General features: G+C 33.5%; 8 protein-coding genes, 1 long non-coding RNA gene and 1 pseudogene across 10 annotated transcripts; 3 read left to right on the top strand and 7 right to left on the bottom strand.

The window, feature by feature from the left end:
• Nucleotides 1-799: 799 nt before the first annotated feature.
• On the bottom strand, nucleotides 800-2,731 carry LOC132749962 (nuclear receptor subfamily 1 group D member 2-like). Its single transcript, XM_060739909.1, has 3 exons — nucleotides 2,465-2,731; nucleotides 1,522-1,749; nucleotides 800-1,075 (listed from the first exon to the last, which is right to left on the bottom strand). Exons 1-3 carry the CDS (start codon nucleotides 2,586-2,588, stop codon nucleotides 819-821), a joined length of 609 nt encoding a protein of 202 aa, XP_060595892.1. The 5' UTR covers nucleotides 2,589-2,731; the 3' UTR covers nucleotides 800-818.
• Nucleotides 2,732-2,799: 68 nt separating this feature from the next.
• LOC132749967 (nuclear receptor ROR-beta-like) lies at nucleotides 2,800-7,632 on the bottom strand. The gene is made up of 5 exons (XM_060739916.1): nucleotides 7,261-7,632; nucleotides 6,643-6,784; nucleotides 5,753-5,944; nucleotides 4,377-4,561; nucleotides 2,800-2,880 (listed from the first exon to the last, which is right to left on the bottom strand). The coding sequence occupies exons 1-5, from the start codon at nucleotides 7,462-7,464 to the stop codon at nucleotides 2,800-2,802; spliced, it is 804 nt and encodes a 267-aa protein (XP_060595899.1). The 5' UTR covers nucleotides 7,465-7,632.
• A 1,307-nt stretch (nucleotides 7,633-8,939) lies between these two features.
• LOC132749968 (uncharacterized) lies at nucleotides 8,940-10,014 on the top strand (annotated as a pseudogene).
• Nucleotides 10,015-12,118: 2,104 nt separating this feature from the next.
• LOC132749960 (nuclear receptor subfamily 1 group D member 2-like) lies at nucleotides 12,119-16,681 on the bottom strand. The gene is made up of 4 exons (XM_060739908.1): nucleotides 16,637-16,681; nucleotides 15,940-16,180; nucleotides 13,116-13,343; nucleotides 12,119-12,476 (listed from the first exon to the last, which is right to left on the bottom strand). Exons 2-4 carry the CDS (start codon nucleotides 16,142-16,144, stop codon nucleotides 12,220-12,222), a joined length of 690 nt encoding a protein of 229 aa, XP_060595891.1. The 5' UTR covers nucleotides 16,145-16,180; nucleotides 16,637-16,681; the 3' UTR covers nucleotides 12,119-12,219.
• A 656-nt stretch (nucleotides 16,682-17,337) lies between these two features.
• On the bottom strand, nucleotides 17,338-18,941 carry LOC132749964 (estrogen receptor-like). Its single transcript, XM_060739911.1, has 3 exons — nucleotides 18,716-18,941; nucleotides 18,354-18,495; nucleotides 17,338-17,597 (listed from the first exon to the last, which is right to left on the bottom strand). The coding sequence occupies exons 1-3, from the start codon at nucleotides 18,917-18,919 to the stop codon at nucleotides 17,353-17,355; spliced, it is 591 nt and encodes a 196-aa protein (XP_060595894.1). The 5' UTR covers nucleotides 18,920-18,941; the 3' UTR covers nucleotides 17,338-17,352.
• A 2,153-nt stretch (nucleotides 18,942-21,094) lies between these two features.
• LOC132749963 (vitamin D3 receptor B-like) lies at nucleotides 21,095-29,812 on the bottom strand. The gene is made up of 7 exons (XM_060739910.1): nucleotides 29,420-29,812; nucleotides 26,653-26,794; nucleotides 25,055-25,240; nucleotides 24,435-24,625; nucleotides 23,207-23,447; nucleotides 22,453-22,680; nucleotides 21,095-21,779 (listed from the first exon to the last, which is right to left on the bottom strand). The coding sequence occupies exons 1-7, from the start codon at nucleotides 29,621-29,623 to the stop codon at nucleotides 21,523-21,525; spliced, it is 1,449 nt and encodes a 482-aa protein (XP_060595893.1). The 5' UTR covers nucleotides 29,624-29,812; the 3' UTR covers nucleotides 21,095-21,522.
• Nucleotides 29,813-41,933: 12,121 nt separating this feature from the next.
• On the top strand, nucleotides 41,934-54,032 carry LOC132749965 (uncharacterized). 2 transcript variants are annotated; one of them, XM_060739912.1, is made up of 12 exons: nucleotides 41,935-42,983; nucleotides 43,349-43,376; nucleotides 43,853-44,422; nucleotides 44,736-44,807; nucleotides 45,086-45,469; nucleotides 45,641-45,850; nucleotides 47,817-47,992; nucleotides 50,009-50,078; nucleotides 50,504-50,589; nucleotides 51,256-51,609; nucleotides 52,197-52,272; nucleotides 52,815-54,032. In XM_060739912.1, exons 1-12 carry the CDS (start codon nucleotides 42,354-42,356, stop codon nucleotides 53,408-53,410), a joined length of 3,252 nt encoding a protein of 1,083 aa, XP_060595895.1. In that variant the 5' UTR covers nucleotides 41,935-42,353; the 3' UTR covers nucleotides 53,411-54,032. The 2 variants fall into 2 exon arrangements, with proteins under 2 accessions (XP_060595896.1, XP_060595895.1); XM_060739913.1 differs by lacking the exon at nucleotides 51,256-51,609 and having other exon boundaries at nucleotides 41,934-42,983.
• Nucleotides 54,033-68,858: 14,826 nt separating this feature from the next.
• On the bottom strand, nucleotides 68,859-71,814 carry LOC132749966 (uncharacterized). The gene is made up of 3 exons (XM_060739914.1): nucleotides 71,181-71,814; nucleotides 70,033-70,271; nucleotides 68,859-69,002 (listed from the first exon to the last, which is right to left on the bottom strand). The coding sequence occupies exons 2-3, from the start codon at nucleotides 70,252-70,254 to the stop codon at nucleotides 68,862-68,864; spliced, it is 363 nt and encodes a 120-aa protein (XP_060595897.1). The 5' UTR covers nucleotides 70,255-70,271; nucleotides 71,181-71,814; the 3' UTR covers nucleotides 68,859-68,861.
• A 1,273-nt stretch (nucleotides 71,815-73,087) lies between these two features.
• Nucleotides 73,088-89,900, top strand: LOC132749969 (uncharacterized). Its single transcript, XM_060739917.1, has 11 exons — nucleotides 73,088-73,766; nucleotides 74,115-74,142; nucleotides 77,304-77,875; nucleotides 78,223-78,294; nucleotides 78,529-78,912; nucleotides 79,131-79,346; nucleotides 79,792-79,910; nucleotides 86,640-86,730; nucleotides 87,147-87,236; nucleotides 89,118-89,209; nucleotides 89,559-89,900. The coding sequence occupies exons 4-11, from the start codon at nucleotides 78,228-78,230 to the stop codon at nucleotides 89,898-89,900; spliced, it is 1,401 nt and encodes a 466-aa protein (XP_060595900.1). The 5' UTR covers nucleotides 73,088-73,766; nucleotides 74,115-74,142; nucleotides 77,304-77,875; nucleotides 78,223-78,227.
• Nucleotides 89,901-98,762: 8,862 nt separating this feature from the next.
• LOC132749961 (uncharacterized) lies at nucleotides 98,763-103,620 on the bottom strand. Its single transcript, XR_009628483.1, has 3 exons — nucleotides 101,658-103,620; nucleotides 100,718-100,901; nucleotides 98,763-98,924 (listed from the first exon to the last, which is right to left on the bottom strand). It is a non-coding gene; the product is annotated as an uncharacterized LOC132749961 (long non-coding RNA).
• Nucleotides 103,621-104,331: the final 711 nt, after the last annotated feature.

Consider the following 104,331-nt stretch of genomic DNA (forward strand, 5'->3'; position numbering starts at 1 on the left):
AAACCTCGATATTCAGGTTCATAAAAGAAAACAATTAAAACAAAGATACTTTTTGTATGACAATTACAGTAAAAATAACAAGAGAGCGTTTTAAATTAAAATACTACTACTTTTATTCATGATTTCAACATGAATTTATATCTTGCGACATTTAACGGTAGTGTTGCGACATTTAACTGTAGCAGAAATTCGTGCGACATTTAACGTTAACATTGCGACATTTAAGGGCAAATGATTTTGCGACATTTAGCGGCAGTTGCGACATTTAGCGGTATTGGTGCGACATTTAGCGGTAAGTGCGACATTTAGCGGCGTTGCGACATATAACGGCGCCACACACATTTCTTTTGAAAAATAAAAGCATTTTTGGAGAAAAATGGGCCTTTAAATAAAGTTGGTAGCATGGAGAACGTCCCATTACCGCTACCAACTTTTAAAGATTAGTATTACATGTGTATTGAAACAGGTAAATATGGAAACATTGAAAGAAACGATAACAAATGTCAACTATGTCAGTGTAACGATATTGAAGATGAATTACATTTTGTAATGTTTTGTTCACCTTATGTAATATTACGACTACGATAAATTCCAAGGCATCGTTATACACGTCTAAGCATATCAAAATTTACTTCGAGGCATTAAAAAAAATCCGATAATATCATACTTAGCAACATTCTGAAAAATAAATGACAAAAGCAGTTTGAATGTTACAAGTATAATAGGATCTCTTACATGTCGGTAACTTAAAAGTAATGTAAGGAACACATTTTTTCTTAAACAAAAACTTTAAAAATCATCTCTTTAATACATGTATTCTAAACATCATTTTCGTAAGACAACATTTCCTTCCACAAAGGAAACTCGTGAATAGCAAATCCCCATTCCTGTAAAAACTTTTGATTAACTTTAAAATTTAGCTCAGTTAAATCTCGAATTCTTAGTAAAATGTCAAATATCTTATAAAGATAGCGATTGTAGTCTTTGTGAGATTTCATCAACTGAAAATTAAGACAATCCAGAAATTTCTCTTGTAATATTTGAATCTTTTCTCTGTCTTTTAACTTGCAACGATCTGAAAATAAAGAAAAAAATCCTGTAGCAGGAGCGTATGTACAAAATGTAATTAGGGATGAAACTTCTATTCTATTCTATTATATTCTATCCTATTTTATCCTAGCCATATTTTTAATCATGCCTCGTTTAAAAATATATGTATATAATTAAGCTGTACATGTATTATAATAAGGCTTAAAGGCACAGTATGCCCCAGAAACAAATGCATGTTTACTTCTTTAGAAAGGGTAAAACAATTTTATAATGTTTAACTAATGCATTAAGAGTAAGAAGATTAAAAAAAAATAATGGGGAAAATGAGGTTAATTTGGACTAGGAATGAAGCTTTATTTGCTGGTGATAGATTGAAATACCCTGGCTAGGGTTGGGGTTTAACATGATGGATAATGTTGTCCTATCTCTTCTTTATATTGTAGAAATCACAAATTATAAATACAACAATACCTGTATATGTAAGAAGGATAACTCTGACTAACACAATCTCCTCTAAGGATAACTCTAACTTCTGTATCATGTCCGCTAACTTGAAAACCATTTGTACCCATTCAGGCGACCAAAACTTTTCTATCATTTTTATCGTTGAGCCAAATGATCCGTTCCAGCCTAAAGATGTGCCTAGATCTTTGTTGATAAGCATGTAGTTACCAAGCAACCAGAACTCACAATGAGACGCTGAAAAATACACGTGTTCCCGGTTAATGGCTTTTGCCCTACTTTGAAACATCATCGGAACCCACGGTACACAATCCGTATATACTATACGGTAAATAGCCTGGGTTACCGAGGATGACTTGAAATTGGGACGGTCTATTCAAAATTCAGGGCTTTTAACATCAAAATACAAAATTGAAGTACAAACAATATGAAGTCTGGCCAGGCTGCACGTGTCTACAGGCTAGCCTGGATGTATGCTAGTGGTAAAAGTTGTCACATTCGGTTCCTTTCTGCAGGTAAAGGGTTAAACGATTCACAGATATTTTCAGTAAGGGCCGGACATGATTAAATCACACAGCTTTGAATCAATTTTAGTTTTAACTGCTGTCTATATGTGTCTAAAATTGTTAGATCAGCCAAGATCAATTAATACATGTTAAGATACCGTTTTGGAAATAAGTTAAACGTGTAAGGCAAAAAAAACACCGTAAAAGACGAAAATTTGTTCCTTTTATTGTAGAGGGAAAATCCCGTAATACAGGATGAAATTGTTACTAAAAAGAAATGTGACGTGTGCAGTCAAGAACAACTATAAATTTGTAAATTCTAGGTCTGGAGATATTACATTCCCCATGCTCAGGTTTGTATATGCTTACTGCATATATTTATTTCGTACAATTTGAAACAAAAACATTGTTTTAACTAACTAAAATTACATGAAAAAAGGTTGTACCTTTTAACAAATTTGACACATCTTTCGGATGCAAGTTTTTAAATCCAGGAATGATTTTAGTAAAGTTGACATATTTTGCTATTTCTTCTTCCATTGATTTGCCTTTAGCATTAAAATGGGCCATCCTGTCATCCAAATCTATTCCAGTTTCGGCAAATATTTGTTTGTAATCTTCCGTTGTGACGTCATTAGCGATCCCGAACAGTTTGCCAAAAACTTCTTCTTTATCTTTATTGGCTTCCTATGGAGCAAATAGACGAAAAATAAAGAAACAAATTAGATCATTTTACGTAGAGTTAATATCAAACCAATTGCTTTGTTTAAATAGACTTGTTTTATTGCAATTCTATATCACACAAGCGTGAAATAGTTTCGGGAAAGTAGCAGGAGGACATTGCAACAACGAAATGGTGGATCTATAAAAAATCAAAAAGATTGTTTGATTATGATGCTACATTTTATAAACAACACATTCTTTGACTAAAAGATGCCAGCGTGCTTTGCATGGCTTATGCAATATCTACTGAAGTCTCCTCTTCAATCTACGTTGTTACTGCAAGTGCAAGCCAGTGCAAGTCATACATGTCCCAGTTCTGGAAGAAACCGGTTCTTTCGGTGTGTAGGGTGTTAAACACCATCATAAAAACATCTAAGATTGTAGGTCGTTTAGTTGGTCTTTTAGTCGGCGATTATTCAACGCCTGTATTTCAAGTCAGGTAGTCATACCAGTTAGACACCGATAACCACTATTATATAAATATATGTATGGGTTCAAAGAGCGTATTGATACTCTCAAGTTTGAAATAAAAGAGGTCGTATCTGTCAGTTATAAAATAACAATTTAAGCGTGTGTACACGTTTGACTGACTGTTGTAAATTAATAGCTATTTATTTAAGAGGTAAGTATTAGAAAAAGCACCGAAACACGAGGCTATCTGGTTTGTACGAGGGGGCGTAGCCCCCGAGTATAAATCAGATTGCCGAGTGTTTTGGTGTTCTTTCTCTTTTGTATCATAGTCAAACATAAAAACACGTTCCCTGTTGTCACAATTTTAAACCCCGGGAAAAAGTGACCAATGAACGAGCATCTGAATATGATATTTCTGCCGCTTTCCCTTTCTCTGCCGTCACAATAAGTAAACCCCAGCAAAAATGAGCCAATCAACGGGCATGATCTGGAATGCGGGTAACTGATACCTGCACTCCAGTTACCGCACTGTGCATGTATATGTATACGATTTAACTCTGACACTTTTTCAACAGAAAGGTCCCCAAACTATGATACAAATAATGTATGACGGTGCATTTTTTACTGACTGTAGTTTACCTAAAGTCATTCGGATCATATTGATAACTGTTTGAGGTAAAGAAAACAAAACTAATTGAAAATAAAAGTTGTGACGTTCGAATAATAACTATTAAATCAAGAGGGTATTTTGTAAGCAGAAACCATGGAAGTCACAAAAATGATACATTTCACACATTCAAATATAAATATTAGTTATAGAAGTTATGAAAGGGCCGAAATGTTGCGAAATATGAAACTCTCGCAGAGGTTACTTCCCCTGATCAGAACAAGCGTGAGAAAATATTTCAAAACGAAAAGGGTATCAGGTCGAATCTATGTTTTTATTGCTATTGTTTTTTAAACATTTTCATATCACCAGATGCTAACAGTTATCCGGACCGACTGTGTACCCTGTCAGGGGCAAGTCGTTGTTTCCTTGAGCAAGAAACTTTACATTCATTGCTTAGTACTGGTTGGTTCCAGGAACGGATTCGAGAGTGTTTCAATAAGCTTATAGCTTCCAACACAATCGAACTAAAATAAATTTGTATAAACCAAATATGGACACAATAACAACAATGCCATGTCAATATATCCAGATATTACAAATATACAGATACTTACAAATATCTGACGCTGTGCTAACAAGATTTTACTTTTCTCAAACTGCTGTGCAAGGTGGGGGTAGACAGCGTCCTGACATCCCACGAGGGCGTCAATCAACAGTTCGAGCTCTACGTTGCTTTTGAAATCTAGATCAGGTGATGGGGAAGATGTAAAATTGGTAGATGTTTCGGAGGTGACGTTGTCTGAAATGAAATGACAGTATACGTGATGAGACAAAATATGAAGACAAGTTTAAAGAAATCTAGGCCAAGACGTGAGCAAACTTTTAAATTATGTCAGTTTGTATTAGTATGTCTGTGTTCAAAAAAACAAGACGGCCATAATGAGACTTCATCTCTCAACATTATTTTTTCTGTAAAATTCTGATCGAGAAGCTTGTTGATGATCCATTCGTTGGCTCAGAAAAAAAGAGTTATAAAGATGGTGCCTACAAGTAGATGTAGAGGTGCATTTAAAGTTGTTTTTTTTTGTTGTTGTTTTTTTTTTGTTTGTTGTTTTTGTTTTTTGTTCTGGTGCTCTCTTTTGTGAAACATTATTCATTAGACAGTTTTTAACTTTCTAGTATGCTACCTAGATCTAACCAGCACAGGTTGCAAATGAGGAAACATGATACTGACTCCAGCATAGCTCGATTAAGTGTCCGACTCAGCAACCGCTCCCTCAATGACTCCGATCAATTTTTTAGTGCAAAACTTAACAAATACCATTACTCAAAATAACTCAACAAAGGAATGTACACCAAACATGATTCAATTAAAATAATGATGTCACACAGCAAATTCTAAGTAAACTTGACTTTTAGAAAAGACCGCCGTTGGCGCCCGCCGACAGACATCGTTACCAATACTTGAGGTGCGCTATAATAACAAAGTATATAACGTCAAATCGTTAATAAATCTCACTTTGTTCTGATGTTACAAAGGCAAGACTTAATGTATGATAAATACATTATTCTAACACGACCCGCATTTTTCCCTAATGAACATAGAAGAACTGAAAGTGTGTATTATTATGCAATAGAGTCACTGTTTGACGTTCTATATTTAGACGTGTGACGTAATCATTGTACATGTGACGTAACCGCTATGAAATCCGACGCGCTGACAATAAGTACGGAAACAAATCAGGCGCAATTTTGCTTAATAGCAGGTACGGCACCATTTATTTGTTTATGTCGTGTTAGAATCGAAATAATATATCCAAATCGGTGATTTTATCGCTGGATAACATCACTGTTTGTCGTTCGGATGCGCAACATTATATCACTCGGGCTACGCCCTCGTGATATAATTCCTCGCATCCGAACTCCAAACAGTGATGTTATTGAGCTATAAAATCACAGTTTGGGATATATTATTTCTTAATTAACATACCTTTGTTCTTTAGAAGATTCGTTTTTGACGGTGATGACACATATCCTAATGATGACGTAGACGAATTTCCTTTAGACATTTCACGTACATCTTGATTAGTTGTTGTCACTGCTGGACTTTTTCCCTCCGAGGCTTTAGCCTCAACAATTGCCCTCGTTCTTATTGCTATAGAATACCTGCCTTTGCGCACACCTGATTAATAAAAACGTTGTTTATTTGGTAAGTACCTAAATGTAATATGGATAGGTCTATGCCACCAATGAATTGTGGTTTATACATAGAAACAGTTCTTATTTGCAAGCTGAACAAGTTCATTACAAACAGTTGGGTGGAGATGGTCTTCTACATCATTTAAATTAAATAACTTTCAAATTTGACAGATTTTTCAAAAGCATTGATCGATTTGACAATGGCATATCGATAACTTCATTCAAGCTTATTTATATGTCTCTTCGAGTAATTATTGTAAAATTAATGTGAATACCATTATCTTCCTCAAAATGAGTTTCTTTTCAAATTTGTCGTGGTATTCAAATATTTAAAGATTTTGTGATGAGCCGTTTGTAAATCTTTATGTTTAATGAAAAATATAATGCTTAATTTGACTTTATGTTTAACAGTTTTTTTGGAGGGCTAACTAGTTTCTCTTATTGTATAATAAAACTTATTTCGTGATAAACGTTTTTTATTAACCCCACTTAGCATCTGTGTTGGCAAACCTATTTTTTTAGCTATATTACTATCTAACGGTGACAAAAATGCATTAACCATGTGTGATAGCATCTGATATACCATGTTTAATACTCATACTCAGTAAAAAAAACTGACGTCATGACCTATGGAACAACATAAAATATATGGAACGCCACTGACGCCATATCTGCACTTACCTCCTTTCGACATTCCGAGATCGTAACATTTCTTGAGTCTGCAAGCTGAACAGTTTCCCGCTCTTTTCAATATAATTTCACAGTTGTCATTTTTACTGCACTTATACTCCTGTTTGTGTATCAATGCCCTTCGAAAGAATGCCTACAACAATGTAAGTGCATGCGTACTTGCAGTCAATGGGAGATAAACTGAACTTTTAAACCGGTAGTAAAATTGAGTTAAATTTGATCTCAATAATCAGATTTTATATTACACGATTCATAATGTACATGAAAAGAAAAACAACAACAACAACAAATTATAGTATGCATAGAGATTGGAATTTAAATATGCTTTGAGATAAAACTTTGAAGAAATAAACCAAAGTTAAGTAACTGTTTTAATTGCTACCAAACTTTACACATACATATGGATCAAAGTCAAGGTTCATTTCCTATAAAACAGGTTTCGTTTGCCGACGTGAGGAAGAGCATGGAGTTTGAAAAAGTCATAATTTAGAATTCTAACGCACTAGTATATATATACTAAAAATTCACGCCTGAATAACAAAAAAAAACTAGTTTTCATAGTCATATCTCGTTTGAAAAAGTTACTTTAGATAAAGTATAACAATATACCTTGCAAGCTTCGCACGTGATCGCTCCGAAATGATATCCGGTCGAGTTTCCTCCGCATATCTTGCAAGGCGGAAGTGGAACGGTGGCGTACGGTGCTGAACCTGTCCTTGGTGCTTTTTTCTTCTGTACCTTCCGGGTCTTAGACATGTCAACGTCTTTGTTTTCCTTGGTATAATCCTTGGTTAAATCCAAAGCTTCTGTCATTTTGATAAAGTTTAAATTGATCCTACCCGTTTAAAATATGGCACGTACGGTGAATGATTTCTAACGTTATAAATAACCCACATATAAGGTTATTCATGCATCACATGAAATCGCAGCTAGTCAATATTTATATTCTATACATACATTAAATTTAAACGCATACATTGAATTTAAACGCATACAATGTTCTAAATGCTAGCCTTTATGACTCGCGAGTTTCAATTTAGGTCACGGTAACGATTTTATTACACACTTTACAAATGAGCCGCGTCACGACAAAGCTAACATAATGGGTTTGCGACCAGTATGGATCCAGACCAGCCTGCGCATCTGCGCAGTCTGATCAGGATCCATGCTGTTCGCTGTCAGTTTCTCTACTTGTTATAGAGTTTGTAAGCGAACAGCATGGATCCTGATCAGACTGCGCGGATGCGCAGGCTGGTCTGGATCCATGCTGGTCGCAAGCCCATTATGTTGGTTTTGTCGTGACACGGCTCAAATGTACGTATATTGATAAACCTCTCTGTGTTAAAAGTGCGGTGTTTAATATATGCGTGGATCGGTGACTACCTGGTCGATGTATTTTCTTTACTTAAAATGGACTGCTTGCTATAATTGTTTTAATGGCACGTTTGCGTTTATCAATATCAGGCTTTAAGTATTCTATATTCCCAGCAATTATATTTTGCACACAACAGTTGTGCGCATGTTGTGCATTATTTGAAAAAAAAAAAAAAACAGACAAAACCCCCCCAAAAAACGTGAGCATTCAACAACATAGATGACCGGTACAATTGTTGGGACACAATCGCAACTTTTCGGCCCTTTCCGTCAGTCTTCGAATACACAGAACGGATGCGGTATTTCGGTCTAACCTACGGCTTGGAGTTGTTGACAAGTTAATTTCCAATATATGTGTTAAAAGTCTACCTAAAATAAGTGAATTCATAGATACAAAAGCAAACAATACTTTATTTCTATATTTATTATTATGGTTGTAGAAACCGAAAGTTAAAAAAAAAAACTAACGTGTTGTCATTTAGTCGGATATGTTTAAAATTGTACATCAGTGGGCATATTTAATTTAAAAATTGTTTTCAGACATATTTGCAATCATAAGTGTACCGAAACAGACATTACTTTACTTTTGGATGTCAAATATATACATTCGTTTTACATTATCTCTGTTTCTGTTTACGTCTGAAACCACGTGGTAGAACTACTTTCAATGAGGTTATTATAGACAATAGCCGAGGACGTTCCGATTGGTTGGGATATTATAATAGTTACGAATATTAGTGTGTTATCCGAACGTGTTTACAGACTTTTTTTCTTAATCTCGGAGCGTTTATGATAGACAAGTGAAAAACTAAGCTTGTTAGTCTTCGAGTATGTTCATATTTTTTCCTATAAATTGTATGAGTAACTTCTTAAGCTCCAGTCACACTACACCACATAGCGTTAACGGACGCCAAACGCAAAGAAAAATGCGGCTGAAAGTTATCCGGTGATGAAAAGCATTTCCCGCTGCTGCTCGGTGCTCTCATGATCGCTGTACAGGGCGCATAAAACGTACAAAACGCACAATGACCGAACGATCAACGCACATATACCGGATGAACGACGTACAGTTAACGGCCTTCGCCGTTCTCGTAACGGATTTGTACCACACAAAACGTACACGCAGCGCATGAAGAACTGACAAAACGTTCTTTGAACGTTCGACGAGCGTATTTCTACGGGTCACGTGACGGACAAAACTGGTATAAATAGTCCGATATTTTGTTTCATTCGTCATAATAGTTTCCACGCTCACAAAGATCACACGCGTGCTCGAAAATGCCAAAAGCCAAGGCTACCAATGCTGGGAAGGGTAAGGCCAGGGGACAGAGGAATACTCTCAGGTCACCCTCTCCTCCCCCTGATAATGATGCTGTTCAGGAACAAGAAACCATTGAAGTTACTGAGGAAGAAACTCCGTCTGTAAAAAATCCAAAAGACTCAGATCTATCAAGTGATTCATCTATGCCGTCTACTCAGAAGTTAAATCGGTCAAAGAAACCAAAGAAATCTTGCCGCCTCCGTGATGAGCAGGAGGAAGGTCAAGTCCTGGAATGGATTGCGTAACATGCCTGTCTATGGAATTTAAAAAAAAACAAGGACTACAAAAACAAGACTTTGAAAGACCACCTCTGGGAGGAAAAAGCTGAAGAGCTCCAATATGACGGTAAATTCAAATACATTAATCTGAATTTATAATTTTCATTATCATTGTAACGTTTTAGTGTCTTATATTTCTGTAGTAATTTGGCATAAATTACATCATATATTTATTCCAATGTTTCTGTTTTACAGCTGGAAGCTTGAAGACCTGGTTTACTGATCTTAAGGGACTGGAACACCAGGCTCCATGCTCAACGATCTGGGGACGGGCAGAGGGAATTGACAGACCGAGAACGATGGGTGATGGACCGGTTCATATTTCTTCGGACTCGTTCCACAACTGAGCATCAGATGCAGCACCGCGGCCTCCGATGTCGGCCCAAATGAACTTGTAGCCGTAGTCAACGAGGGTCAGCTGTGGAGTAGTACTTCTTATAGTTGAAATATGTGGACCCGGAACTAGGTGGACACTTACAGGCAATATGCTTGACATCCTACGCACCCAAAGTGTGAGGAAAGTTCCATTTTTCCAAAAAGCCATCTGAAATGCGTTTCCAGTCAGCAGCTGTTGTTGGCAAAGGCATGATCTCGTCCACATACTCGTCTATAATTGCTCTGCACACCTGAAAATGCAAATAAAAGTGCGATTTTAAAAGTAGAAATAATCATGTAAGCAAATTATTGATATTTTAAAAGACCAGAAATTATATACATGTAATTGTTCGAGTTATCATTAAGAGTCATGGGAAAATAAAAATATTTACTTCTCGCACGATGACAGAGATGGTGTTGTGTTGTGAGGTATCCTCCAGGCAAACCGCATGTTGGAATACTTTGACCCTGACGCAAGATGTCTGAGTAAAACGATAACTTCATTCCAGGGTCAAGAGGGGTTCTGTATGTGGTATATTGTTTTGTTATTCTGGGACCCACTCGTTCCAGAATCTCATCAAACATCTCAGGAGGCATCCTCATGAAGTTCGTAAATGACCGCTGGTCTTCTTTCCGCAGCTTCATCATGAGTTGATCGTAGAGACAAAACATTCGACGTCTCTCAGGACCCAGCCAAGCCTTTGACCACCACCTCCGCAGTCGCCTCCTTCTTCTCATATTTTCATAAGCGACAATATCTACATTCGCATCCAACAGGTCAATACGTGCCTGGATCAAGGCCGCTTGATACTGCAGGCGGGCTCTAACGCGACACTCCATGATATGTGGATCATTTACTCAAACTATCAAAGTTTTAGAAGGTCTTTACACTTGAAATGCAAGAAAATTTATGACAGTTATAACCAGGGAAACCTCGTTTTATTCATCATCAGTTTTGTGCGACAGACCATCGATTCATGTCTGCTTTTTATCAGTTCTTATACGTCCCTTGTTCGTTATCGTCCGTTTAACATATGTTACATCCGCTGCATGTCCGTAGTAGTCCGGCTGTGAATCAGGTCCACCGGACAAGAACGGACTCGAACCGAACAAGTACAGAATCAGGAACGTACGAGTAACGAACAAAACGCATACCAGCGCATGGTTACCGTACATCTGACGGACAACTTTATCCGGTGGTGTACGTTCCAAATTTTGAACATGTTCAAAACTTTCCACCGAACGGAACGAACACCGCTGGACAAGAAGCGCAAACGCCGCATGATAAACGGAAAAGAAACGCATGCGAACGGACATGGACGGATTTAAAATTTTGTTATGCGTTGGACGTCCGTTAACGCTATACGGTGTAGTGTGACTGAAGCATTACGCTGATAATTCTCTTTTGTATATATTTTGATGTTTTTTGTTTTTGTTTGAAATTTTTTGTAATGCTTATGCCTCTATAAAGTCTTTTTGAGTTTTTCACTGAACTGTATGTAGTTGCCTCCCCATTTATTCTGACCGTAGTAATCGTACATGTCTCAAAAGAAAATAATATGGTGATATCATTTAAGTTCGTTTTCTTATCAGGATTAAAATCAACCAAAGAAGTGAATATGAAACGAAAATGAAACTTTTGGGTCAATTTTTGAATAATGAACAACACTTTTTAAAATTTTTATTCAAAAAGATGTTATCTATTTCACGCTGAAATACTTATATATCTTCACAAATGGACGTAATAAATATATCATAAATATAACAATAACTCAATAAACATATGATTAAAAGGACCAGCACCACTTTACTGGTGGAAGAAGAGCTCAGATCCCTCACCGTGCATTATTTTTAACACTAAAGGGAACCTGAGAAGAACCACCGATATTTCGTAAGATATATGTCGGGATTCGGGCAAGTGGTTTGAAGTCAACGACCTTAACCACTCTGCCACAGACGCCCCTTTCTATGTATTAATAAAACACGGACTTTTTTCTACTAAAAAAAAAGTTCAACCCCGTTTGACAAAATTTTTTCTTTAAAAATTTCATTATCCCGTAATGCAATTTTTTTTAAAAAACTATTTTCCTTTTGGGAATATACATTGAAAATTTTTATTTAAAAACCCATCATTTCAATATGTCATTTCAAAGGTATAATAGTTTTTAATAGTTTACAACTTAAATTTCTCAGGCAAAGCATTAAGAAAAACAAACACGTCTAAACATCATTTTCATAAGACACAATTTCTTTCCACAAAGGAAACTCGTGTATAGCAAATCCCCATTCCTGTAAAAACTTTTGATTAACTTTAAAATTAAGCTCAGTTAAATCTCGAAGTCTTAGTAAAATGTCAAATATTTTATAAACATAGCGGTTATAGTCTTTGTGAGATTTCATCAACTGATAATTTAGACAATCCAGAAATGTCTCTTGTAATATTTGAATCTTTTCTCTGTCTTTTAATTTGCAACGATCTGAAAATGAAAAATAAACTTCTATAGCATTAGCATATAAATTTGGAAACAAAACTTGATATTATTATGACATTTTCTTTTATTTCTGTCGTACATAATGTTATTATATTAGTTTAATATTACTCTGCTGAAATCGAAGTTTATTAGCCTTTGTCACCAGTATAGAGCCTTGCCAGCTAGCCGGCTGACCAGTGGTGACAGAATAAATTTGACTTTTTTGTCTTGTTATCACTAAAAATTTAATAGACAGTTCCAAGCATTTAACGTGAGCAAGTCAATCAGAGAAATTCAACAGGTGAGATGTGGTATTGGTCATTTTTATGATGTTAGCCTTAACCATATAGGGACAAAGCTCGAGTCCGCATCATTGAACTGCCAGTATATAAACGAGCGAAAAAAACATTTGAAAACTACGGTTATTTTCAGTTGAATGTATTCGAACTCCACAAGCTCAAAAGTCCAGCTTGTCTACATGGAGACTGCCGGAAGAATTAGCACTTAAAGAGTGCGTTAGGCTTTTCTTGTTACCGGTGCTTTCAGTGTTTTGATTTTTTTTCCAATGTTATAGAAAGCGGTAAAAGAGATATATTAAGAGTGGAAACGACCGCACTTCTATCTTATATGCTCGTATAATAATACCTGTATATGTAAGAATGATAACTCTGATTAACACAATCTCCTCTAAAGATAACTCTAACTTCTGTATCATGTCCGCTAACTTGAAAACTAATTTCACCCATTCAGGAGACCAAAACTTTTCTATCGTTTTCATCGTTGTGTTAAATGTCCCGTTCCAACTTATTGCTGTTCCCAGTTCGTTGTTAAATAGCATGTAGTTACCAAGCAACCAGAACTCGCAATGAGACGCTGAAAAGAGACGGTGTCTAAAATATGAAAATTGGAAAAAACTACACGCGTCTGTCTTTACAATAATTTATTCACTCAAATGTGTGGTGGATGAAAAGGCATGGCAACTATTGTTTTATACAAGAGGGCCAAGATGGCCCTAAATCGCTCACCTGACCCAACGAACTCATCCGAACAATTACCTAGACAAGTATTCTGACCAAGTTTCATGACAGGTGTGTCAAAAATGTGACCACAAGAGTGTTAACAAGGATTTTCCATATTTGAGAAGTGTGACCTAGTTTTTGACCCCAGTTGACCCATTTTCAAACTTGACCTAGAAATCATCAAAGCAAACTTTCAGACTAATTAACAGGATGCTTTGATCAAAACAGTAGCCACTAGAGTGTTAACAAGATTTTTCTATTTTTTAGCTCCTGTGACCCTAGTTTTTCATCCGAGACAACCCATGTTCGAACTCAAACCGAGCAATTACCTAGACAAGCATCCTGACCAAAGTTTTGATGATACATTGAGTCAAAAATTGACCACAAGAGTGTTAACAAGGTTTTTCCATATTGGGCGGTGTGACCTTTGTTTCATCCAAGATGACCCATGTTCGAAAAATTTGACCTAGAAATCATCAAAACAAACCTTCAGACCAATTTACAGGATAATTTGGATCAAAACATAGCCCACTAGAGTGTTAAAAGATTTTTCTAATTTTAGCTCCTGTGACCTAATTTTCATCCGAGATGACCAATGTTCAACTCACCGAGCAATTACCTAGACAAGCATCCTGACCAAGTTTGATGATAATTGAGCCAAAAATGTGACCACTAGAGTGTTAATAAGGTTTTTTTCCATATTTGGGCGGTGTGACCTAGTTTTGACCCAGGTGACCCGTATTTAAAACATGACCTAGAAATCATCAAAAAACTTTTTCCAGATCCAATTTCCAGGATAGTTTGGATCACAAAAGTAGCCACAAGAGTGTTTACAAGATTTTTCTATTTTTTAGCTCCGGTGACCTAGTTTTCATCCCGAGATGATCCAATGTTTCACAAAATTTCATCTGAAGCAATTACCTAGACAAGCATCCTGAACCAAGTTTTGATGATAATTGAACAAAAAATGTTGACCGCTAGAGTGTTAACAAGGTTTTTCTATTTTTAGCGCTTTCTGTGACCTAGTTTCTCATTCCCAGATGACCCATTGGTTCAAACTACCAATCACAGCAATTTTACCTAGACAAGCATTCCTGACTAGTTTGAATGATAACTGAGTAAAAAAAAATGTGACCACAAGAAGTAGTTAACAAGGTTTTTATTTTTTTTAGCTCCTGTGACCTCTAGTTTTTCTCATTCGGATAAATCCAATGTTACAAAACTGCAATTCCGAGCAATCACCTAGACAAGCATCCTGACAAAGTTTAACGATTGAAGTAAAAAATGGTGACACCACTAGGAGTGCTAACAAGGATTCTTCTATTTTTAGATCCTGTGAAACCTAGTTTTTCATCCAAGATGACCCAATGTTCGGAACTCATCCGGAGAATTACCTAGACAAGCATCCTGACAATCTTATGAATAATTGAGTCAAAAATGTGACCACCTAGAGTGTTAACGAACAAGTGTGGGGAACGGAAGAAGAGACGACGGACGACAAGACGACGGACAGATTCAACGATCTCTAAAAGCTCACCCCTGTGTAGCTTCAGGTGAGCTAAAAAGCATATGTGAACATGTAAACTGAAAATGTGAAATGTGTGAATTTGTCACAACATGCTATTCCAAATTCAAAACCAAAATTTTACTGTCCTGAAGTATTAAACAGGGTTTCCTTGTTACCAGGTGCTTTCAGTGCTTTGAATTTTGTAGCTCCAATATAATAGAGAGCGGTAACAGGGACTGATATATTATAACTGGAACTGTAAATTTACAGAATGGCTTGATACTTGTGAACGATTGAACGGTTCAATGGAATGATAAAAAGTGTCAGAATGTGAGAGTTTCCTTGAAATAATGTACAAATGCTTTCAGATTCTATTACTGATATTTTTCCATATAGAAATTATTATAAGGAATAAAATCAAACCAAACCAAATCAAATCAAACCAGAAATACACGTGCATGAAGTTAACAAAAGAATAAGTGCTGTAAACCAGGATGTCGTTTTTATCAACGGTGTCGTAGCTAACGACCAACTTTGTTGATAAAATTGCACCCAGATTGTTACTGAAAATGTGTGCCACCATGTCCTAGCAAAAGAATTTAAAGTTCGTAGATATTACATTTGCTATATACAAAATAAACTGTGCAAGTCAACAGCAGGGCGAAGGATATAAATGTACATGTATTGGAAAAAAAATCTGGAAACAAAGTGATCCCTCCTTGGTCTAGCATTAATCACAACAAAATTACAAGAGAATTGCAGACTCCGTTTGATTGAGTCTGTACATGAGGGATAATAAATACGTGCAACATCCCTCACGCCCCCTAGCACCGGCTTGAGCAGTACTCAATTCTCAACACTTAATAGTGTCGGCATCAATGATCCTGAAGGACCAGAAAAATGTAACAAGATTAGAAATAAAACAATATTAAAGAGATGATACCTTTTAACAAGTTGGACACATCTTTTGGATTCAGACTTTTAAATCCAGGAATAATTTTAGTAAAGTTGACATATTGAGCTATTTCCTCTTCCATTGATTTGCCTTTAGCATTAAAATGGGCCATCCTATCATCTAAATCTATTCCAGTCTCGGCAAATATTTGTTGATAATCTTTCGTTGTGACGTCTTTAGCGGTCCCGAACATTTTACCAAAGAATTCTTCTTTATCTTTACTGTCTTCCTACGAAGTAAAGATCAAGAGTCAGTAATGTGATTAACTCCTTTAAAAATGCATTAACTCATTTGCAATAACTTATAATTAATACAAACCTTTGCGCCTAAAAATTTACCCCCCCCCCATTTCTTCCATCCCCAACCCCATTCCCCCGACCAAATAAAAAAGGGTTGCCGCAAAATAATACTGTTTTATAAAGCTAGTGTAGCCTTATGTTAAGGTAATTTGTACTTTGTAATCGTACTTAATTTCATAATTGGTACCAGTCCCATTTTCCAGTGGTCAAAAGGGTATAACATCATTCATTGTTTTTTTCCTCATTAAAATGTTGTAACAGCTAGTATATACGGCTTCATATTTTAGATTGTGATCACCCTGTTATCTTCTATACTCATTTTGATACATGCATGTAGAAAGATAATAATATAGTATCATCTTACAGGTCAATAAACATCCACTTACAAATATCTGACGCTGTGCTTGCAATATTTTACTTTTCTCAAATTGCCGTGCCCAAAATTTGGGTAGAAGCGTCCCGGCATCCGAAGAGGGGGTCAAAACAATAATTCGAGCCCCTAATTAGGTACGAATTTTTAATCAGGAGAAAATTTGGGGGATAAATGTTTGTTGGGGTTGGGTTTTAAATGGGGTTTTTTGTCTGAAAAGAAAACATAGAAAAAACAAAAAGGGGAAAGCAAGAAAAAAGTAAAGAAAAACGTTAGAAATTAAAAAAGTGAAAGTTTTTTTTAAATTAATTTTGACTGATCAGCCAGGAACAAGTGGGTCAGGGGGGGTCCCAAACCCCTATAAAAAAGTACAAAAGATTACATGCCCTTTGAACCCCAAAGATCCCAAATACCCTGCCAAGGATATTAAAAACAAGTGTGTTGCATTTTTCATGAAAAAAAGAAACAGGTACTGAAGAGGACTATGTATAGATATTTTTAGTTTGGATGACCTTGGAAATAGAATAACGCTGATCAAATTGACTATCGCAAAATTGCTTGAGAAACATAAAAATACAACAGAAGATGTTTTGTGGGGCACCTGTTGTCTTCCCCCGCCAGTAAAGCTGGAAAGTCGACACATGGCCTTTACAGTGATGGTGCGATGTACATGTAAATCCCCCAATCAAAAATTTTTGGTTCTTTGTGTTAAGAAAAAATATTCGTTTTAGATTATAAAAGGAGTTTCAAGTTATCAGCATGCTTTACAATATGATGTAAACCTGTGTTCCGTAGAAGACTTTCTGTTGACGATGATAAGGCTGATTCTATTGACGACTTAGACGAATTACCTACGGCGGACATCTCACATGCTTCTTTACTTGGTGTTATTGCTGGTGGATTTTTTCCCTCCAAAGCTTTAGCTTCGACAATTGCTCTCGTTCTTATTGCTATGGAATATCTTCCTTTACGTACACCTGATAAATAAAAAGAAGTATTTGATCACTCTAAATGTGATATTCTAAATCAAATACAATCTGGCAGAGCTTTCTTTAACAAAGTTGATGTAGTTTCCAAACTTTCATGAACAAAAGCTGAGTTAGGTATACACCGTTGGTAAAAAAAATAAGGAAGTTTAACTTTCTTCTAGTTTGTGTCCAAATAATTGACATTTATTTTGATTGTGTATATGTTAATGTAAATTACAGTTGACTAAATGACATATTCTTTTTAACTAGATTGGCTGAAAATTCATTGACAGAGAAATAACACAAATGCCTACGTAAAGAATAGTGTGTTTTGTTGTTCCTTTTCTTTGGTTTCAAGACATATGGCATCGATATTGATCCGATAGCTTCCAGATTCTCTTGTGTAAACATATCTAATGTGCTCTTCGGAACGGGAGCTTCCATTTACTAAGTAGAACCACAGATGTTCCAATAAATATCTAAATAACACTAGTGACAATTCAGCTTTTCTGCCATTAACGTCCAAAAGACATTGTTAGATTTTGAACCAAATGTTTCGAGACTCAAATTGCCATACAAGACAATATGAAAAACATGATTGAACAGAACCAAGTCACAATCACCTGAAAGGCACTCTTCTTGGCCCGGGGCAAATGTTACTGAGTAAATGCTTAACAATGTTAAAATAACTAACGCAATAAACCGCAAACTTTACAGACAAAAATATTAATTATGGAACACCATAAGCGTAATTTCCATACCAACCTCCTTTAGACATTCCGATATCGTAACATTTCTTGAGTCTGCAAGCTGAACAGTTACCCAGTCTCTTCATTACAATTTTACAGTCGTCATTCTTCATGCACTTATATTCATGTTTGTGTATTAATACCCGTCGGAAAAATGCCTGAAATTAATACATATGTCAATTCAATTAATCAATCAATCAATCAATCAATCAAGCAATCAATCAATCAATCAATGTTCATTTCCTATAGCATAAACTTACACTTGTGGATGAAGTATGCCTAATAGTGCCCAATAGTTAAGGCTTTGAAAATCGAATTAATGTTATGACATAAAGAGCTAAAGATTCAGATTTGCAATAATCAAGGAAAAGCAGATACCTTACAAGCTTCGCAAGTGATCGCCCCGAAATGATATCCGGTCGAGTTTCCACCGCATACCTTGCAAGGCGGAAGTGGGACGGTGGCGTACGGTGTTGAATCTGTCTTTGGTCCTGTCTTTCTCCGCCGCTTCCGGGTTTTAGATTTGTCAACGTTTTGGTTCTCCTTGGTATAATCCTTGGTTAAATCCAAAACTTCAGTCATTTTCACCCTTTTTATAAATGAGTTTAAAATTTAAACTTTTTTCGTTTGAAAAAGCCCGGTAAAAATTTTCTACAGTAAAACCGGGGCTTTAAAAGATTATTTTTGCATTTCAAATTTGTTTTTTTATTCATTATTCAATATTTCAGTTTTTTTTATTGGGGAAGAGATAAGAGCGTTCAAAAGTTTCCCCCTTTTTTTAAAACTATGTTTAGTGTTTCGTATATACATGCAAAAGTCACGGTAAAATTGAAAGTAATTTTCTATGTAAAATGTAAAATATTTTTTCATCGTTTTATATCAGTGACTGCTGTGTCGGTATTTTGGTTATATTTATTCATCAGGGCCTAAAATGTTTACGTGTCTATCGATTATTCCTTGCCATCGAAATAAATAGACAAAGTTTAAATGCGTCGTCAAGAGTTATACGGTGGGTACATGTGCAGAGAGGCTTGTCACATCACGATTTTAACATCTTCCTTTTATTGTATGATGACATCAAGTTCACACACGTTCAAAGTATAAATCTCCCCCCCCCCTTTTTTTTTTTGGGGGGGGGGGGTGGGGGAGGGGTGTTAACGTCGCACCAACACCAACACTGACGACTTTCAAGGAAGACCTCGGGTGTCTCTCCGTAATATATCCATTAAGGCAAAAACGGGCACCTGAGTTGAACAACCAATGTTCCGCAAGGGAGCTGGATAGCTCTTCACGTGAAAAAACAAAAGTCCCTGTAAGGATTTCCATGAGTCCACTACGTTTGTGAAAAGTTATTTAAAGTTAATTACTCGGCCATTGACGCCCCAAAAGTATATTTCTTAAGGATTAAGCAAACAAGCTGCCGGGCCTGTTGAAGCTATACTTCATAATATAATCCGTGTCTGCAATTTTCATATAGTTTTATTTGTTGCTTCATAGAGATCTCCCCTCTTACAGATTTACATTCTTCTCAATAGCAGGTGTCCAACAGCAAAATGTTGCCCTGTACACCACTTCAGTTGTGTTTAATTGTTTGGTCCTTTAATCAACGATTCAGGTACATTTAGTGCTGAAAATTGAATAACTGTGCTGATTGGCGTGAGAGATGTTGCTATCCCCTTTTACAGATTTTTTGATTTAATCGATTGTTTGTTTGTTTATTAATTTGGTTCTACGGCACACCAACACAGTTTTTGGGAAAAAAGGAAGGATATTTTTGCTAAACTTTTGTTTTTACAAAATTTTAAAAACAACACAAGAAAAACCCCCTTTCCGCCGGGGGCCAAGAAAATGCATAGACTCCAAATAATTCGACTACAATTTCCAACTCAACCCTTAAAAGGCAAAACCCCTTGCCCAAGAGGCGATTAAAACTATCACAAGGGGAATCCCTGAAAAGAACATTTGGCGAAATAAGTCAAAACAAGTATTTGTTTTCCCAGTCCTTTCTAGAAAAATTAATTTTTTAAAATTTTCTTTATTAAATTTTTATTTTGTCTGTTATTAGTCCATAACATGGCTTCTCACATTTTATTGTCGTAGAGATATTTTATAGTTATGTCATAGGCGGCATGTCTTTGAAATTTTAGAAACGCTATCAACAGTTCGCTCCAATTTATAATAATGACGACAACATACTGAAAGCAAGACTGAATGTAGTCCGGTTCCCTACAACGTAGTATAAGGGGAAGGAACTCCAGACTAGACTAAATAACACTTTTAACAGTCTAACGGTCGGAACAAATAGTGCCAATCATCTAGTAAAAGTAACAGTATCTTTTGCAGCGGAAAGATCTGACGAAAATTAACCATTGCATTTGAAGAACAGTGCGGAATAACCAGAGCGTTAGCACTGAACCCAAAGAGTGCCACAGGGGTTTCGGACTGGGTTATATCCTATTCTTGGAGATCCCCCTCCCCCGAGTCAAATACATGTGCAATATCAAGATACTTCTATAATAACTGTATAATAGTTAAGAGAACAATTAAATGGAAGATATCGGGGATTTGTTTTTGTTTTCTTTTTGGGTGAAATTACGTAGTAAAATTGTTACTTTATTAAGCAAAATATCTTATTTATCTATTAGAGGTAAAGCGTCAATTCTCGTCGTGGTTAAAAGAAATGGCGGCATTTCAAATCATATTGTTGGAGTAAGACCGTTTTCTTTTCAAGCTTCCTACAATGTATCTTAACAAATATCAGAGATTTCCATTTTATTTGACATTAAAACATAATATACTTTTACATATTCTTATGCGTTAAACAAGTACCACTTGAGCATGAACTTTAATTATGCGTAGTAAAATGTACATGTAAAAATAAAAGATAAATTTTAAACAAGATACACAAGCTTGTGTATTTGATTTTTTTCAGTATTGCAAAAAAAGCTGACAAGTTACTTCAGGAACCATTTTATAAATATTTAATATAATAATATATATCATAATATAGAAAAATATTTCAATATGATTTCCAATAATATCACTCTTAACAACATTTGGCAAAAATAAATGGCAAAAGCAGTTTATTTATTACATCTCTAAAAGTCGGTAACTTCAAAGTAACTGTAAGCAACAATTTTTTTCTTAAACAAAACTTTAAAAATCATCTCTTTAATACATGTGTTCTAAACATCATTTTCGTAAGACAGCATTTCTTTCCACAAAGGAAACTCGTGTATAGCAAATCCCCATTCCTGTAAAAACTTTTGATTAACTTTAAAATTTAGCTCAGTTAAATCTCGAAGTCTTAGTAAAATGTCAAATATTTTATAAACATAGCGATTGTAGTCTTTGTGAGATTTCATCAACTGATAATTTAAACAATCCAGAAATTTCTCTTGTAATATTTGAATCTTTTCTCTGTCTTTTAATTTGCAACGATCTGAAAATAAAGAAAAATACAGAAATAAAATGCGTCAAAAACAATAATTCTTCGGTGCCCAAAATAGGAACTATAATGAGTGAAAAATAACATTACATTTTGACCAATTTAATCGATACGGGCCATTTCGGGCCAATTATCGCATTTCAAAATGAACTTACAAAGAAGAATACAGCCGAAATTGCTGGGCTATTACCACCCGCGCTTAATTAAATGAGGTAGTCTTTCGAGGTTATTTGTGAACATATATGAAGCAAATCTTTATTTTATAACAAAATGTTTTAAATTTGGAAAATATCACTCACGAAAAATGTAAAGATATGTCATTCCTCTTAATTCATACCGATCAAACCAAAATTAACTTTATGCAAGAAGTGTGAAATACAATACTGATAAAGATAATGAATGAATGAATGAATGAATGAATGAATGAATGAATGAACGATCGAACGGACGAACGAATGCATGAATGAATGAATTAATACTCTCTAACAACAATAATTATAACAATATTTGTGTATGTAAGAAAGGTAACTCTGATGAACACATTCCCCCTTTCCATATTTCTTTTTCCAGAACTTTCAGTGCTTTGATAAATGTAACTTCAATTTTATAGAAAACTGGTATATTAAGAGTGGAACAGTAATTGGCAGTGTGTATAACATTACGGTACCTGTATATGTAAGAAGGATAACTCTGATTAACACGATCTCCTCTAAGGATAACTCTAACTGCTGTATCATGTCAGCTATTTTGAATACCGATTGAACCCATTCTGGCGACAAAAACTTTTCCATTACTTTCCTCGTTGATTTATATGTCCCCTGCATACTTATGGCCGTTCCTAGATCTTTATTGAACAGTGAATAGTTGCCAAACAACCAGAACTCGCAGTGACATGCTAGAAGAAATATTAAAATATTCAGTGATAAAGCTATGTTTACTAAACTTTGATTTTTGATAAAGTAAACATGATGGAGGAAGGATTAAAAAAAATACTAGTGAGAGCTGATCTTTCACACCGTTACCATACTCTGGACGTTGTAAATTCCATATATGTATTACTTCGTATTGACACATCTACGGCCAAAATTGCATCATTTATTTTAAATGTTGAAAACAGTTTTCTGCTTTAACCGGAGCTAGTGGGCATATATGGTAGCTTAAATAACCACTACCATCATGAACAGGCTCAATCAAACCGAGCCTGTAACATTACCAATTTTGAAGTTTTGGGCGTTCTTTATGGATTCTGTTATTCTCTATTTTATTGCCACATCAGCGTTGTTTATGCCGTGTGGAGGCCACACAAGTCACCCCTTATTGAAATGACAAAAATATTTCGGGTGACTTTATTTAACCAATATACAAGAAAATGAGTCGAAGAACAGTAGTGCCAAAATGTTCTTAAACTGACTGAAGTATACCTTTTAATAAGTTGGACACATCTTTTGGATGCAAGCTTTTAAATCCAGGTATTATTTTTGTAAAGTTGACATATTGCGATATCTCGTCTTCCATTGATTTGCCTTTAGCATTAAAATGGGACAGTCTGTCGTCTAAATCTATACCAGTCTCGGCAAATATTTGCTGATATTCCTCCCTCGTGACGTCATTAGCGATCCCGAACAGCTTGCCGAACACTTCCTCTTTACTTTTATTGGCTTCCTATTAAAGACAGGACAGTTAATAGATTAATAAGTCTCTGTTAGTATTATTTAAATTATACTGTGTACAATACACCGATATTTAACAATTACATTTTCCTCAAAATCTTCTAAGCACTCTTTTAGAGTAAATTTTATATCATTAATGTACAGTGGAAGTGTTTTATATTGTCTACATCAGATGTCTAAATTAATTAACAAAGTAAGCGTACGGATCCCGAATTGCTAGTTATTATATGACTTGTTCAACTGGACAGTCTTAAAGTTCAAATAGACTCCCAGAAATGTTTTTAGGTTTTTTTTCTCAAAAGCTTTTTATTCCTAGTGTCCTGTTTATAGTTTCAAAAAGTATTTATTGGCCCATTTACCTTAACCATCTGATGCTTTTGTTGCATTTTGGCAATTATTACAGTGATTTAGTAATTTGTATGGAAGTTAAAATACTACTTTGTTAACTTATTCTGCTGTTCTGACAATTTTTTTCACATTCGGTGCAAGTAGCATGTAACATGCTCAAAACCATTTGTTAAACAATAATTAAACCCCTGTTTGCCCTTTCTAAGGAAGATAATATGCCTTTAACTCGGGCGGGTTAGCGGCTTCCATAATAAGAGTTACTTAATTTGGCTATTATATATATATACATGTATATCAATCTTGAAACAATTGTTCTGGCTTTTTTTACAATACTTCATATAGTAGATCTATAGCTATATTATATCATGCCAAGGACCTCTAGACAATCAAGGGTGTTATACTTTCTCATTACCATTTAACCATTAAGTTAATGAATTTCTTCAAATTGATTCAACAACGTCCCATTTTACATGAATCGTAAACATTCATACATTTCTTAAATTCTTAATATATCTTTCCAAAGTTTGTCAATTTTTCATTTTGTTACCACATCTAGTGGTGTGAAGCTTTAAGACCAAGTTTTGAAAGAAAATATTGAAATTTGATTTTTTAGGATTGTTAAATCACTTACAAATATCTGGCGCTGTGCTTGCAAGATGTTACCTCTCTCAAATTGTTGTGCAAGGTTGGGGTAGACAGCATCCTGGCATCCCACAAGGGCGTCAATCAAGAGCTCGAGTTCAATGTTACGTCTAAAATCTAGGTCAGGTGAGCCGGCAGGCGATTGGTTGTTAGACGCTTGAGACCTGAGGTTGTCTGAAGCTGAAATAAAAGGATTTAAGTCAATACAGGACTGGAGCAGACCATAGAGCCGCTTGCAGAAATCATGATCAATTAATATACAAATATCAATGTTTTCGCCGATTCTTAAATTTTTCATTCATTATCATATATAAATCGGTGTGAAAAGATGAATTAGATCTTTTAAAGTTCAACACGTTGGATTTTAGCATTTGATCATTCAAGCGCCTTGTCCGGTATATACAGAAATACGGTGTTTAGTGTGGTGCTCCAATCCTTTGTTTAGTCTCACTCGAAATCAAACAATACGAGTAAGAAGTAAAAAAATAAAAAAAAGAGAATATTGCAATATGTAAAGACATAATTCGAGATTAAATTGAAACTGTATTGTTGCGTTTGTGCTTTTTTAGAAAGCAAAATAGGCTAAATGTAGTGAATACGGTGTGCTACCTTCTCTTCTTAGAAGACTAATCGTTGAAGGTGGTGATGACACAGATGACGATGGCGAACTAGTGTCAGACCTCTCATGTGTTTCATCACTTGACGCTATGGCTACTGGACTTTTTCCCTCCGAGGCTTTAGCCTCAACGATTGCCCTCGTTCTTATTGCTATAGAATACCTGCCTTTGCGTACACCTTAAAAGTAAAACAATTGTTTAAGTCAAAGCAAGTCTCTGATGAAAATGACACCAACCGCTTTTCTGTCACTATGGAACTAACATCAACACTTTCTGACAAAAGAAAAAAAGACCTGTATTTTTTAAGTGTTTAGTACTTTTGACAAGTTTTTGTCGCTCTCATACAATTAACTTTCCAGCTTTCGTTCAGAGAAGAGTATTCAAGAGTATGGAACCACCTTCCTCCCGTACGCTAGCTGGATATATTCCACAAATGAGAATGCAAAGCCCATAGCAGGATTTCCACTCATAGCATTGTGGAACATGTTATTTTAACAATTTGTCCACAGAAGCCCTCATGCACTTACTTGTTCATTGATGAATACTTATCTACAGCACCGATAGGTTGTATCACCCTCAATGATATATATATATGAGAAAAAAAAATCAAACGTGGGGGATCACTATGCGCAATTTTGTAATTTAAGGCCCAGAATAAAATAGTGTTTGTTTCCCTTCCCGCTACATACCTACAAAATCACAGATACCAAAACTAAAAAAAAATTCAAACAAAAGAAAATTTTATTTAAAAAAGACGAGTGACAGTCTATCAATGAATATCAAATGTTTATGTCTGTCTCATATTTTAAATGTAATAATACAAAATGGGATATATGTGAACTGAAACTTTCAAACTTTGATTCTAACTTTATACAGATGCTTAACATTCACAAGTTGTTTTAAAATCCCTGTAATTTTAGATAGAAAAAGAATTTTAGAAAGTATTTTGGATTTTTTTATATCTACCTATATACCCTTCCAAATTAATATTGTCATTTGTTCCGGGAGGGGAAACAAAGATAATTTTATGGCTGGCTAATGAGATATAGTATGGTTTACTTTTAAAACCGAATTGCTAAATAGTATAAATCGTTTCTTAATGTTTTGAAAAAAGATAGTAAACGGTCCTCTTCTACATTATGTTCTAATATTTGACATTTCGTATTTAAAGTTTAGTATATCTATATTATAAGATATAAGACGCTCCAATGATTTTTTTAACCACTCGTATTCAGAAGGTTAGTTGACAAAACAACTATTTACCCTATAAAAAACATTTAAACTAAGATGAATAACGAAAACGGATTCTTAAAATCTTGCATTTCAAACCGACATATTATAAGGCAAAAGATATTCTTTTGTGCAAATTCCTTGAATGAGCTTATTTTACATGAAATTTATATAAACATACAAAAAAGGCAAATTGTTATTACATAAGATATCTTGCCTAAGTGATATCACGTGGGACATGTATAATAATTGGACACCAGATTAGCGCTACCATAAATGACATTAACTAAACTATGGAACGCCAACATTAACGAAAACACAATATTATTGAAAGTCAACAACGATATTGTCTAAGCATACCTCCTTCCGACATTCCAATATCGTAGCATTTCTTCAGCCGGCAAGCTGAACAGTTTCCTGTCCTCTTTACTACTATTTCACAGTCGCTATTTTTTGTGCATTTATACTCTTGCTTATGTATCAATGCTCGCCGAAAAAATGCCTAAAATAAACATTTAAAATGCATAAAATGAATGCTAAAAATGCCTAAATTGTCTATTTAATAGGATAAACGCGTACAGCCCACTCATTTAAGAGAGAAACCCGTACAAAGATTGAATCCTTGAACAATATTTTTATTTCGTAAAATGACACATAGTTCAAACACGCGTGGTTTCACCTTCCATAATAAGATAGTGTCCCCCTCTTAAACATTCAATGACGTGTAACTCACTGGAATGAGTTCTAACAATTATAACAAGAAAAATATTACATACATTCGTATGTAATATAGGTACGATTGCATACTATTTTTTGTGAAGACTTTATGTTTGCTGAATTAAAGGTGTAATGTAAAATGAACAAACATGTCATGAGATATTTTATATCTTTAAACATTTTCATGGAATGTAATTAATGTATCACCATATTAAAGTTGCATGCCTTCAGATGAGAAAAATGATTTCAAGGAAATCAAAATATGAAAAGAAAATTCACGGTCAATTGACTGCTTTGAAGCATAATCACAAAATAAAATTACAGGAAATTAAAAACCTTTTTAATACACTAAAGGTAGAATTTCATTGTAAATTATAGTCAAAGATTTGAGATATGATTATTTATTCATAACATCATTATTGGTTATATATTGATAAAAAAACCCCGAAAGACACAGTTTGTAAATATTTATTACAATAAAATATGAAAAATGTAAACGCGCCGAGGTTAGCTATAATTAAAATTCCCGCGCTAAGTCGCGGTGGTGCTTGGGATAATCACTTGATACTGTAAATGGCAGCCATTTTACGATACGAATCCTCGGACAGTTTATCCTGCCGAAAAGATATGAAAAAATACTTGCAATTCAAAATTTGCTGGCTACATAAAGATTATCGATTTACTCTTTGCACACTTTTTCTCTGCCTGAGTATAATAATATTGACGTGTTTTCATTGGCTTAAACCATCACGTTACCAATACGCATGTAGGTGTGAACTAATTTCGTGTTCATTAAAATTATTCCGTTAACAGACATATAACAATCTTATTTACAAATGAATTGATAAAACAACAATCCCAGAAGCATTTAAGATAATAACAATCATTGGAAAAAAATAAATGCATATAAATTGTAAATTTGTGTATGACAACTCAACCCCCTAAACAAAACATAATAGACTTAACCAAAACAAGCGCCTGCTTCTTCACCTAACTATGTAGTTGCATGACCATGATAAGCAATTTAGCAAACCAAATCTAAGAGATAAACCTATTGTAACAATAATACTATGACCACAGCAGATTTCGTACAGAAAATGAAATATTTAAAAAAAAAAAGAATGGAAGACAAGAACCGGTTGAACCGGGTGATGCTCCTCGAATAGGTTTTGGACACAGAACAGAATACCTCTTGTAGTTTCAGAGTTATGTCCCGGACAATATTCAAAGTGCCCCGGACAATATTCAAAGTGCAATCATTAATATCTTAGGCAAAACAGAGTTACTGTTCTTTGCACTGCTCATCTTCCCAATGATATCTATCTACGTACAAATTTTCTTTTTCACATCTCTTATATGTCAGAGTTATGTCCCGGACAAAGTATACAAATGAACAAAGGGCAATAGCTCTAAAATTAGGCAAGGAAGAGTTACATTTTTTGTTCACTGCACATCTACCCAATGAGAAATGAGATCTATCTATCTACAAAGTTTCATGTTGATATCTCTTATGTCGTCATAACTATGTACTGGACAATGTTCTAGTAAGTGTGCAGATGGACGAAGGGCAATAACTCCAAAATTAGGCAAGACAGGGTGTTATTGTTCTTTTACACTGCCCTTCTATCAAATACTATCTATCTACCTACACAGTTTCATGCTGATATCTCTTATAGTTCTAGAGTTGTGTCCCGGGCAAAGTTCAAAGTATAAAAAAATTGAACAAAGGGCTTTAACTTTAAAATAAGGCAAGGCAGATTTACGGTTTTTTGATCACTGCACATCTACTCAATGATGTCTATCTACCTACAGAAAGTTTCATGTTGATATCTCTTATAGTGTCAAAGTAATGTCCCGGACAAAGTTCAAAGTGTAAAATGAACAAAGGGCAAGTACTCCAAAATTAGCCAAGGCAGAGTTACGTTTCTTGTGCATTGCACATCAACCCAACCTAAAAAGTTTCATGTTGATACATCTAGTTGTTACAGAGTTATGTCCCGGACAAGAAAAGCGGACGGACGGACGGACAAAGCGGCGACTATATACTCACCCTTCGGGAAACATAAAAATAAAATATGCAATATGCCTATTTTAATCTACGGGGATCATAATTAAACAAATAGTCCCGTGATAATGGGCGTTTTGTTAGATAAACACGAGAATTTCGTGCTCTGGACATAATTTAAATCAAGAGGCTCTCGAAAATTATTTTTATCTAATTGGTCAAATTTTTACAATTATACATAGTAGCATAACAAATAAGTTTATATTTAAACAGTAAGATATTGAATTCCCATCGGCGCTTCATTTCTATTTATACTTTCTATATCATATAACTCTTAAAACAAACAAAATGTAAAATGGTTTAATAATACATGTAGATATGTAGTATCAAAGTGTCACATTATACCTTACAAGCTTCGCACGTGATCGCCCCGAAATGATATCCGGTCGAGTTTCCTCCGCATATCTTACAAGGCGGAAGTGGTACGGTGGCGTATGGTGCTGAACCGGTCCTTGGTGCTTTCTTTCTCTGCTGCTTCCGGGTTGTAGATTTGTCACTATCCTGGTCTTCTTTAGTATAATCCTTGGTTAAATCCAAAGCTTCTGTCATTCTAAGTTTAAAGTTGATCTTCCTGAATAATTATTAAAACGGCACTTGCAATGTGCTTAGTTTATAACTCGTGTGCATGTACATTTATATAATATATTTAAATGTGTCAATTCATGTTATTCGGTCTTCGTGTTAAGTTAAGATAAGAGCGTTTACTGTACCAGATTTTTACCTCGATGACATGGAGTTTATATGTTTAGGTCACGGCGACGATTCGATACACACGATAAACGTGTTTACAAATTGTTATAACTCTATAAATGTATATATATATTTCTTCGATTATACGGGTGGGTGAAATTTATTTTATTCATTTATATTAGTATAATACGTTCCAGCGTTCATTTGATTCAACTGTTTAAACGATTTACATTTTATTGTAATAACTTAAAGATGATATTACATAATGTATATGTCATTATAAGACATAAATATTGGTAGAATTTATGTCTGATAGTGATATTTTAAATATATTTTAGTATGGATTCTGTGTGCAAAGCGTTATATATTTATTACAAGAATCTTCAAATTGAAACAAATATAAGATGTATCACTGCCCTCATTTATTTCAGTTCGCACATTAATTAAAGGGACATTACTGAGATTTTCTACTTCGTGGGACTGGTATTTGTTTAGTTTTGTTTTCAATTTTTGTAGAGTTCGATGAAGGTTTGTAACAATAACTTTTGTTCAAAACTTCAGACCATTTTAATTGTTCAAAATGACCCAAAAATATAAAAACATTTAAACGCTTTAAAATAAAGTCACACAAAACATCGATTTTCAGTTTAATTTTAAGCATATTTCTGTATTATCTTTTTTGATATATTTCAGTTTTATATTTATTTTGAATGTCCTTTTTGTTCTGATGTTTTAATTGATGATATACACTTTTGTGAATACCATTTCCACTTACACATGTTATGTATATGCTTTACACTGTCTTGTCATGTATCATGTATCTATTTATCTTCATGGACCATTTGGTGCAATGGAATATTGAAATAAACTTAAACTTTAAAAAAAAGTATAAGTTGTTTAAATTAAAAAAAAAACTTCAATAAAATTGTTTGTTTTTTGTATAAAGTCATTAGCATATATTGGGGTGGGATGGGGAGGAATACTTCATAATTCATATGCACATTTGTACATTATTCCCGGCGCGAGCAGGCCTCTGAGAAGAAACATCCAACTTCTTGTAGCTTTGGACAGCTTCCTCACTCGAAGAAATCCTAAGTGCCTATCGAGTTTGGACTCAAAACGGTATGGGGCGATAAGTTGAAGCTGAACTTGCGGAGTTGGGCGACACAACCAATAAAGTGGTTTATAAAAGCGCTAGAAATATATTGCCCTTCACCGCTTCCAGAAGCATGATATGTATTTTGAGGGACTTTCTTTCCCTTATCAAAGCTTCAGGCCAATGAAGGTGTTATAGTATTGCAATCGGACAAAAAAGTAAATCTTTGGCACTCCCAGATTGTCCCCTTCCCCTTCAGTTACGGGGAGGGGGGTATTAATACATCAAGCTTCCAGACGTTCCGATGGAACAGAAGAAAAGTAAAGTAAATCAGTGTTTCCAGAGGTAACTAGAGCTATCTCTTAACTTTTTAAAAACAATATAGTGTAAAAAAAAGAACAAAAAGTACAATTTATTTTCTGTCTCTCAGAAACAATTTTTTCTGCTTTTCTTTTCATTACAATTGCTCATGCTCATTCCTAAGTGGTTATCGTCCAGAAACCATTTTTCTATTTTTTAGAAACAGTGACATTGACCTTGACCTAAGGAGGTCCAAAAGCAATCCCAAGCAAGGTCTCCACATAAGCTTGTTATATACCAAATTTGATTACAATATCACATTCTTAACTCTTTTTATTGTCCCAAAACCATGTTCTTATTTTAAGTAACAGTGACGTTGGCCCCAGAAGGTCAAAAACAATACCAACCGGGGTCTTCAAGTAAGCTTGCTGATTACCAAGTTTGAGTACAATATCTCATTCCTAACTCTAGCTCGAAAACTTTTTTCCCTTCTTAGTAACGGTGATGTTGACCTTCACCCCGGGAGTTCAAAAGCAATACATAGCAGTGGTATTCAAATAAGCTTGCTATATACCAAGTTAAATTACAATATCTTATTCCTTAATCCAATTATTGTCCGGAAACCATTATTTTTATTTTTAGTAATGGTGACCTTGTCCTTGACCCCAGGGGGTCCGACTGCTTATACCAACCGGGGTTTCCACATAAGATTGCTATTTACAAAAGCTCACTCCAAACTCTAGTTATCGTCTGGAAACCATTAAGTTGACAGACCGACCGGCCGACCGATACCCCCCCCCCTCCTAAACTTCGTTTCTATGTATAGATCATAAATGCGATATAATGTATATTAAAGAAATAACACTGGGCGATATTGGACAGTCAACAAAACGGAAAAGGAGTTATCTGGTATCACATTTTGAACACAACTATTAAACATCTTTTTGTGACTAATTGAGGAAATTAAGTGCTGAGAAATCGATTAAAAATAATCATGACTAAGCGACCTACTTAAGTCATATTTTCCATGCATAATAGATTTTTCCTTTAAATTTAAGAGCGAAAAAACGTGACGTGTTTAAGCATTTAAAAGTGTTTCCTTAATTTGAGGATGGTAACAAATGTTGTTCCCCTAAGTATATGAACGTTGAAAGACATTGTTTCATTGCCTAAGGATACTCCCACTTTTAACCGCAATATAAGTTCCGCGTATTTATAAATGAAATTTTTTTTGTTAATTATTGTCCTTATTTCTGCTTTCTATTTATCATTTTAAAAAAAGTTTTTACGTCTTGTTGATTTTTGTGGGCCATTACCCCAATATAAACGTGGGTTTTAGTCCAACTTGCCCATCCGTGCAGTCTGACCAGTTTTTAGCGTTTTATGAGTGTTTTAATTTGCTATGGACATCTCTTAAAATTGACAAAAAGAATCTAAGACTTACTCTTCATTATCATGATCTTTAAGGTACCATTACTTGGATGAAATCAAAATTAAATAAAATGTTATTTTCAAAAAAAAAATTGATTTACATGTTATTTACTTTGTAACCTAATTGTGTCGCAATACCTGCTTCGTCCTGTCCCCGTTTTTTTGTCCGTCCGACCGTTTATTTCCTGTTCATTCGTACGATCTTTTCTTTTTTCATTCATTCATTCATTCATTCATTCATTCATTTATTCATTCATTAATTCATTCATTCTGTCAGATTTTATTCGTGCAGTCAATAAGTCGATTTTTCGTTTAGAAGAAAGTACGTACATGTATTCCGATGCAGACAAAAATAGTTTGGATTTTATTTTGAAATATGTGTACAGTCATGTAGTATGAATTCATTTAAACAACTCACATTAACCACAAAGTTAAGTTTCACTATCGGCGCGCATATAAGGAAACAAGTTATTGTCAACTTTATCAATAAACTTGAAGTTTTTATGTAAGTTAGCAAACATATTTGGACTATGGCACTTTCTGTTCAAAAAGATCCTCCGCGAAATCTTTATAGGATTATACATGACTTGGATAAACTTGAAATTTCGGAAAGAAAAAGACACGAGTTGAAAGAATGTGCCAAGGCTGTTTTAGATATTAATGTGGACCAGGTTTCATCAAAACATGTCTCATCTGTTCATGGAAATTTCAATTGTGACGAGATTGTTGTAGTTTTGATAAAGTTTGCCGATATTACACTGAATGTCATTGACCTTTGTCAACTAGCGTCTTCATATCAGATGTGGCATCCATGGTCCTACAAATATTTTCTAGATCTAACGCGATAGAAGAAGATTTCAAGGCTCGGTGCCGAGCAACAAGCTCAAAGGTCTCTCAGTGCATAACCTACATGCAGGGTTTGCCAAAACCAGACGAGTTGGATGACAACACTAAGAAGCTTCATCTGCAATTGATGGCGAGCGATGTGCCCGTTCACACTGGGTTAGATGAACTTCTTACACTAGGAGTTAAAATCACGGACATGTTGAAGAACTCGGAGGGAAACAACTTCCACCTACTAATGGAGAAAGTACAACTTTACTGTTGCTTGGCAACTTTCCGGGAATTATTTCTTCTGTACCGGTTCGCCATCCAAAGTACATTTAAAGTAGACGCTCAAGCTGTGAAACATGTATGCGATTCTCAACGAAAACATGACGAAACAGTTTTAAAATTTCTTTACATGCCAACGGAATCAACAGGTATTTTCTTCTGTAAATATCGTGGTTCAGATTGGCCAGTCATCAGATCGTTCTTAGATAGGCGAGGGTTACATCCGGAGGTTCTTAGCGAACTAAGTGGAGCGTATGTTCAGATTAGGTCTATGTACTTCAATGACCGATGCCTATGTGTCCGCAAGTCGCATTTCGGCGGCAATGAGCGTCTTCGATGTGAAAACAACCCTGACGAGCAGGGCACATTGTTTCAATTACAAGGTGGGATGGATAACGTTTTTTCAATTTTGCCGTGTGAAGGCAACATACCTTGTCACATTTCAGACAAAGGTTTGAGTCTTGAAATTTCTACAGGGTCAAATTTGTCTAATGCCGGGCGTTGGTGTATTCAGAAAATACAATCGGACTCACCAAACGGTACACCATCTTACGTGATTAAACTTGCAGCAGACGATCGCCGATATATGTGTGTAAATCAGATGTGCGGGCAAGTTTCTGCTAAGCCCTTGTCGAACGTGGGACCAAGATTTTTATGGCAGTTGGTAAATGCTGAAGAAAAGTACTTTAGCAAATTGGATCATAAAACCAGTTATAAATTGAACATAAGGGATTTCTTAAATTAAAGGCTTATGGAATAATAATTCTTTTAAGAGAAAGCGATGAAACATGTTGCACAAAAAGATGCAAAGAAACTATTTGGTAAAGAAACATTCGGAATAACACAAATAATTTGGCCAAGTATATACACTGTTTCATTCAATGCCATGACTTAGGCTCCAGGATGATCAATAAATATGATGACTCAATAAACCGCCTCCGTGGTCGAGGGGTTAGAGTCGATGACTTTTAATCCAATTACCTCTCTGGTGAGGGTTCGATCCCCGGGAGATGCTTTGGTAGTTTAGCACGGAGGAAGGTAGTCTAGTACTGGTGTAACTCTCCAGGAACGATGGTTAGGAAACTACCCGCCTATATGACTGAAATACTGTTGGAAAAAGGCGTAAAATGAAACAAACAAACAAACAAATTCTTTACAAGTTCTGAGAATTGTGCCTTCAGATTTTATGATGTTTGTCACGAAAATTTTTTAATTGTTTTAAAAAAGTAAAGAAATTGTCTGGGGAACAAAGAAAGTAATTTACGCATTGCAAACGGCACTTTAAATCTATGAAAATAGGTCAGAAAATGCAAATGTAGACCTTACTAATGCAGTAGAAATATGGTGTTGTATTCTGAAAAATAAGACTAATATTACATGTAACTTATTTCTTGCATTTTTAATATCTTTACTTTTTTTGTTCACTATGTTGATTTTATAGTTTTCACTTTATTTATGTTACATTGATGGATTAGAAAGAAAAGAAAACAGATGATCATTGTTCATGATGTAATAAAAGAGCAAAAAAAGGGAATTTTAGATATGCACTGACTCAAGATAACTCCATAAAAGAGATACAAAATAAGGATTTAGGATTTCTTATTGATTTAAGAAAAACATGATAAACTGACGTCCGAGTATTTGTACATACAGGCAGTGTCGATTGAAAAAACATGTTTTTTAAAATTTTATTAATAGAGCAGCTAATCAAAGTTGCAACAATATTTCTATTACTAATCACATTTGCTTGAACTTTCACAATTCAGAAACCAAAGGCCACAAAAGTACCATCGCCTTCCAAAGAATCTAACGCAAATGATTACAAATGTACACAAGTATAGAACACGCTATCCCTAAAGAACGCTAAAATGGTAAAATTGATGCAAACTCGGTTTTATTGAGTCTGTTTATGGGAAGTAGTGGTAATTTGCAAGCTGTCATCAAAGGTTTGACCGAGAGAATGGTTAGACTGGATTTTTTTATTTGATTTGATTTTAATTTGACATTTATAAAGCTAATGTCTGTATGTTGTCCAGAATACCACATTGAAGATACTGTTTTAAGTGCATTATACTATTGTAAAAACATTTTTTACTTTTAGATAAATAGAATTATTATGAGGCATGTCGATGATAAATTGCGGTTGCATTATCATTGCTTTCGTCTCTTAGAAAAAAAGAGTGTTTTTTGGGGGGGATTCTGTTTTTCTTTATCGTATTGCTTTTGAGAATCTTTGCTTGATGTTTTGTTTCTCCAAATTAAAATTCAGAAAACTTTTGATTTTATTGAATTTGGCGCCAGTTGTAATACTTTTAAGATCACAAATCGGGTAAAAGAAGTGTTTCTATATTTTCTTGAGGTACTTAACAATTGATTTGCTATTTACAGCCATTTTGTGACCAATAAACATTCTAAATTTGGTTGGAAAACAATTGACATGAGGCACATCAAGTGTCGTCAACTGAAATGTCTACGTCAAGTCTGACATTTCAGTCCACCACATGTTGTCAGTACTCAAATGAAAGCAAGGTCTGTAAACTAAAACCGTCCTTGCTGAGCTCAATGTGTTGTCAATAAGAAACAGTTCGTTGATATAAACGCATACGTGAACATTCAACTGGCGAATAGGAATCGTCATCTGGTGTTGATAATTAGATGACTTGATTATTAGTTTGCCCAATTTTCACTTCACTATTGTTATACATTTTTCTTGTCCCTCGAGATCATTGATTCCAGCACATTAAGTGTTGAAGATGAAGATTAAATACCGCTCAAGCTGGTGTTAGGGGGCTGAGGGATGTTGCAATTTTCCATTATCCCTCATGAGTAGACTCAGTCAAACCAAGTCGCAATGTTCGTGTATTTTTGTTGTAATTAATGCTTCCGAGAGATAACCCTTTTTCTAGACTTTTTGTTTGGACAAATAATTCTTTAATTTTTCAATCTGAACAAAAATTGTAATAGAACGAGGACGCCTTTCAATGAAAATGCCTTATTTTTCCCCAATAACCGTGATTTTACTTTTTTTCACATTTTTTCAAAGAAGAGACATGCACTGTCTATTCTCTGCCAAAAAGTATAAATTCTAATATTACGCAATAGTCTTCTTTAGGTACGATTTGTGACTCTGAATTCACGACTTCGTTTCCAGCTGAAAGGTTCTTCCGTTTAAAATATAGCCAAAAGTCACCAACTGTGTACTCGATATGGTGAAGTTGAAATTTAATATTTTAAGTAATGAATTATGGTTCTGTTTTCTACAATTAAAACATAGTTGTTGTTATGAAATATGTTGATTGCATGACTGTTAAGTTTTTGTTGACTAAACCTCGTTCAGGATACGGATGAAGATAGCTTATATTGTATAAAAATTATCATTAAATTTGTTACGAACTTCTGATTAATATATCAAACTGCCTTGGCAGAAACTTAACTCCATCCTGACATATTTTCATTTACTAACCTATTTAGAAAACCATACAGCATGCAGGATAGCCAACACAACAACAGCGGAACTTCTTCTTTAGATTAATATGTGTTGATAAATACAAGAATGCACTTAGTTATTTCACCTGCAACAAGCTACTCACATCCTCCAAATCTTGATTTCATTAAGTTATGAGTGAGTTAAGTGTGAGGAATAAAAAATATTAGAGTGGAGAAAATAAGAATCCCTAAAGAAAGTCCAAAACATTCGCCCAGTACATTTAATAAGAGATGTTATATATAATTTCCGACCTTGTGAACTCGTTCAGCAATACATTATTGTAGTGCTTCAAGTGCTAGCGGTCGTGGACGGTTGCTTGCAACTTCTAAAACTGTCTCATTTAATGTGAGCTTGCAACATTTTTTATTTTGCAGTAGTGGGCATTCTTTAAAGATCTTCTAGGAAAGTTCAAAACGGCAAGTGTTGTAGGCTCGGTTTGATTGAACCTGTTCATGGACGGTACTGCCAAGTGCAAACTGCATTAAACCTCAGAAATGAATATTTTTTCTTCTGAAGAAAGGGCAAATATGTGCTTTGTGATGTTGTAATGAAAGGGTCCAAAACATGCAAGATTATAATCACCTGAAGAAAAAAAGCACTGAATGTGAAAGAAAATGCGATAAAGGTAGCAAAATGTTAACAAATCACTATAACTGTAATGATTTAAAAAAAACATAAAAAACATTAAAAAGCAAAGGATTGTTCAGCTATAAATTAGCTACATAATGGAAATTGAAACAGGACACCAATAATAAAAAGCTTATGAAAAAATGAAATATTAGCATTTCTAAGGTATAATTGGTCTTAAAAAATTTCATTTTTTATATTTTCTTGCATTGACATGTTCTCAAATCTCATATTCATGGCCCACTGTTTGACTAAATTTTCATTTTCATTCTTTTTCTACTTTTAAATAAAATAAGTAATATATTATTAAAACATGATTTTAAAAGCCTAGCATGGAAAGAAAACTTTTAAATAAAATAAATAATATATTATAAAAATATGATTTTCAAAGCCTATCATGGAAAGAAATTATCTTTAAATATGTTTTCTTGTGTTCAAATTCATAAATTGTGACGTATGATAATAATATATTTGTTATATTGCTGTTTTAAAATACGTTCACTATATCAATACTCAACAATATTTCCTAGAGATCCATAAATATTGTTTACCAGCGTTACGAGGGATGATCAAAAATTATCCGGACTTTGTAAATAATTTTTTAACTGATAAATAAATTTACATAAAAATACACGGACAATAAATCAGAATCTTTCCCCTATATGATACAGAAAAAACAACAAAAAATATTAATAAAGAAAAAAAGTTATGCTTTCATTGGCATGTACATGTAAAGCAATGCGGCGCACGGTATATCTGAAAAATTGACGTTTACGACGTCACAAGCGTATTGTCCTTAACGGAGCAGCTTTTTGCTCATACACAAAGTAGGGCAATATGTGGTACACATGTTATCCACTGCCTAATATATATATATCTCTGTACAAGTTGGTATAATGTTGTATTGTTATAAAACGGATGGTGATAAAGAGCTCCTGTAATTACGCAAACTCCCGTTCTTTCCTATTGTAACATGATTGCTGGAAAAATCGCACATGCAATAAACTATATTATGTATTAAAAATAATGTAGAAAAATGTTGCTGAATGATAATGTATCATACATACTAGAAAATAAAAGAATAATACAACTAAGAACAAAATTGTCATTATTTTAAAATAAATAAAACGCATAGCCGAATTTGAACCGTGACTGTTAAATTGTTGATACAATTTCTCCATAAGACCACTGCGTAAATTAATAAAATAATTTATACAATTGTAAACCAAGAATACAATATATGTAATTAATGCATTAACTTTTATCATTTTAAAATCCTTAGAGTTGACTGCACCGTCCCGTAGCTACTGTCGAACATCACCGACAATGTCCGCAGTCAAATCGATTGTCAATTTTCAACGTCTCGGCGATTGACGTCACCAACGTCCTTGAAAATTTAATTGTTCTGTTTCTCCCTTACTTGTTTTCTATTTGTCTATTACCCTTTCTTAATAATTTATGCTTATCAAAAACTATGCCGTGGCTTACTGGAACTTTTCTTTTGTTAGTCATAATCCTTTTCTACGTTTTAAACAGTTTCTCGCCTTACTTTTGACAAACAACTTTTCTTATTGATCGATTTCCGAGACGTTCCAACGACAGTTTTAACGCGAGTATTTTTTTTAACAAGTGACCTTTAAATTGTGATTGCAAATATAAATATGATTTAAATGAAGTCATTTTTTCTGACACGTCAAAGATATAGTTGATGACGTTTTGGCGTATTTTGAAATCCAATTTAGCCATATTGTAAAATATACGCAGCATTAAGCGCCGGATGACAACGCAAATTTACGCACTGCGCCGGGTGTGCGTTACCATGGTTTTTGAATTCGCTGTTACGGACAAACTATTTGCGTTATCAGATTAGATATAGCATCAGTTTACAGGTATTGTTTTACGATTAAGTGTGATATATAACAATAAGTGATAGGTTGAAAATTCTTCAATTGACAGTCACAGTCCTGTTTATTTTTGATCAGCCCTCGTACACAGCCTCTTGCATCACGGTGGAAAGAAAGTTTTGTTGTTGTTTTTTCCTTCAGATAATGATGGGTCAACGTGGAAAGTTGTTATATGCATTCCGGTCGAACTACATATCTTGAAAAGGAAGCATAAACTTTTTTTCTTTATTCAAGTTTATTTATATTTAAAAAAACAGCAAACAATTGTCATGCTCAACTACATGTATATCATACTAAATAAAGAAAATATGAATCAAGGTCAGAAAGCACTATATTTTAGTAAAGCATTTAGTAAAGCAAAATATGCTTCGTCAATGTTTACGAGATATTACATTTAGTGGTGTAAGACCTGACATAAGAATGCTTAATTCTTTAAAGTGATAATATTTCGATATTTGATTGAAAATTAAATCATGATACTATAGGATTAATGGAATTAATGATGAATATCATTTAACATGTATTGATTTTATACTTAATACATTGAAAACGTTCAAAACAAGCAAGAAAAAAGAAACAATAAATAAAATGGGAATCTTCGATTTCCGACTTAACAATAATAATGGCCGCTTAACGTAAGTAGATCTGTGAAGTTCACTCATTCATATCGCTAGCATTTTCATGTACAAAAATCTTCAGATTATCTCTTTATATTTAGATTTTCGTAACAGGATCTATATAAATTTCTCTTTAATAGAAAAGTTAGTTAAAATTGTATTACGTAAGTTGCATATCTCAATTTCTTCTTTTATGACTATTTTAAGAGCAGTTTAAATTTACATATTGTCTTGAGTTAAGAGTCGTGTATTATCTTTTTGTAATGTCAAGAGAAGAAGTTTACCTATAAGTTTTTCGTAGCTTCTGTTTTGTTTTACATTACATAAATTACTGAACTGGCTATCATAGAAAAGAAAACCAGGCTATAGAAACTCTAAGCTTCTTTTTATATATAACTGAAACGTCCATTCTTTATTTCGTTGGAATAAAATGTGCCATAATATTAATGACATTGTTTATTGTAATTAGCAATATCATTTCTAATGGTCGTGTAAATAACTCTACTTAAATTACTACTTTTACGTCATTCCTTTGTTAGCCGCGATAGTTGTCTAATTGTTTTAACACAATACCCTTGAATATTGTTATTTTCTTTTACTAAATTTTACAGTCTAAGGTATCAAACTGTCCGAATGGGAAAGAAGGAATTGTGTCAGGGGCAATCTGTTTACTCAGTACAGTAATGTAAATATTAAAGACGACTTTCACATGCTTGATTGTTACATTACAGAAAACAATCTCTTCTTTATCATGAGATATCTGTAAGGACAGATAATAGGAAAAGAGTCTGATTTCCGATAAAATACAGGTATTGAATTTTTGTTTTATACCTTAATGGTATAAACTGATCGATAGTTACCAATATGATTGAAATTAACACAATTTGATCGATAAAAAATTATACTTTAAAGGTTTTCAAGGCTTTATTAAAACATGTATATAATGTAATATTTAAAGGATTATAATACCTCAGAAAGGAATAAATATTTACTTCATTTGAAAGGACAAACATGAATTTTATAATTTTAGAGCATTTAAGATGCTTGTTAGAAAGAAGAGTTAATTGAAAAATAACTTGTCATAAATGGAGCAAAATGTAAACAAATGAGTTATACTTCCGTACAAAATTTATTTGTTGTTATAACTGTACTAATTGCCAACGAGCAACAGAAGAAGAAAAGATTGCTCGAGTAATTTGCCATGGAGAAACTTTTTTGGAAACTATAGAAGTGTTCCTAAAATAAAAATGCTTTCGAAAAATAAATGGAAAGGTATTTCTTGGGCGTACCTGATCTTGAATGAAACATCGAAACAATGTTTTTAGAGAGTGTACGAGTATTTTTAAGTCATTAAAAACTGATTTTGAATTTTTTACATATTACTAAATTCACCACTTTGATAACTGTTAAGGGTAATTATTGTTTTATAATTTAGATATCCATAATGATATTTTTTTCATATTTGAGATCGTTATGTGTCAGGGGCAGAGAGTTAGGATATTAATTTTGTTTTGTTGAACTATAGTTCATTGTCATTTGGGTTTAAACCTAAATATGTTGAAATTTCCTCTCTCACTAATTGTTTCTCTAATTTTGTCTACTTCCCCCTTATCCTCTACAAATTTCTCAACTGGATATCCTCTTTAGTCCATTATTCGTCCTTCTTTCTGCAATGGTCCCTTTTGTTGACCATTTGGGTGCCATTGGAATTGGATTTTGTTTTGGCTGCGTTTCTTGTTGGATGTACTTCTCCGTTAAGGAGCTTATTTTTATATATGTAAAGCATGAAACTTGTAGGAACTGATGAGATATGATCTCAAGGGAACTTTGGATTTAGCGGAAGGGGTAAACAATTCATAATTAGAATATTTTTGGAGAAAATTCAGTAGACTAACATTAAATAATACTATATAATATGTTGTACTTATTTCGCTTAACGATATTGTCATTGTCATTTAAGGTTGCATTATTCAAAGCATATTCGTATTTGACGATATTTAATGAAAACTGAAACATGTCAGACAATACGAGTAAAAACCTTGGAAGGACATACTTTCTTAGGACTACAAGCATGTATATGGACCTAACAAAAGACACTCTTCTTCAGTTGTTTCAACATTTGAACAATAATGAAAATATCATAACGTTCTTGACTACAAAAAATACAAAAGTGAAGCTTCAAGATTTGTTTCAGAATGGTGTCCTGAATAAAAATGAATACACTCTTGTAAGTTCCTGTTGGCCGAATCCTGAAAAATTTGATATCGCATTGTTGATTAGGCTAATCCTAGGATTATTCAGGGGTAGAATATCAGGACCACAACTAGGATGGTATACCAAACCACAACATCACGATGTATCTCTTGGGGCAGACCTGCTTCGTTTAAGAAATACTAAGAATGAATTAATTGGTCATCGCGAAAGTGAGAATCTCGATGAAGCTGAATACATTCACATTTTCAATAAAACGGAAGCAATATTAATAAGGATTCTTGCAGCTTTTGATCGAGAAGAGGCGGGAAATTTGAAGAAGAAATTAAACGAGTATAAAGACTTACATTTTGGATATGTGAATGGGAAAATAAGGAGATATCTAAGTGAGCTGGCAGAGGCAGACAACGAAACAAAGAGACTGCAAACTCAAGTAATTATCATTTCAATATTTTCTATTAAAATGAACATTGCTTAGCTGGCTGCCATATAATATTTTCACAGTTTTTTGTTTTTGTTTTTATATATATATAATATTAGCAATAATCTAAGTTGAGAGCAATCTTTTTTTTAATAAAAGTCAAACAAAAGTAAGTGATATATTGTTGAATTTTTAATACTGATAGTTTTGTTTTATTAAACCTTTGTGTTAGTATTTTTTAAATTTCTGTTTTAAGAATTAATTATTAACATTTCGTGTGCAGTTAAGATATTAAACATTAATTTGGAAAGTTTTAAGGGTTAGTTATAGGTGGTTTAATATTGACAATAATAAGTGTATTCTGATACATCTTAAAGGTTGAAGAATTAATGAAGAAATCAAAAGGTAAGAAGATTAAAATATAACTACGGCACAAATTATAAACATTTTGATTTCATTTCTATGTTATTAACATTAAAAAATAGACAAAATATAACCTTTCTTTTTTAAAACATGCTAAAAAGTCGTGTTTGCAATAAATGCGATTAGATTATTTATATGTACTTGAAAGTTGACACTGAATTCTGCTTAAGCCGGTATAAGTGGGTTTGGACGGTAATTTGCACTTTAAAGTACGTCCATGACCAGGCATAATCAAACTGAGTCTGCAACATTGTTAGTTTTGTCGTTTGGGCGTTCTTCAGGGATTCCATTTTTCTCTATTGCTTGTATCAAGAAATTTCAAAAACCTGTGTATCATATTAGAAAAGTTACTTTAAACTACTCATATACATAAATCTTAAGAAGTGTTGTTAAACCTTTTCAAAGACTATACAAGATATTTACAATTAAAATTGTAATGATGATTGTTTCTGTTAAAGAATTTCAGACGTTTTTTAAGACAACGCCGGAGCGATTTGTTCGATACGTCAAGCTGCTTTTTGATGGGGGTGGAACTGCTCTCCGTGGGATTCTAGAGAGAGAATTGAGAAAAGCAGACAAGAGTCTGGATTCTCTCCTTTCCGAAAACAAAGAGATGCTTTTACAAACAATGCAGGAAGAATATTATCAGTTCCTTTTCCCACAAGAATCAAGCCAAAAAGATCACAATTGCTGGGAGGTTGGCCTTCTTGCATCTGTCATTCTTCTGATATTTACAGATTTAAGCATGGATGAGATAAATAACATTGAAGAAATACAAACTGCCAGGCAAAACTATGCAATGCACGCTATTAGCTGTTTAGATGCTGACGAATTCCTTATCATTTGGACAGACTTGATTAGCAGCCTCAAATATCTTTCAATGGGAATTGAAGAAGAAAAGAAACATCACATTGAGAATCTTATTGACCGCTACAAGAAAAAGTGTAATGAAGGTGATGCAGATGATTATTTAGACCAACTCAGACAAACTGGAGCTCCAGTAAAGACATTGAAATGCATTTACGATGGTAATATCTTATATTTGGTATATTATAATATCAGATATCATATATATGAACAAAAGTTAACTTTGGTATTTTACTTTAGAAGAATGTTATAAGAAACGCTATGTAACAAAGTGTATAATCAAATTCATTTTGTGCTATTTATTCTAAAATGAAATAGATGTTCCATCTTTTAAACTATATTTTTAAAGCTTAATGAATGTACATGTACTTTTAAATTAGACTTTGCATAAATGTTTGGGTAAAATTTACTTTTTTCATCATTTGATTTCTGTGAATTTCTCCGTATGGTTTAAATGTAATATACCTTTTTCAGAATACATGTATCAACTGAAGCAGAGATTGAGACAACTGAAAGAAAGAGCGCTTCAATTCAAGTGTGATCATGGTCAGTTATCATCATAAGAAGTTTACAATATTATTATTGCGGAATTTTCGAAAAATAAAATACTGTTACTGTGATTTGCTGAGATTTGAAAGTAAAATTGCCTATATGTATGTTTATTATTAATCTATTTTTTCATCACATGAGAAATTGTAAAATTTGTTTTTTATAGCGTTTAGAAATTGTAAACTTGATTTCCGATTCAGTATGTAAGAACTGAAGAGTAAATTATGTTTTTCATTTGTTTACAAAACCTTTGCAGTTATTTTGTTTTTGTTCAGTTTTAGAGCTTAAGATAATGGTATCGTGTGAAGATGAAACGAAGAAAAGAAACGCAGAGGACGAACTTGATCAAAAATTAAGAGCCTCTCTTCTCGAATCACATCACGGTTATGATTTCTTGCAGATGGAAGCGGACCTTTTCATGTCAAGTATTACCTCTCATCCAAACATAAACCTTACTGGGGTCACCAGATGCTGCATCATGGTATCATTCACTTGTTCAACGCTTGATGGAGTAATGAATCTTCTGAACTACTCTAGCAGTCAGGACTTCCTGAAAAGGATTTGTTATATTTCAAACGAGTTAAGCTATTTATATGAAGATGCCTTTCTCGTGCAAGGATACATAACACTTGAAAGTTTATCTGAGATTGAGATTTCAGGTAGGCCTTGATGTATTTGCTTCATACATCGTACAATCACATTGCACTTTCCTAGAGGTTAGTTTAGATTTATACCAATTGTTCACTCTTTATAATTTGCTTAACAAGTCTTTCTAATTTCACATCATTTCAGAGCTCACATTTACTTAGAATATACTGTTTTATTTTAAGACTCTCAAAAGCATGTCTATGAAGAAGGAATTTCACTACCATTAAAATGCAGTTCTGCCGAGGGAATGGAGCATATTTTGGATACTTTGCAAAATGTGAAAACGGCCAATACACTGAACAGCATTGCTGATAAATTATCAGAACAGCTTGAAGAAACTGTATACATTCATGTTACCACTAATCTAATTGAGTTTAGAGGTGTCTTCACGGGTATTTAGCAATTTAATCCTAAATTTTCCTATATGTGTATCCTTGCAAATTTTTTTTTTATGAAAAGTTCAAAAACATAGTGCAAAACGTTCTACAGGATTTAGCACAGTCCTTTCGTCTTGTTTTGAATATTACTTCTAGAAATTGGCAAAGATTATACATGCAATAAATGTTTCATCATCTTCGTTTTGAATGTGTAAGTTGTTGTCTTAAGGGTTGATCTTTCAAACCATCTCATGCTTTTTTTAAAAAAAAACTGTGACGGTCGATAGGTCAAGATAGAATAAAACTTAATCTCATATTTATTTATGATTATCTATAAATAACTGCAAGAAGATTTTTATATACAAAGCATGTTTCTATGTAACATTATTTTTCTGTTTGTTATTATACCCCCGAAACGAAGTTTGGGGGTATATAGGAGTCACTCGGTGGTCGGTCGGTCGATTTGTCGGTCGGTCGGTCCAGCTGTCTGTTGCATTTTCCTTGTCCGGAGCATAACTTGAAGACTAATGATTGAAATTCAATATAACTTCATTCAATGCTCAAGCACATTGAGAGGAAGTGCAGTGCACAAGAACCATAACTCTATCTTGACTAATTACAGAGTTATTGCCCTTTGTTACTTTTCCTTGTCCGGAGCATAACTTGAAAACTACTGGTTGGAATTCAAAACAACTTCATACAATGGTCCAGCACAATAAGAGGAAGTGCATTGCACAAGATTACAGAGTTATTGCCCTTTGTTACTTTACCATTGCTTTTTTGTCCAGAGCATAACTTGATGACTAATGGTTGGAATTCAATACAACTTCATACAATAATCAAGCACATTGAGAGGAAGTGCAGCGCACAAAAACCATAACTCAATCTTGACTAATTACAGAGTTATTGCCCTTTGTTATTTTTCCTTGTCTGGAGCATAACTTGAAAACTACTAATTGGAATGCAATACAACTTCATACAACCATCAAGCACATAAAGCGGAAGTGCAGCGCACAAGAATCATAACTCTATCTTGACTAATTACAGAGTTATTGCCCTTAGATACTTTTCCTTGTCCGGAACATAACTTGGAAAGGACTTGTTGGAATTCAAAACAACTTCACACAATGGTCAAACACAATAAGAGGAAGTGCAGTGCACAAGAACCATAACTATGTCCAGGGTAATTATAGAGTTATTGACCTTTGTTATTCATTGCTTTTTTCTTGTCCAGAGCATACCTTGAAAACTACTGGTTGAAATTCAATACAATTTCATACAATGGTCAAGTATATTGAGAGGAAGCGCAGTGCACAGAAACCATAACTCTTTCCTGACTCATTTAAGAGTTTTTGCCCTTTGTTACTATTTATTGTCCAGTGCATAACTTGAAAATTAATGGTTGGAATTCAATGAAACTTCATACAATGGTCAAGGGCAGTGAGATGAAGTGCAGTGCACAAGAACCATAACTGTGTTTGGACAAATTACAGTTATTGCCCTTTGTTACTTTTTTTTGTCCAGTGCATAACTTGAAAACTAGTACTTGAAATTCAATACAATTTCATACAATGGTCAAGGGCAATGAGAGGAAGTGCAGTGTACAATAGCCATTACTCCATCTTCAGTATTTGTAGAGTTATTGCCCTTTGTTCCTTTTCCTTGTCCAGTGCATAACTTTAAAACTAATGTTTAAATTCAATGCAACTTCATACAATGGTCAAGCGCAATGAGAGGAAGTGCAATGGTCAAAAGACGTAACTATTTCTGGACTTATTACAGAGTAATTCAATAAAACTTCATCAATGGTCAACCAAATAAAAAGAACGACAACTATCTATAACTGCCTACAACCATATTTCTATTTCAATTCTTTTGCAATGTATTCTGTTACTAGTAACTTCCTCATTTCCGAAGCAGTCTTGCGGGGGTATTAATCATATTTAGTGATAGTTCTAGTTATAATTAATTACATTTAAAGGTGCACAAAATATGAAAAATAAGATAAAAAAGAAAGGGCTGAATTCATTGACAGCAACCCCCACACGACCCAACAACACTGGACCACCGGAAAGGAGCACAAATAGACACCAAACAAAAACAACAAAGGACACCAAAGACCAAGTTTTGAGATCAAAGAGCAGGAGTGTGATTCCGGTATTTTTTGTTGTTTTTTTTTTTTTGATAAAGCAACCAATTTAGTTGGGACCTTGAAAGTATGAAAATATATTTTCACATTTGTCATTTGCGCTGAACTTTCTTAAATTTCTTCATGCAACACATTATTCTGTGAAACACTCGCTTTAATTTTCGAGCTTAATGATTTACTATTTGACCAAGAATATCGGTATGTAAAAAAATGTAATACAACCGTTTGATAGATGATGCATTCATCTGTACCGTTTGCTATTCTGAATGAAAAGTAGCATAAACAAAAGTTTATCAAATATCCAAAAGTCGAATTCAATGTTTTATGTACAAGGAAATTTGGTCGGCTATCGTATTGCTCAGAGATACTTGATACTTTATATGCTATTGTACGTACTTTAATGTTTAAATATAGATTTTTGCAGATTAGTACTTTTATTATGTTTGTTCGTAGTCAATGTATGCTAAAAAACCCATTTGCCCTTTCAGCAATATCCAAAGGAACCGAACTTATTAATATAATTTGGGTAGAAATGTTCTACTCTTAAACTGTGAAAAAGTACCTTTATGCAAATAACGGCAGAAAAATGAATTCTAAACTCAAAATTTCATCACTGTAAAGTAGTCAAATGACTTGTTTTATATGCAACTATCTTTGGCCATATCGAAAGGTTTAGGGAAGCCTTTACTGACATAAATTAGCAAAGCATAAATTTCACAATCGCTTTCCTTATAGTCCGCACCAGCTTTTTCACCATATTCCATACCATAAGAAGAGCACTTACGAGGCGTGTTCAAAACTGAATGCAACTGGGTCAGTTTCAAGAGTGCTTTACACAAGTGCCAAAGGAATTATCTCAATCCTTCAAAATACTCACCACCATATAATACATTAAGGTTTAGTATTTTAATTCAATTTTAAATGCGTTTTCATAGATTTATTTTTCTCGTTTTATGTTTTCTTCTAGCAAGGTAATAGTATCATATACACAACCTAACATCACGGAGACCAGATGCTGGTCAACGGTTTTTGAAATATTTCTTTAATTTATCTTTGTAAAACTTTGCATTTAGAGATTTACCCTTTGGTACGGCAAGGACCTTGACTGGTAAAGAAAATTACATACATGACCTATTTGACGATCATGGTGCGTTTTGCTATGCAACGTCTTTGACTTCCTTTGGTTGCCCATATTTTGTTATGTATCTTTCGCTTGGGCTCATAAAAGTATTCCACGTCTCATCTCCAGTGATGATATTTGCGAAAGATCGAGTGTTGAATTTAGGGAACTGTTTCAATAATTGTTTGGAGATTCTTACCTGAGCACGTTTTGTTTGCTCTTTTGTAAGGAGAATGGGTATCCATCTTGCACTTCTCCTTTTTAAATCACGTCTGAAAATTGTTTGAGCGGCTCCTACAGAGATACCAACGCATTTACCTAATTGTTAATCTTGCATAAGTAGCAATCAAATTCCTTTACTTTTTTAACCATTTTTGGCGAAGTTGCAGTTTTCGGACGGCGTGCACGAGGTGTATCTTTTACTTTATCCACATCATATTTAATTTTTTTACACCACCATGTGACAGATGAAAAAGGAAAGTTCATTGTTCCCATAAACATGATATATTTCGGCAGATATGTCTTTCGCCAAAATACCAAGAATACAGCTGTTCTTGGTGTAGGACCGTATTTGGTCAGTAAAGGAAACCTTTCCCTAAACCAGCTTTGGAATACACGAGTAGATAGATAGCGTATAGTCGAAGCTAGACTGAACTGATTTACGCATATCAGTTGAGAGCTAACACAAACATCTATGCGATACATGACTGTACAAGTGAGATATTGGCCTAGTTGCATTTATATTTGAACAACCGTCCTATAAATATGTTTTTGCTACCGACGTGACAGCATTATTCTGCTTTCTTAAGTGACAGGCCGTGAGTGATAATAGATGATGACAATATTGCTTACTATTATATATCATTGGATATTATTACATAAAATTTCATTTTGTAATGAATAGGTATCTAAACAAGAAGAAGGAGACGTGATGGAAAATGTTACAGACAAACCTGTAAATGAAATAGAATCAGGTATTATTTGATAATCAATGTTTATATATCTTATACATGTTTTGAATTTTTTTAGCGTTCCTTTTACCATATTATTATCTGGACTCGGGAGAGCCTCCAGAATTACTTTAAGATTAAGTATTAAAATATTCTAGGAATAGAGACATCTCTTCAAAGCAATGGAAACAATAAAATAGGCGAAAAAACTTTGAAATTATTTGTACCCGTATTGGTGACTCCGAAAGACAGCAAAATAAAACAACGCTGGCAAATTTTAAAAATGCCTTTTAGCAATTTTAAAAGTTATTATTCATATTGTTACCACCTGTACTGATTATTCATATTGTTAACACCTGTACTGATTAACTATGATAAAACCCAGTAAGTGATGTTATATTAATCATTTATAATTGATATATATTCTCATAGTTGTTTTAATTCCTTAGATTGTAAAAAGAAATGTGGACGTCGTCAGAGGAAGAAAGGAAATCGATCAAACCAAAAAGATCCAAAGCTATTGTCACCTCTGCAGGTACTATTACCCTTGAAACTAATATCAATATCTGTATAGAAGATGCACAATACGAATATTCTTAAATGAAATACCGGTTATTTGTTTTAAATTTTCAAGATAATGTATTGTAAAGTGTAAACAAGCCTTTGATTTTTGTAAATAAAATAATTTACAGCTTTAGGGTGGACATTAAAAAAAGAATCATTCAGTGTATTTTACACACATATCTATCTAGCAGTTGTCCTGTGTTAATTTTTATCTGTAAAATTCAGTAAGAATGAAGTCATTTTAAGATACTTCAAACTCATCCAAAAATATGAAAAAAGTAATACTCTATTTAAATCCGTCAAATGGAAGATTAAATATTTCTTTATCCAACGTCCATGAACAATTTCAATATTAAGTATGCATTATGCTTATACCAAACGTGTCAGATGACTTGAATTCCTGTTTCATTATTTGTTTTGACGTTTGATGTAAAAGAAGCTGCGCATTTTATTCAACGCATTATCGGGCCTCTGAGCTCTAGATGTCTATTTGGTGAGAAACTCACTAGTCATGCTAAATAGATAATAAATCAATTGTTATATTGCTCTTGAATTAGTTACTTGCAGGAACAAAAAACAAATAATCTAATACAGATAAAGATTCACCTACTAAAGATACGTAAGAATCTTTTTTCAGCATTCACTAGGTGTAAGACCAATAAATTTAAATGCTGATGACACATATTCACTTGACAAGATGTTACGAGGATTATCTGATAGTGACTTGACGTTTGATCATGTACTGCAATTAGAAAGAGCGGAATCCACTTTACGAGTAATAGAAGCACCTGGCAGAAAAGTTACTTCTGAAGAGCTAAACGATTTACAAACTGATATTGAACGTCCGTTTTACTCGCTGCAAGTAGATAAGTCATCTTCGACAAGTGTGAAAAAGCAAATTTTGTCTCTGCCAAACAATCCTTTGAATCATCGTCCGCTTTCTGCTTCTGATAAACTCGGATTTAAAGAAAGACTCAAATGTTTTTACCAGGTAATTAAAATAAATTACTTAAATCTGACCATCTTCGATTCTTTGTTGCCATCACTGCTTTATGAACACATTTGAGGGATGCTTCCTAATGAAACGCTTATTTCATTTTTACGTGTTTTGTTATACTTATTTTAATGATACAGGGCGTAGACGGTAGTGAAAATTGAATAAGCCTTTCCACCAATAAACTAGCTTTGGCAAACTAAGCTAAAAGTAACAATTTTGTCGGGTTGCCCGACTTTCAGGATTTCCGTTTTGACCATCATTTATCCTCGGAATTCATTTAGTCATTTGTAATACGATAGTGGTAATAATAATGATCATAGTCACTGTTATCTTTAAGAAAACGATCTGTGCAGTTATGAAGCCTTTAAGAAAATGAAAATCATTTCACAGTTCAATTTGTACATAATTGTAGATTACCTGGCTGAAGAAACAGGATAGTTAACCTTTTTAACACTGAAGGGCAAACATAGTATGTCTAACACATAAATAACATTTCTTGTTAATGAAAAGTTTGAATAACACCATAATACGATACCATGTATCACGATATTTAATAATTTCGTTACTTTACTTTTCTTCAGGAATTCGTTACGTTCAAGCGTCACATTATGCCGAAACTTGTGTCGGAGGATGAGGATTATCAGAGAAAAAAACAAGGTATATTTTAAGAACTAACTGTTAAGCAGTTTAATTTATTATACAGTTAATTTGACATACACTTTCGTTCAAACAAGTACTTAACTTGTCGTATGCTCATTTCGAACTTTTCATTTCATTTCTTTGGAAAGTCAAAAGGGTTTAAACAAATGGTTTTCTTAACAAAATATTTACCTGCTGAAACCGAAAATGATTAACCCTTACCATCTACCAGATTAGTTTTCACATCTGTACAGTCTTACCAACCTTTATATTATTGGTAGATCGAGTATTATTTTTTATATTGAAATCTCATGTATTTTTAATGTTACTTTTTTTAATTAAAAGTAGGGAAAATCAAGGTATAATCTAAGGTGAATGAATAATTATCAAATTACACTATTGAGCAATTACACATGTAGCAATAGAAAAGTTCACACAAATTGCACGTGTTTGCTTTAATCATGAATGAACAACTTGACATATGTTTACTGCAATAAATTGTCTTGAAAGCTTAACGAATATATTCAATAACAAAAAGTATATTTTATGTACTTTTTCAGAACTGAAAGATTTTCTGATTACAACTCACAGGAAAACGTTAAAAGAGAAAGGGTTCAATAAAAGGATTTCGATGATCTTTGGACGTGGCCGTTTAATGTCGCCTAAAACAGGTATCGTTACTTCCTATAGAGGTATTTTCTACGACGACTACCAAAGAAAACAGCATAAATATATACATATCATTGGTGAAGAAGGCAGAGCCTCAACAGTTTGCTTGGAACTTGTCTCCGCTTGGTGTGACGCTCAAAGTGAGGGAAACGTGCACATTCTCAAGAATTTTGAATTCGTTTTCATGATATCCCTTTCGGATGTGGGCTCAGGCGATTCTATCAACGAAATGATAAGATTGCATCTTCAAAGTGAGGAGTACATTGGAACTTTAGATCAAGTACTACAACTCGAACCAGACAAATGCCTAATCATTCTCGATGGATTAGATAAGTGGAGACATAATACTTATAACAAGTATTCTGCATTGGAAATTCCAAAAGGAAATCTGTTTTCAGACTATGTGATTCTCGTTACAGCAAGTCGTCATTTGAAAAATCGCATTAAGAGGGAATTCGGTGATAAACAACTGCTGTACATATGTTAGTCTATTGACAGACGTGTATATATCGTTGGTGTTCTTGTTGCAGTTTAAAATTATCCACAAAATCTGAGAGACGTCTTCACTTTTACTTCGTCTCTCCAATCTCTTATTTTTTTCACCTTCTTCTTCAATCAGCATTCTCATTGTTATGTCATATATGCAAATTAATTCATGTTTAATCCTGTAACATAGACCATGACCCTTATTTGTTTATATTATGATTTCGGTCATGATACCAGCTTCACATATGCCCACAAAGACATATACATGTACATATATTTGAAAAGGCGTGTTACTCGTATTATGAATTTGGCAATCTGTTTTGAATATTGTTTAACAAATATAATATTCACATCTTTTCTATAAAAGTATGTCTTTGTTAACCTTTAAAATAATACTATCAGTTTAGTATTGATATTTCGCTTTGCTGTCACAATAGATGACCACATAGTGTGAGATAAGTTTATATTAATTTATGTAATATATTAGCTCAAATAGGCCTTATGTATTTTTGGTCAGAGTTCCGCACTAAAAGCTTTTTTGTGTAATATATATTCGTCGCCATTTTTTTGGGATCTGCTCAAATGTGAATCGAAAAGATAAGTAAAGTTTTATAAATATGTTGGTTGCAGTTTTTCTTTTGTTTTTGAACCCATATTTACTTACCCGAAATTAGGTTTATTCAAAACTCTGTACAATTTCATGAATAAAATCTTGTGCAGAATAACGAAGACGATAACATAAACAATACAGAAAAAAACGTACTTACTATGGATTTCAAATTAATATTACCCTAATGTATATTGTTTTTATGTAATGAATGTTATATTAAAGTAATTCCACAAAAGTTTCTTTTGACATGACGGGACTAGAAATATGTTTTCGAAATGTTGAATGTTCCATTTGAATTAGGTCTAGAACGAACATTTATAATTTGTGTGCAAAATTTCAATTCATTCTCTTACTCCTTTTTTCCAGAATAATTATTCTAAATGTGATAAAATGACCAAAAATTTGTAAAGCGTTGCAATGTTTTCACTTAAATCGAGCTTAGATCAGCATAAATGTACCACATTCAAATTATTCCTTAGTATATTCTGAACAATATTTCGTATATCTTTCTGTTCAAGTGCCTTAGTTGATATATGTTAGAAGTTTATATATATATTCATTAAGTTAATGTTTTGACTTTTGGACACAATTGGAGTTTCTTGAGTTTCTTCGAGTTTCAACAAAATAAATTAAGCAATAGTATATAAATAACGTTTGGTTATTACAAAATACCTAAAGAAACGTAACACTATTTACTGAGCGTACCAGAAATGCTTACTGAACAAAATCTACAGATTATGCCAGAAAGGTTCGGGGTAGTATCTTATTTCAGTATTTAGATGCACACAAGATTCCGAAATCGTGACCGTTATTCGTGATCTCGTGGCTGTAAAATGTCACATAAAACTCAATTAATTTTAATGAAGAATATGCTATAGACTAGAAAAATTTTAAGAAAATTTGTTATTATATAAGAAGAAAGCATGATTAACAGAACTCAATGTATTTGTCAAATACGTTTATAAAGAGTAAATTAAGATAATAATAATAATAATAATGATAATGACAATATAGTTACCGTTATAATTAAGATCTGTAGTCGAATCGGAAGACATGAGTTTTTATTTCTTTCGATAAGTACAAAAGTCAGCCATAGAACTGGTGTCAGCAGTTCGAAAGTCAGCCATAGAACAGTTGTCAGCCGTTCGAAAGTCAGCCATAGAACAGGTGTCAACCGTTCGAAAGTCAGCCATAGAACAGGTGTCAACCGTTCGAAAGTCAGCCATGGAACTGGTGTCAGCCGTTCGAAAGTCGGCCATAGAACAGGTGTCAACCGTTCGAAAGTTAGCCATAGAACAGGTGTCAACCGTTCGAAAGTCAGCCATAGAACAGTTGTCAGCCGTTCGAAAGTCAGCCATAGAACAGGTGTCAACCGTTCGAAAGTCAGCCATAGAACTGGTGTCAGCCGTTCGAAAGTCAGCCATAGAACTGGTGTCAGCCGTTCGAAAATAAGCCATAGAACAGGTGTCAGTCGTTCGAAAATAAGCCATAGAATTTATGTCAGCCGTTCGGAAATAAGCCATAGAACTTGTGTCAGCGTCTTATATCAGTACAGCAATAAAGATTGATAATCAATAATAACTTTTGGGGTTAAACCCTTAATCTGCTATATTTCTCATACGGACTTGTTCAGCTTTGAATGTGGAACATCCCAATCAAAGTTTAAGAAAATTCAATATCAAAATACAAAGAAAAGAACAGATACCAACAGCCAACGGATGTGCAGGTGAAATCCGACGGCAAGGGGTTAATGCTTGTTATGTTTGATTCCTACTAATTAAAGGGTTAAAGGTAAAGTGTCAGAAATGTTTTGAAAAAGTAGTGAAAAGTGCTAATAATTATTTAAGATTCATTGTGACAAAGATATGTTGTATACGATTATGTCACGGATTATCATCAAAGATAACAAGACAAAAAGTTGAAGCTATGATTTCAGATTTATCTTTACACTTAAACTTCTCTTGACAGAGAAGTTTATGATAGAGAAAATTACGCGTCAACTTTTGGTCGATATTAGACTTGTTATCTCAAATTGTGTAATTGATTACTGCCCAAACCCTTGCTAAAATATGATTTTATTGATTTCATCCAGATTCATTTATTGAAAGTGTTTAAGCACTGGTTCTAATATCTCATCATATTTCAAGTACCGCAAACAAGTGGTTATATATGTGTGAAAAAACGCACAAGTAGAAGACAGCAAAACTTTCTCTTGTATTTGTATGACAACTTTACTATTTCATTAAATGAAAATAAAGCAATGAGATTGCTTGATTCTCTTCAGATAACAGAAATAATCATTAATGTTACTACCATACATGCTTAGTAAAATTCGGTCCATACTGACACATATGTGAATTATAACTTACTCTTTTTCCACTTTCTCTCTTGTTTTATTTACCTCCAGCATGTATTTAAGGAAAACGGAAAAGAAAACATTTTTCTGTTCTCAATAAATTATGTTCACTGTAATTCATTGTAAATTTATCGATATTAGTGTCAGCTAGGTTTGAATTTACGTGATTAATATTCTGAAAGTACTTAATCGTTACGCAAATGTGGATAAAAATAATCAACGCTATCAGCAAGAAAGTTTACATGTTCCAAAATCTGTTTGTAACATATGCTGACATCTTGTTTGACATAAGAACTTTTCGTTTTAATTCTTTGTGAATCGGAATTATAGATGAATCCTTAATCGTCCCAGACAGTGTCTCGTTTGTATCCGGTTTCCAATTTTGTAAACGTGCTCCCCAGTAGTGATTCATTCTAGCTATATCTCCATTAATGTCAATAGATTGTCCCATTCCTTCTATGTGGTTATGGTGTATTCCAACTTCACTGATATTTCTGGCTCGATAGAGAGGTTTATCTAGCTCGTTGGTTCTGTACGGATGCCGAAGCTGTAAACGCTCTATTAGCATGCGAAATCTTTGGGGTAACCCGAATATATGAAATTAGGGAAGGATATTTCAACACAGTCTGGATATTCAGATGTTACGTTTTTGATGAAACGTTTCAAAAATCCTGGTTTAGTGTCTCCAATAACAAACGGATATTCATCAATATCTACTGCTATGTGCCATTCACAACGATTTTTATAATTGTCTATCGAATGTTGATACGCCGATACTGGAGTATTATTGTGCCAGTCGTGATACAAAACCTCCTTTGGGTCAAACATCTTTCTACACCAATATTCTAGTTTTTCACCGATCTCTTCATACGTGTCATATAAGTAGACTTCATCTACCCCGGCATACTGCATGTAGCGTATCCATTGTTCGACCTCATATATTGTTAGTTCTGGCTTATCTCCGCGGTATATCCGTACCATCAAGACAGCACCAATGCAAAATATGTCTCCCACTGTTATTTCCTTGTCAACATCTGTATTAACTATCACCTTTTTAACTTGTCCGACACGTGCCGAGTCAATCACATGAAATCTCTCTTCGAGTCTCTGAACGCTTACAAACAAAACATAAATTATTAATATCCATGCAGGCAATGCGTACATAAAAATTTTGCTTTCTTTCCTTAAGAAAACCATGTTAAAACTGTTTGCTTGATTATAAGCATTATCTTAATATGCATGCAGTGCATATTTTCACAGGCATGTTTAAAATAATACGAAAGCCTTTGAAGGTAAGATCTATAAAATAAAAAAAAATCAGGTATCAAACGAAAAATTAACCCGTGTATATAAGCCAGCATAAGCCATCTGAATAAGAGCCAAAACAATTTTTTGCCTTTTTTACCCAAAGTGTAACATGCAATGAATTTAACAACCATGGAAATATGGCCATTTTAGTTAACTATTCCTTGAGTAATGATTGTGAATAAATGCAATAAAAAATGCCTTAAACATGACTTAATTCTTATATTCGTAATAATTGACAATCAAACATAATGATTTGATATTTGACATCTAAGTGTAACCTTGTGTTTGGTTCTTGTGGACAAACCTGTATTAAGAAGTCCCAAATTTCTGCCGAAATTATTGTCTGTACAGATCTTTCGCATCTAAGCCAGATGACCATTGCTACGAATCTGGTTCTTACATAGTCTATACGATTGAAGCTGATATTTTGGTAAAGTTATTTCAAATCCCTAAATATCCTGCGAAGTTGAAATCCGGACAATATTGCATTAAGATACTTATATATGCGCATACACCGGACTGCAATTTTGACGGCTATGTCCACACAATCACATGCAGAAACAAAATGAATGTCAAAGTTTGTAGAAAATGTGTCAACTTCCCAGTCCATGTGTCATTATCAAAATAGACAAAAAGAATCTAAGACTTACTCTTTATTTTCATGATCTTTAAGGTACCAGTACTTGGATGAAATCAAAATTAAATAAAAATGTTATTTTCAAAAAACATTGATTTACATGTTATTTACTTTGTAACCTAACTATGTCGCATTACCTGCTTCGTCCTGTCCCCGTTGTTTTGTCCGAACGACCGTTTGTTTCCTGTTCATTCGTACGATCTTTTCTTTTTTAATTAATTAATTCATTCATTCATTTATTCATTCATTCATTCATTCATTCTTTTGTCCATTCTGTCAGGTTTTTATTCATGCAGTCAATAAGTCGATTTTTCGTTTAGAAGAAAGTACGTACATGTATTCTGATGCAGACCAAAATAGCTTTGACTTTATTTTGAAATATGTGTACAGCCGTGTAGTATGAATTCATTTAAACAACTTACATTAACCACAAAGTTAAGTTTCACTATCGGCGCGGATATAAGGAAACAAGTTATTGTCAACCTTAGTCATAAACTTGAAGTTTTTATGTAAGTTAGCAAACATATTTGGACTATGGCACTTTCTGTTAAAAAAGATCCTCCGGGAAATCTTTATAGGAATATTCATGACTTGGATAAACTTGAAATTTCGAAAGGAAAAAGACGCGCGTTGAATGAATGTGCCAAGGCTGTATTAGATATAAATGTGGACCAAATTTCATCAAAACATGTCTCATCTGTTCATGGAAATTTCAATTGTGACGAGATTGTTGTAGTTTTGATAAAGTTTGCCGAGATTACACTGAATGTCATTGACCTTTGTCAACTAGCATCGCTGCAGTGGAGCTTAGTATGTAACAGTGTGGTTGGGTTGATAGGTTACGTCTTTATATCAGATGTGGCATCCATGGTCCTACAAAGATTTACTAGATCTAACGCGATAGAAGAAGATTTCAAGGCGCGGTGCCGATCAACAAGCTCAAAGGTCTCTCAGTGCATAACCTACATGCAGGGTTTGCCAAAACCAGACGAGTTGGATGACAACACTAGGAAGCTTCATCTGCAATTGATGGCGAGCGATGTGCCAGTTCATACTGGGTTAGATGAACTTCTTGCACTAGGAGTTAAAATCACGGACATGTTGAAGAACTCGGAGGGAAACAACTTCCACCTTCTAAAGGAGAAAGTACAACTTTACTGTTGCTTGGCAACTTTCCGGGAATTATTTTTTCTGTACCGTTTCGCCATCCAAAGTACATTTAAAGTAGACGCTCAAGCTGTGAAACATGTATGCGATTCTCAACGAAAACATGACGAAACAGTTTTAAAATTTCTTTACATGCCAACGGAATCAACAGGTATTTTCTTCTGTAAATATTCTAGTTCAGATTGGCCAGTCATCAGATCGTTCTTAGATAGGCGAGGGTTACATCCGGAGGTTCTTAACGAACTAAGTGGAGCGTATGTTCAGATTAGGTCTATGTACTTCAATGACCGGTGCCTGTGTGTCCGCAAGTCGCATTTCGGTGGCAATGAGTGTCTTCGATGTGAAAACAACCCAGACGAGCAGGGCACATTGTTTCAATTACTAGGTGGGATGGATAACGTTTTTCAATTTTGCCGTGTGAAGGCAACATACCTTGTCACATTTCAGACAAAGGTTTAAGTATTGAAATTTCTACAGGGTCAATTTTTTCTAATGCCGGGCGTTGGTGTATTCAGAAAATAAAATCGGACTCACCAAACGGTACACCATCTTACGTGATTACACTTGCAGCAGACGATCGCCGATATATGTGTGTAAATCAGATTTGCGGGCAAGTTTCTGCTAAGCCCTTGTCGAACGTTGGACCAAGATTTTTATGGCAGTTGGTGAATGCTGAAGAAAAGTACTTTAGCAAATTGGATCATAAAAGCAGTAATAAATTGAACATAAGGTATTTCTTAAATTAAAGGCTTATGGAATAATAAATCTTTTAAGAGAAAGCGATTAAACATGTTGCACAAAAAGATGCAAAGAAACTAGTTGATAAAGAAACATTCGGAATAACACGAATAATTTGTCCAAGTATATACACTGTTTCATTCAATGCCATGACTTAGGCTCCAGGATGATCAATAAATATGATGACTAACTAATTCTTTACAACATCTGAGAATTGTGTCTTCAGATTTTATGATTTTTGTCACATTTTTGTCACGAAATTTTTTTAATTGTTTTAAAAAAGTAAAGAAATTGTCTAGGGAACACAGAAAGTAATTTACACATTGCAAACGGCACTTAAAATCTATGAAAATAGGTCAGAAAATGCAAATGTAGACCTTATTAATGCAGTAGAAATATGGTGTTGAATTCTGAAAAATAAGACTTATATTACATGTAACTTTTTCCTTGCATTTTTAATATCTTTACTTTTCTTTAAATCTTGTTCACAAGGTTGATTTTATAGTTTTCACTTTATTCATGTTACATTGATGGATAAGAAAGAAAAGAAAAGAGCTGATCATTTTTCATGATGTAATAAAAGAGCAAAAAAAGGGAATTTTAGATATGCACTTACTCAAGATAACTCCAAAAAAGAGATACAAGATAAGGATTTAGGATTTCTTATTGATTTAAGAAAACATGATAAACTGACGTCCGAGTATTTGTACATACAGGTAGTGTCGATTGCAAAAACATTTTTTTTAACTTTTATTAATAGAGCAGCTAATCAAAGTTGCAACAATATTTTTATCACTAATCACATTTGCTTGAACTTTCACAATTCAGAAACCGAAGGTCACAAAAGTACCATCGCTTTCCAAAGAGTCTAACGCAAATGATTACAAATGTACAAAAGTATAGAACACGCAATCCCTAAAGAACACTTAAAATGGTAAAATTGATGCAAACTCGGTTTGATTGAGCCTGTTTATGGACAGTAGAGGTAATTTGCAAGCTGTCATCAAAGGTTTGACCGAGAGAATGGTTAGACTGGATTTTTTATTTGATTTGATTTTAATTGACATTTATAAAGCTAATGCATGTATGTTGTCCAGAATACCACATAGAAGATACTGTTTTAAGTGCATTTTACTATAATTGTAAAAACATATTACTTTTAGGTAAACAGTATTATTATGAGGCATGTCGATGATAAATTGCGGATGCATTATCATTACTTTCGTCTCTTAGAAAAAAGAGTTGTTTTTTTGGGGATTCTGTTTTTCTTTATCGTATTGCTTTTGAGAATCTTTGCTTGATGTTTTGTTTCTCAAAATTAAAATTCAGAAAACCTTTGATTTTATTGAATTTGGCGCCAGTTGTAATACTTTTAAGATCACAAATCGGGTAAAAGAACTGTTTCTATATTTTCTTGAGGTACTTAACAATTGATTTGCTTTTGTGACCAATAAATATTCTAAATTTGGTTGGAAAACAATTGACATGTGGCACATCAAGTGCCGTCAACTGTAATGTCTACGTCAAGTCTGACATTTCAGTCCATCACATGTTGTCAGTACTCAAATGAAAGCAAGGTCTGTAAACTAAAACCGTCCTTGCTGAGCTCAATGTGTTGTTTATAAGAAACAGTTCGTTGATATAAACGCATACGTGAACATTCAACTGGCGAATAGGAATCGTCATCTGGTGTTGATTAGATGACTTTGATTATTAGTTTGCCCAATTTTCACTGCACTATTGTTATACATTTTTCTTGTCCCTTGAGATCATTGATTCCAGCACATTGAGTGTTGAAGATGAAAATTAAATACCGCTCAAGGCGGTGTTAGGGGGCTGAGGGATGTTGCAATTTTCCATATTCCTCATGAGTAGACTCAATCAAAGCAAGCCGCATTGTTCGTGTACTTTTGTTGTAATAAATGCTTCCGAGAGTTTCCCTTTTTCTAGACTTTTTGTTTTGACATAATTCTTTTGTTTTTCACTCTGAACAAAAATTGTAATAGAACGAGGGCGCCTATCAATGAAAAATGCCTTATTTTGTCCCCAATAACGTAATTTGACTTTTTTTCACAGATTTTCAAATAATAGCCATGCACTCTCTATTCACAGTTGTAGTCTTCTTTAGGTACTAGTTGTCACTCTGAATTCACGACTTTGTTTCCAGCTAAAAGGTTCTTTAGTTTAAGATATAACCAAAAGTCACAAACTGTGTGCTTATGGTGAAGCTGTAATTTAATTCTTATTTTAAGTAATGAATTATGGTTCTGTTTTCTACAACTAAAACATAGTTATTGTTATGAAATATGTTGATTGCATGACTGTTAAGTTTTTGTTGCACACACCTCGTTTAGGGTATTATCATTAAATTTATTACGAACTTATGATTAATATATCAAGCTGCAGAAACTTAACTACATCCTGACATATTTTCATTTACTGTATTAACCTATATAGAAAGCCATACACAGTATGCAGAATAGCCAAAACAACAACAGCAGAATTTCTTCTTTAGGATAAGATGTGTCGATAAATAGAAGAATGCACTCCTAGCACCGGCTTAAGCAGAATTCAACATTAAAACACAAAATTGTTGAAATTTTGAAACTAGAAAATTTCAAAGATATGTTCATGTTCATACGGCGGTTATCATGGAACCTTCAACATGACTTTCGTGTCATTCCATGAAAAGCGGCATATGGTTCCCAAGTAAAATAAAGCGTGTGCCATAAACGAGAAAATAATGGGCGGAACAAAACAAAATGAAATTTTGAAAGAGGATCAGAGGTTATGAAGCCTGCATATCACAGATAAGACATCAAAAGAAAAATTTAATAAAAGAATTATTTATCAAAGGCTCAGCAACACTCTTTTATCGAAAGCTAAAGGTCGTTAAATCAATAGTGGTTGAATGAATGATTCTTCGAGAGCAATAAAATGAAAACAAATAGTTAAAAATAGAAGACTTGGTTGTTTGAGTCTGTTTATGAGAAATAATTAAATCTTAAAGAACATCTTTTTTGTGTGTTCTTTGGGGGAAATTTTTTCTCTAACCCAAATTTCCTTTTTCTCGTAAAAAAATTACAAAACAAAAAAATTCCTAAAGGTCTAAAACAACTTTAAAAACACAAACGTTTTTTTAAATTTAATTCAAATCATGATATTAATTTAATACTCAAAAACCCCTTATGCTTTTTCCTTTTTTCCCCCCATTCAAAAACCAAATTTGCCCCAAAAAAACCCAAGAAAACTAGCTCTACAATAAAAATCAAACTTGAAACTTATCAAAGTGTTTCCTCTGTACTGTGGGGGACACTGAAAAAGTCGCCCAAAGCCCAGAAATTTTTAATAAGAGATTTTTTAAATAATTTCCCGGGACATTTAAATTTAGTTTCAGAAAATAAATTTTTGTAGTGTTTTCAAGTGTACCCGGTCGTGGAGGGTTTTGCTTCCCATTTTTCTAAAACTGTCTCATTTAATGTGAGCTTGCAAATGTTTTTATTTTGCAGTAGTGGGCATTCTTTAAAATTAGATCTTTAAGGAAAGTTCAAAACGGCAAAATAGGAAGTGTTGTAGGTTTGGTTTGATTGACCCTGTTCATGGACGGTACTACCAAGTGCAAACTGCATTAAACCTCATAAATGAATATTTTTTGGCCTTCTGTTCAGCTATATATTAGCTACATAATGGAAATTGAAACCGATAATAAAAAGTTTTTAAAAAAATGAAACATTAGCGTTTCTGAGGTATAATTGGTCTTTAAAAATTTCCATTGTTTTATATTTTATTGCATCAAAATGTTCTCAAATCTCATATTCATGGCCCACTGTGTGACTTAATTTTCATTTTCATTGTTTTTCTACTTTCAAATAAAATAAGTAATATATTATGAAAACGTGATTTTCAAAGCCTAACATGGAATGCAATCTTTTTAATAAAATAAATAATATATTATGAAAATATAATTTTCAAAGCCTATCATGGAAAGAAATTATTTTTAAATATGTTTTCTTGTGTAATTGTGACGTATGATAATAATACATTTGTTATATTGCTGATACGCTCACTATATTAATTCACTTAACACATCTTTTCCTAGAGACCCATAAATATTGTTTACCAGCGTAACACAGCCTCTTGCATAGCAGTAGAATGTTTTGTTGTTTCTTTTGGGGTATTTTGCTTCAGATAATGATGGGTCAAGGTGAAAAGTTGTTACATGCATTCCGGTCGAACTACCTTCCTTATTAAAAACGAAGAATAAACTTTATTCAAATTCATTCATATTAAAACAACAACAACAACAAACAAAATAATTGTAATGCTTACTACATGTATAGTATTTATCATAATAAATGAAGAAATATGAAGCAAGGTCAGAAAGCACTATATTTTAGTAAAGCGAAAATGGTGGAGGTATATTACATTTAGTGGTGTAAGACCTGACATAAGAATGCTTGATTCTTTAACCCTTTCACTGCCATAGGGACGGCACATAATAATAATAATAATTATAATAAATATATAGATAATTATACCATCGACAATAATTATTATATACTAGCAGATTTGGAAACATATACAATTATTATAATACTAATAACAAATAATAATAATTTTATTAATTAATAATATAGTAATTTCTTAGAAAACCTTCTGGCAAATAGGTGATCAATAAATAAATAACCCTCTGGCAGCGAAAGGGTTAAAGTGATAATATATCGATATTTAAATTGATTGAAAATTAGATCATGATACTATAGGATTAATGGAATTAATAATGACTAACATTTAACATGTATTTATTTTATACTTAAAAACATCGAAAACGTTCAAAACAAGCAAAAATAAAGAAACAATAAATGAAATGGGAAATCTTGTTTCGATTTAACAGTGATAATGGCCGCTTAACGTAAGTAGATCTGACATAGTTTTACTCTCTGTGAAGTTCATTCTTTTATATCGCTAGCATTTTCAGGTACAGATACCTACAAATTGTCACTGATCTATATAAAATTCTCAATGATAGAAGAGTTAGTTAAAAAATGTATTTTTATGACTATTTTAAGATCAGTTTAAATTTATATATAGCCTTTTATCAGGAGTTAAAAACGTACAGTCGTGATTCTTTAGATCTTTCATTCTTTGCTTTTTTATTAACTGTTTGTAGGTCAAGGGAAGTTAACGTTGTTTTTAATTGCATAAATAACTGCACTGGTTATCATTGAAAAGAAAAGTAGATAATATAAACTCTAAGCTTCTTTTTATATAACTGAAACGTCCATTCTATATTTCGTTGCCAGTATGTTCATGTCATTGATTATTGAAATAAGCAATATGGTATTACTTCTATGACGTCATTCCTTTGATAGTCGAGATGGTTGTTAAAGATATATTTTAACAATACACTTGAATATTGTTATTTCTTTAGTAAATTCTACAGTTTCAAGCATCAAACCGTTCGATTGGGAAGAATGAATTGTGTCATGGGCTCTGCAAACCATTTATTTAGTACAGTAATTTACATAATGTGCGCCATGTTTACGATCTTGATTGTTACATAACAGAACGCTTAAACATTCGCTTCTTAATCATGTGGTATGTGTAAGATCGACAGATAAAAGTAAAAGAGTGAGTCCCAGATAGCATTCTATATGGGACCCATGTGGGGCCCATATGGGCACCTATATGGGTCCTATTTGGGCTGCCCATATGGGCCCCATATAGGAGGTGCAACCGGGTTCCAAATGGGTCCCATCTGGGCAGCCCTTATACTCAATATGGGATTCACATGGGCCCCATCTGGGCAGCCCATGTACACAATATGGGCCCCATATGGGCCCCATATGGGCAGCCTGTACTAAATATGGGTTTCAAATGGGCAGCCCAGATACTTCCATTATGGGTAGATTTTGAATTCCGGGGTAGATCTATTTTCAATTACTTCAATTATAAGTTTGCTGAACGTTTAGATAGCAACCGCTTGCTACAGAGCATGATTCTTGTACTTGCGTTAAATATTCAAGTGATGTTTTAACTCATTCTGTTTCCTGGAACAGACAGATTATGGCACAAAGCCTTTATGATCATGCAAGAAAACAATACACAATGTATATGCTTTAACAATGCAACTTTATTTAGTAATCTCACTTATGGTAAGTGTATATCATATATATACAGATTCTCAATACATTCTGTGGACGATGTCAACAAAGAAACCTTTACTTATGTAAATAAACTTAGAAAAGTGTACAATATAAAAATCCGAGTAAACTGTACATATTTGTAAATCCACAGAATTTCATTTTGACTACATAGTGTTTAATTCAAAAATACAGAAATATTAATTATTATTCAAAAAGTCCTATGTAGTAAATATTACTTTGGTACACTAAATAAGCAACATGTAATGGAAAACTGTTTATAATGTACGAACAAAATAATTAAAAATGCAGTTTTATAACATTAGATACCTTACAGATCACTATAGGGAAAAATGACAAATATAATACACAAAAGGTTGGCACTGTTGTAATTGTCAACAAAATATGCAGCTAATGAAAAGTAACAAAAAGTAATACAAAAAAGGTTGGCACGGTTGTAATACTGTTTATATAGACGTGTTAACAAAATATGCAGCTAAAGTAACAAATATGATACACAAAAGGTTGGCACGGTTGTAATTCTGTTAATAGACGTGTAAACAAAATATGCAGCTAATGAAAAGTAATAAATATAATACACAAAATCTTGGCACATTGAAATACTGTTTATAGACATGTAAACAAAATATGCAGCTGATGAAAAGTAAAAAATAGTTTGTACAAGTTTGTAAAAATCAATAATAATTAAAATGTGATATTACACAAAGATCAAATTTGTTGTGAAGAAATTCATTAAAAAAATTGTCAGTAAAAATAGTTGGTTTCAGTAATTTCTCCGATATTATCAAAGTTTCAACAATAAAGATTACAAGAATCATCATTGTAAAGTATTTCAACTTTATTTTAAAGGTTAATACCATATCAATACATGTGTTCCCTGTTAGTGTCAAGTTTTGACAAGATGTTATAATTGTATTGATCAGTATCAAAAACATTCCCCAAGCATTTAATGTCTTGATTTAAATAGTAAAAATGTTTTTTGTTTGTTTGTTTCATTTTACGCCTTTTACGTCATATAGGCGGGTAGTTTCCTAACCGTCGTTTCTGGAGACTTACACCAGTACTAGACTACCTTCCTCCGTGCAGTAACAATGTTTAATGAAAAAAAAAACAACAGCATATAGACAACAGAAAAACAGCATATAATGTCAACAACAAACATAACATAGCAGCAGAATATACTGACTAGAAGGCAACATTTGACTAGACAAGAATTTTGCATTTACAAGAAAGACATGCTATGCTGATGACCTCAAACATTAAAATTAGCAACAAAAAGTATAACAAGATAAACAAATGAGCCGCTTACTATAGTTCTGACCCTTATCACATTTTAAAAATACCTTGATACATATTGACTTTCAATCAGTGGAATAACTTATATGCAGATGAAGTAAAGGTTTGAAAATGTAAAATAAAAGTCATTTATTTTATGGTTTTGAGTGTATTACTGATGTATCCGTGAAAAATATATTTGATAATTTCACAGTGAAATGATTAAAATTTCAAACTTTTCTATGACGAGACTACTTTTTAAAGATTTTATCATCATTCAAATTTTTTGAATTCAATACATAATATCATGGCTATTCAATGTTGATTGTCAAACTTATTTTTTCAGCCCAAGACTGCCTGTATTTATGAGAAATTGGACCTAAATTCAACTAAAATTGATGTTAACATTTGGGAAAACAGATTTAATATTAACGTTAATATTGAGGAAATTTCATTAGAATAAAATAAAAAGACACTTTATTGTTTGTTGTGTAAGATGTAATTTTATATCATTGAAGGAACTTTAAAAAACAGTGTTCTCACGAGCGCATAGCCACTCATGAGAATACTGTTTTTAAAGCTCTCTTGATGATATAAAATTTCATCTTACACACAAACAAACAAATATCCTCTATAAATTTGCATTTTTAAATTAAAAACATGTCTAGTCACTTCCTTCATTTTCTTCAGGTAAGGTCTCTGACACTTTGTTTCTTGCTTTCCTTCCCCCATCGCGGTCCCGCGCCCTAGCCAGCCACTTTGAAACCTCTATTTCAACATCCTTCCTCGTTGCAGCCTTTGTCGGCAAGTTCCTTTGGACACATTCTACAAAACAAGCATTCTTATCCTTAAAGAATGAAATGAAGTGAAATGAAGGTATTGAAACCATTCAAAGGTCATAAGCCACCTTGTAGCATTTTGAGCAGTATAAATTGGAATATAAACTAATTCTGGTATGTTTTACCAAATATAGATGTTTGTTTCCTGGTTTTACATAGCTTTTAACAATATTTCTGTGATATCGCTGCAGTCAGTTGTAAGCTGAGATCATCTTATCGGTGTATCAGTAAAGAATGTTAAGGTAAGCAAGGTAAGCTTTACAGGAAGGTGATTTCTGTTTATATTATGCATCACAACACAATGCATGGGATCAAAACCACACAGCATGTAAAATATTCTCTCTTATTAATTCAGTATCTAGAGGCCCACAAACTTTTTCTTCCCCTTCAGCCACTTCATATTGTACATTCTTGCCAGTTCATTTGACATGGTTTCTTTCATCAAGCGGTCAACAGTTTCCCGTACATCTGCCATACCAAACATTGAGAGGAACCGCACCTTAAATAAAGCAGAACATAAACTTTTTTTAATGTTAATTTTAACACTACTAAGTGATGGGCTGCAAGTCACCAAATGACAAATAATTGTCAACTGGACCTCAAAAACATGATCTGCCAAGAAAACTGTTTGGATTGACAAATTAAAAGATCTTTCCTCATATATTTACAGCCTAGGACAACACCTTAGTGACTTGTGCCTTTATGTTTGTCCCCTCCACCGAGTGTTATGGGGCACATTATCATTGTTTTTTTTTATACAAGAGTTTATTCAATATCAACAGAATAATTTTTGATAATATAATAACAGCTCAATTCCTGGATTTTGTGGGTACTAGTCATTTTCCTGGTATTTTGAAAGCTGCCAGCATTTTGATTAATGAATTGACTGTCTTGTCCTAATTAATAATTAATGTTGAAAACGAGGCCAACTGCCCATGTCTTACAAACCCTATAACAAGTAGAGAAACTGATAGCGAACAGCATGGATCCTGACCAGACTGCGCAGATGCGCAGGCTGGTCTGGATCCATGCTGGTCGCAAACCCATTATGTTGGTTTTGTCATGACCCGGCTCAAATGAAAAAAATCCAGTATTTTAAATTTTTCCTTGGCTTTAACAGTAATTAACGCTAAAATCTCAAAAGGATTGTTGAGTGTGCAAGGTCACAAAATGTGAAAATGATAAGAAATCATGAATTAAACTTAACATATTTTTGAGCCTAGGCATGTCATTTGGTGAAAATAAACATTCTTGACTCTTCCAGGGACCGTAACTTTGGATAACAGTAGTGGGGTCAGGCAAGAATATGCGCACAAATTCACATCATGATAAAGACTAACACAAGTAATCATCAATTTCTTTTGAATATTTTTTGAACTAGGGGCGTCACAAGGTGAAACTTTCCATTTTTGGCTGTGTCACTCAATCCAGCTTGTTATAACATTTATTGACTTGTTTTGAGAATATAACATTTAATAAGTATGCACTGTAATAATAAATATATTTATAGCTCCGAAGTTTATACTTACTGGGCCCAATAATCTGCCCACGGAAGGGTGTATCAGAAGCACCTTGTATTGGAGAAGCACTTTGCACATCACTGCTGGCCTCTCGCAATGCCTGTGCAGATAAGCGAGGCGGAGATGAAAGTAGGCTTTGTGACTCTTTGGGCGTTGTTGCTTGGTCAATAACTTGTGGTGGCCTACTCTCTGTGTCTGTCTCATTCTCATCAGTGCCACTATCCGATTCATACAGCCTTTTTGATGGCCTATTTAGAATAAAATGAAAATACATTAATAGGTAATAATAAAAAACATATACATTAAGTGAGTTATTGCGCCAAGTGACAATATGATTATGACCCGTAATCGGCAGGCAAACATGTACTAGTCTATGTTTACGTACCGAATTGTTGTGCTGCAATTTTGTCTACCAAGGATTTTTAGCACGAATGCGTTTGTTTCCCCGATAGATATTTCATGAACGGGAAGGGCTAAAGACTTGGGGTCGGTCCCATTTGGAAGCTTAATACAAACGTGAAAGTGATAAAAGATTTTTTTAATTGTCTGGACAATTGTTTTCACAACGGCCCGGGAAGTGAATCCCTTGCTTGCAGGCTCGAATCTGGAGTTTCTGGCCTTCTCTTAACTTAAAGTATGTTTTTAAAGGGGGGTATAATTTACATTTTTTTTTCGGTTTTTGACTTTTTAAAGATGAACACAGGTTTAATTATCTATCGGGTCATATTTTTTCTTCCCAGGTCCGATACTCGTGCCTGTGCAACATAGGGCTTGGTTGGTACTTGGAAAAAATACTTGAATTTGTAATAAATAGTATTTGCATTTAATATTTTAAAATGCTTATGAATGAAATATTGGTACAAAATGGAAGGGACTTCTAAGGCTAGGACGGGTCACTGGATTTCAAATGATGGTGTCCCTTTAAAAAAGTATCTCTTAAAATTTAGTCTAGATAGAAACAATATTATTAAAATGTTAGTGTCGACTCCGTCACAGTTAAGTTATTCAACAATAACAACTATACACATCCATAGGTCAGCTAAAGTGCCTAATAGAGGGCGTAAATTCTAGAAAATGTCGCAAATTAAACTGACAAAAACTATCGCGAAATTACATGGCAAAGGCAAAAACAAAAAATAAATGACGTTTACACTTACCTACACACACAATAAATCTGTAAGGATATAATATGAAAGGTCGTTATACGAAAATCGTCGTTAAATGTTCCGAATTGAAATGAAATATTGTTTTCGTGTACAATTTTACAATTTAACGTTTCAATACACAATTTGATTTTAAGCGGCAGCGGAAATCACGTCTGCGCATGCTCGAAATAAATTTTTCATCAAATGCTGATTTTTATAAATTATTTCTGAATTAATAGTCTAAAAACACATTTTTATATTTAGATTATAAAAATTAAAACCAATATAAAAACTAAACAAATTAATTTCTCGCACCTGCTCAGGCATGCTAATATTTATTGGGTTGCCCGAATGGGACCCATATGGGTCCCTCATGGCTTGTATATATGTTAATGCTACGATTTTTATAAAAGATAATAGCAATTTATGCCAAGGTGGTCACACTATAGCTCAAAGTAAACAAGTTCTAAAGAAATAAATAAACGAAAAATCGTTTTTCCTTATAGTGCTGTAATATGGGACCCATATGGGTCCAATATGGGCGTACCCAAATGGACTTGCCCATATTGGTCCCATATAGGTCCAATATGGGCATACCCATATGGGCTTGCCTAGATATAGCCCATATGGGTCCCATATATGCATGTTTGCTTGGGTCGTACTTCCATTAATGTAACAAGTATTCAATTTTTGTAAATGTTCTTAATGGTATAAACTGATCAATAGTAACCAATAAGAATGGAATTAACAAAATATGCATGATAATAAATTAGAAAAATAAATTCTTGGAAAAAAATATATTTTAATTTATTTCCCAGGTAAATACCACAGAGAAAAGTAGACATACATATCATGTAATATGAAAATTTAGGCTTATAGTACCTCAGAAACGAATAAATATTTACTTCTTTTGAAATGGCAAACATGAATTTCATAACGTTTAAATAATGGTTTTAGAGCATGTCTGATTCTTGCAAGAAAGTAGAGTTAATGGAGAAATATCTAGTCATAAAAGTAGCAAAATGTGAACAAAATAGGACTTATATTTCCATACAAAATAATTAATTGATATAACTGTACTAATTGCCAACAAGCAACTGTTTAAGTAACTTGTCAATGAGAAACTTTTGGAAACTAAGCGTACAAAAATAAAAGTTTTTGAAAAATAAAAGTAAAGGAGGCATTTCTGAAGCATAATTGGTCTTTAATGAAACGTCAAAATGATACTTTTAGATGGGGCATACAGGTATGTTTAATTCACACATATCTGTGTGTTTTTTACTTATAACTTAACTATTTACTGTTGACAGTTATTATTGTTTTATCATTTTTATGACTCTACTTTGTATTTGATATTTGTTCCATATTTTTTTAATTTAAAATTTAAAGTTGTCGAATTTTGTCGGATGTAGAGAGTTGTGATATTAGTTTTGTTTTGCTGAACTATAGAACATTGTTATTTTGGGTGTAAATATAAATCTGTTGAATTTTCCATTCTTTCTATTTGTCGTTCCATCTCTTCTAAATATTTCTACTCCCCCATACACATCCTTTAACTTAACATCCTTTTTTGCTAATACTTGGCCGTTTATTCGCCCATTGTGTTCTGCAATTGCCCCTTTTGGTGCTCATTTGGGTGCTGTTGGAAGTAGGTTTTGTTGGGACTTCGTTTCGTGTGGGACATTTCTCTCCCTTGTGGACCTTTATTTCATATTTTGAAGCATGAAACTGATAAGAACTCGACAGATATGAACTTAAGGGAACTTCGGATTTAGTGGCAGGGTAAAGTAAACAATTTATAATTAGATTATTTTTTAAGAAAAATTATGAGACTGATATTTAACATTAATTTAAAAAATTCTGTATTAGATGTTGTACAAATTCGTCTAACGATATTGTTATTGTATTTGTAGGTTGTATTTTGATTAAAATATGTTCGTAATTGACGATATTTAATTAAACTGAATTATGTCAGACAATACGAGTAAAAACAATGAAAGGACATACTTTCTTCGGACTATATGCATGTATATGGACCTAACAAAAGACACTCTTCTTCAGTTGTTTAAACATTTAATTAAAAGTGAAAATATCACAAAATTCTTGACTGACATAGATACGAAAGCGAAGCTTCAAGATCTGTTTAAGAAAGATACCCTAAATAAAACTGAATACAATCTTATATGTTCCACATGGCCGGAGCCTGAAAAATTTGATATCGCACTGTTGATTAGGCTCATCCTAGGATTATTCACGGATGAAATATCAGAACCACAGCTAGGATGGCATAACAAATTACAACCTATGGATGAATCACTTGGTGCAGACCTGCTTCGTTTAAGAAATACCAGTAATAAACTGATTGGTCATCGGGAAAGTGCAAAACTCGACGAAGCTGAATACATTCACATTTTCGATAAAATGAAAGCAATATTAGTAAGGATTCTTGAGGCTTTTGATCGAGAAGAGGCGGATTATTTGAAGAAAAAAATTAGCGATTATAAGGACTTCCATTTTGAGACTGAGACTGGGAAAATAAAGAGATATCTCAGTGAGCTCGCAGAGGCAGACAACGAAACAAAGAAACTGCAAACTCAGGTGATTATCATTTTGATACTTTTTATTACTATGAACATTTTTTACCTAGCTGCTATGTTAAAATTTCATATTTTCTTTATAACATATTAACAATAATTTAAGTTGAGAGCGATTTTTTAATAAAAGACAAACAAATTGTAAATGAAGTTTTATATATTGATATGGTTTTGTGTTATTGAAACTTTGCTTTGCATTATTTTTTTAATTTCTATTTTTAAAAGCATTTCATGTGCAGTTAAAATATATACATGGATTAAAAGTTAATTTGTTCAGCTTTATCCGAAGGATAATTCTTTATAACTGGTTTAACATTGACTTCTATTGATTTTATTTTTATACATCTTGAAGGTTGAGGATTTGTTGAAGAAATCAAAAGGTAAGACGACTAAAATATAACTACGACACAAAATATATATGTATAAAAAACTGACTTCCATTTGTATGTGATAAAAATATGGAAACAAAGTGATCTTTCGGAAGCATTAATCACAACAAAATAACATGAAAATTGCAGATTCGGAAAACATTGATGAATTGAACTTTTGTTTAAAAAAGTGCTTAAAAGTCGTGATTTCAATGAATTCGGTTAGGATTATGTCTATGTATTTAATATGTAAATAATCATTTGTCCGATGATTATGGCTCCAAGCATGTTTGGAGACATATTGGTTTAGCCTTAGCCATCTGTCTTACTGTCTGTTCGTCCATATATCCGTCCGTCCATCCGCGGCTTTCACATGTTAAACTGCTGGCGGGATTTCAATGAAACTTCACAGGAGTAATCAGTACCATCCCTAGTTTGTATATCGTCGGTACATTCCGCTTTGCTGCACATGTGCCCAGAGCTATCAATAGAAAAATATTGTCCGGCTTTCACAGGTCAAACTGCTGTTGGGATTGCGATGAAACTTCATAAGAGTGATCAGTACAAATCCTAGTTGTGCATATCCCGGCAAATTCCGCTATCCTGAACAGAATGGCCACCAAAACTAAAGATAGGAAAATCACCTCTGACTTTCACAGGTCAAACTGCTGGTGGGATTTCAATGAAACTTCTAAGCATCCCTTGTTTGTATAGTTGACAGAAAAATAAATTCCGCAATAATTTAAGAAGCGAAAAAAACAAAAAATGAAAAAGAAAAAAAAAAAAAAAAAAAAATATGTCCGCTTTCCAAAGGCGAACTGTGGCGGGAATTCCAAGGATGCTCTCAGGGGTAATCAAATACCATTTCCAAATTGTATCGCCGGGCACTTCTCTTGGGTCAAAATCCGCCTAGATAAAACAAAAAAAAGGTCCGGCTTTTACAAGTCAAAAGCTGCTGATATTTTTTGAAAATTACAGGAGTTTCAGTACCCCCTTAAATTTTGCAATTTGCCGGCATTTATGCTTCGTGAACAGGGTGCCAACTTTAAAAAAAGGATTAGTTTACAGTGTGCCCCTAGCCAAATGATGTTCACTCTGTGTAACAGGATACACAAAAAAAAACATAAATAGGGCAAAACACATTTTCCATTCAACCATAACTCGGCCCAAAATCATTCAACCGGAAAGCATGTGTAATATGCGCACATAATTGAGCTATCGATCAATCCTGTAAAAATTCACTGAAATTACATTAGTAGTATAAGATTAGTTTGGACAAACTTTACAAATAAACATCTTAACAAATAAACATCTTTGAAGGGCAATAACTCTGACAAAAATTAGTGAACCGGGAAATAATGATGATATGCACAACAAGACTTGCTATCGATCATTTCTGAAAGGTCTGGATGAACTTGCATCAGTAGTTTCTCAGTAGTAGTCCAGACAAGCTTCTGTGTAACTGGCAACACAAAAACACCTTTTTTATTCAAATAATTATTCAAATATAAAACCTGTGCAATATGCGCGAGTACTTTAGCTATCGATCAAGCCTGTAAAGTTTCATTGAAATTGCATTAATGGTACAAGAGGACTAGTCCGGACAAACTTTATAAACACATTTTCTATTCAAGGGCCATAACTCTCCGCAACATTATTCAGCGGGAAAGCTCGTGTAAAGTTTCCATGTATTTGAGCTTCTGGTAAATTCTATAAAGTTTCAAAGAAATGGCATAAGTGGTATACGTAAGAGGAGTAGTCCGGACAAACTTTAAAATTAAACTTAAAAATCAGTAAAGGGCCATAACTCTGAAAAAACATTGAACCGGAAAATGCCGACGATATGCAAAACAAAACTTGGTACTAATCGTTTCTGTAAAATTTGGATAAAATTGCTCCAGTATTTTTGTGACAGACAGACGAACAGACAGACAGATAAAGAATTGATCCCTATATTCGCCACTACTCTGTAGAGGCGGCACAAAAAGAAAAATCTTGTCCGCTTTCACAGGTCAAACTGCTGGAAGGATTTGAATGCAACTTCACAGGAGTGATCAATACCATCCCTTGTTTTGCATATCACCCGCGTGCTTTACTTTGCTGCACGAATTGACCGCCAGAGCTATCAATAGAAAAATCATGTCTGGCTTTCACAGGTCAAACTGCTAGTGGATTCAACGAAACTTCACATGAGTGATCAGTGCCATCCCCAGTTGCCATCCCATATTGATCAAAATGACTACCAGATATAAAAGTGAAAAAATCTTGTCTGGCCTTCACATGTAAAACTGCTGGCGGTATTTTATTGAAACTTCTTAGGAGTGATCAGTATCAATGTTTGTTTTGAATATTGCTAGCAAGTTCCGGAATAATGCTAACAAATTCCGCTTCGCTGCACAAAATGGACACCAGAGCTATAAAGAGAACAGTCTTGTCCTGCTTTCACTGGTCAAACTGCTGGCGGGATTTTGACTTTACTGTGCAGGAGTGATCAGAACCATACCTATATATGTATAAACGCGGGCACATTCTGCTTTATTGCACAAAATGGCCGCCACAGTTTTAAGTTATAAGAATCTTATACTGGCTGCCGGTACAGATTGGAATATCTAGCTCGAGGGTATTTTTAAGGCAGTAACGAGGCTCCGCTAAACAGTTACCCGAGAGCTAGATATTCCTGTCTGTACCGACAGTCTGCGTTTGATTCTTTTTCTTGCATATTTCTTATATATCTTGTCCAGCTTTCACAGATGAAACTGCTGGTGGGATTTCAACCAAAATTCACAGGAGTGATCAGTACCATACATATTCGTTGGAGACAAATGTTTTTGTGACAAAAGGCCCTGTTTTTTTAAAGACGACGTTGAATTCTGTTTTAACGGGTTTTATGGGGTTTTGACTTTTACTTGCACTTTCCAGTACCCTCAATGATTAGGCTCAATCAAATTTAGTCTGCAACATTTAAGGTTTTATCATTTTGGGCGTTCTTAAAGGATTCTATTTTTCTCTATTGCTTGCATCACGAAATTTCTAAGACCTGCTTATCATATTGGATATGTAACTTTATAACACCCGTATACACAACAAATCTTAAAAAAAGTGTTGTTAAACCACTTCAAAACTATACAAGACATGTACAATTACATTTGTTATGATGATTGTTTCTTTTATAGAATTTCAGACGTTTTTTAAGACAACGCCGGAACGGTTTGTTTCGATACCTCAAGCTGCTTTTTGATGGAGGTGGAACCGCTCTCCGTGGGATTCTAGAGAGAGAATTGAGAAAAGCAGACAAGAGTCTGGATTCTCTCCTTTCCGAAAACAAAGAGATACTTTTACAAACTATTCAGGAAGAATATTATCAGTTGCTTTTCCCACAAGAATCTGGTCAAATAGATCATAATTGCTGGGATGTTGGCCTTCTAGTATCTGTCATTCTCCTGATATTTCCAAATTTAAGAATGGATGAGATAAATAAAATTGAAAAAATACAAACTGCCAGACAAAACTATGCAATGCACGCTATAAGCTGTTTAGATGCGGACGATTTCCTTGTCATTTGGACAGATTTGATTAGAAGTCTTGAACATCTTTCAAGTGGAATTGAAGAAGAAAAGAAACTTCACATTGAGACTCTTATTGACCGCTACAAAAAAAAAGTGTAATGAAGGTGATGCAGATGATTATTTAGACAAACTTAGACAAGGTGGAACTCCAATTAAGACATTGAAAGGCGTTTACGATGGTAATATCATATTTTTTAATGAACAAAAGTTAACTTCTGTGCTTTACTTTAGAAGAACATGCATTAAACGCTATGTACAAAGCTTATAATCAAATGGAGTTTTTGCTTTCCTTGTCGATCTTATTTATCATATTTTTTGCTATTTATTCTTTTGATATGAGAGGGATGTAACATGTCTTTAACCAACTTTTTTATAGCTGAATGAATGTACATTTAAAGATAGACGTTGCATAAATAGATGGGTAAAATTTATTTTGACCATCTTTTTGATTGTTTTGGAAATTTCCGTATGGTGTATATATTAAATATACTTTATATCTAAATATAGTTTTGAATATTATTTTCAGGATACATGTATCAACTAACGCAAAGATTGAGACAATTGAAAGAAAGAGGGCTACAATTCAAGTGCGAACATGGTTAGTTATTATCATTAGAATTTAACCATATTTTCGTTTTTATTGTGGATTTCGAAAGAAAAAATTAAACTGTATGTTGGCTATATGTACAGTTTTTTATATAAAAAATTATATTTATTTTGCTTTCTCTATAACTTGTAAAATTGATTATCTATATATCAAATAAAGAGAATATGTATGTGTTTCTTGTACTATCTGTTTACCGAACTTTCGTGGTTATTTGTTTCTGTTAAGATTTAGAGCTTAAGATAATGGTATTGTGTGAAGACGAAGAGAAGAAAAGAAACGCAGAGGACGTTCTTGAACAAAAAATAAGAGCCTCTCTTCACCAATCACATGACGGTGATAGTTTCTTGCAGATGGAAACAGACCGGTTCATGTCAAGTATTACATCTCATCCAAACATAAAACCTACTGGGATCACTAGATGCTGTATCATGGTTACATTTACTTGTTCAACACTAGATGGAGTAATGCATCTTCTGGACTACTTTAGCAGTCGGGACTTTCTGAACAGGATTTGTAATATATCAAACGAATTGAGCTATTTGTACGAAGATGCCTTTCTCGTACAAGGATACATAACACTTGAAAGTCTGTCAAGCATTCAGACTGCAGGTTATTTATATTTTGTATATTTCATTTATATAAGTACTATTTCATTTTTGACGTTAAGTTACATTGTGCTATTCAATCGAACTTTAAATGTAATTTGTTTTCATTTTTTTTAGAGATTAGTTTACATATATACCAATTGTTTAGTTTTTGCTGACAATAATCTGCCTAACTTCACAACATTTCAGAGCTCACAATTACTGTTTTTGTTTTGTTTTAAGACTGTCAAAAAGATGACTCTGAAAAAGGGATCTCACTTCCATTAAAATGCAGCTCTGTTGAGGGAATGGCACATATTTTGGAAACTTTGCAAAATGTGAAAACGGCCAATACACTGAACAGCATTGCTGATAAAATCTCAGAAAGGCTTGAAGAAACTGTATCCATTCATGTAACCACTAATCTATTTGAATTTAAAGATGTCGTCAAAGATGCAGGTATTTAGCAATTTTATCATAAATTTTTCTGTGTGATTAGACAATAAGATGTATCCTTTCATGTGATTTGCTCAAAAGTTCAAAAACGTAGTTTCAAGTTTAATCAAAGTTTAGTGCAAGACGTCCTACAGGATGAGGCAAAAAAGTTTCATCTTGTTTTGAAAAACAATTCAAGAAATTGGTTAAGACTATACATACATGAACAATAAATGTTTCATCATCCCCTTTTTAAATTGGAAGTTGTTGTCTTAAGGGTTGATCTTTAAAAACATCACATGTGCTTTTGTTGTGGTTTTTCTTTTTGGAAAATACTGGCGATTGGTCAATCTGTGATTTATATATTATTTATGAGTCTGATTATTTGTAAACAATTGCGAGAAGATTTTATTATATCAAGCATGTGTTCACGTTATCTATATGTTACTGTAATCACTTACATATAAAGGTGCACAAGGCTTGAGATCAAAGAAGTGTACTAGGGGTGATCAAGCTCTTAAAAGATCTTCGTCAAAGGATAGTCATGAAAGCCTTGATTCAGTTTCAAAATCATTTGAGCTATTGAAGGTAATCTTTTTTTTAGTAATATCATAATCAATGTAATTTTGTTTACATTGTCAACGAGTGCACTAACGTTAAAGGTACTCCACTGAGGTACGGCCGAATGTCACAAAAAAAAGTAAAATTTCACGAACCGATATTTTTTTGTTACCTGCGAGTTAGGGACATTCAAACAGAATCAGTGATACATTGATATGTGTTCTTTGGATTGGCAAGTCGTTTGAAATACATATTTTCTCCAATTTTGTGGGAAAAGCGTTTAAACACCTTTCAGTTTGCAAATCTGAATAAAAACAACGGTCACGTGATGATTCTCGGGATGACTAAAAAGCGAAACGGAGAATTTTTTGTGTATCGGCAGCAACGAAAGTGCGAAACCGGAATATACCAACAATCCATAAATTTAAAAGCAAATAATGGGTTTGTTTGTTATATTTCTTGTTGTTCACATATGTTCTTGTGAGAAAAATCTTTCAAAAGCAATTTCAATATATTTAAAGCATTACAATGTTGTAATCATGTTTTTTTCTCCATTACAATGATGAATTTAGCTAAACGTACGGAGTTCGAAACTGACATACACAAATTTTACAAATATTCTATGTTAATTTGAGAGCTTTCGTGTAATTATTAAATATTATGTATTAACTTTGTAATGGTTAAAATATCATGATATCTAGGCTAAGAAAATTTACTTTGTCAATCAGTGTAATGGGTCCTATTTCAAAGGTCACTTTGGTTTATCTGACACCCGTTCAGGAAAAAAAAACTTCGTAATACCTTTTATACAACGAACATGAATTTGAGTATTGTAAGCATAAAAAATCACATGCACACACAGAATGTTATTCCAGAATTTTCTCTTTAACTCTGATCAAAGCACTGAAAGCACTGGCTAAATAGAGAATGAATCCGGCCTCATTATAGGACATTTAGGCTTCAACTTTATTAGATAATATTTCTAATGTATGTCTAGTGCACATAATTAAAATTCTTTAAGAAAAAATCGATCTCCTTTGGTAGATAGATCTGAAATTTAATATTTATCATTTTACATACATACTTGCATATTTATCCGCATTGGATGTAAACTTTGTTGATGAAAAGATTACTATGTTTTGATCTAGACATTCAAAACTATATGTAATTGATACCTGTTTCATGCACATGGTAAACATTATCAAGAAGGTCGGAAAAGAGTTACAATCTGGCTCTATTAATATTATTATTATCATTATTGATTTAGCAGATATCCTGATAATTTTTTTTCTTATTGGAAGGCCTCCGTACTAGTGATGGGTCAATTGAGCTGTGCTTTAATGTTACCAATATATTGAAAGCTTCCCGGTGGAAAAGAAATTGAGAGCGTTATAAGAGTAAAAAAGGAAAACTGGAATAAAGACAATCAAGGCGACGGCAACGTTCACATGACGCAGCCCCCGACATAGTCAAGCTTCCACAGCAGGGTTATTGCCGTGACTAGTGAAATAAACTTAAAACTGATTATATAGTTGTTGTTTTTTTAAACCCTAACTTTCTTTCAAATTAAACGAAACAAACAAAATCATGATACAGCAAGACAAATGTGAAGGGCAGGTAAGTAAAAGTAACTTTAAGAATTCAGTAAGATATTATTAACCTCACCTCATATAACAACCATTGCTTAAACTATGTTTTATAATACTTCCAACTCCTAGACGGTAAAGGGCAATGCATATATAAACCATTGTTTTTACTCCTTATAGCCTGTTTATCATGGCATACTCATTGTTAATAGTTTTGTAAATGTTTTGATAAAAAAGTCGGGTTCATTTCCCGACTATTTTGAAAACACGAGTGACTGGTTTCAAAAACTACAATGGCTAAATATTGATCGGATGCATTTCATTGCATAAATAAGTTAGGGAGAGAACGCTGCTTTTCTTTCTTTATAGCACGAAAACCTTTACTTTTCTCTACTTTTGTCTCTTCTTTCTTCCTGTTTTTCATTTTTGTTGTTTATTCTTTTTATTTACCACTTGAAAGCCTGAAATTAATGTTTTCATTGATAATTTAGCTGTGGTCCTGTTTTGCTTGGTCGTGTGGGTGTTGTATTCATTGAATGTTACCATTCCTTTTTGTATTTCTGATCGAAGATTAGGAAATAGAAAGCTAACATTCAATCTCTGACACAGCGGTTTCACGACAAATCTAACAACAAACAGTTCTTAAAACACCTGAAAACTACCGATTTAAAAAGAAAGAAATATTTTCATTTTGTTATAAGTATCCAACAAATTACAACGCATTCAAAGTTTAAAAAGTAGCTTTGGCTTATAGAATTGTCAATGAATGCACATTCACAAATTACGCGGATGAATATCATTTTAATCAATGAAAATGCTATTTTAAGCGATGTCGAGAGCTTATTTCACAAATAAATCTGACTGTCGAGTAGTGGAATATATACATGTCGGACTGTTTTGGCGAGAATATTTTTGTTAAATTATTTACATCAATGTTAAAGAACAGGTTTATCTTGAACAAAAAACCTCGAAATTAACCCGAAATGCAGTGAAAAATCTAAATTTAGTATTACTTGATTTTATTCAGGCATTGTTCGTATATCTTCTCCGTGGTGCAAGGGTAACGCGCTCGTTTAGTGTGTCTGGGGTTCAAATCCAATTCAAGGCAATTATTTTTATAAAGTTTCTTTGTTAAGGAAATAGCCACGATATGCAAGGATAAAGTGTGGCTGTCATAAAAATGAACATAAATGATTTTTGATGCAACTCTAGTCATGCAAAATGTTTCAAACTCTGGTACCAAGCAAGAAGAATTATAGTACATAAAAATAAACTTATACAGGAAAATAATACAGTTGTACAGTGCGATTTATATTGCAAAGATCAGAAAATACCACAGAGCTTGCAGCCTTTTGATTTATCTTGTTTTTCGTACGTATTTCTGGAGATTAAATGGGTGGTTCTCGTAATACTTTAAGATTCATAAGATTGTGTATTAAAAGCCTTTGTAAATTGTTTCGGAAATACTGGATATCGTTTTGAAAATTTTAGAGCTACTTAAGTATTTTAAACACGTGAACGAAAAATTTCACAGTAACAGGAATTAAAATTAATTCCTAAGTATTTCGATTATAGTGATTATACAGTAATCAAACGTTAAAGGTCTCCTAAGAAATGTTCTTTGGAATTAAAAATTAAGTGTAAGCACTAGAACATAAACCACCAGATTGCTTGCAAAATCTTTATCGGCAGGATAAATTGGTTCACAAAACATGATTTTTCACAGTCAAGATCAAATGAACAGACTGTCATTTTCTTCCTGTTACCGAATGATACGAACAGACTGTCATTTTCTTCCTGTTACCGAAAAAAACACACCAGGAAGATTTCAAGTAGAGGACACGTCACTGACAGAATGTTCTTAATATTTGAATAGAAAAGAATTTGCTAAAGCCAATTTATGAAAGAGAAATCGGGGATGCTACTTATTAAATTATTTGCCTATAAAAGAGGATTTATTTCACTCGTTTAGATTATTTTCAAAAACAAAAGTCTCAAAAAGCAAAGGTTAGCTGATATTTAGATGTAAACCGCGACATATAAAATTAATTTACCTGTGAAACTGGAGTGAAAATGTGATAGTTTATCCGTTTTTTCTTCAGTGCCTTCAGCACTTTGATCTTATCTGTAGTACAAGTAAACTATATCGTTTTCACCAAAAAATCATTAAATTCTAAACAAGTTTCTAATAGAATCATAAACATTTATTGTATCATAGTTTGAAGACTTTTTTGTTGAAAACGTGTCAGAGTTAAATCGAATTCATATACATGCACAGTGCGTAACTGGAGTGCAGGTAATAAATACCAACACTCCAGAGCATGCCCATTGATGTATTCATTCTTTTTTTTTTGGGGGGGGGGGGTGCTTTTATGGAATAACGATAGAAATGCCACATTCAGAAGCTAGTTCATAGGTTTTTTTCTGGGGTTTCATATTGTTACAATAGGAAACGTGCATTTAATTTTGCCTATGGTATGAATATGATGTAATTGTGTATGGAACGTGTATGTACGATCCTATCAAGATAGCCTACGAAACGTCACTCATTACATACACAGATGCCCGTTTGTGCCAGAAACAATTTTGCAAAGGGGGCACCTGAGTTCTTTCTCCACCAGTAAAACTGAAGAGTCGCAAAAATGACCTACACAGTTTTGTGTGACGTAACCCCCACTCTATCTCAAATACAAACAATCAAATCAAATGAGACATGTCATTAACTGTATTTGATTTAAATACGTTATAGATAGCGTTAAATACTTTTATTAGTGTGATTACACTGTGCTCGTTTTAGTATAAATATCACCGATGCATTATGTTTGCCTTAGAATATTGAAATTGAAACTGAAATGTCAATGAAAATAATTGTACATGTATATAATATCTTTCCGTTTTGTCTAGAAAATGACCGCTTCGCTGGCGTTTGATTTTTCAAGACTACGAAATTGCTACCTTGATTATCTTTTATACAGTTTTTCTTCGTTATACTCAAGTTATATAAACATGATAGGTTAGAGAGTTGAGAAAAAATCAATAGACTTTTTTACCCCCGTTTACTCTGTTGTTCCAAAAATGTCCGTTGCGTATTTTAGTTATACCCGATGAATTGTTGGTAACTTCTGTACATGTCTGGGAAAACCAACTTTCATTTTTGCATCAAAAGCTAATGTGAATATGCATTTTCTAGCATAATTGTTGTTAGAGGGTTGGTTAAAGTGTAAGTTATTGTTATTTTAGTCATAATATTGTGATTTGTGGGGAAATTTGTATACATTTTTTTGGACACCAAATTACCCGTCAGACCTCAGTGTAGCCCCTTTAAGATTCAGGGCATGTTTTTTGTTGTTATTATTTCTTTTATAATACAAATGTATAACAATTCACTTGCAAAGTTTAAAGAACATGTATTTAAAAAAAACATCTTTTCGCAAAATATCGTTTGCGCTGAATTTTGTTAAATTTCTTCATGCATTAGCATAATTCTGTGAAACACTCGCTGTATTTTTTAAGCTTGATGATTCTAGAGTTTGATACAAATGTAATGTAACCGTTAGATAGATGATGCTTCATCTTTACATTTTGCTATTTCGAATGAAAAATAGTTTAAACAATAGTTTATCAAGATTAAAAATGGTGCGTAATCGTTCCGGATTTGTTTTGAATTATTTCCTGTTGTTGAATTTATTTGGATCTTTTGCAGCGGGCTGATTCTTTAAAAATGATCCAAAGTGATCAGAATAACTTGTGATAAATTTTACACTTATTTTCATCAAATGATGCATGACAAAACTATCACCAAGGAAAATTACAGTGTTCAGTTTCTCTTCAAACACCATTTTTTTCTATATTCTTGTTTGCTTTGAAAGTTTAAGGCGATATTCTTCTGAAAACGAAACGTTCAATGCGTTTTATCTTGATTTCAAACCAGAACGTGAATCATTTGTCGGGAAGTCCCTGCATGACCAGGAAAGTTGATCAAAATAAAGCTAAAACCATAAAATTGGTAAAGAAATAATTATCAATGTGATTGTCCGAGTGGAAACGGGCTACCATAGGATCAGTAAACGGGTTGATTCAACAAAAGATCAAATGTAGGAGACATTATTTCGAAGTTGTTTTTATCTTTTTTATTTATTTTATTTTTCTAAACTAAAAGCGTAGTCAATGTAACTATATATGTTGTGAAAAGCCTTTGTTCAACTTATACAAAAACATTCGGTGGATCAATAAGTGTTGCTGTGAGCTGCAAGCCTTAAATCAGTCCGTTGCCTTATTTTTCGTTCATATGAACTAAATATTTTCATGGTTGTCATAAAAACACGTACTACGAATTCGTTACTGTAATTTTTTTTACCAAACCAACCTTTTGGTCGCGGATTTTTTTTATGATCATTAAAATACCTGTTAAATAAAAGATAATAATGTCTTCTTGGAACTTTTATGCGAGTGTTTACTACTACTTCACTACATGTGAAATTCGTTTTTTTTTATTTCAACTGATAAAGGGCGTATACAAACCTTATAAAGTTGTAAATGAATTCCTTAAACATTGCAATGTTCCGTGCATGTAGAATTTTCGAAGACTAACAACTGTAAATGTGTTTATTTTTTAATATACTTTCACCTCGTCAGGCTCAAAATCTATCTGGAATCAAAACGGTGCAATAAATACAAATTAGTTCAGGAACGGGGAAATATTCCAAATCAGTCCGAAACGATTACATACCGTGATATGTCCGATTTAATGTAGAAAGTACAAGAAAGTTCGGGTCGACTATCGATTTGCCGATGCTGCGGTACGTTGTGCACGTTTTAATATATGGACTTTTACATATAAGCAGATGTATTGATAATATTTTTTCGCAGTCTGTGTATGCTTAAAAGCCCATGTGCCCTTTCAGCATTATCAAAAGGAACTGGACAGATGAATTCTAAACTCAAAATTTGATCACTGTTTAGCTATAAATGATTGGTTTCTTTAGCCTTATCGAAAGTTTAAGGAAAGCCTTCACTGAAATAAATCTGCAAATCATGCCGTCTTTGACTCACAGTCGCTTTCCTTATCATCCGTACCGCCTTTTATGCTGAATGATAAGAGCTGATGACAATATCGCTTACCATTATATATCAATGAATTTCATTTTGTAAAAAAAAAATCAATGAATAGGTATCTGTCCAAGAAGAAGAGGTATCTGTCCAAGAAGAAGAAGACGTGATGGAAAATGTTACAGACAAACCTGTAAATGAAATGGAATCAGGTATTACTTGATAATCAATGTTTGTATATCTTATACAGGTTTTGTAATTCTTAAGCGTCCCTTTTACCATATTATACCTGGACTCAGGAGGGAGAGCCGGCAGAATTACTTTAAGCTAAAGTATTATGAATAATCTAGGAAAAGGGATATCTCGTCCGATTAATGGAAACAATAATATAGGCGAAAAAAGCTTTGAAATTATTTGTACCCGTATTGGTGACTCCGAAAGACAGCAAAATAAAACAACGCTGGCAAATTTTGAAATGTCTTTTAACAATTTTTAAAGTTTTTATTTATATTGTTACCAGCTGTTAATTATAAAAATCTACTGATAATTTAAGATAAAAACCAATAATTGATGTTATATCAATCATTTATAATTGTAATGCATTCTCATTGTTGTTTAAATTCCTTAGACTGTCAAGAGAAATGTGGACGTCGTCAGAGGAAGAAAGAAAATCGATCACACCAAACAGATCCAACGCAAAAAATTGTCACCTCTGCAGGTACTATCAAACTTGATTTGAATATAAATATCTGTATAGAGAAGATGCACAATACTAATACATGTATTCTTAAATCAAATACCGGTTATTTGTTTGAAATTTTCAAGATAATGTATTGTAAATTGTAAACAAACCTTTGACTCTAGTAAATAAAATAATTTACAGGTTAAGGGTGGACATTAAAACAGGAATCATTCATTGTGTTTTATACACATATTCTATCTAGTAGTTATCCTATGTTAATTTTTAAAAATATGTTAATGTAATGCGGTAACACTGTAAATTTAATTACTAGGCTTAAATATTTACCAAGCGAGTAATTGACAACGTTCAACACATTTCTTTTATAGTCGCAATCTGGCAAATTATTCACAATTTATAGCATGATTGAAGAGACTCACGTAACAATATCTATAATATGAACATAATGTTGATTCAGCGATGTTATCCAATATCGACTATTTAACCCCGGTTTAGAGCTTTGGTGCGTCAACAAATAGCCAACCGATGTTATTTCGATTCTAACAAGTCGCTAATGTTTTTCTTCTTTTTCAAGCGGAGTTAATTTTCGCTGCTCGTTTTCGAATAGGATTGTTTTATTTCGCATCCTACTGCCACTAAGGTATACACAATATTAAACAACGGAAACATCTAATAAAAAGTTTAAATTAAATCAAATTAATTGAAAAAGATGTTTCAAGAATTATTTTATCAATTGTTCAATGATTAAAACGTACGTATCAGATTGTGTTCACTTAACTACAGAGCTCTATAAATCAATCTTTACCCCCTCCCTTGTCAGTTTGAAATGGCGTCAAATATTATCTTTTTTAATGAATTGCATAGGAGGACGTCTTTAAGATGCTTACGAATTGCCGTAGATTTTTTCTAAATTGTATTAACCACGGAGGAGGAACTGTTACACGTGAGATGGAATTCTTATGATAACTTGTCAGGAGTTCTTGTGATAACTGTCACAGAGTTCGCCAGAAAAAAAATGATAATTTTCATCTTTAGAAGTGGGTATTATATGATGCTTAATAATTAAATTTTATTCTAGCACCTAAAACCAACTCTTTAAAGATATACTATGCTCATCTTTAAGTAAAATATTCTTATAACAGAAATTTATTGAAATCCATGAAATCCTTCCTGAATGTTTTTAATTTGAGTAAAAAAAGTGTTCAAATTTTGTATTGAAAGCTGCATTACCTATTAAAGTTCAAGTGAAGTTGGTCTTTTTTTTAAAAACTGCCAGTATTTTAATGACACGATATATTCATATTGCGGCCACTAATAGTGTATAGAGTTCAAAACATAACATATCTACTTTGAATGAAGATGAATCATGTTTACTTTATATTTACAAAGAAGCTGTGAGTAATTATCAATATTTTCAAACATCAAATGTGAGCATAGTAATCTTTTAAATTAGATGAAAATAATCATTTTACGAGTGTTTTTGTAGTACCTGTATATACAAAAGTTTTCCGAGGAACTCCTGACAAGTTATCATAAGAACTTCGTCCTTCGTGAAACATTTCCTCCCCCGTGTTAACTGATATGGATAAAACGTGTGGTGTTAGTTTTGTGAGATGTAATTTTAGTATGTTATGAAAGAAAATCATAGTAAGAACGGAAAATGTCAGTACATTTGTGTACAAATGCGTTGTTTTTTTTGTTTCTGTTTTTTTCGTTGCCTTTAAAGGCTTTATTCATTTTATCGGAGGGAAAACATATATACAAAAAGAACAGCCGCATAAACATGAAGTCCCTATTTGTGAATAATGGCAAAACCTCGAGTCATGTTAGAATAAATACTAAACGCGATTTATACAATTTAACAACAATTCATGATTGGATATATTCTTATCTTTTAAGGGGACTTTACATTCCCTTGCAATCCTACAACGAGACTTGGTCTACAGGATAGCAAGAGATTAGGCGAAACAAGCCCTGATGATAGATTGATGGTATGACTAACATATTCTTTAAGACAAAATGCATTTCGTAAACTTTTTGTCAACTATTTTATTGGCTAAATTAAAATTGAAAAACGAAAAATGTGTAGTTCTGTTATATGTTGTTTTGTTTTCTGGGGTTTTGTGTGTGGGTCCTTTCTTTTAATGACATAAAAAAACGAATAGACCATTTTAAGCACAAAGAAAGAAGTAGGTAATAATGCGTTATGTCGATCGCCAGAATTAGGTTTTGATTATATCCATATTTAGATTCTTCAAAGAAATCAAGTTATATTGAGTAATTTATTGATTTTAATACGAAAGGGAAATAATCATGTTTAAAGTTCTTGTATTTTTTCAGCATTCATTACATGTAAGACCAACAAATGTAACCGCCGATAACACATACTCACCACTTGACAAGATGTTAAGATTATCTGATAGTCAATTCACGGATGATCATGTATGGCAATTAGATAGAGCGGAATCTACTTTACGAGAATTAGGAACATCTGGCAGAGAATTTACTTCTGAAGGTTTAAACGATTTACAAACGGATATTGAACGTCTTATTGACTCACTGCAATTAGACGAGTCATCTTCGACGAGAGTAAAAGAATGGGGTCAATATCCGCGTATTACATTTGATAGACATGGATGTAAAGAAAGACTCAAATGTCTTTACCAGGTAATTCAAAAATGAATTAAAATCTGGCCATCTTCGATTCTTTGCTGCAATCACGGCTACATGAACACATATGAGGATGCTCCTAAATTCTTAATCTTAATCAAACGCTCATTTCATTTTTAAACTTTGAGGTCTACTTATTTTAATTCTATAGGGCGTAGGCGGTAGTTAGCATTGATAAGTGCCGCTTTCAAAAAACAAGCTCAGTTAAACTAAGCTTGTAAAAGTTATAATTTTGTCGGGTTTATCCGAGCAGGATTTTCGTTACGACTATCTTTTACATTCATTAAGTTATTTGTAATTAGATAGTGGTAAAATTAATTATCATAGTCACTATATCTTTAAGATAATGACACGTGCAGTTAAGAAGTCTTGAATAAAATGAAAGTCACTTCACAGTTCAATTTGTACATTATTGTGGATTATTTGGCTGAATAAACAAAGAAACAAGATAGTTTACCTTTTTAACACTGAAGTGCAACATAGTATGTCTAACACATAAATAACATTTCTTGTAAATGAAAAGTTTGAATAACACTACAATACGATACCATGTTAAATAATTTCCTTACTTTACTTTTCTACAGGAATTCGTTATGTTCAAGCGTCACATTATGCCGAAACTTGTGTCGGAGGATGAGGATTATCAGAGAAGAAAACAAGGTACATTTTAAGAACTAATTGTTCAGCAGTTTAACTTATTCTACAGCAACAGTATATAGCTAAATTGCTATACACCTTCGTTCAAACAAGTAAATAACTTGTCTTTTCGACATTTCGAACTTTTCATCTCATTTCTTTGGAAGGTCTAGTGGGTTAAAACAAATATTTTTCCTAACTAGATATTTACCTGCTGGAACCGAAAATGATTAACCCTAACCATCGGTATCATATCAGATTATTTTTCACATTTCTGAAGTCTAACCAACCTCTATATTATTGGTAGAACGATTATTATCTTTTTTATATATATATTGAAATCTCATGTATTTTGAATGTTTCTTTTTAATTAATAGGTATAATCTAAGGTGGTTGAATAATTATCAAATTACACTTTTGAGCAATTACATATGTAGCAATAGAAAAGTTCACACAAATTGCACTTGTTTGCTTGAGTCATGAAAGAACAACTTAACATATGTTTACTGCAAGACATTGCCTTTAACGAATATATTCAAAATGTGGAAAAGAAGAATAATTACTCCAGTTGGAAGAATAGTTGTCATTAAAACTCTTGTACTGTCACTCTTTAATCACTTGTTTGTCTCTTTGCCTAATCCTCCAAAATCTTTTATTCAACAAAAAGATACTTTATTCTTTGATTTTATATGGCAAGGTAAAAAAATATATTGTATGTACTTTTTTCAGAACTGAAAGATTTTCTGATTACAACTCACAGGAAAACGTAGAAAGAGAAAGGGTTTAATAAAAAGATTTCGATGATCTTTGGACATGGCCGTTTAAAGTCTCCTAAAACAGGTATCGTTACTTCCTATAGAGGTATTTTCTACGACGACTTCCACAGAAAACAGCATAAACATATACATATCATTGGTGATGAAGGCAGCGCCTCAACAGTTTGCTTGGAACTTGTCTCCGCTTGGTGTGAGGCTCAAAGTGAGGGAAACGTACACATTTTCAAGGATTTTGAATTCGTTTTCATGATATCCCTTTCGGGTATTGGCTCAGACGATTCTATCAACGAAATGATAAGATTGCATCTCCCAGGTGATGAGTACATTGGAACTTTAGATAAAGTACTTCAACTCGAACCAGACAAATGCCTAGTCATTCTCGATGGATTAGATAAGTGGCGACATAATACTTATAACAAGTATTCTGCATTGGAAATTCCAAAAGGAAATCTGTTTTCAGACTATGTGATTCTCATTACAGCAAGTCGTCATTTGAAAAATCGCATTAAGAGGGAATTCGGTGATAAACAACTGCTGTACATATGTTAGTCTATTGACAGACGTGTATATATCGTTGCGTTCTTGTTGCAGTTTAAGATTATCCGCAAAATCTGAGAGACGTCTTCACTTTTACTTCGTCTCTCCAATCTCTGATTTATTTTCACCTTCTTCTTCAATCAGCATTCTCATTGTTATGTCATATATGCAAATTAATTCATGTTTAATCCTATAACATAGACCATGACCCTTATTTGTTTATATTATGATTTCGGTCATGATACCAGCTTCACATATGCCCACAAAGACATATACATGTACATATATTTGAAAAGGCGTGTTACTCGTATTATGAATTTGGCAATCTGTTTTGAATATTGTTTAACAAATATAATATTCACATTTTCTATAAAAGTATGTCTTTGTTAACCTTTAAAATGATACTATCAGTTCAGTATTGATATTTCGCTTTGCTGTCACAATAGATGACCACATAATGTGAGATAAGTTTATATTAATTTATGTAATATATTAGCTAAAATATGCCTTATGTATTTTTGGTCAGAGTTCCGCACTAAAAGCTTTTTTGTGTAATATATATTCGTCGCCATTTTTTTGGGATCTGATCAAATTTGAATCGATGGGATATTTTCTTGAACATTATACGAAAAGATATGTAAAGTTTAATAAATATGTTGGTTGCACTTTTTCTTTTGTGAACTCATATTTACTTACCCGAAATTAGGTTTATTCGAAACTCTGTACACTTTCATGAAAAGAATCTTGTGCAGCAGAAGGAAGACGATAACATAAACAATACAGAAAGAAATCGTACTTACTATGGATTTCAAATTAATTTTACCCTAATGTATATAGTTTTTATAAAATGAATGTTGTATTAAAGTTATTCCAAAAAAGTTTCTTTTGACATGACGGGACTAGAAATATGTTTTCGAAATGTCGAATGTTTCATTTGAATAAGGTCTAGAACGAACACTTATAATTGGTGTGCAAAATTTCAATTCATTCTCTTACTCCCTTTTTCCAGAATAATTATTCTAAATGTAAAAAAATGACCAAAAATTTGTAAAGCGTTGCAATGTTTTCACTTAAATCGAGCTTAGATCAGCATAAAAAGTACCATATTCAAATTATTCCTTAATATATATCTGAACAATATTTTGTATATCTTTCTGTTCAAGTGCCTTAGTTGATATATGTTAGAAGTTTATATATATTCATTAAGTTAATGTTTTGACTTTTGGACACAATTGGAGTTTTTTGAGTTTCTTCGAGTTTCAACAAAATAAATTAAGCAATAGTATATAAATAACGTTTGATCGCTATACAAAATACCTAAAGAAACGTAACAGTATTTACTGAGCGTACCAGAAATGCTTACTAAACAAAATCTACAGATTATGCCAGAAAGGTTCCGGGCAGTATCTTATTTCGGTATTAAGATGCACACAAGATTCCGAAATCGTGACCGTTATTCGTGATCTCGTGACTGTAAAATGTCACATAAAACTCAATAAATTTTAATGAAGAATATGCTATTAACTAGAAGAATTTAAAGAAAATTTGTAATTATATAAGAATAAAGCATGATTAACAGAACTCAAACTTGTCAAATACGTTTATAAAGAATAAATTAAGATAATAATAATAATAATAATAATGAAAATATAGTTAACCTTTATGATTAAGATCTGTAGTCGAATCGGAAGACATGATTTTTTATTTCTTTCGATAAGTTCAATTCACTACAAAAAAGATATGATGTTTACAATATCTAAATCTTTCTAAAATCAACCATAAAATACTTGTTCAAAAATTAGCCATAAAATACCGGTCCGAAAATCAGCCATAGAACTGGTGTCAACCGTTCGAAATTCAGCTATAGAACTGGTGTCAGCCGTTCGAAAGTCAGCCATAGAACTGGTGTAAGCCGTTCGAAAATCAGCCATAGAACTGTTGTCAGCCGTTCGAAAATCAGCCGTAGAACAGGTGTCAGCCGTTCGAAAATAAGCCATAGAACAGGTGTCAGCCGTTCGAAAGTCAGCCATAGAACAGGTGTCAACCGTTCGAAAGTCAGCCATAGAACTGGTGTCAGCCGTTCGAAAGTCAGCCATAAAACAGGTGTCAGCCGTTCGAAAATAAGCCATAGAACAGGTGTCAGTCGTTCGAAAATAAGCCATAGAATTTATGTCAGCCGTTCGAAAATCAGCCATAGAACTTGTGTCAGCGTCTTATATCAGTACAGCAATAAAGATTGATAATCAATAATAACTTTTGGGGTTTAACCCTTAATCTGCTATGTTTCTAAAATGAACTTGTTCAGCTTTGAATTTGGAACATCCCGATCAAAGTTTTAGAAAATTCAAAATCAAAATACAAAGAAAAAAATAGCAGCCAACGGATGTGCAAGCGAAATCCGACGGCAAGTGGTAAATGCTTATTATGTTTGGTTCCTACTAATTAAAGGGCTAAAGGTAAAGTGTCAGAAATGTTTTGAAATGTTTAGTGAAAAGTGCTAATAATTATTTAAGATTCATTGTGACAAAAATATGTTGTATACGATTATTTCACAAATTAACATCCAAGATAACAAGGCAAAAAGTTGAAGCTATAATTTCAAATTTATCTTAAATGTTGTAAACTGACATGACAGAGAAGTTTATAATAGAGAAAATTACGCGTCAACTTTTGGTCGATATTAGACTTGTTATCTCAAATTGTGTAATTGATTACTGCCCAAACCCTTGCTTAAATATGATTTAATTGATTTCATCCAGATTCATTTATTGAAAGTGTTTAAGCACTGGTCCTAATATCTCATCATATTTCAAGTACCGCAAACAAGTGGTTATATATGTGTGAAAAACGCACAAGTAGAAGACAGCAAAACTTTCTCTTGTATTTGTATGACAACTTTACTATTTCATTAAATGAAAATAAAGCAATGAGATAGCTTGATTCTCCTCAGATAACAGAAATAATCATTAATGTTACTTCAATACATGCTGAGTAAGTTTCGGTCCATACTGACACATATGTGAATTATAACTTACTCTTTTTCCACTTTCTCTCTTGTTTTATTTACCTCCAGCATGTATTAAAGGAAAACGGACCAGAAACTTTGCGTAAAAAGGGGTCCGTACTCGACAGCGAAAGCTGCATTTTGTGACCGAAAGGGCGGATGGACCCTCATTAAGCATTAACAACATACATACATACAACTTTGCTTAGACATTTTTCTGTTTTCGATAAATTATGTTCACTGTAATTCATTATTAGTGTCATTTACGTGATTGATATTCTGAAAGTACTTAATCGTTAGGCAAATGTGTATAAAAATAATCAACGCTATCAGCAAGGCAGTTTACATGTTCCAAAACCTGTTTGTAACATATGCTGACATCTTGTTTGACATTAGAGCTTTTTGTTTTAATTCCTTGAGAATAGGAATTATAGATGAATCCTTAATCGTCCCATACAGTGTCTCGTTTGTATCCGGTTTCCAATTTTGTAAACGTGCTCCCCAGTAGTGATTCATTCTAGCTATATCCCCATTAATGTCAATAGATTGTCCCATTCCTTCTATATGGTTATGGTGTATTCCAGCTTCACTGATATTTCTGGCTCGATAGAGAGGTTTATCTAGCTCGTTGGTTCTGTACGGACGCCGACGCTGCAAACGCTCTATAAGCCATGCGAAATCCTTAGGGTAACCCGAAAATATAAAATTAGGGAAAGATATTTCAACACAGTCTGGATATTCAGATGTTACGTTTTTGATGAAACGTTTCAAAAATCCTGGTTTAGTGTCTCCAATAACAAACGGATATTCATCAATATCCACTGCTATGTGCCATTCACAACGATTTTTATAATTGTCTATCGAATGTTGATACGCCGATACTTGCGTTTTAACCATATCAAATGGAGTATTATTGTGCCAGTCGTGATAGAAAACCTCTTTTGGGTCAAACAACTTTCTACACCAATATTCTAGTTTTTCACCAATCTCTTCATACGTGTCATATAAGTAGATTTCATCTACCCCGGCATACTGCATGTAGCGTATCCATTGTTCGACCTCATATGTTGTTAGTTCTGGCTTATCTCCGCGGTATATCCGCACCATCACGACAGCACCAATGCAAAATTTGTCTCCCACTGTTACTTCCTTGTCAACGTCTGTATTAACTGTAACCTTTTTAACTTGCCCGACACGTGTCGTGTCAATCACATGAAATCTCTCTTCCAGTCGCTGAACGCTTACAAACAAAACATATATTATTAATATCCATGCAGACAATGCGTACATTAAAATTTTGCTTTCTTTCCTTAAGAAAACCATGTTCAAACTGTTTGCTTGATTATAAGCATTATCTTAATATGCATGCAGTGCATATTTTCACAGGTATGTTTAAAATAATACGAAAGCCTTTGAAGATAAGATCTATAAAATAAAAAAAATCAGGTATCAAACGAAAAATGAACCGTTGTATATGAGTCAACATAAACCCACAAAATGAGATCCAAATATATGTTTTCCCTTTTTTACCCAAATTGTAACATGCAATGAAGTCAACAACCATGGAAATATACCCAGATTTGAAACTAGGTTTTTAGTTAACTATTCCTTGAGTAATGATTATGAATAAATGCAATAAAAATGCCTTAAACATGACTTAATTGCATTGATTATTGCCATTGGGTATGTCCAGTGAATGTATGTATAAATATTATCATTACTATTATTCCGTAACTTGAAATCAAATGACTTAAACTTCAATCTGCATCAAGCGACGGTAATAGGCCTTTGACAAATGTATACTGCCAGGCCAGCGTGCACTTATTCGCAGTTTGACATTTGTAACATTTTTTTTTTGATTTTGTGATAAGAATCCCTAAAAATAGCAAATAACTAATGTTCAAAATTCAAACCTGGACATACCATTCCACAAATTCAAAGTTTTAATCGTAAACCTTAAAAATGATTATCGTCACATACTATACTAAACAGCAAGATTTGACATTCAAATTTTAGATGTGAAATACAAAATGACAACTCCATTGACATATTATAAAATAAGTCATACTAATTAGGTTCACACGTTCAAGTTGGATTTTTATCCCAGTAGTCTTTTGTCAATTTTGCTTTGATTTCAAGTGGGCTATTTCACTAGTTAGCTTTGTTTTATTGGGATTGGTTTTCTCCCGTGGGCTTTTATTACAAGTGTGTAATTAATGAAATGTACTTTACTTTTATAACAATGAGCCTTATTCCTTCTGGGTATTGGTTGTTGTTGTTTTATTGTGTGTTTTTTGTTGTTTTTGTTGTTGATGTTGTTGTGTTTGTTTTGTCTTTTCGTGATTTCATATATTTTTGTTATCAAGCATTTGCGTTATTTTGTTTTCATTTTGTGAATCTTTTAAAAAGTGTAGTACATCTCTCTATTTCGGATAATTACCATAATAAATGTGATCCCTTGCTTCATTACGCCTTTACCATGGCATAAATTACCGTTGCTCTTCGCGACATGCCTTTTCCTTTACATTATTGCCATATTACAATTGATCCCTTTGTCCTTGACATTTATAATCGCTGCCTTGACCGCATGTGTTTTTCTTTACATTATAACCATATTACATTTGATCAATTTATTAACTACGCATTGTCCTTGACATTAATAACCAGTGCCCTTGACGGTACGCCTTTTCCTTTGAATAAATATAGTACTATTAATTTCATTCCACTATCTCTAGTTTTAGTATTTTATTTCTGGAGGTATAATGACCCTCATCAGCTCTCGTATATTATCAAAACAAGTAAGGATTGATAAAAACATTGATTTGGAGGACATCCTCTTATCTGAAATGCACTTGAAATATTGATAATGCATTTTCATAGTTGCCTATTATCATAACTAGCTACGTTCTACCAAACGTTGTTATCGTTTATTACGTAATCTAGCTATCTGTCCTAATACTCAGATATTGTGTTTACATAAATATTTACACGGATTACACGCACGTACACCTATTGGTTCGTTCGTGCTTGCCTGAAGAAAATGCAAGCCTGAGATCTTCCTCCAGCTGGAAAGTCGCCATATATTTATGATTAGTGTGAGTAAACCTAAATTAAACAAAATAAATACGGTAAATAAAACACCGCGGCATGTATTTTAAAAGAATAACAACGAAACGATTATTTTTCTGTAAATATTTAATATAATGGAACGAATTATCTTTCCGGAAATAAAAAAGAATCGTCTTTCAGAAGTGTTGCCATTTGTTTGTTGTACGGTTTATAGAATTCATACAGCAGATGTTTAGTCTTTGGCAACATGTCATAATGTTTCTTGGATTCGTTGGATACATTTAAATTCAGTATTTCTGACAATTCTCTTGAAGACATTGCACCTGAAACAAAAAGAACAAAACATCTTCCATGAAACTGAGTAAATTTCTTTATCTTTGGGAAGCTTTGTTTTTGATAGAAATTTATGTCTACGAGGAAAATGACGTCATGGCTGGATGGTTAACTGTTCTGTACTTTCTTAGAAACTTTGTCATTATATGAAGTCAAATGCCAGACATAAGTTAATAGACTATGTTGTATGTTATTTGAACATTAGCATTATTATGTATTACAATTATAATTCACAACATTCAAATGAAGTTGCCTAAAAGAGGTTTCCAACTTAAATGTGTTTCTCACAGATATCCTGTGTTTGGACGGGTATTACATCTATATAGATCTAATTTTAAGTTGCATTTGATCCTCACACACAGCACCACTAAAAGCCCGATGCATAATCAAGACATTCTTCGCTAACTTATAGACAAATTAAAACTTCAAACATACAACAAAAAATCATAATTATAGATCTAGATAGAACATATGGTAAAACATAGCTCTGTTAGTATTACAACGAATCAACTTACTCATGTTAAGAAACTTGAACGTTTCTTTTAAAGTTTGTCTCGTTTTTGTAAGATATTGTTCCATATTAATGACAAATAGTTGATCCTCCTTAAATACAGACAGGAGTTCTTCCATGTAAAAGGCATAAAAACCAGCTCGGAAACTTTCAGCCAAATACTGACTCCCCTGAAATATGAAATGAATAAATGTTATTTGTATTAGATCATACTATTGCTTATTTATGGTTAATTTTCAAATACAATATTTTCATATTCATCGGCCAAATCAGTTGAATACGATGGGGTGGAAACTATATATCAAACAAGAATAGTATTGCATTAGTATCACTGGTGATCACGCAAAAAAGAAAACAGGTTTGTATATATAGATAATAAAAATATGTCAATAAGATTAACATATCTAAGGTGAGACAAAATAGTTTCATATGAAATGTGTAAAGTGAATAACAATATTTTCCATTTAAAGGCACAGTATGCAGAAAAGGAGGGTTACATAGTAATTGTTTAAGAGATATAACTGTAGAAAGAGTTGAATGAAATAGTTGGAATTTAAAATTTTCCTTTTACTGAGCTAAATTCATTTCTAAGAGAGCTGACCTTTTTGGCAGATACTGGTAGTCCAGTTTAAGAACGTAGGCCCGTGACACAAAAAGCGGAAACATTTTAATTAGTTAACGAGAAAAAGTAGCAGACAAGTAGGAAAAAAGAAAGAGAATCCACCAAATGTACAGAGTTATTACATTGAATGGTATTAAATTTACATAGGTAAAGAGGGATTAGATGAAAGGTGAAATGCAATGAAAACTAGAAATGAGGCTGATCCTTTGACCCAGAACGTGTCCTTTAAGCCTCGGTCTCACTTACTCCCGGCAGAGCCCAGGATCATCCCGGTTAGTTACCGGGATGATCCAGGACGATCCGGGGTGAAATTAGTGTTGCGGTCACACTTACCCCGGCAGCACTACGGTAGTTCTCAACTAACAACCCAGGATGCACTCCGGATCATCCAGGCAGAGCCCAGGTGCAGCTACGGTTCATGCCGGTGCTTCCCCGGTCGTTCCCGGATGACGCCGGAAGAGCCCCGGTTGACCCAGGCAGAGCCCCGGTCGATCCAGGCAGAGCCCCGGCAGAGCCCAGGACGATCCAGGCAGAGCCCCGGTAGAACCCCGGTGGATTGAAAACGCCCGAAAATGATAACATTGATACATAATTTTTATTTATTATAATATCTATTGTTCCAATTGTAATTCATGATGATTTTCTGAAAAATCCTTATGCCATACTGGATAGAAGGGAAATAGGAGGGGTTTTAAAATACCAGCAAGTGCAATCACCGCAAATTGTCGTTATTTTTGAAAATGATCCGGGCTTTTCCGGGGCTCTACCGGGATCAACCGTAGCTCTACCTTTATCATCCGGGCCTCTGCCTGTAGTTGCCGGGGCTCTGCCGGCATATTCCCGGGGCTCTACCGTAGCTCTACCGACTATATCATACCCGGATCAATCCCCGGTTTGTGCCGGCAGAGCTACGGTGCTTCCCCGGTTTAACCCCGGTCGTTCCCGGCAGAGCTAAGGATGAAGCCGGCAAAGCTATACCTTCCCGGATCATCCCGGACCACCCCGGTGATATTAAATATTTTATTCCAACCGAGATCGAATGCCAGATGTTCCCGGGTCATCCCGGATCATCCAGGACGTTGCCGGCAGAGTTACGGATGTACTCCGGTTGTTCCCGATCGTTCCCGGATCATCCCGGACGTCTACCGGGGCTCTGCCGGGATGTAAGTGAGACTGTAGCTTTATAATTCACGAGAACAGTATCATGGTTAGAGAAACCCCAAGAAAAGTTTCAAATGAGAAAGCACTAGGTCTGGTGTCAAATGCTTTACATTCTTTGGAACCTGGATATGAAAGGAACCTGAATATATGGATATGAAAGGAAACAACATTTTGTACTACCTGTGGAAGTCCTTTTTCAAATTCTTCATCATAAATACAGCGTCTCATCGAGAATTTATCAAAGCATATCGTGTATTCGTCTATCAATGTTTTGGCAACATGATGAAACTTGTTCGCTGCTTCATGTTCATCAATATTATGTTCACTGCTTAGTTTAATCTGATGCATAAAGTCCGAAAATAGTCTGAAAGTTAAAGTCGAACATGTAATATAATTATAATGCTTGTATACTGATTGTTATGAGTACATGTATATAGATTGTGTAGAATTTGAACATTTTGCAACTCGTTTGGTATTTTGACATTTTAGCTGAACATGTACGTGTACGTGTATAATCATAAACACAAATTATTTACACAAATGACATAAAGTGCAAAATGAAAAGACAATAGCAGTGGCATTGTGTTATACTACATTTGTAAATTATTATGCCATCAATTTTAAGGGTCTTTTTTTCTTTCCCTTTTTTTTCTTCTGTTTTTCTTTCACGATTTTCACTGACATGACTTCATGTAGCTAGAACATAGATCATTGCGGATTATAATTTGATATTAAATTTTGTTAAGCAAGAATCCCTTGCATGGTTCTCCTTAGCAAAAAAAAAAAAACATTTCTAACAAAAGTACTCAAAATAAGAGATAACAAACAACCATTACAGCAAGTTATGTGTCATAAATGCTTGTCTATTTATAAAAACCAAAAGACAATTTTTTTTTTAATTTACAACCCGCGTAGTTAACCGTCTGAAAGCCGAATGAAGTTTCTTTCTTTCTATTCGATCAATTTACTATTTCGACTTATTTTAATGTGACTGATTCTGTTCATAAAAGCAGAGACATAGATTACATAGTTATCTATGTCTCTGATAAAAGCTAATTAAATGTGAACTATCTTTTCACCCCACCCCCTAGCACCGGGTTAAAACAGCAGAGACACTTACCTTGACACTGGATTACTAAAAATAATGATAATCTTTACATCAGGCGTCAAATGTTTGATATAATGGAAATTGGTATACAGTAACGTGGTTCCGTTAATCCTTCGTTGCCGGGCATCAGCTTCCAGCCTGTGTGCATATGAAGATTTGCTGGCGTGGCTTCCGCTTTGAAATAAATAAATAAAGGGTATAAATGAGCCGCGTCACGACTAAACCAACATAATGGGTTTGCGACCAGCATGGATCCAGACCAGCCTGCGCATCCGCGCAGTCTGATCAGGATCCATGTTGTTCGCTTACAAACCCTTTAACAAGTAGAGATCAACAGTAAAAGTATATTGGTTCCATTTCTATGTGGTTGATTCCCGAAATAGAAGTAACATTTAATGTCTCTGTTATTTAACACATGAATAATGTACGTTAAAAGAATAAAATGTTCCGGAACAAAATATTACTTTGCTATTTTAAGAAGAGTTTTATCCAATTAGCTGCACAGCTTGCTTTAAGGCTATTTATTGCCATTTTTATTTCATAAATGCATTTTGGAAGTATTCTCTTTTTAAATCCGAACAATAATTAATTTTATCACATATATAGCTTTATACACCTTAAGAGTTAAAAGTTTAACAATATTATAATAATATGTGTAAAGGTGTATAATGTCCTTCCTTTAAACTTAGTCTCAATACAGAGAAAGTTTAAGAAAAGAAACGTGTAAATCTTATACTCGCCACTAAAAATCATACGACTGACTCACGCCATTAGACTTTGAAATTGAGTATTTATTTATAATCATGAAAAAAAGAATGTACTGATGTAGGCGATTTTCGAATTTTGAAAGATTATTTTTTAAATAAAACTCGGATAAACATTTTCATTATAGGCGAAATATTTTAGGTTTCATGAGGATCCATCCGCCCTTTCAGGCACTGAGAGAACGATCCGACCGAACGAAGTCTGTTTAATGGTTCAATAACTGATCAGGGGAGGTAACTACCAATTTTTATTTTATGCTTTTCAGTGGATTACTGATTTATCCGTGAAAATTATATTTGATAATTTCACAGTGAAAATTATCAAAATATAATTTCACACTTTTCAATGACGAAACTACTTTTTTAAGATTTTCTCCATGTGGTACCTCAATTTTATTTTTTCTGACTATTCCGACAATGTCAGGCTGTTTAAAGAAAAGCAAAAGTGGAATTGATAAATAACTTATATGTCAAAAGTAATAAAAAGAAGAAAACTTACAGTATGTTACTTCTATTCATTCAAAATACCAATCACCAAATATCGTCTCTTTAATTTTTTGTTTCATTTTTACAGTCTGAAAAAATCATTCCTTCCACGTGCAAAACTGCTCTTGATGACATTTGGGAATATTTAAGTATCCTACGAGCAATAACTGCCGTATGCTTTATGAAAACTTGAAAAGCAATGGCAGCTTTCAGTCGTAGAATATGTAAAAAAAACCAGCGTTCGTAAGGCTTCCAAAGTTTCCAATTTCCTATCCACTTTTTTTAATGTTTACACATCTGTCAACACTTATTTATTGTCTGTTACAATCCTCAAATAAGTTTTCTTTCTTTTAAAAAGGTGTATGACTAAGAAATCCAAATGATATCCCTCTGAATCAAACACAATTATTTTCCTCCAGTGAAATACACAACTTTAAAAATGGCGGCCGCTTACATTTAACAAAGCAAGGTCTAATATAAATTCGCAGTCAGTAACAGAAATATGGATGGATGGTTGGACTTTTTCTCCAACTAGATTTGTTTGTTTTTATTATTTAAACAAGCGATCAGACATATGTTTTTAATCAAATGAATACTATCACCACCATTCAACGTTGATTGTGGAACTTATTTTTCAGCCCATGACTTCTTGTATTTAATGAGAAATTCGACTTTTTTGAGGCTCTCGATGGGGAAAACAGATTTTAATATTAACGTAAATATTAAGGAAATTTCGTTTTAACTTGTTTTTAAGCATAAAAAAAAAAGAAAATTTGTTTGTTTGTTGTGTAAGATGTAATTTTATTTCATCTCGTGAACTTTAAAAATAGTATTCTCACTCGTGGCTACGCCACTCGTGAGAATACTGTTTTTAAAGCCCACTCGTGAACTTTAAAAATAGTATTCTCACTCGTGGCTACGCCACTCGTGAGAATACTGTTTTTAAAGCCCACTCGATGAAATAAAATTTCATCTTACACACAAACAAACAAATATCCTCTATATATTCTGCACCGACAGATGAGCTGTGCGCTTTTGAAAAGTGTAGTGCGACACGCGCAAAACTGACTTATAGCATCTTGTACTGTATGAAACACAAAAAAATAATGTTTTACTTGTTGTTGTTGTTGTTCTTGCTGATGTTGTTAGTTGTTGTTTTTATTTTGTTGTTGTTTTTTTCACGCTATAGTCTATATTAACATTTTCGCAATTTATTTATCTATTTAATTATTTATTTATCTATTTATCTATTTATTTATTTATCAATTTATAAAACAATTTCATTAAGAATATGATTATATGCCAGAGAAAACCGCGAGCAGCATGCGCAAAAATCGCAGAAAGAGGAAACGAACGTCGCATAGGAACTTACCAGTTATACATTTATTAAGTGGTGATCCTCCGTCTCGTGCAATTCTGAATGCCGTCTGCTGCGC

Source organism: Ruditapes philippinarum, unplaced genomic scaffold (genome assembly GCF_026571515.1).
Source record: "Ruditapes philippinarum isolate M1 unplaced genomic scaffold, ASM2657151v2 ctg7059_1_1_1_1, whole genome shotgun sequence".
Taxonomy (NCBI): domain Eukaryota; kingdom Metazoa; phylum Mollusca; class Bivalvia; order Venerida; family Veneridae; genus Ruditapes; species Ruditapes philippinarum.

Coding starts and splice junctions, on each gene's coding strand:
- LOC132749963 (XM_060739910.1), bottom strand. CDS start 29,623: ATGACAGAAGCTTTGGATTTAACCAAGGATTATACTAAAGAAGACCAG. Junction 26,795..29,419: donor TCACGTGCGAAGCTTGTAAG/GTATAATGTGAC, acceptor TGTTTATTTTAG/GCATTTTTTCGGCGAGCATT. Junction 21,780..22,452: donor TATCCTTCTTACATATACAG/GTACCGTAATGT, acceptor CTTTATTTTCAG/ATCGTTGCAAATTAAAAGAC.
- LOC132749966 (XM_060739914.1), bottom strand. CDS start 70,254: ATGAATCGGATAGTGGCACTGATGAGAATGAGACAGACACAGAGAGTA. Junction 69,003..70,032: donor TGGGCAGATTATTGGGCCCA/GTAAGTATAAAC, acceptor GCTTTATTTAAG/GTGCGGTTCCTCTCAATGTT.
- LOC132749962 (XM_060739909.1), bottom strand. CDS start 2,588: ATGGCCCATTTTAATGCTAAAGGCAAATCAATGGAAGAAGAAATAGCA. Junction 1,750..2,464: donor TGTGTCAAATTTGTTAAAAG/GTACAACCTTTT, acceptor TGTATTTTTCAG/CGTCTCATTGTGAGTTCTGG. Junction 1,076..1,521: donor TATCCTTCTTACATATACAG/GTATTGTTGTAT, acceptor CTTTATTTTCAG/ATCGTTGCAAGTTAAAAGAC.
- LOC132749969 (XM_060739917.1), top strand. CDS start 78,228: ATGTATCAACTAACGCAAAGATTGAGACAATTGAAAGAAAGAGGGCTA. Junction 86,731..87,146: donor TGTAAATGAAATGGAATCAG/GTATTACTTGAT, acceptor TAAATTCCTTAG/ACTGTCAAGAGAAATGTGGA. Junction 89,210..89,558: donor GCCCTGATGATAGATTGATG/GTATGACTAACA, acceptor GTATTTTTTCAG/CATTCATTACATGTAAGACC.
- LOC132749964 (XM_060739911.1), bottom strand. CDS start 18,919: ATGACTGAAGTTTTGGATTTAACCAAGGATTATACCAAGGAGAACCAA. Junction 18,496..18,715: donor TCACTTGCGAAGCTTGTAAG/GTATCTGCTTTT, acceptor TATTAATTTCAG/GCATTTTTCCGACGGGTATT. Junction 17,598..18,353: donor TATCGGAATGTCTAAAGGAG/GTTGGTATGGAA, acceptor TTTATTTATCAG/GTGTACGTAAAGGAAGATAT.
- LOC132749960 (XM_060739908.1), bottom strand. CDS start 16,144: ATGTTCGGGACCGCTAAAGACGTCACAACGAAAGATTATCAACAAATA. Junction 13,344..15,939: donor TGTGTCCAACTTGTTAAAAG/GTATCATCTCTT, acceptor GTCTCTTTTCAG/CGTCTCATTGCGAGTTCTGG. Junction 12,477..13,115: donor TATCATTCTTACATATACAG/GTATTATTATAC, acceptor TTTCATTTTCAG/ATCGTTGCAAATTAAAAGAC.
- LOC132749965 (XM_060739912.1), top strand. CDS start 42,354: ATGTCAGACAATACGAGTAAAAACCTTGGAAGGACATACTTTCTTAGG. Junction 50,590..51,255: donor AGCTATTGTCACCTCTGCAG/GTACTATTACCC, acceptor ATCTTTTTTCAG/CATTCACTAGGTGTAAGACC. Junction 52,273..52,814: donor TTATCAGAGAAAAAAACAAG/GTATATTTTAAG, acceptor GTACTTTTTCAG/AACTGAAAGATTTTCTGATT.
- LOC132749967 (XM_060739916.1), bottom strand. CDS start 7,464: ATGACAGAAGCTTTGGATTTAACCAAGGATTATACCAAGGAAAACAAA. Junction 5,945..6,642: donor TCTCGGAATGTCGAAAGGAG/GTAAGTGCAGAT, acceptor TTTATTAATCAG/GTGTGCGCAAAGGCAGGTAT. Junction 4,562..5,752: donor GAATCTTCTAAAGAACAAAG/GTATGTTAATTA, acceptor ATTTCATTTCAG/ACAACGTCACCTCCGAAACA.